At 43.5% G+C, this 135587-nt stretch overlaps 5 protein-coding genes across 11 annotated transcripts in view; 2 read left to right on the top strand and 3 right to left on the bottom strand.

Annotated features, from left to right (window-relative positions):
* Positions 1-2208, top strand: part of LTV1 (LTV1 ribosome biogenesis factor) — a 9720-nt gene extending 7512 nt beyond the window's left edge. The window contains exons 9-11 of the mRNA XM_074818885.1: positions 97-149; positions 905-1105; positions 1716-2208. Coding sequence (XP_074674986.1) covers positions 97-149; positions 905-1105; positions 1716-1829 — 368 coding nt within the window. The 3' untranslated portion in view covers positions 1830-2208. The remainder of the gene's footprint in view (positions 1-96; positions 150-904; positions 1106-1715) is intronic.
* A 105-nt stretch (positions 2209-2313) lies between these two features.
* On the top strand, positions 2314-11912 carry ZC2HC1B (zinc finger C2HC-type containing 1B). Its single transcript, XM_074820541.1, is given in 8 exon segments — positions 2314-3532; positions 4854-4918; positions 6912-7025; positions 7922-7997; positions 8000-8059; positions 10051-10237; positions 10757-11013; positions 11830-11912. Coding segments are annotated over 8 exon segments (879 nt in total). The 5' UTR covers positions 2314-3495.
* A 10299-nt stretch (positions 11913-22211) lies between these two features.
* On the bottom strand, positions 22212-71016 carry PLAGL1 (PLAG1 like zinc finger 1). 4 transcript variants are annotated; one of them, XM_074818880.1, is made up of 8 exons: positions 70897-71016; positions 50084-50126; positions 34907-35062; positions 33720-33832; positions 31299-31448; positions 27674-27793; positions 25618-26114; positions 22212-25249 (listed from the first exon to the last, which is right to left on the bottom strand). In XM_074818880.1, exons 2-8 carry the CDS (start codon positions 50100-50102, stop codon positions 23974-23976), a joined length of 2331 nt encoding a protein of 776 aa, XP_074674981.1. In that variant the 5' UTR covers positions 50103-50126; positions 70897-71016; the 3' UTR covers positions 22212-23973. The 4 variants fall into 4 exon arrangements, with proteins under 4 accessions (XP_074674981.1, XP_074674982.1, XP_074674985.1 ...); XM_074818881.1 differs by having other exon boundaries at positions 70856-70993; XM_074818884.1 differs by lacking the exons at positions 50084-50126; positions 70897-71016 and adding an exon at positions 38908-38922.
* A 6457-nt stretch (positions 71017-77473) lies between these two features.
* Positions 77474-90161, bottom strand: RSPH3 (radial spoke head 3). 2 transcript variants are annotated; one of them, XM_074820706.1, is made up of 9 exons: positions 90031-90161; positions 89657-89744; positions 88361-88502; positions 86930-87075; positions 86162-86365; positions 84960-85122; positions 83760-83846; positions 80589-80870; positions 77474-77783 (listed from the first exon to the last, which is right to left on the bottom strand). In XM_074820706.1, the coding sequence occupies exons 1-9, from the start codon at positions 90144-90146 to the stop codon at positions 77770-77772; spliced, it is 1242 nt and encodes a 413-aa protein (XP_074676807.1). In that variant the 5' UTR covers positions 90147-90161; the 3' UTR covers positions 77474-77769. The 2 variants fall into 2 exon arrangements, with proteins under 2 accessions (XP_074676807.1, XP_074676808.1); XM_074820707.1 differs by having other exon boundaries at positions 80601-80870.
* Positions 90162-101865: 11704 nt separating this feature from the next.
* Positions 101866-111034, bottom strand: TAGAP (T cell activation RhoGTPase activating protein). Of its 3 annotated transcripts, none has more exons than XM_074818877.1 (10): positions 110932-111034; positions 110411-110495; positions 110248-110301; positions 109572-109638; positions 107955-108127; positions 106426-106587; positions 105840-105949; positions 104933-105128; positions 104281-104398; positions 101866-104098 (listed from the first exon to the last, which is right to left on the bottom strand). In XM_074818877.1, the coding sequence occupies exons 2-10, from the start codon at positions 110435-110437 to the stop codon at positions 102921-102923; spliced, it is 2085 nt and encodes a 694-aa protein (XP_074674978.1). In that variant the 5' UTR covers positions 110438-110495; positions 110932-111034; the 3' UTR covers positions 101866-102920. The 3 variants fall into 3 exon arrangements, with proteins under 3 accessions (XP_074674978.1, XP_074674979.1, XP_074674980.1); XM_074818878.1 differs by having other exon boundaries at positions 107955-108124; XM_074818879.1 differs by lacking the exons at positions 101866-104098; positions 104281-104398 and having other exon boundaries at positions 104924-105128; positions 110932-111014.
* Positions 111035-135587: the final 24553 nt, after the last annotated feature.

Below are 135587 nucleotides of genomic sequence, written 5' to 3'. Positions count from 1 at the left end.
TTCAAAGGCTAAGTGGTAGTACAATTCATAATAAATTTACCTAATTTCTACTTGCAAGCCTTTCTTCACTACTTTTTTTTTTCCTTTGTGACCTAGGTACATATTCAAACTTATATAATCACCCAACGCTTATTAAGGAGCCATCAAAGGTAAAATCATTAAACTTATTCTGAGTAACACCCTGGCCTGGGAAAACTTGAGACAGAAGTGATTGTTTTCTCAGTGGATATCTGTTCGTAAAAGAAGGAGGGAGCAGAAGAGAGACTTGGGGGGGGAGGTGTTAGCCTCTGGTATTCTTCACTGAAGAAGGGTTTGGATATTTATTTTTTTTTTCCTATTAGAAGGAAAAATGAGTAAGTTCAAAATTTCTGTAATAGCTGGGCAGAAACTTAGAGAGCAAGGAATTTACTTTCTTTTTATCTGTGATCACCTTTGTGTAACCTGTTTCTCTCAACCACATATTAGGGTTTTTTTCTTGAAAATAGGCTTCTATTTCCCTTCTACAGTTTGAAACAATTTTTTCTAGTTTTTTGGCCTTTCAGATGTTCCCCATCATTAGACCACAGCTTGATGTTCCAGATTTTGAAAGGAAACCTTTTTCTTGAAAGCTTAGAAAGGAATATTAAGTGCCTACTTAAGTTCTTTTATTTAAATGTTACTGAAAAAAAAAGGGAGGCATTTTCTTCTTGTTCTGGGAGGCCAGATTCTGTTCACAGACGTGTTTGATTTCTTACTTTAGGATTAATGTGCATTTTTCTGAGGGGAAAAAAATACTATGAGGAAACTTACATGTTTATTACTGTTAAATCTGAATCTTATGTTTTTACATTGATAAGGCAGTGCAGTGTGCATTTCTTGGAGAGAAAGCTAGGGACCATTAATACATATGCGCTCTCTATTTTAGCCCAAACCAATAAAAATTTCCCAGAAGACTGGAATTCCTCTACATATTTTGCCTCAGAGAGCTCTTACTGCTAAGCAGATAGAACGCATGCAAATGATAAATGGCAGTGACCTGCCAAGAGCATCAACACAGCCCCGTTCCAAAGATGAGAGCAAAGAGGATCGCAAAGCTAGAAAACAGGCAATAAAAGAGGAGCGAAAGGTATGCCTTATTTAAAATAAAACCCTGAAAAAACTTGTAACATTATCTGAATTCTGTCTTGCAAACTTTTTTTAAAGCTGACTTGTTCTTGTGTCTGGAAATTAATGGGAAAAACTTGCTGGTCTAAAAAGACTAATTATTGCTTCTTAAAAAAAAAAATCTACTGGAAAGAAAATTAACATCATAATTTTGTCATCCTAATTTCTGATACAGAAATTTTGGGTCTCTTATTGTGGCCACCATTACATAGATAGCTTCAGAAGGAGCCCTCATTCCCTTATTATTTAGGGAAGCAAAGAAAACAGTTACGATGTTTCAGATCACCCAAAGTGAAAAGTCTCTGAAAGAAATGTGGAAAATCTAATTGGCCACAATGATATACTAGTTGTTTTAGTTAGGAACAGAAATTGTCAGCGTATTAGAAGATTCAGCTAATTAAAAATTATAATCTTGGTGGTACACATATTAATTTGACTACTAATACTTAGTGCCGTAAATAATACTGTTGTGCAGATTGCTGCTCTTTTCATGATCTAGAACTTTTAATTAGAATGGTTTCTTTTTGCATGTTATGCCTGTTTTGTAAATTTGTAATTATTCGTATGCACAGGAACGCAGAATGGAGAAGAAAGCCAACAAGCTAGTCTTTAAATTGGAGAAAACGAGACAAGAAAAAGAGTTGCTCAATCTGAAACAAAACGTTCAAGGACTGAAGCTGTCTTGATGAAACTGAGGAACTTACTGTGGAAACATCCTTACGTTTTCATTGAGAAGAGAACTGCCAATCATAGCTTTGACAGTGATGCTCAAAGAGGGTCATTCAGATATTACTGTAACAAGAACCAGTAACTTGTCATTCTTTCTGAAATGAAGTTATACATAAAACAATGTATTAGTGATGTCTATTCTGTCATGAGTGACATGGCAGCTGTTGCAAAGTTTCATTACATTAGAAATATATTAAAATTGTAAAAAAATATTTTTCTTACAAGCTATCACTGGACAAAGTTTTATATATATATTTGTGGAATGTATTCAGCAAATCAGAATCCTACAGATTTGATCCAGTTAGTCTCCTATTAAATTATTCAATTTACAAAGCAGTATATCCATTTATGTTTTCTCTGTCTTATACTGATGGTTAAATACATATTTTGATATTTTTGTAAGTCAAGGAGTTTTCACCCACTCCGTAGTTCATTTCTAGGTTGGTAATTTATTGTTTGGGTACTATTATGAAAGATGTAGAATAATCTTTTGTAAACAGGTGTCTGAAAAGCTGTTGTGTAGCTAGACATCGCTGTTACCTAACCTGAGTTTTACATTTTTTAGCAAATAGCATCTGTTGCAACAAGTGTTGTGGTTACAGTAGTCAGTGACCCTTACTGTTGCTGCTGAAATCAGCTTTGCTGAAAGTACTCAGCCTAAGTAGTATGGCAAACAAAACAGCAGATACTTAGAAAAATACTGTATGTTGCAGATAGCCATTGTCTTAATTTTCCAGAAATAACTGTTCTTTGGGTCTTGCATTCAGTTTGGTTTCACTGAAATAACAAACTTAAGACCTGCAGTTGTTGCAGAAACTTTCTGAAGATGAGCAGAGGGCCAGTATCTTTAGGCTTGGTGTGATCTTAAATGTCTCTACTGTGCCTGTGAATTACTCTGATTGTGACCAATCCGTACATGTGAAAGAAATTAATAGGATTTGTAGTCAATCCTTCTGAATCCTTCTGCATTCATAAGAAACCCTCGGCTTTTGGTCTTTAGGACTTACAGACTGACCACGCCTTTGGGTGTCAAGTTGACCTTTTTTCTGGTAAGGAACACAGTAACCAAGACATCAGTAGAGTGGCTTGACTACTACTAAATTCAAAGCGTCTTAAATATTCCATAAATAGTTTTGTGAATACTAGATGGAGACAAGCGAACAGAAGGACTGATGAGGCCTTTTAGTGTACAGAAACAATTCAAAGTACTGGTTTTTATTGGAAGAAGGCATAAAGTAACGTGGTTTTGGAGTAGGAAATGGGCATTTAAGTCTACAAGTCTCTTGATCACTGATCAGAAAACAGAAGTGTCGATACAGTATTCAGATCTGGATTAAGCCTTTGTTTTCTAAGATTGTTCAAGAGCCTATGTTAACCAAATCGGTAGAAATTGTCTAAGATTGGAACAAGTTTCAGGGTTTTCATTTAGCTGGTATCTGTACTAGTTTTCGTATGGTTCACAGGCTTAAGCAGGTTCTGCCTGTGTCATAATTGTCACTTATGTAATTGCTGATGCGTGGTAACTTGAATTGTGAGCTTTTGAGTAATGAAGGCTGACCCCCTAGTACTCATGACTCCTGACAACAAGGCAGAAGAGGAAATTTGAGAAACCATTCTATTGAGATGAGTCAGATACCAGGAAAGGAGTTAAATGGAACAAGTGAGTAACAGATGCTGTTCAGTGGTTTGGGCGGAATGTGATTTTGTCATTTACTGAAAAGGAAAATCTTTTACTAAAGACAATGCACATGTTCTTTACTAGTCCTTAACTCATCTGCTGTTGTACGTGTCTGAAGTAACTAATCTGTGGCAAATTGTCCTTTTTCCTGACTTCTCATTGCTGATTCTGTGATCTGTGCTTGTACCTTTTTTAATTCTTTTTAAAAAAAGAAAAAAGCTGTATCAGTCAAAACCTTGAGGGAATGAGAACAGAATAAAAGAGATGGGGGAGGCAAAGGAAGATGCTTGAAAGGAAGAGTATAGTCTGGACTAAGCACAGACACACAGAAGGATGTTGCTTGGGAGCAAAAGTGGAAAGACATTTCAACAGAGGCAATAGAATAAGAGTCAAAAAGGTTATGGAATTGCTTTGTTCCTCTACACTTGTAATTGATGAAACACTGTAGTAACCTTAACTCTGTGCCTTGGAGTATGATAAAATCTGAAGGAAGAGGTAAGGAACAAAAGCAGTTGCACATCTGCTCAGCAAGACTAAGGATTTCTTTTGTTTCAGCAAGAGCAGGTAAGGAACACTTAAACGAGAAGTCTTTCCTGCTAGGTTACAAGTCTCATGAAAAAGGCTCTTTGTTATTCAAGTTTTCCTAAAAGCTGGTTTTGTTTAATACAAGTAATGTCCCTGCTATGAAACGAGAATATGTGACAGCTATTCGAGACAGAAAGGCTATAAAAAAATTACTGATTTAAAAACAAATCCCCACAACTTTGACATCTACAAAGTAAGATTGTCTTAGAATGCTGTTTAGCACGTCATGGAAATGTTCTGTCATAAGAATGAAGATCATGTCACACTTAGGGTGACACCTGCTACTTTCTCGAGTAGCGATGGTTTACCCACTACTGGTCATCGCTAGCTCTTGATGACTTACAAACGAAGTGGAATAAATCTGGGTGCAGACTGTCTGCTCTTGCTTCCCAGCCCCCCTCTCTGAATTTAGGCCATGATGAACCTGAGTACTTCCATCATCTCCTTGCCCAACTGTGATGTCATTGTGAAAAGACATGCCTGAGCTGTCATGTGGAAAACATAAAGCTGTCCTTCATAGTAAAGAGAGCTTGTGCTTCACAGCAACAAGATAAATAAGGTAGTTCTGCCAGAGGGAGCCCTGGCACATGACTGTAGATGCCCCTTTCTGCCAATGTAATACTGTATCAGCAAGGGTTCAGTCCAAACACTGACTCTGCTGTAGTCAAACCATCCTGTACTGCATAACCAAGACTTGCATGGTTTGAATTTTACACAGCTGCCCGAAGTCAAGATATGGTTCCTTGTTCAATCTGTGGAAGACATTTTGCACAAGATGTTCTGGTAAAACAAAACTCTTCTTTTGTGTTTAAAAGACCAAATGATCTAATAACTGCTTTCATTAGTGAACTTGATTAGATAATTAATGAACATGCACAGAAATATTGTGACTTAGTGCAAGACTGCAGATTATCTTAATTTACCTGCTTGTCCAAAACCAGGTGTTTACCATATATTGCATTTAAAATAATGTATTTCCTCTTGGTGAGACATAAATTACTAACCTGAAGCTTCCTTTTGTGTTCCAGGTTTCTAGGCAGAATTTATTTCAGGCTTCCTGGGAAAAATAGACTAATAAACCATCTGATAAGTAGTCCGTTTGACAGCATAATGCGGGCACCAGGCTCTGTTCCAAAGCCTGCTGAAGTGAATGAAAAGATTCCCCTTTACTTCACTGATCCCTGGATTGCAAACTGAATGGGTGGCTGCACTGTTTGCCCTGGCACAACCCAACTACGGGGTGTTTCTGCAAGGGGGAGATCTGCACGCATCCCTTTCCTCCTCAGTTTGATTCTGTGGCTCTGTAGTAGATCAGATCAGCTCTGCAATAGAACTGAAAACTGATTTAGCAAGAAAAAAAATAGACAAGAAAAATACACTGTAAGATGGAGCTACTATGAGTGCTAAGATGAAGGTGGAACTACCCTGTGTTAGTAGTTCTGTGTCTGGTATCTCGGATCAGATGCATGAAGAATGTGATGGTTTAATCTAGCAAAATCATTTGAAAAGACAGCTATCTACGTTCTGAGGGAGGCAGAAGGTTTCTTGTCACTATGACTAGCATGAGATACAAGTCCTGTAATGCCTCTCTGTCCCAATGATGCAGAATTGGTATGCTCCTTGGTGAGCAAGACACAGGTATCTGTTGCGATCTTGGTCCAGCAGAGAAATCCTCCTCTCAAGTTTGCTGTCAAAAATGTCTAGAAACAGAAGGTAAGGACCTGAAGCACATAAGTAGAAATGTTCAAAGGGAGACAAGAATTTAGAAATGTGTGTTGTAGTAGAATGGGGTGCTTTTTGGCCCAGCTGAGCAGTAACCAAAATGCCTTGCTCAGGCAGCTGCTTAACTCCTATGGGAAGACAGTGGATGGCATAGAGAAATTAATGAGAAGATCAAGAAGAATAACTGAGAACTGGAAATGGGGAGTAAGCAAAGGAAGATAGGAATGGAGTGTTTCATTTACCAGCTGCAGATGGGCTCAAATAGGTGTGATCCACAGTTACAAGAGAGAGGACCTAGTTTGTTCCTCACTTTCATGGTGTTCCTCACAAAGGTGATTGACCATCCTGTTGCGGAAAGTTGAGGTTGATGCTAAAATCTGAGACACTTCTGAATGCTAAAACCTCCTTTGTTGTGAGGTGTGGCTCTTCAACAAATTTGGCACTGGATATCTACCTAAAATTTCCCTGTGCTGTCAGCTGCAGGTGTTATCCCTAGTTTTCCTTCTGAGGTGTCAGGTTATGTGTGCTGGTAAGCAGCTGTTCCCTTTCAGCCTGGGACTATTGCTGTTTCAGTGGTGTTGATGGGATGGACAGTGCTGCTGCTTGTCAGGGGAGCCCCTGGTCTGGAATACTTATCAACTCAAAGAACTAATAATGTAAATATCAGCCCGTTGAACAGGATCAGTCTGTTCTCCCTCTTAACCAAGGAAGAAAGAAAAACAAGTGAAGGGGGGAGTAGTCCAATGGGACTATTCCTGTTCACAGACTCAGTCTGTTCTTTTCTGCAAGTCATTATTTGCACTGGCCTCCAGCATATCCCTGAGCAGAACAAACTAGAAATGGTTTCTATTTCTTATTTGTGTTGAACTGCAGCTGTACTTGGACAGCATTTTTAAAGTTTTGTGGAACTCCTGCAGGAGTTAAATTGAACCTGAAATAAATACTGCTTTAGCTCCCTGCTTCTGGGAGTAGTAATTTTAAAGCCTGAGTAAGGAAGCATCACTAACAAAGCATGACTTCAACCCATAAACAACTCTTTGTCTTTGCATCCCAGCTGAGACATGATCCAATATGCAGAAAAGTCTTCAACAAGAAGTGCAAGTTCTCTTTGAAACAGAGACTGCAGGGAAGAGGAATCACCGCTGTGAAGAGGCAGCACCTGCAAAAGGTGTAGTTAAAATTGAAGCATGTGTGTTACCTCCATATGAAGTCTTTCATTCAGTAATGGTATTGCTTCCTCTGAGGACAAAGCCTGGATGTTGTGGATGAGTCTCACATATGTGTTTGACTCAGTGCCAAATTCTTTCCTCCCCCTCCCTGTGCTGCTAGTGTTTGAGAATATTTCTCCATTCAGAATCCAAACCAGTAGGTGCTGTGACTACTCTGGGCGCATAAGCATCTCTGCTCTTCTAGGAAGTGTTCATGTATGTATTTTAAAGACTACACAAGTCTCTGACAGTTTCCTCTTCAATTAAATCTGAAAGAGACTGTGATCCAAGGTGGTTGGTGCATGAATGCCCCAGGTTGAACCTAAGAGCTGTCAGTAGCTCCAAATCTTCCACAGATAAAGCTACAGAGATTCACTGCTATTGAACTCAAGGGTTTAAAAATGTATTTGAATTGAACTTATTTACAGGAGGGAAAGAGACTTAATCTCTTACTGGAACAAGTTTTTTTTCATGTGTTGCTGAAGAGGAGGGGAATACACATGGACATGAATGTATATAATTTTACCCAGAGATGCCAAATCACTGCTGATTTGGTATCCATGCAGACTGCCATTGTAAAATGTCCTTTAAAATCAGTTATGGAAGGAAACAGAAGTGCACAAAGGTTTAAAGCAAGAAGAAGAATCTGACAAGTGGAGGAGAATGGAAGGTGTTGGTCATAGTGTTTTTTCTATTTAGCAAAGGGCAAAATCATCTTTCCTATGCCTTTCAAAAAATCAAATTTCTCTTGTTTGTAATATTTTTCCTTTTTCTCAGAAAGGGAGAACTCTAAGATTTCCCCCTGTCCCCTGCAAGGGGGAAATATAGTTTTGGTCTTCCTTTATTTCCATTACAGAAACAGCCAGGGAAGAAATCTAACTGGAGCCAGCACCATGAGGATTTTATTAATACTATTCGATCAGCCAAGTAGGTCAAAAAGCTCTGAAGGAGGGCTGCCCTCTTCCACCTCCTCCCCCATCAAGCATCAATCCAGGTTTGTGGTCTACTTTATCTTACCAGTGTTCTTGTACTAATCTTTGGTAAAGCAATGACCTCTTATTATCCACAGCTGGACTTCAGTTTTGCACCCTCCAGCACAACACAACGTGAACATTAATTCCCTCCATACTCTCTAGTTTTAGCTGTATTTCTTCACTAAATTAAGTAGGAGTGCAATGCAGAGGTGGTGGGGAGGAAGAGAAGGCTAACTGTATCTTTTAAGTTTAAAGGCAGCAAGGTTGGGGTCTGATGTTAGACAATGCTTTGGAAGAAGAGTCAGGATGCTTGTGTTCTAGTGTAACAGAGGGTGAAATACATCCCCTCACCATTCAAAACAACTGTAGTGCACACAGACTTCCACACTCCCATGTGGTGGCTTTTCCGCTGTCCCCTTCCCCACCCAACTGCGCAGACAGGGAAGTCATTTAGAAAAAGACAGGTCTGGTTTACTACTAATACCAGGTGTGGCCTCTGCACAGAGCTTGCTGTGTTAGAAGTTACGGATCCAAAAAGATGCACATACAGCCAATATTTCTCACGATATGTGATTTATGAAATGTGGGAGCAATCTTGGAAAGGGTCTCAGTGGAGTCCCGCCTGCATTAGGAAGGCAGAGGGCGGGAGGGGGAAGTGGGGGACTCTCTGGGCTCACTTCCAGAGCAGGAATTAGTGACTGATAGCAGAACCAGCTGCCATGATTTCAGCCTTTCTCCTCTTCTAGATGACAGCAATGCAGCATAAGCAGCAGACCACATCTTCCTTCCTTGACTGAGGTGAAGCTCCTCTCTGCATTTCCACTGCTGAATTCTTTAATGACTCTGCTATTTCTTGTCTGACTCCACTGACTCTAGGAGCAGACCCTTCCCTTTCCTCCTCCCTCTTGGAGGAAACAGAGTTGTGCAACAGCAGAGGTAGTTGTGGAGAAAGGAATTAGAGAACTGCCTTTTAGGAAAGACAGATTGCTGAGAGTCCTAATCAGGATGTATATTCTATACTACAGGACTGGAGAGAAAGCACATGGATTGTGGGGAGGGGAGAGACATTCCTCCTCCAAATAGAGCCCAAAGCTCCCCGTTCTCCCCTGAAGTGCCAGGTCCCACTGCTAGCCCCACAAATCCAGGCATCTGCCCTGTCTCGTCCTCCGCTCCCCTGCATTCAGAACCATTTTGCCCACACTGCTGGTCTGGAACTGGGTTTTGGTGGCTGCTTGGGCCACCTTTTCTGGGCTGTTACTGAGAGAAATGATTTGTAAATATACTGTATCTGTAATATTAGGATAAGGACACTTGGGCTGCTTTTGTAAAAGGCACTGGGCAGGGAGGAAGGGTCTGAGGATGGCAAGGGCAGTGTGAGGGCTGAGCATGACTGCATTGACCACGAACACTGACCAGTCATTGAAACGAGTAGAACTGCACCAGTGGTAAATGTCGCTGAATAACTTTTAGCAGAAGCGGGATTGTAACTCCATCAAAAATGACTCCAGGAAGCACTGCTGTGTGGTCTTCACAATGCTTCTTCACACCCAGAAACCTGGCTCTTGGATGTGCCTCATCTGGCAGGGCACAGCTTCTTCAGCAGTGTTTTGCCAAATAGGGATCTTAATGACCAAAAGTATTCTTAGAATCATAGGTTTTGACTACTCTCGGAATTTTAAATAATGCTTTTTATGCAGATTTGTTGATTGTGAGGTTGGGGGTAGGAATAGGACAAAGATAATAAAATCTGCTTTTATTAATCCCCTGGATTTATTTCTGAAAGAAATTACTGTTGCTGGGTTAATAGTATTTTAGGATCCCAAATGCTTTTCCAGAGGAGGTTTTTGTAGTTCTCCTAAGTTTGTACTTTGGGAGCTGATGGGAACTCACCATGATCACCTGCTGATAGAGCCAGGTTTTGAACCATATCTTGAGTATTCCAGTAAAGCAGAGCAATTCTTCTCCTGTAGTGTATAAACTGTGACACAAGTTGTTCCTTTCTTATGGTCAGACTATGTTCAGTGTCCACACTGCTCACGAAGATTTAATGAGGCTGCAGCACAGAGGCACATGAAGTTTTGTGAAGAACAAGCTGCCTGCTGTGTCTTTGCTGTGAAGAGCACCAGACAGGCTTTGGTAAGTGCACGCAGTCACACTTATGTTGTCCTGGGGCCAGATTTGCCAAACTGTAGTTTATGGTGAGTAAAGAGCTATATTAATATAAAACTTAAGATTCTGAGGAAGTTGGTAAACTCTTAAGACAAGATACATGCTGAATATCAGCTAGGAGTTCCCCAGAACTGGAACCCTTTCTCTGATATAAAAAGTGACAGAATACGGTAGTACGAAAAAGTTGGACGACAATTTCTTCAGACTCTTCTGTGACTGGATTCCAGGGTAACAGCTGTAGGGAAGCAGAAACATGGCAGCTTTTGCAATACATAGAGAAAGCTCTTCCTGTTCATTAGGGGTCCCTGCTGCTGGCAGGTTTGCTGTTCCCTGCAAATGTATTGCTGATTTATTCCCTGGTCGCTAGACAAAAAGGCTAAGCTCCTTTGGGGAATCAGAAAAGTAGAGCTAATTGGCAGTGTCTTGAAGTGAGCTCCTATTTTATTATAGAAAAAAAAATTAAACAATTCCTTTAGGAGAGTGCTGGTTTTCTTTTTTTTTTTAAAGATATTTGAAAATCTTATTACTCTTATACTTGTTTTGGGCAGGAAGAATGACTTCCAAGTGGGAGGGGATGTACCTTTTTCCTGTTCCTTCCTAGCACTGCTTCAACAGCAATTTGGAGAGTTTTCACCAGCCTCTGTAAGCTCCCTGCTAGAATTGAGTGTGAATTGTGCATCTTCTTTTATTAGAGTAAGGAACAACACACACACACACACACACACCCCCCCAACCTTAAAAACTGCTGTGTTATCACTTCAGAAGAGAGTACAAGAAGGTGCCAACACAGATGAACCTAGGCCAGGTAAAGAGTTCATTTAGTCATATTTATATGTTTCATATAACAAACTCTGATGTATTTGAGGTGGGGGGTCAGCATTTTTAAAGCAGATCCTAGGCTTTGGAATCCAGTTTTTTAAAGTATTTTTTTTTTACAAGTCCAGGCCTTGAGATGAAATCCTAAACTCATTTCCATACAACACTTGTGAGAAATGAAAGGGTCAAAAATTTTCAAGTGGAAGTTGTTGATATTGAATGGCTTTCCAAGTCATTATCCTGATCTGTTGTGCCGAGTGTATACACAGACGTTTTCATATGGGTCCTCAGGAGGGATGACTTTTACCCTTTTCAGAGGTCCTCAAACAGAAGTATCTATACAGACCTAAAATATGGAGTCTGGGTGTGAGGTTCCTTTGGTCCCATAAAGGACTCCATTACCTTTAACCTTTGATTTTAAGATTTATTCTATCTTCTTTATCTTTTCTTAAGTCCATTTAGATGAAGAATCAAGCTTTGTACCTTGTTTGTTCCATATGACTTTCCCCTTGTTGATTCAGCCTTGAAATTAACACCACAACATCCCAAAAACAGTTCTCTCTAAGCAAGATGCCATATAATGTTTGCTAGTACCCATTGCTACCACTAATCGTGACCCATACTCAGTCTGTGTTTGGAAGATGTTTTATAAAGTTATTTTAATGGTTATTTGTAGTATAACCTGTGAATGATAATGCATACTGCTCTTTGTATCAATATCTTTGATACATTTCTGAGTTTTATGTTGAATTTATGTAGGTTATAATTTTTTATGGCCAATAATTTTTTAAATAACGATCTGCAGAGACCTCTCCAAGAACACTGCAGAAAACCAGAAAATCTTTGGGTGTGTCTACTGGAAAAAAATTTTTAGGAGAGTTTGGGTAAGAAATATTTTTTTGTTTCATCATTGTAACATAAAAGGACCTCATTTGCTTTTGTGTATATATGATATCCTGTTGCGGTGTTTGCAGTATGAACTTCTTTGTATTAATTGAAGCAATTGCACAGAAAACTTTTGCAGAGCTCCTCCTGTCCCTAGTATAGGCTGCTGAGAATATTCATTTTGGTGTTAAATGTTCTTTGGTTTGGAGCAGTTCCATCTCAAGTAGGCCGTGACTGTGTTCTGCCATGACCTGTGTTCTGATGTAACAAGCATCCTGAGAGGTTTTGCTGCTTGATAATGCAAACCTCTCTAGCAGGTCTTGTGCTCTCACAATGTGCTTCCATTGTCCATATGAGGAAGATGCCAGCATCCATTTCAATAATCACTATGTTGAGATGACAGTGTGGAGGTTCTTCCTTGTCCTCAATGTTTACTTTCCCAGACCATGATGTTTGGTGCTTCTGCTCTTCAGGCCATGCAGTCAGTGTTGCTCCCATCTCGGGCTATGCAGAGCCATGTCAGAGCAGCAAGGTGGCCTTCCAGCCCCTGCTTAAGGTGGTTGTGGTGCCGTTGTGCAAGGGGATGGCTCAGGTGATTGGCATCTTGCATCCCTGTGAGATGCACACGACTGCAAAATACGAGATCCTGGCAGGGAATGTGGCCGTGATGGATTCCCTGGAACTGGCAAGGTATTTTGAGCCTGGGAGATGAATTGTAAAAGTGCTTAGAGTGTGGGATGAACAGTAACGTGCACAAAAGTGTCTGTTGCAGAGACCCACACTCAAAGTCTTTGCAGGGTCCTTCTTATGTGGAGTTTTGCTGTCCTTGATTGCTGCTGGTCAGTGGCTAAGTAACTTCAGCTGTGGGGAAGACTGCAATGGGCATGGGAGTGTTCAGTCCACGGTGCCATCATCAACTCTACCTACCTCCTTGACTTTGCCAGCTACAGGAAAAACTGTTTGACAGTACCCAGTGGTCTCATCTGGTGTTCTCCACTCCCCGGATTACCTGTGACTATGTTAACAGTGTAGGAATTCTTATGGTTATCGTGCAGGGCCTTGCAGACCACCAACAGGTATTTATTGATACCATCACCATTCTCAAGGTTTAGCCTCTAAACTCTGAAACTTGGACCTTGACAGGCATGGGGAGGAGACACCTCTTTCCCCAGGGATGCTGGTGAGCCCAGGTATTGCCGAGGTTGTAGCTGCAGCCAGTTTACAGAGGCCTGGGACAGCCAGTGTCTCCAGCAGGTCCCCAGGGCAGACATCCACACTAGCGTCCGAAATACAGGGCAGCGTCCTGTATGTCCCTAGGAACTGTGGAAGCAACTGGCTGCCGTGAGCTTATAGGTGCTGGGCTGTTGGCAACTGCTGCTGCATGTTCTGTAAAACTTGAGCTTTGCCAGGTGCTTTACAGAGCGCTTTAGGCTAGTGAGAGATCAGTTTTAGTGCTACCCAACAGTGCTTTTTACCTGAGAAAGCAGACATGAGAAACTGTCTTTCAGTGGTGCAAATGAATGTTCTCAACCTTAATGTGCCTGGAAACGGTTTCCAGGATGAGCTACTCCATCACCTTCCCAGGGATGGAGGTTAAATCATCTTAGATAAAATGGGAGTAAAATACAGAAGCTTTTTCTATACAAACAAGTATATGGCTTGTCGCTGCTTTCAGACCACCAATGCGTAACAGAAGATAGAGTGGCTTGGTCGGTGTATCGGGTCTGGCTGAGCCAGAATTGGTTTTCCCCTGTAGCAGCCCTCATGGTGCTGTGTTTTATGCTGGGAGCTGGCAGGGTGTTGATAGCACACTGGTGTTGTGGCTACTGCTGAGTAGTGCTTACACAGCACCAAGGCTCTTTCTGACATTTCCCCCCCCACAGTGGGACGGGGTGGGCAAGATCTTGGGAGGGGACACAACCAGGACAGCTGACCCGAACTGACCAAAGGGATATTCCATACCATATGACGTCTGCTCAGTATAAAGCTGGGAGAAAGGAGGAAGGGGGTGGGGTCACCCTTGGTCCTCCGAGGCAACCGCTACGCATATCAGAGCCCTGCTTCCTGAGAAGGCCCGACATCGCCTGTTAATGGGAAGTAGAGAATAAATCTGTTTTCTTTTTTTTGCTTCCGCGCGCGGACCTTTGCTTCGCTTTGCTTATATTAAAACTGCTGTTGTTTTACCCACAAGGGTTGTTTTGTTTTCCTATCTTATTTTCTTTCCCTTCTTTGCCCTATTGAGAAAAAAAGGGGAAGGGGGGGGAAGTGATAGAGCGACTTGGTGGGTACCTGGCATTTAGCCAAGGTCAAACCACCACAGTCTATTTTGGCGCCCAACGTGGGGCGGGACAACGGCAGTTTTATATTAATTGTGCTATAGCTATAGCAGTTAGTAAGCGACAAGCTCTTGTGCTGGTCACGGGTTTGTTTATTGCTCTGCTTATCTTTATTTTGCTAAGCTCGGGAACATGCTGGAAGAAATTGGGAACATCATGAGTGGTTTTATTCTGCAAGCTCCTGAAGTACTTATTAATCCTTATGTTAGCTCTTTGATACTGTTCATTAATGCTATTCGCCTATTGTGGGCTGTGTGGAGCTCGTTAGGTTTTTGGTGTAAGAGAAAGCAAATTTTGGGTGAGAGAATACCAAAATGTGCCCTGAGGCGGCCTGTCCCTGGGTGGCAGGGGGAGTGGAAGGATTTGGGCAGATTCCTAGGACGGTTATCACCTCCTGTAGCCTGGGATCTTACCCCTGAACAGGCAAGCAACCCCGCAAAACTGACACAACACCTGATAGAAGGGTGCCTTGTCTATCCCGATGAAAATCAGCAACTCCTAGCGCTGTACTGGGGCCTGGCCTATGCTTATCGAGCTGCAGTTCAGTGCTCTCAAAGGACTGTGGTGGAAACGGGAACTCAAACAAAAACAATAACAGCAGAGATTGCCCCAGTAGTAAAAAAGAAACAGTGGACAAGGAGAACAACAGGTCCATACCCTCGATTAATAAGGGACGAAAAAGAGGAGGAAGAAGCGGGTCCTTCAGCAAAGGGGTCAGAAGAGGGAATAACAGAACTCAAACAGGAGGCAGAAACTACCCGGTCCCTGACATCATCAGAACTGCGAGATCTGCGGAAAGACTATAGCCGCCAGCCGGGTGAGCGGATTGCTACCTGGCTGCTTCGATGCTGGGATAATGGGGCTGATGCTCAGCAGCTGGAAGGTAAGGAAGCCCAACAGCTGGGTTCCCTTGCTAGAGATCGAGGAATTGAAAGGGGAATTGGAAAAGAAACAGGAATTTGCAGTCTGTGGAGACGGCTCCTTTCAAGTGTTAAAGCAAGATATCCTTTCAAGGAAGATCTTACGGACAACTCCCCAGGGAAGTGGGCTACTGCGGATGAAGGTGTCCAGTACCTGAGAGAACTAGCAGTGCTGGAAGTCATCTATAGTGATCCAGATAATGATGAAGCCCCTAAAAATCCAGAGGATGTCCTGTGCACACGGGCCATGTGGAGGAAGGTGATTAAAGGTGCACCATCCTCGTATTCTGCGGGCTTGGCTGCGATGTACTATCCAGAAATGGATATGGGAGAAGGACTAAGATGTACGCCAACTGTGGAGGCAGTCTCTTCCTGGCTTCAGAACTTTGAAGAGAGTCTTGGAACCTCCTCATCTCTACGGGCGAGTGCCTTAGATGTCAGGAGCACCCCAAGAAATCGGTCCTCTTCCACCCCAGTCAGAGGGAAAGGGAAACCTAGGCACATGACACGTGGCGAACTTTGGTTCTTCCTGCGTGACCAGGGGGAGGACATGAGGAAGTGGGATGGTCAACCCACCTTCAAATTGGAAGCTCGTGTACATGAATTGCGAGGAAAGACCCCTGCCAAGAAGACAACATCCAAGAAGGTTGTTAATGTAGCTGGCGTGAAACCGCAAGAAAGTAATCAGCGATCTCCCAGATACAGGAAGACTGAGATCACCTCCCTTGGCCCTGATGAAGGAGTTTCCGGCCTGGCACAGCAAGGGTCAGACAGTGAATACTCTGACCAAGAACAGGAATAGAGGGCCTCTGCCTCCAGCCAGGAGGAGGAAAGGGATGATCGGGTGTATTGGACAGTGTGGATTCGATGGCCTGGCACATCAAATCCACAGAAGTACCAGGCTTTAATCGATACCGGGGCACAGTGTACATTAATGCCATCAAGTTATAGAGGGGCAGAACCTATCTGGATCTCAGGAGTGACAGGCGGATGTCAAGAACTGTCAGTACTGGAGGCCGAGGTTAGCTTGACCGGGGATAAGTGGGAAAAACATCCCATTGTAACTGGCCCAGAAGCCCCTTGTATCTTGGGCATTGACTACCTCAAGAGGGGGTATTTCAAAGACCCAAAAGGATACCGATGGGCTTTTGGTGTGGCCAGTGTGAACACAGAGAAGGCCAAACAGTTGTCTAATCTGCCTGGCCTCTCAGGAGATCCTTTTGTTGTAGGACTGTTGCGAGTTAAAGAACAACAGGTGCCAATTGCCATGAGGACCGTGCACCGACGGCAGTATCGCACGAACCGAGACTCTCTGGCTCCCATCCAAGAACTGATCCGTCAACTGGAGACCCAAGGTGTCATCAGTAAGACACATTCGCCTTTTAATAGCCCAATATGGCCAGTGCGAAAGTCTGACGGAGGGTGGAGGTTGACAGTAGACTATCGTGGCCTGAACGAAGTGACGCCACCACTGAGTGCTGCTGTACCAGATATGTTAGAGCTCCAGTATGAACTAGAGTCAAAGGCAGCCAAGTGGTACGCCACAATCGACATCGCCAATGCATTCTTTTCAATTCCTTTGGCAGAAGAGTGCAGGCCACAGTTTGCTTTCACGTGGAGGGGTGTCCAATATACCTGGAATCGACTACCCCAGGGGTGGAAGCACAGCCCCACTATTTGTCATGGACTAATTCAAACTGCACTGGAAAAGGGTGATGCCCCTGAACATCTACAGTACATCGATGACATCATTGTGTGGGGCAACAAGGCAGAAGAAGTGTTCAAGAAAGGACAAAAAGTAATTGAGATTCTTCTGAGAGCTGGGTTTGCCATAAAGAAAAGCAAGGTCAAGGGACCAGCACAGGAGATTCAGTTCTTGGGAATAAAATGGCAAGATGGACGCCGCCATGTGCCTATGGAGGTTGTCAACAAGATAGCAGCTATGTCTCCACCGACCAACAAGAAGGAAACACAAGCTTTCTTAGGACTTGTGGGATTTTGGAGGATGCACATTCCAGGTTACAGTCAGCTGGTGAGCCCTCTCTATCAAGTAACCCGAAAGAAGAACAATTTTGAGTGGGGTCTTGAGCAACAACAAGCCTTTGAGCACATCAAACAGGAGATAGCTCGGGCGGTAGCTCTTGGGCCTGTTCGGACAGGACCAGATGTGCAAAATGTACTTTACACATCAACTGGGGAGCATGGCCTCACATGGAGCCTCTGGCAGAAGGTAGCAGGTGAAACTCGGGGTCGACCATTAGGATTTTGGAGCCGGGGATATCGAGGATCAGAAGCCCACTACACTCCAACTGAAAAGGAGATTCTGGCAGCATATGAGGGGATTCGAGCCGCTTCCGAAGTTGTTGGTACAGAAGCACAGCTCCTCTTGGCACTGCGATTGCCTGTACTACATTGGATGTTCAAAGGAAACATCCCTTCTACACACCATGCAACCAGTGCTACCTGGAGTAAATGGGTAGCGTTAATCACGCAACGAGCTCGACTGGGAAAACCCAACCGTCCAGGAATCCTGGAAGAGATCATGGACTGGCCAGAAGGTAGAGATTTTGGAGCACTGCCTGAGGAGGTGGCTCGTGCCCAAGAAGCACCACCATATAACGAATTACCAGAAGATGAAAGGCGGTACGCTCTGTTTACTGATGGATCCTGTCGTGTGGTAGGAAACCATCGAAAGTGGAAAGCTGCTGTGTGGAGCCCCACAAGACAAGTCGTTGAGGCCACTGAAGGAGAGGGCGAGTCAAGTCAGTTTGCAGAAGTAAAAGCGATCCAACTAGCCCTAAAGATTGCTGAACGAGAAAAGTGGCCAGTACTGTATCTCTACACTGACTCCTGGATGGTGGCTAATGCCCTGTGGGGGTGGCTACAGGAGTGGAAGAAGACCAATTGGCAGCGCAGAGGTAAACCCATCTGGGCTGCTGCACTGTGGCAGGACATCGCTGCCCGAGTGGAAAACGTGGCTCTAAAGGTACGTCATGTAGATGCCCACGTGCCCAAAAGCCGTGCCACCGAAGAACATCAAAACAATGAGCAAGTAGACAAGGCTGCTAAAATTGAAGTAGCTCAGCTGGACCTGGACTGGGAGCGCAAGGGTGAGCTATTTGTAGCTCGATGGGCCCATGAAACATCCGGGCATCTCGGGAGAGATGCAACGTACAGATGGGCTCGTGATCGAGGGGTGGACCTGACCATGGAGGCCATCTCACAGGTCACTCATGAATGCGAAACATGTGCTGCAATCAAGCGAGCCACACGAGTAAAGTCTCCCTGGAACAGAGGGCGATGGCTGAGTTTTCGATATGGTGAGGCCTGGCAAATTGACTATATTGGACCATTGCCACGAACACGCCAAGGCAAGCGCTACATACTCACTATGGTGGAAGCAACTACTGGTTGGCTTGAGACGTACCCTGTAAATCATGCCACTGCCCGAAATACCATCTTAGGTCTTGAAAGGCAAATTTTATGGCGACATGGTACTCCTGAAAGAATCGAATCAGACAATGGAACCCATTTTCGAAATAATCTCATAAACTCCTGGGCAAAGAAACATGGCATTGAGTGGGTGTATCACATCCCTTATTACCCACAAGCGTCTGGAAAGATTGAAAGATACAATGGACTGTTGAAGACTATGTTGAGAGCATTGGACAATGGGGGATGGAAACACTGGGATATAAATTTAGCAGAAGCCACTTGGCTAATTAATACCAGAGGATCTGTTAACCGTCCTGGTCCTGCCCAAACAAAACCCCTTCATACTGTGGGAGGAGATAAGGTCCCTGTAGTACACACAGGGAAATGGCTGGGGAAGGCAGTATGGATTGCTCCTCCCTTGGGAAAAGGCAAGCCCACTCGTGGGATTGTTTTTGCTCAGGGACCTGGATGTACTTGGTGGGTAATGCGGGAGAATGGGGCTACTCAGTGTGTGCCTCAAGGAGATTTAACCTTGGGGGGGAAATAATCTGTGAGCTGAGTTGTATGTTGCAGGAAGTGATGGAGGAAGTAGGAACGACGAAGAGTGAACCAGATACATGCGATGATGACCCAAACCTAGCCGGTGCTGGAGTCCAACAGTCAAACATACTGCTCCTGTCCTGAACATCCACCTTGACAGATGGCAGCCAAGTCACTGAACATCTAGAGGAGTGAAGAAAGCTTACGGAATGAATAAATGAGTGTTATGTGGGACATGGGCATGACATAAATGGTATGGAATAAGGATGTTTTAAGGTTTTCTTCTGATGCATTATGGAAGATCTTAAACAACACAATTTTCCAGCACCACTTCCACCTAGAGGGCTACAGCTACCACATTCAATAAAATAAGCAAACTGAAGTTCACTGTCCTTTTTTTCCCCCCCTAGGCTACAAAGCTTACTATGCTGTCCCTTTTAAAGTTGTGAGATTATTTGTATCAGTTGTCAAAATTTAATTAAATTGTTGCCTACAAGGGGATGGATATTACCAGTGGTTCATTCAATGTTTTTAACAAAAGATAGAAAGAGCCAGTACCATGTGGGTTTTTTGGTTTTTTGGGTTCTTTTTTCCCCCTAATGCTTTGCTTTGATGTACTGAACAAGACAAATGAACATTTTGGAATTTCAGGTATACATTTAATAGAATCTTCCAGTAAGCAATAAATGATAAATGATAGTGATCAGGAAGTGATAAATGGCCATGTATGCTGTGCATCAGCTTCAAAGCACATCAAGTCCAACTAACTAAAACCAAATATCATTCTTGCATTAAAAACTTCAATTGCTTTTAGAAATTGATTGATAAGACAGAAATGCTGTGGAGGCATAGACCTTTTTATTTTTTGGCCACCTGATCTATTACCAGCCTTAGATCACCTTGCATAAACTTTCAAAGCTGCAACATGTTGGGTTTTTTTAGTCCAACAATTTCCAATAAGGCTTTCAATTGAAATCCGTAAGGAATTTTCTTGCCTATTAAATGTTTATAAAGTAAATGAAGATGAAAAGTAGTTGGACACAGCAATAAGAAATACCAGACTTTACAGAGTTTAATTAAACTCTACTTAGGCTCTAGCTAATAGTGATTAAATACAGAAAGGATGACACTGAAGCAAGTGTCAGTCCTAGAGCTAGACTCTTAGAAACACTGGGCATGAAATGAGCCCAAATATATAAAAGCAGTGCTACTTAGCCTATTTTTCAATCCGGGAAGAAGAGGGGGAAAAAAACCCAATCCACATAGCAAACTATTCTGTGCAATGCTATCACAGTTGCTTTCTTCTACAACCAAATAAATAGTCAAAAGTTAGAGCAAGTTTTACTGTATTTGTTATCGTTCCCCTATTATTTTCTGTCTTTGTGTAGAAGTGTTTGATTTCACAGCTCACTTTCCAGTATTTTACAGAAAATATAATTATAGGGGCAGGAACGGTGTATTGAAGAACAGTAGCTAAAAATTCTGCTAGCAGGAAATTAATCAATCACTAGAGTACATGGAAATACAATCCTATTTCAGACTGGCTGTGGAAAACTCTTTGGAATTAACAGCAACTCATTGGTTAAGAAAATGGAGGCTCCCAACAGGAACAGTTGGTAAATAAAACTGAAAAAATTAACATGGTTTCTGATAGGGCATAGGAACTGAGCCCTAGAAATACTTGTGTTTACATAAAGGATGCAGGGTCTTTTGTTCTATGTAGTATAATTTTAGCTCCTTAACATTATTTCAGGAGGTTTACATGATTTTTTTTTTTTTTTTTATAAAAGGAGTACATTTTTTGTATGAGACCATGTTTACTAAGTTTTGCTGTTTTACAGTATCATTCGATTATAGTAATTCTGTTGTTTAGCTACCACATATTGCTCTGCTTCTACAGATTTTCAAGCGGAGTTCAGATAAAAAAGTGTTCTTATCTCTATTAGGATGTGAAGTAAAATAGCCTAAGATCTCCCACAGGGTCAGATCTTCTTGTTCTCTTAGCTGCTACGCCATGCCAGCTCTCTGCCCTTGCATTTGGAGGAGGAATGGGCTGTGCCAGAGAGGAGGGAGGACGGGCCACTGGTTGGGCTGCTGCCTTCTTCCACCATAACCCCGGTCTGCATGGGGCTGCCTGTCCCCACACAGGTGCTGTCGCAGCCCTGCATGAGCCAAAGGCAGTGCCACCAGACATGTCCTGCAGCTCTTGCTGCCTCATCAGCTGGCACTGCCTGAAGTCTCGCTGCAGCCCCATCCTCAGACACCACAGGTAAGCCCAGGGAGAGCTGGTGAGGACTTGGTGCTGTCTCCATACCTCTCCTTTAGCACTGCTTTACCTGTGACCTTACCCCCACCAAAAGCAAGCTATTGCTCTTTCAGCAATGCGACTCAGGCCCACACCAGACAGGCCTACTGAGCCCAAGGAATTTGGTTGCCCAGAAGCAGTGCGTTCTTGAGCTTCAGCTACTGATGGCCTCTCAAAAACACTCACAGGAGTCCCCCCCAACAAAAGCTATGAGGAAGTCCAGCCCTACTTTAAGTATTAGATGACTCCGGGGTATCTCCTGCATTGTGAGAATTTTAAAGCAAAACAATTTTTCTGCAAACATAACCTTTTGAAATAATTTGCCTTCCTTTCTGCTGGGACATCATCAGCTTCTACATTTATGATACCAAGAATCTGGAGAAATCTGAATGGACTGACGGGTTAAAGCTGCAGTATTGCACATTTAAGGTTTGCTTCTGTGTTTTACTTGTAGACACCATCATTGTGGGCTTTTTAAGCATTTTAGTATCAGAAGTGGTTATTTTCTTTTTACTTGAATGAGACTTAGTCTTTAACCCGTAGTTACATGTTGGAAGAGGCTGAGGTCAGGCAGCAGCACCTCTGTTGGCAGCTCAGAGCTCAGGCACCCTACTACAGTCGAGCAGCTGGAAGAACATGGGCACCAGTCTAGCTCAGTGTTTGTGTAACGTTTTCTTCTTAACGTCATGTTTTAATTCAAAGACAAGTATTTCAGTAATTTGTTACACCTCTTATAGAAGCACAAACCAAAATGACAAAAGATCTGTTAACAGTGCTACAAAACTTGTATTTTTTTTTTTTTTACAAGTACATAAACTTGGATGAAGCCAAGTGAATACAATTTGCATGAAGAAGAAAAACAATACAGTAAGTGAATATACACACACCTTTCCAAGTCCGGATGAAAATATGAGCCTAGCTGTAGAATGTGCTTATAACATTGTTTGCAACCTTTTCCCTATTCTGGAGCTTGTAGTTTAAATAACTGCTAACTGGGCATGATTCTGCAGCACCTGCTCTTCCTCCTGCTGCTGTCATTACAAGAATGATCTTAAATAATTTCCTTCTGGTTTGCCTTATGCCAAAAATTTTCATAACAAAAATACCCCTCAACAGTGCATCTGAAGAACATATTCTCACATGAACTGCAATAATACAAGCTTTCCTTAATCCAAGTACTGATAAACTTGTAAGAATATTCAGATCACTGTAGTTATACAATGTCAGCGTAGTTCATTAAAAGCATAACAGCAATTGTTTAGAAAATATTTTTTATTTGAAGCTGTCTGGAAATATTTCTGTGATTAATGGGCGAGAACACACTTGCTTCATGCTGTATTTGTAATGATCATTAGGTACTATTAACTCTCTTTGGATTTAATGGAAAAGTAGCTCTAGGGGTTTGACAATTTACTCATATTCAGCTCACAACCACAACCCTTCTATGCGTGGACCTGCCCCTGGCCCCACAGAGGTCCTGCTTGGTCGTGGGCTCCCCTGTGCCATGGTTGGCTTTCCATGAAGGAATCCCCATTTCAGATGGCTACAATTAATAATCATTTCCCAGATTAAATAAAGGCCATTTTTATCAACAAAAGATCAATAAAGGCCCCTTAGGTAGGAAGTATTATTTTTTCAATCAAGCCGTTGACCCAATGGGATAACATATGCTTACATTTAAGCAAATGCTTAAGTGCTTTACTAGAGACCAGTGCCTGATACTGTGCCAGATCCAGCTATAAGTGAAAATTAATGCTTTGCTCTAAACTTTGAGACAATTCACTTCCCATTCTAAGAACTACACGTGTACATCAGTTCTTACACAGTCACGCAGAAGTGGTAGTTATTTCCAGCCCTAGGAAAAACATGCAGGAGATGCATACATCGGAAGTGCGCTTCAGAAAACAAAATCTAGTTAAATGTAATCACAATAGTGATCGTCTTCATTTAAAAAAAAAGTGAAACAAGAAAGTAGGATTTATTCTTGGAATGATTCTGATTTAAATTAAAAATTCATAAAGTTCAGTAATTAAGTGCTTAACAGAAATCTATGTGATGTTGATAAATCATTTGCTACGTTTGCCATGTGTATAAATTTTCTGTGATTTATGGCTCATTAAAATTATTTTTCTGTGATTTCCCCCTTCTTCCCATTCACCCTAACCCTATTTCCCCTACTGCAGCAGCCATAGTTTTATTGTGTCTGTTACGATGCTTTGCTATCACTGAAGATATTTATTCAGTGGTTTGCATGAAAGGTAAGGAACAAAAATATAGAAGATGTTGAGGGAAATATGTTAGTTCTGCTACTGTCACATGTTAAAAAGCTAATAGTAGTATGAAAAATAGACCTTCTTGTTTATTAACATCATGAATTTAACTACCATGTTCATAACGTGCTTTGAAAACATTTTGGGGCAGTTTTTTTTTAAAACCCAAATCAAACCAAAACCACCCCATCCTAAGAGATCTAAGAAAGAAGCACAGTCTTAAAAAAAGAAGGAGAAAAACCCCAAACACGGTGAGAGTTATTTGAAGGCATGGTGAAAATGAGGCAATGTTACAGAGTTTGTAGTGGATGGAAAGGAGCGGGGAAGATGATGCAGCTGGTTTACAGCCATCCCACCAGTTGCTAGCTGAAGGCCTTGCTGTTGGCCGAGGCCATTCAGCCTGTGTGATGGTTCCTCTGGACCAAATGCCATTGTGATGTCCCCAGTAGTGTTCTGGTTGTCACCTGGTGGAAGCTGCCAGAAACTCATCACATGAGTGAGATCCATGAAAGGCAGGCTCGCAGTTTCAGCTGCTGCCTCTGTCTCCTTGTGCACCGGGTACTTGTTAGTATCCCCTACAGGCCCTGAGGAAGCCTCTTCGAGACTGATTTTATGGAGAGATTGAGGTTCTGGTAATGGCAGGTCCTCAAGAAGATGCACATTGTAACCTTTAACATCCACTTTTATTGGTAGATTCTTAAGGCATCCTGCTGCAAATGAGGTAGAACTAAGGTCATATTTATTAGGCTGATGAAGGTTCACGTTGGCAGGAATGGCTGTTGAGCATGGTGTGGGATGGACAGCTGGAAGGCTGTCTGTGCAGCCCATCCTTTGCAAATGAGGAGAAGGTTCAAGAGGAAGAGCAGTTTGTAAGCTTGGCTGGGAATGAAGATGTGAACGGTTGTATTCCTCTGATTCTGAACTATTCAAAATCCCATTCTGCCCAGAGACCCTTTCAGGAAAAGGGGACAGTATGCTGGCATCTTCCTTCACTCTCAATGGAAAAAGCTGGTCAAGGAGACCCACTGAGTCACCATTCTGCAACCTGCTCTTCAGCAGTTCTTGTGGATGAGTCTTCCTAGTATGGCGAGTCAAGTGGTCCTTCCGCCCAAACCTTTGGGCGCAAAACTGGCATAGAAAGTCTTTGCAGCCTGTGTGAACTACCATGTGGCGCCTCACATCTTTACGGGTATAGAAGTGACGCTCACAGTGGTCACACTTATGTTTCTTTTCCTTCGTATTGCCAGTTGGTTTCCCTGCATGGCTTTTGAGGTGTTCCAACAAAACTTCAGTACCACCAAACTCCTGGGCACATACCCTGCAGGTAAGGTCCCCGCTGGTGGCTGCATGAAGAGCCAAGTGTCTCTTATAGCCTAGCTTGGTGTTGTACTTCTTGCCACACTCTTCACATTTGAAGGCCATCTTGTTAGGGTCATGAGTCTGAAGGTGATTCTTTAGATGGTCTTTCCTGTGAAAGGTCTTTTCACAGTAGCCACACTGGTGAGATTTCTGTGGAGAATGGGTGGCTGAGTGCCTAAGACAAAAAGAAAAAAAAGTTATTGTGTTTACATTTACTCTAGTACATTTGCTTTTGCAGCTTCAAGACTTGGCACTCTTGAAGGAAGGCATTTTCACAAGTTGTCAGATTATTAGTAAAAGCCTGACTTTTTTTGTGGGGGGAAGTTGTTAATCATAAAGCATAGAGTAGGTTAAAACTGCTCAACATAATCTTTTTGAATAGCCACTGCAATTGAGGGAGACTAGTTTTCTCCAATTCTATCAAAACAGGAATAATAAAAAATGGAACTTGGGGATTAACTGTCACTAGGACATCCCATAAGAAAAAGATGTCCTTGTTTTTTCCACACACCCACCAGAAAAGAAGTGCCTTCAGAGCTGTACCTGAGCAGTTTATATTTGGAAATGAAGGCTTTTGCGCATCCGTGCTGTGAACACTTGTAGGGGCGCTCCCCTTTGTGCGCGTAAGTGTGGACTGTGAGCTTGTCAACGGAATCAAATATCTTCCCACAGAGTCGGCAAGGGTAACTGTCTGGCTGCTTCACTTCTCTTCCCTTCAACAGTGAAGACCGGCTGTTTCTCCATTTAGGTATAAACCTCACAAGAGGATCACACGTGCTTCCTGAGCTGGCACAGCTAAGCTTTGCAGCAGAGGAACAGGAAAGGGTCCCAAAGCACTGAGCAATGCTTTTGCCTAATGCTGCTCCTCTCAGTTTCCCTTTGAGTTTGCTTTTTGCTTTTACGGGTCCCAATTTATTTGGTGGTCTGAACCTGGTGGTAAGGACTCGGTCTTTATGGATACACTGGTGAGATTCCAGCAGAGCAAAAGTTGCAAAACTGCTTCTACAGCTGGAGCATATCCAAGGGTCTACAGGCTCTTTCTGCAATGAGAACAGAAACAGTTTTGTCTTATTAGCCATTCTAAGAAAAGGTTGTATTCTTCTCACTGACCCTACACCTTCTCTTGGTCTTTCCCAAGACCTGTTCTTGTCCTTGGCAATATTTACTTCAATGTACTACCACACAGCTGTTCAACTGGAAATGGATTCTCTTTAGGAGTCTATAATCTCGAAGAGAAAAAAAATAGTTGACCAAATACCCATTTCCATGTTTTTGTTTAGCATTTACTGTAACAGTCCTGAGTCCTTCACCTTTGTTTATCTGTGCTTACTGAATTTCAAAGTCTCTACATTTGTTCCTTTTATGGAATTACTCATAAAAGCAGTTGCAAATTGTACTTTATCCTTAGGCTGACATAATTTATCTGCTCTTGCAACCATACAAAAAAATGGGTGGGTTTCTGCACACAAATGTAGTCTAGCCATAGAAGATTTCCCTATGTTTTGGGCTGACTCAATGCCCTTTACCAGACAGCAATGGTCAATGCCTCCAGGAGAGACTTCCTCACTTAGCTTGGCATTTGGCATTAGACTTTCTTAAACTCAAAGAAACACCTTAGGTTGGAGGATCTCAAGCCTATCCTGACTTAGAGGCACTAAAGCATTTTCTTTTGGCAAGCAGTGCATTATTTGGAAGTATTATTTCTCTGGAAATAAGAGGTCTACTGCATTCAGTTGAATTCACTCTAAATACTGACATTCTAAAAATTCCAGTGAAAAACAATTACAAAAAAATCCCAGTAACTGATGAAATGTACTTCCAGTTAATACATGACCATGTACTTCCTTAGCTGTCTCTATATTTTACATAAGTAAACTGTCCATACTTTCCTTTGCTCTTGGGCTAGCTTGCTCTGGAGAGCATGGTGAGGCTATGTCCACTCTGTCTTTATTTACAGATGGAGCACTCCTCTCTCTTCATGTCTGATGCTGTGGCTCTCCCACACCTTCTTTCTGAAGGCCTCATACACAAAAGCAGCAATGGGGTTATTTCAGAGCACCTCTGAATTCCTGGTTCATTTGTATTTCCTGTTTAACATTTCCTTCTAGCTTAGGTATCAATCTTCACAGCCACATTTTCAACACTTAAACCTTTCCTCTCATTTTAAGGATTCCCACCATCATACAGAGGGGAAGGTATTGGGATTAGAAGAGAAGGGTTATTGCACAGGAAAGACTCAAATAATCAGTGCATCATCTGACCATCCAGTCAGAGCACAACAAAGGGGAATTGGTGAAAGAAGTCTAAGGCTGGACAGCTTGGTTATCTACAAATTAATGCCAATCTTAAGTCTTTGCAACACATCCCACTGGTGCCACTTACTCCTAGCTACATCTAATAGCACCACTGGATTACAAACACAGGAGAAAAGCAGCCTTTCTCTGAGTAGCTGTTTGTTAAAATTGCTCTTAGCTTTGCGTTAGCCAACTACTCTATGGTCTATCCCAGCATTACCAGAGTTACATAAATGGAGAAAGCAGGTAAATAAACTGTAATTCACTGTCTGGTGATGGCTTGAATGCAGATTAGAGGTACTTACTGCTACTGGGGGCAAAGGACAGACATCAGATTCTTCTTTAATGAAGACTGCAGAAGCTTCCATAAATTTGGCATAATCGGCAGCATACCATACTTTCAATTCTGTGTGGGGTTCAATTGGCTGTGAATGGAAGAAAACAGCACATCTTTAATTCTGGCAATTTTTCTATACCAAATAATACTGAAGATTGGAGGGGCAGAGGTGTGCAATTTAGTGTTCTTACTGAAGTTGCATTCTTTGAATCTGTTTAAATTACTGGTAACTTAGGTTCAAGATTCAAACACTTTCTGAGCATTACTATCCACTGGAGTTTGACACTTTCACAGTTTCTAAAAGCAGAAATGCATATGTAGAGAGATGGGGGGGGGGGGGGGGGGGGGGGCGGCAATAGCAGGAGGGGTGCCCTCAGCTTTCATGAGCTTTGCTCAGTGAGATGTATTTGTCTGTGATGTCCAGCCATACAGCAGTCTTTCCAAGCAATATCCCATGCCCATTTGTTGATGTCTCGAAGCCCACTGGACACAACACTTAACTATAGGGTACAGGCAAAGGAAAAACACATCGTGAATGCACAATGGCTTGGATGCCTCCTGGATAAGTCGCACTCACTGAGCACAGGTGCAGAGTTGAGCAATGTGTGTACCACAAGTCAAATCTGCGCGTTTTCATGCGCTGGCTTTAACGTGTTAGGCTCACTATGCATGTGCTTTATTATACCTCTGCCTTGCTTCCACTGAAGCCTTCCCACACAGGACTAAGGGAGCCCATAATCTGCAGTCTCCCACCCAGTCATGTCTGCCCAAATCTTTCCTTGGACTGGACTATGACCTCCTCAGACAAATACATTCAGTCAATAATGCAGCAAATAGAAAAAGAGAGGAGTGATTACACTCACTGGCTAAAGATCTATTAGTTATTCAAAATCAAAGGAGAAAACTAACTTTGGGGTCATGATTTATACGACTCCCTGGCCCCGTACACAATTTTCTTCATCTATAATAAAACCCAACATTGTTGCAACTGTACTTGTAGTTTTATTTTAACTAAGCTAAACTTGTGTCACTGAAAAGAACAAACTAGCCTGGAAGAAGAGCAGCTGAGTCTTATTCCACAAAATGTGACATCTTAAAATGCACTTATTTTATAACATTGGTGTTGGATAAGCATGGTATGTGAAAGACAGACTGTGAATGCTGACAGGTGACAGATAATTATGTGTATAATGTTGAAAATTGAACTTCTGAACTCTCAAGCACAAGCCTGCTTGCTAACTACAGCCAGTATGGGTTGGTTGTACGTTTTGGTAACGCCTGGCCTAAACTGAAATGGTATGTGCTGAATTCTCCACTAAATAAAGGACATGAGGCAGAACCACCAACTAGGAGGCCGATCATGCGTTGTGCTCCTGCATACAGTCTATTTAGGTGGAGAAAACCAAGCCTGGGGAAGCTCCACAGAGACAAATGCCTGGGGATGCCCCGGAACCTTGGCCAGTGACAGCCCAGACTGGTATCCACAAACAGCTGCACAGCACGATACTGTCATGACTTTCTGCCTGACATTCCTGGACCAGCGGCAATCTCTTCTGTGGGAAGCTGAGACCTAATCAGTGTGACTGCAGAGGGAGAGCAAGTGCATCAGTGTATGAAATAGTCAAGTAAGGCAAAAGCTCTGATCTCAGTAAAACTGAGACTAACCACCAGTATCCAAAGCCACTACAAATTGTCATTTACTCTGTTTCACCTGTGACAGTAAGAGAAAGTTATTGCAGCACCCACACAAAACTCTTCTGTGATCAGACAAACAGCAACCGTGGTTGATTTTTACTTCCTCACAATTCTATTTTTTTTTTAAAGCACTTATTTCTAGGGACTGCAGTTCTTAGGTCAGCAAGTCTGCTAATGGTGCTGTTAGTATGCCACTTACATGTATGCTTTTGTAGCTTCAATTTCATGTCACCAAGATCCCACCTCTCTGTAAAAACAGTGGGAAGAGGAGCCAATCCTTCTGCTCCTAACTTAGCAGACTTTATTCAAAATATCTTGAAAAAATGTCTTTATAACCAGCCCTAAGGCAGCCTCATCCTGTGACCAGCAGGGTGTGCCTAAGCGTAGCAAAAGGCTATCACTTCTGCTGACCAGGACAAAATCTGCAGGATGACACGGTACCACGAATGATACTGGAATTTAAGAGAAATAAAACCAAAACAACTCCCTATGATACACAGCACAGTAAAGGTTCCAAGACACATTCCTCATTGTAAGATACTCTTCATGTCAGTACATGGGATGCAACTCTCCATTGATGACAATGAGCAGAGTTCTGCTGAAGTCAGCAAAGAGCTGGTTCAGTAGTATTTAAATTATACTGGAAATTGTAAGTTACCAGTTCATAACTACAACTTCTCAGAAAAGCATTTGTTCATGCTTCCCAAATATAGTATTATTAATCCTATCAGTTCTACAAACAGAGTATGCACTGTCAAATCAAACTGAAATCTCAAATGGTATGGATTGCATCAGAAACTCAAACACAGCCTAAACAATGTCTCAAATTAGCATATGCTGTTTTACATTGATTTTCTTTTTTAAAAATAATTATTTTAATATTAATCCAAAAGCAATTATACTTCATACTATTATAAAATACTTTGAAAGTGTAAAATGTTATCACTGTTAACTTATTCTCACACCATCCTGTGTGGTAAATATTCTTCTCACTGTGCAGGTGGAGACACAAAACACTACTATCCCAAGAAATGTGTGCCAGTCTTGGAAATTAAACTGAAATGCTTGATTTTAATCCCACAGTAACTTCTTTTGACTAACATTCTTTCTTTTTATTACTTTTAATGTTGCTCACAATGATATACAAGCATTAATTTAACAACAAAAAAGGAAAACAATGGATGTTCAACATACAGACTTCAGTTTCCTAAGTGTACAAAACAGTAAGTTCTGATTAAAACAAACTTTGCCTGAGAAAGTGGCCAAAACATCAAAAAACAAGACTGTATGTTTTAGTATGATTTATAAATACAGAATACTTTGCTCTCTCTCCTCAGACCAAGATGCAATCCAGAGTCTCTAACATAAACTGATCATTTCATGACAACATTGCAGTATTGTAAGTTCTGCAGTTAAATCTTCAGATTTAATGAGCATGGAAAATAGTACATAAAGATTCTACATAGCACTCTGTTCTTGAGCACCTGGTAATGTACTCAGAATACAACATGTGTCCAAAAATGTAATAAAGGAAAGGAATGTGTTTGTTCTTTCCAGGATGAAGTACGGTTGAATGTAACAATCCTAGATAATCTCACCATGTACCTGTCTGGAACTAAAGACCTTTACAACATTCACGTTTAAACACCTCCATCATGAATGATACTTCTGTCTCCCCCTGCTCAGTTTCTTCACTACCCACAACAGCAAGTACACACCACCTTTTATGGGAAAACCCACTGCTTTATATGGATTAAGTGATATAAAAGGTGGTATGTAATAAAGACCCAGTTGGCAGAATATAATCAATCTTTCATCTGTAAAAGGGTTAGCTTTTCAGAACCTTTGCCTATAAATTTCCATTTGGATGATGAGTAAAGCAATGTGGGTTTAACTACCTTAACAGTTGTGAAGTAGACTTCTCCACAGTGCTGATAAGCCACAAGGGTCTGCTCTTCTTGGTTCCGGGCTAGCCGGACAAACATCATCCAGTTTCCACAGTCTTCATTGGGAGTGTCCAGAAAGTACTTCCCTCCATCTTTCAATACCTGAAACAAAGAGGGAGGACAGGAGAAAGAACATGATAAAACCAAGGCACATTAGTTTTCCTTAAGTTGGAATCATGGCTGTCAAGTTATTTACCCTGTCTTGGTGGTGGTATGTCCTTTGAAATAGTAGTTGTTTTGAAACAGATCACTCCTAAAGAATACCAAGTGCAAAAGAAAGTTAAGAACGAATCCGTGCAATGCACCCAGCTACTAAAATAACTGTAGGCCATTGTATGTATTTCCAGTTTATATTTCAACATTTTTATGTTATATAAAGATAATATAAGAACTAAGTGCAGGCAGGTAGAAAGATAAGCTTTATGCCTTAATGTACTTCCTGAGTACTTGATAATCTCAAACTTCAGTACTGTATTAACACTACATTTTGCATGGAACAATGGTGTAACTTGTGTAATAAGTCCAGAGAGGTAACAAACAATATAATGACATTTTAACAGTCTTCTCTTTTTCCCCTTAACAATGCAAAAGTAAATACAAATGAACAATTGTGCCAGAAAGATCTCTTTCTTTTTGCTTTACTTCATTCTTCCTAGATTCCCTTCCAAGAGAATGCTTCTACGAGGGAAACGCTCCTGACCTCATATGTGGTTGCTTTTCTGCAACCTAGTCTCAAACACGGACAGTTGAAGCTGCACAACAGGTATCAGCACAGCAGGTATCTGGTCTACTAACCACATAACTGAGCACTTCATTGAAAAGAAAAGCTGCATTTCCATTGCTTCTGGGAACTGTTTTTATCTAACTTTGTCATGTTTGTAATGAAAACACCTGCCTGTTGGACAAGTTTGGTCACATACTCAGAATGCTGCTAGAGAGAAGTCAAGGCAGCTACTGCTGTAATGTAGGAAACCTGGGACTCTAAGTCTCCTCTTCTGCAGAAACAGTCCATTCATCAGCCAGAGCTGTGTCTCACACTTTTAAGCAAACGGGTCTGACTGATAAGAGGACAGGGTGTGGTTTACAATGGCTTGGTGAAGAGGAAGGAACTGGGTGCTTAGCTCATCCGTGCTCACAAGCTTGTTAGAGAAGCATGTTTTCTGCCTCTGTAAGAACGAAAGTGTCTCATAAAAAGATGGAAGAAATTTAGTTACGGAGAAGAACAAATCTTCTCTGGTGTCAACATGCCATGAAAATCCTACAGAAGGACAGTGTTACTTTCCTGGCAGGCCATTCACATTACTTCCATGAGCAAATGAAGTTTACAGCAATTACTGAAGCTATTACTTCTGCTCTCAAACAAAATTACAGAAGTATCTGTACCTATGCCTTCCTCCACACCACACAGCATTTTCTAGTCCCAAGCTTTTGGAGAAAGCTCAAATGAAGACATAAAGCATGTCACAGGACAGCTGCTGCTTGTCCCTCTCTCCTGGGGGCTGAGTGGGCCTGATATGAGATGCAGGCTCTAGAAGAACTGTGACCTGTCGGGAAGTCCTGATGGATGCTGTGGCTTGACCACGGACTTACTGTATGACAGAGAGGTGTGCCTAGGCATGACCCCCTGCAGCACAATGCAAAGACCGGGGCGTAGAGGATTATGATAAACTATCACTCCCAAGGAATTCCCGTGGGAAAGGATGTGCATGTAGATATGTCTAAGCTAGGCTAGTCCTGAGAGGTCACTATTTGTGCTGGATAAAGTACAAACAATAGCGTCACGGTCCAGATGAGATGCTCAGTATCTGCACATGCAGCAAGGGATGGTACCAGCCCTAAGTAATAGTCTGACTAAATAAACTGAGTTAGTGCACTGTGTGTCAAAGTTTGTATATAATCACATCATTAAGACGTGTTTCCCCATCCCTGCGCTGCTCCTCCCTACTAAGAAGGTGCCTTAGCACACATTTCCACCACTACTGCTAACTTAGTGCACAAACTTAACCCTCTCGGTGGCATGGTGTTAAGCATAAATCCTTTTGTTTTATCTGGAAAGACAATACTACCCTTCAAGACTTTCAGTAGCTGTGCTCTATGAAAAGTTTATCAAGAGCTGTTTGACAAGTAAATCACCCCAGAAGTGGTAAAACTAGTAAGCAGGAAAGAAAACTTCTAGAAAACACAATATACAGGAACATTTTGGTACTTCAGGTTATGCTGTCTGTTGAATAATGTGATCTACATTCATACATACAAATCAGAAATACAATTAATTAACTAGATAAGACGGCAAACTAACTGGTTGAAATACATAAATACATGTGAACTGTTAAAGACACATATGCACTTCATAGTAAGTCACTGGATTTTTACCTGCAGGACTAGCCTGCTCTCATCATAGCGGGTCAGTTTTGTAGACAGTTGACCAACGTAAGGACCAAACTGTGTTCTCTTCTGTATTACCTTCTTTGCAAATACTCCAAGGACTGTGAATAAAAAAAGACCAGTCTAATATTAATACAGACATCACAAACTATTTCTTGTATATTTACAGTTATGAAACCGGAGAGAAACACAATAGTGCAGAACACATGAATTCTTCTTCTAGACCAATAACGTAGGTAAATAATTCTAATGGGAAGAATATAAAAAAGGATGCAAATATGTACACATATTTTTTTAAAAATGGGTATTACACTTAATTGAAAAGTGTCTAAAATCCGTGACAGTATATTAAACGGAGTATGCAACATAAATGTATTGATACTCTTCAATCTACAAGCTAATGTTATCATAGTGCTCTGCTTGTTGGAATAATTTAGAAGGTTGTTTTCTCCCAATATGAGTGGAGAGAATCTATAAAAACACAGCATTAGCCATTTTAATCATTCTAGTTATTCCCCTGCCTAATACCAATGGTGCCACACAACAGGCATCTTGTCATTCTCTTTCTGAAATGCAGTCTAGGCAGGACTAATTTTACACAGGTAGCTGTGGAAAATTTACACACTAAGGATGTTGTTCCCTTGTTCAAGTTTGGGCATTCAAATTGCCCTGCCCTCAAAAGGAAACAACAGTCTTTCTATAATATGAAGATGCTGCAAAAGGCAAATTAACCCCCTGTGTTCTTTGAGTTTGCTGAGGGTGGATGAGGGATGTTATTTACCATTTTGTTTCTGACCTCTTATTGAATACTCTTTCCTGTTTTGCACTCTTGGGGAAAAGAAAAAAAATATGTAATAGTGCATGGCTGTTACTATTAGATACAAATTCAACATTCATTAAACTTGTATTGACTGAACGGAGTTAACTGATTGCCCACAGCTAAATGTCACACCAGCTCTGGCTAACATCCTATCGTCAGTCTATGCACCAAAGTTACTAGAAATCAGTCATAAAAAACAGTAGCTGAATGTGAGCTTTAGCTGTGCTCAGCTGAAAATAGTCTTCAATCTGTTAATACCCAATGATTATGCCTTGAGTTATTCATGAAAACAAGCCAGTGTTAGTATTTTTGTCTCCACTTTCTCAAATGTCGGAAAAAGAGCTAAAATACTTACTCTGCTGGTTTCCAGCTCGCAGCTCCAACACTCGCAAAGTGAGGTAATGAGGTAGGGTGAGACGGGCTCGGCTAGGAATAACCCTATCTTTAGCCCTGATGAGTGGTCCGTGGAGTCTGCATTCTCCTATAAGGCTTTTACCGCAATCCTCACACCCTACAAATCCAGAAAAGGGAACCTGTTACTAAAAATGACATACTGCTCTCCAATTTAGTCTCTTCTAATTTTGTCACCTTGAGAACACATCTTGAATTACCAATGCTTTTCTTCAAACCACTGTTCTACATTAGGTAGCAAAAAGATTATCTGCAAGCCAAAACTGAACTAGGAAGGTTTCAAGTAACACCTCCAGTTTGTGCATTCTCTCCTGTGCGAAGTGGTGGGTCCTGACCTCCAAAGATTTATACACGTGTTCGTTTGCAAGTATCACGAACTCTGCCTTTGAAGACTAGGATGGCAGCAAAACTGGAGCTCACAGCATGGACACCTATAAATCAAGGTGCATACATTTATACAGAAATGAGAAGGGCAAAGTGCTAATAATAACCAAGGTAATTTGCAGAGATCCAAGGAGTTCAGGAAAGATCACTGTCACTTTGTGAGCCTGCACAGACCAATCTCAGTGGAAGACAAGACCCTTGGTGTACCATGAAAAATGGAGTACAATGGGTCTTACAGTCACAACTGAGTTGACAAGGGCAGCCTGCTCATAGACCGTGCTGCCTGTGGAAGTAAGCAAAAGGGGCACGCCGCATCTCCCAGTCTCTGTTTCACAATAATGACATCTGCAGGCTGAACACACAAACCATGCAGGGAAGTCATTAACAAGAAATACATGTATGCAAACTGACTTTCCCGCAGCACAGTGAGATATTTTTGGTTCAGTGTAGCTCAAACTTGTTGCCAGGGAAACTTATATGGAGCAGCGACACAACTGAGCAATGAGACTCTCCAGCAGAAGGTCATCCCGGCACTGGTGTCACACAGGGCGATGGGAAAAAGGGGACTTCTTGCACAAAACCTTTTTATAGACAGTAGAAAACAAACCAGTGAGCCAACTACGCTCTACAACTGAGTTAAAAGGAAAAGCTGATACTGGTCACCCATGACCACCTTGTTTTGTTTTACTTCTGAAAACTCTGCTGAGCAAGTCTATTCAGTAAGCGACAATAAGGAGCAGAGGAGGGGAGCCAGAACAGCCAAGAGAGTCCAAGGGAGCCACAGGACACTGTAGCAGAGACTGGGGCAGGAGAGGTCAGTCTTCACCACAGACCAGGGCTCATGGCCAAAGAGAGGTCAAGAGAAGCATAAGGGCTCAGGGGACACCCCCTGGAGAGACAACTAAGATGGTCTTTGAGAAAGGACAATAGCACCATAAATGTCATATTCAGGGTAGCTCAAAAAGGTTTCAGTTTGTAAACATAAGTAGTCACCTAACTAAATTATACGCCAGGAGTCTGGTCCCAAATCTCCCAAAATAAGCCGGAAGTGTTCCTCCTAAGTTCTTTGGGTTCTCCATCAACTCTAAAAGAAGAGGTACACTTGCGTGTTGGTCAGGATGCAGGCACTGCAGTAGTCTATATTTTTCACTAATCTGGGGACCATGTCATAGTTTTCTTTTGCCATGGCTCCCAGACTGCACACCTGCACTATGAATAGCTGAAACACATGATTTTTTTTGCTAGTGCTACAGATCAAGAACATGCCACTCTACAGCCACCACTTAAAATGCACAAAAAAAAATAAGAATACAGCTGCAAGGCAGATTTTTCTTGTTACACACTGTTTTATGTACCTGAAAGTCCTTTACAACTAGGCTTCAAGAAAAAAAATATTTTCTTGGTGATTTAACTTAACTGGCTTTTAAATAAATTCCCAACAATCTATGTCTTCTGAGGGCAACAAAATTATGAGGGTTTCCTGAGCTTACCTAGAATAATAGCGACTTTGTCTCAAGTCAAACAGCTCCTGCTTGGAGAGTCATTGTATGCAAACTGCTGAAAAAACATTACCAAAAGCAAAATGGAGACAAAGAACTGCTGTTAGAGAGAGGATGTATCTAATCATAAAGTACACGACCTTATCAATCCATGCCATGCCTCTGTGATTCATCACTGCCGAGGTCCTGAGCAAACCTTCCAGCTGCCCCAGGGCAGTGCCCACCATGGAGGCCCCAGGGTGGGCAGCTCACGGGAAGGCTGAAAAGGGAAAGCAGGGAAAAAGCATCTCCCCTTGAATCAGCCTCCAAATTCAACACTAGTGCACCATTAGCTAATTTCCCTTGCTCCTCCGGATCTAGGACATAAGGTCTGAAACAATTCATGTGGTGTGGGTGCTGGGGAGGCACTCCTTCAAAATCAGGGACCACTTTGCATCCGAACAGGTGCTGAGCATGCCACCGAGGCTAGGGGCCGCAGAGACAGCTCCCCAGGTGGCATGCCTAACTGGCGTGATGAAACCATCAGCTAGCATTGAATCAAATTAGTTGCAGAGCTGGAAGTGGTTTTTAAGCACCTTGCTAGTATGGCTTGGGATTCCGAACTGGCATTGCTGTGCGGCACCTTGAAATACCCACAGCTGCCCAAGGCTTGTTCGAGGATTTTTGATGTTTTATTACATGTGATATGAAGACAACTAGATGAATTAGTTATTTAACAGGCATCCTGGAATTACGTTCACTACACAGTGTTTTTGATCCCACACCAGCATGTTAGTACCCTGACTCTGAATTTATGCACAGTAAAAACTGCCAGGTGTACCAGAAGCACAGGATTGGACCACAATAAATATAGTAACTTTAGGGATTACCCTGGGCAACAGAGGTCTTTGTAATGTCTTCCCCCCAAACTAACAGTGCAAAACTGTCAAGTTCACATTCTTCATCAGAGATAACTACAGACCAAGTCACAATCCTTGGTATTTCCGTGCTAAATTACAGATGCCATTGGCAAACGAATGTATGCATTATCATCGCTGCAGCATGGCACTGGCTTGCAAAACTCACATAGATTTTATGCCCTTTTAACTTGGCTGCTTAAGTAAAATGTAATTTTTTCAACAACAGCCTCAGAACACACTCTAACCTGTTCTGAAATATGGAGCACCCAGCTATGGAAACAACACACACTTTGTCGTATTAGCGCTAGGAATAAAATACACTTGGTTAGAAACATCACTTTCTGTGAAGAAGGCTTTTTCTGCTTTCTGTTAGGCACTTCAGTACTTCACTTGATGCTTTTACAGTTTCCCTGCTCCCTTAAGTTGTGTTTACACAAAATTAATGGATTTGATGCAACTTTTACAGGAATACTTGATAATGTGCAAGCATGCAAGAAAAAAAAAAACTGCCTCAGTTCCTCTGCTTTGCTGTGATTTAGATGAGTAGGCAACAAAAAAGAAATAAACGAGATTCACAGGGGTTACAAGCTGTTAAAAACCAGGTAGTGTCATTTACTATATCTTTAGAGAAGCAGAGCTATATTGTTTTTGTTCTTTCTCTGTCTGCAATGATTCTGAAGAAGTTCCAAATAATGCCTTTTTTATCTATCTGTAGACAAAACTACACAAGCTAATAGATCTTGTAGCTGCTAAAATTTTTATTTTGCTGGACTCCACTGCAGCAGTGGGGAGGCACACGTACAGAAGAGTCCAGTATGGGTGCAGGTGCAGACTCCGACCAGGCTGCGGGTGTGCAGCCACCACCTTATCACAGGGATGAGGTGCTCCTGACTAGCGAACTGCCACTGGACGGGCTAAGAGCAGGGTACGTCTCCTGTACACCCCAGCCTGGTACCCCTGTGCCTGAATGCATCTGCTCCCGCTTCTGCCCAGCCGTTGGGAGGCACGGCCAGCAGCCATGGCTTCCCCCTGCCCTTTGGGTCACCGGAAGAATGACACCCACTGCCTACAAGATGCACTCCCACCACACGAGCTCACAGAGCTCACCACAACACTGGCAGCCATGTTCCTGGGGAGGAGAATGGGCTGTGAGTGTGGCTCACCTGTACCGTCCTCACCATGCTGGCACTTCCCCTCAGTCCAGGTCTAGGTCTAGGTGACAGCTCTCCTTCGGGCAGACTACAGCCTGGCAGCCTTGGTGGCCAGCTTGCCTCGTCCTCCAGACAGCTCTGGGGCTGGCCGCATTGCATGAGGACAAGCTCCCGCGGCCAGCAGCAGCCAAGCTGGCACGGTGGCTTGGGCAAGCTGGACTTGAGCACAGTTAACAAACTCAGGTTTCCAAAACAGCAGCAGCTTTGGAGCGCCGTGCCACCCCCACAGGCACAAGCCCGGCCTCGGGGAGAGCTCATTAGCGTGGGCAAGGAGCCACAGGCTGCAGTTACACAAAGTCCGGCTGCAGAGATAACAGGAGCTATACATAGCCATACTAGGAACTGCAATCACTGTCGTGATAGCTCAAACATACCACCAGCTCCTTAACCAATCAGCTGCAGAACACCACTTTTTAAAATCAGTTTGCTAAAAGCTAGATGCCTATCAGGCAGTCCTTCCTGCATTTTCTTCAACCTCTACTTTCAAGTGAGACTTTACAGTACCTGAATGCTTTGGTGGCCCACAAGATGCCTGCAGTATGATTCACGTGCCCTGTGAAGGTAGACGTAAATCATTGCTTTTAAAATGTCCGCTTCGAACAAGAAGCCCTGCGAGAAACGATCATCGGCTGAGCAGTGGTTGATATTTGCTGTGCTGTTTTGCAGCATTAGAATTAGCTCCTGTACGCAGAGGGAACAAAGATCAGTGTACACAGCAGTCCAAATCCTAGCCTAATTACAATCATAAGATTTGCATAGCAAAAACCAGTAATTTATCCCAGAGTAAAACTGTACTGCTCCATTAGCCTTGTTCAGCTTTCACGTAGAAGACGACTGCAAAAATACGTTGTGGACATTTCCTGTCTAAGATACACTACACGTACAGTATGCCAGTCTTGGTTCTTCTTACCCAAACGTACGTGAGCTTTTCCTGCCCTGTGGTTTGTTCTGCAATACTCCTTGCTGGAAAAGCTTGAAAACCTTGTTCTACAATATAATTTATTTGGCAAAAAATTCAAAGTTCTCTATTAGCAAACAGTTAATCCCAAGTTATTTTCCCATTATTGTGGGCCACTGTTACACATTTCCTCTGTAAAAACCATTTATGAAAGAAGCCTTGCATGTCCTGTTTGATGTGCAAAGTGCATTTACAAAGAAGCTGAAGCTCTTATTAGTAATTCATCCTATTTATATTATAGTAAAATAGAAGTTGTTATCATTACCAGAATTCAGAATAATTTTATTCAAATCCCATTAACTTCTGATATTTGTCCATGCTAAATTTCCTACTGACTAATCTTCACTTTTTAAATGTAATAACAGATGCCTAGTCCAACACAAAAATAGACGAACATTTCTTCAATGTCTCTTTTTCATGTTTCTTCTATCTCATACAACAAAACCATGCTCAGCTCTGCATGAAAAAAAAAAGAAAAAATAAATAAATTAAGAAACCACACTCCAGACTGACTTTGAAATCGTAATTGCTCAGCTGAGCAGACTGAAAACTTGCACTTTCATGCACCATGCAGCATATTATTTCAGAAGCAGGTATTGTGTTTTCCATAACTCCACACCCAAAATAACACACTCCCAAAAAAGAAGGGGGAAAAAAAAGATATTTACTCCTACGTGCTTGAGAGGGTAACTTTCAATAGATTTCAAGCAGTGAGTTCCCACATCTTTGACACATGGAGACCCTGAAGCCTCACAGTCTCTACCTGGTGGCACCAGCACAGACACTGTGGGACATGCTGCTGGGGCAACATTGGCTCCCTACCGAGATTTTGTGCTGCCGACTGCCATCCCCAGGCTTGCAGGTGAGTGGACCAGAGCCCCTGCGATGCTGCTGGAGGGGAAGGAGGAGTCCTGGTCCTGCACAGGGTGAGCAACACCCTGTGAGTAAATGCCTATCCCTCCTTTGGGGTCTCCTCTCCCCATGGAGGAGAACGGTAGGTGGTTTGCAAACATCCCATTAAACATATTCATAGGAACATGACCTCACTCTACTAAATTGTAAAACCTAAAAAATTACTTACTATATTTGGAGACAGAAACAGAGAAATAAAACAGCAAACATGCCTTACTGCCACCCCATACATTCAGTCAGATCGGTAGGTCAAGCTAATTCCCTAAAACTGGGGCACAGCACTGCGGGTGAGCCCAGCCCTTAGGCATCCTGACCCAGACCCTGATCTGCAGCGACACTTTCCCTCACCTTGCCTCCATCCTCCCTTTGTACCCAAGAGGTAGGAAGATTCAGAGGGAGCGTACATCCTTGGGTCTCCAGCAGTGGGAGATCACCCATCAAGGCACATGTTCTTCTGCCTCATAGCAGAACAATTCTGTCCAGCACAGCTGTTCTTACAGAAGGATGCCTCTAGAAGGGAGGCTCAGCACTTATCTGACTGTAAAGTAATCTTCTAACACAAAGCACACATGCATTTTCCTGGCAGACACAAGTTCCAGTATGTAAACTCTTCAGAACTCCAAAACTATTTGTTATACAAACATATAAAAGATAACAACAGCTATGATTCATTACTAGTTCCTAATAGGGAGTAATCATGATGACAGTCGAGCACATCTGGGAACAGTACATTTTTCGCCTGGTGACCATGCAGTACTACAACAGGCATAGCCAGAAGGAATTTAACCAGCTTCCCATAAAAAGTCATCCTCCCACCAATCCCAATGAGGCTTTCCACTGCGCTCCTTCCATCTGGCAAATCTTAGGCGCAAAACAGTTAGAGAAGCCTCAAGGAGCTCAGCCGGACTGTGAAATTCGGCTACGTGACTGCACAGTGCAGATTCAGCAGGTTCCGGCGAAGCCTGTGCAGCAAGATACCTGTGCTCTGCTGTATCTTACAAACTCCACAGCTGGGAGGGAAAAAAAAAGTTACCTTCACTGCTTGAACACCAGAAAGGGCAGTAACTTACAGGACCTTCCTGTAAACTTAAAGAAAAAAAAAACCCCAAACAACAAAGCAAACAGTAGGAAAAGTATGTAGGTGTGTTTATCAAGTTTAACTTCACTCTGCAGTCTAAGCAACTGGGTTATCAAAGTTCTTGGTAGCTTCATTCATCTAAAAATGACTAGAGATCAAAGCACTGATTGACTGAAAGCTAATTTAAAAAATAATCTTCTTTTGGTTATTCTTGGGATTGAAATTTACAGGTCACATTTCTGGTACACCACATGGAGTTTGGTTGCTATCAGAACCCATATACATAATGAGCACAGTTCAAGTGAAGTCACCTCCCATAGTTTACATTTAATAGCTTCTAATCAGCACAAACAGACTTCTCTCATTGCTGAAAGCTAAATACATTTCAAACAATCAAACTGAAAAATGCAGTTGGATTTTTCAGTTGGTTTTTTTTTCCTTCTCCCCCTCTCCCTCCACTGGCTTGGCATGAAGTCATATAAAATTATATCCAGAAACAGGGAAGGAAGTTAACAGCAAATTCACAGAAACAACTGCTATTTTTTATGTGAAACAGCCTCAGTCAGCATAGCCTGGTCCTACAAAATGCCCAGCAAAAGCTTCCTGAAAGCCAAGCCTTCCTGTTGCACTCGGCCCATCTGCCCCAGCAGCAGCTGGTCCTGGTACAAGGCTGTGGCTCCTTGGCTGCGGCACCTTCTTGCTTTACATCTTCACCAGTACTGTCCAAACTGCACAGCTTCCATACTGTGGACAGCAAAACTAAAATCGCCCTGTCCACAGAAATACAGACAGCCGTCAAGAGAGTCGTATTTAAACTGCTCATAAGCACCCTACAGCTCCTGGGCCACAGGTTGGACCCCCTAATCTACACCTCCCACAGCACAAGTAGCTTTAATTGGTCTCAAGCACTTTTCTTTTGGGGAGATTTTTGGCAGGCTGGCTGATTTATTTTAGTGTCAGACCTTTTAGTGGATAATGTTAATGCTACTGTTGCAGTTTAACACAGACACCAGAATCTTCTATCTTTGTTCTAGCAGGAAAAGAATCAAGCACGTATGTCTTCCTAAATGTATGTACGTATAAATACACATGCACACAGCCGCACACACACCGTATCAAGTGCATTAATATAGTCTAAAAATAGAATTTTATTCATGGCAGGTTAACACCACAGTGTCAATTTCGATAAACAAAGTGCAGCAATTCTAATTACTAATACTTAGTATTAATTAATTGAAATATTTCCAACCCTTGCAACATTCCCTTAAAAGGGAACCTTTGATTGGGTCTCCCTCTTCTTCACTGAACTTGGTTGTTACTGGCCACCAAGCCCAGATGTCATGTGGAGGAGGCTGGTGGAGGGCTTGGTGACAAAAGCCACCTCTCCTTAGGAACCAGCCTAAATCAATTCTCACTCTTCCACTTGTGACACAACTTTCAAGATGGACTTGTGGGAACTTTCCCAGCAAAGTGCTAGCAGCTGGGATACTTACAGCAGCTTACTGGTAGAAAGAACCAGGCAGACAGACATGCTTTGGAGAAGGAAATATGAGTTTACTGTAGGACGCAATGAGGAAGCCTGGCATGACAGAGCAAAAGAGATGCTGTACTCATCCTGTGGTTGGAGAACCTGAGGTCTTTAGAGGCAGTTACAACTAAATGAAGCAAGCTACGGCTACTGGGAATAAAAACAGTGTAAAAACCATGGGACCCACTTCTGCAGGTAGAAGTCCATACATTCAGCTCTACTGATGTGCAAGTAGCCACGTTACGAATGAAGGAAGCCCATGTAGGGAAGTGAATACATGGACACTCAGGACTGGTGGGGACTGAGACCTTGGAAGGCCAATCCTAAAAGAACACTCCAAGACGTATTACATTCAGTGGAAGCTAAGTCTGAATAAAACTGGAAAATCAGTTAACTTTCTCAGTGAACCATACAAATCTCCCACCGGTATTCCAATTCACACAAAAGAACAAAAATAGTTTTGGTGGGTTTTTTTTTTTACTAATGAAACCTAAAGCATACATTTAAAATACTGAAATGTAGGTTCTTTTAAAAGCACTGTTTTTTGTAAATGAAGGGTCATTAACAGTTTAGCAGAACAGCTTTAGTTCTTACTGTTCTTACAGCTTTAGTTCTTACCTTCCCAACAGAGGACGCAGCTAACAACTTCTGTTATCACTCACCTAATTTCCACTACAAAAAGGATGCCTGATTCCTAGCTTCTCTGGGAACAAAACAGGTAGGACACTTTCATTCTTAGCCTTTATGATCCTGTTAAATTATTCTCTTCTTTTAAGACATGAAGTGATTTCTTTAATAAAAAAAGCATAGACATTGGGAAGGTTTGCTGCTGAACAGACACGAAAATGTTTTTCTGTGAAAAAAAGACACATGCAAGTCTCTGAGTTTCCATTTATTTGTTCCTTAAGATATACTTCTTTTTCCTACTTTAAAGACTTTAAATAGGAACCATAAGATAATTATCTAACATCTTGACTGATACTGTATTAAAGAAATTATGTCCACCTGAGCTTTAACAGACCTATTAAGAAAGGATAATAAAATTGGCAGCAACAGATTAGGCAGCAGTATAGTACATTTCCCTTACAGTAACTATCCTCCTCAGGCATAAGGACAGCCTTGAGTCCAGTTCTCTGAAACAGAGAATTACAAAGTACATTATAGTGTATTTTGGAGAATTACATCTGAGAGCTGCAAAAATTTGCAGGTTTAGAAAAAATTGCGGATTTTTTCTGCAGATGAAGCACTCTAAACTCAGATTATATCTCCATAAAGCTGTATTTATTCTCCTGTTGACAGCCATTTCAGTTTGAGATAAAATACAAACACTTCTTCAATGTTCCTGATTAATTTGTAGTTTCTTTATTTCCAAAAGTCACAAAAATAAAAATAACAGTAACTATTACTAGAATCTAAGAAATAAGCTTGTAAAGCAAAATTGCAAAGAATTTGTTTCCATTTTCCTAGTTTCCTAGATCAAAGAACAAGATCAACAGATGGTAAAGGCATCACCCTGGGGGAAATGCACCATTCCTCAGATATGTATTTGTATAACCCTGGTCATTTAACACGCATATTTACTTAGAGCTGTGTATGATCACATATCCCACTTTGTATTTGGTATATCTCTACTGGTTGGAAATCAATTTTTTATACTCCTTCCACTTCAATATTGCCAATAGGCCACAACAATATTCATATTTTATAAAGAACCTTGATGTTAGAAGAGGCAAAGGGACAACTGTCTTGCCAAAACATCCCCATGTATTTCCCTAGGCACATCTGGCTAAGCACCTTCCAGTCGAGTACGTTAAACGTAACACACTCTGCCTTGCCTTATCGCCCAAGTAACAGAGAACAAATGCTACCTTCCGCGTCACACATGAATCATCTACTTTCTTCTCCATTATACTAACTAAAAAACCTCTGATCAACTGAGCTTTCCACGACGGTAACTCTTTTCTATTTACACTGTTGCAACTCCAGACACCCTCAGCAGTCAAGATTTTCATAGCACATCTAGATTACAGCATTAAAATGACCTACAAACGTATCTCCTTTCCAACTTAAATGTGAACTTTAAATTAGCTTTACCTTTAAATTTTAGCAGCTTCCAATGCTTATCATGTATAAATACACTTAAGTGAGGTCAAAAAAAGAGTCCTGACACATTTGCATAACGATACTAACAGAGTCCACAAACATCTCTATCAGCCTGCTTGAGCTCAGTGTTTCTACATCTTTGTCAAAATCATAAATGCATTTGCTTTTCCCTCTGAAAATCTTGAAACTTAAAGGCAGAAGCCACAAGCAAAAATGCTGACACTCTACAGTTAAGCAGTGTATTTTCATTTTTAGGATCACAAACTATATTCTAAAGAAAGCATGTTTTGCCTATGGGGCCCCAATGCTTCCAAGAAAAACAGGTAACCTATCTGCTGCAGAGAAGAGCAAAATGAGTCAAAACTACTAAGATTACTAGCTCAGTCACTCAAAGAAAATATTCCAGACTGAGGAACACAAACTACTCCGATAAAATATGAAACTTCCTAAGCACTTCCCCTGAAATTAGGGGACTACTCAAGAGTTTTCAAACAACTGCACACAAGCACAGTTACTTTTAATCAGGTTTGCAACACAAACCCATCAATTCCTACTGCCATGTAAGAACAAGGCAGCACAATGGCAATATTCTGTTTGAAGCTTGCCCTTACACTTAAACTGACAAAGGAAGAAATTACATTACTTAACTTTTTTCCTGCAGTCGTAAGTGGACCACACCTGAAACCTGTAGCTACGTGAGCTCAGAAATCTTTTTCTTCAGTCACCACAGAAACTAATACAGAAACTCTGGCGATTTGTTCTCCTGTTTTCAGTAGAAAATTTACATATGAATTACACACCAAATTCCTTTGGTCTGATAAACTGTTCTGGACTCGCATGAAGAAAATACTGCTTCTTCATTATCATCCTCCTCTTGCTATCCTTTGCTGTCTTTACAAAAACACTGTACATCAAAAACCAGCAAGCATAGTGGTGAAGTCGATCTCTTGCCTTGAGTCTATGCATAGAAACAGGTTTGGAAAAATATCCTTACATTTCCAGGGATGTTAGATTCCCAGATTTTCTGCCAGACAGGCCCACTTGTTAGTCACTGCCTTGTGCATAAATATTAATGCAGCAATTTGTACCAGTGAAGAAATCACCTGATGCAATTCGGCTGATTCTCAAAGACATAAAGAACTGTATATAACAGCCTACATAAATGACTCATGTTCAGGCCATGACTGCAAGACCCAAATACCAAATTATTTCCTACTACTTTTCATATTCATTAATCACCATTAGATACAGAACAAATCAACATACACAGAGGCTAGAAACAGCACAAGAGTCACCTAGGTGTTTCCCATGACGGAATACAATTCAAACATTGTTTTTGCACTCGAGAACACAAATGCAAACATTTCATAATCACACTACGTATGCGAAACCAAAACAATCCTTACCTTATTTAAAATGGCATTTTCAGTAAAAAGTCAGGCTATGCTAGTACGAGGTGGCAGGAACTGTGCCATCCTCCTTCGGCAGACTTTTCCAAATGCCCCTGTGTTCAACTAAGTCTAACTCTGCTCTGTTTTGTTTCCCCAGGAGGACCCATTCAGCACCATGTGCTCCTTTTCAGCTGTCAATAAACAGAAGCAGTGAATTCCCCCGTGCTTCACAAAGCTAGTTAGGCATAGCCATTCATTTCTTCAGGAAAACAGGGCATTGATTTCAGCAAATTCCCAGGGAGCAGCTACAACAAAGAGATCAAAGACCCACCTCCTTTCCTGTGCGGCTTTGGCCGGCCGGGCCGAGAGGAGCAGCGACGGGTTTCCTGAAGAGCGGGCTCAAGCCCCACCGACCACCGCGTGTTCCATTCACACCCATCGCCTTCCTACATTCCCGGGACAGCCCCTGGCGCTAACCGTGACAAACCCCTACATTCAGGCAGCATAATATACTGCACGCTAGTTCATCCGAGGATAAAAAGAAAAACAAGCTCCAAGGGAAGTCTGCTGCTTCCCCAACTGTCCGAGCCTCAGTAGCTGCCAGACATTTTAGAAACTTCTCCTTTTTTTCCTTAGCTTCTCCATCTAAAACAGAGAAACTACCTCAAATTCATCATGCCAAAACTTCACTGGGATGTTGGCTTTTTCGTTTTATTTCCACAGGCTTGAAGACTTTGTTGCTGGAGTTTGAGGTCTAGCTGCAGCAGCCCTTGTATTGTGCAGCCATGACATTTTCTTTGTGTAATTTGCCCCAGACTGCAGTGGTTTTTTTCCTAGGAATCTGAGGGGTTTTGTTCTGGTTTGGTTAGATTTTTTTCTGTTTAATTATACATCTAGTTTTCATTAATGTGACCTGGAACAAGATTTTTACTCCTAGAATTTGACCTTGCATTGAACCAAGCATTAGTGAAAGACTATGCTGTGGTCAGCCTTAGGGACCGGGTGGTTAGGCTACATGCCTACTACTGAACAGTAAGAGCCAGAGACTGTTCCCTGGTGCTGAGACCACCTGGCATCAGCTCCACCTGTCTAAACGCTCATCACCTCCTACCCTTTTCCCCCACAAACAGTTTGGTTACATCCAAATTCCTTACCTGGAACAGAGCCTGGTAGATGTTATACCCAAAACATGCCTTGGTGTTGCTTGTTAGCATAGGCCAGTACTAAGCTCATGGGCTGGCTCTGTACTATTTATTTATATAAAAGCAGACATAAAGACCTAGAGTCACTTCATATCTGTACAGATTTGCCAGGTTATTCTTTAGTGTTCTTCTCCTGTGCACCGACATTTTTCCAAAGCCCTACCTGGCTGCCACAAACCCCACATGCATGTGTACTCCCACCAGCTGGAACCTGGAAGGGCCCCTCAACACTGGTACTGTCTCGAGGCTATCCACACATCTCCGAGTGAGAAGACAAACTTCTATCCCTCTAGCATGACAGAGTATCACAGGACCTGCCACAGCACAAGCAGTACAATACTGAGAAGACCAGGGACAGAACTGCAGAATTGTCTGAGTTGCAAGTGACCCATGGAGATCAACTAGTCCAGCCTCTTGTTGAAAGCAGGCCCTTAGATCAGCATTACCCAGGGCCCTGTCCAGCCACATCTCGAGTATTTCCAGCACGGGAAATTCCACCACCTCCCTGGGCAGCCTGTTCCAATGTTTACTTGATCCCACAGTGAAAATGCCCCTTACATCCAGGAGCATCTCCCCTGAAGTAACTTGTGGCCACCGCCTCTTGTCCTGTCACGGTGCGTGCCTGGGGAAAGAGTGCTTCCATCTCCTTCTCCATAGCCACCATTTTTGTACTGGAAGACCATCACTAGACCCTCTTAAGCCTTCTCTTCTCCAGGCTGAACACACTCAACTCCTCCTACCTTTACTCAGGCAACAACTTCTCTAACCCACCGACCATCAGGAAAAGTGTGAGAAAGGTGCTGATGCTGAGCTGAAGAGAGAAAAATGGAACTCCCAGGTTATGAAATAGCTAGAACAGTCAAACCAGATCAAACATCAGAGTAGAGTTTAGGAGTCTTAATTGATTTTGACCAGGACCAGTGTGCAGTCACCCTGCCCTCTCTCCTTTCTTTAACATTTCACTCCTAACAGCAGCTTTGCTTGTACAGTCAGGCATAGTACATTCCTCATTTCAGAGTTCTCCCTGTATGTAAATGGCACTTAAGCATGCCCCAAAATTGCGTTAGCAGATAAAGCTCAAAAAATGCACTTTCACAAATAACTTGATCTTGAAGCACAGATACCACCTCCACAGATAGCTGCTATCTGCCAGTAAGCTGATGTATTTATTAACTGATTACAGTTAATGACCAAAAAAAATTTGTTTTCTTTGTTCCTCTGAGGAAGTATTGGAGACTGATAAAATGGGTTTCTGAAATTCCTCTCTCTTATACTGCACAGTGTGCAGCTGGGCAGCCCTTGGAGGCAATGATAAAAAATGGCAGCTGAGGCACTGGAGGGACTCCAAAAGCAAGCATGTAGATCAGATCAATAAGCATAGAAAAATGTGCTTAATGCTGCAGATAGCTTAGGCTGGAGTGAGAGAGTGCAAGTAGCAGGGAGACCTGAGCAGTAGTTTTTTTGTGGTAGTTACGATAGCAAAGTATAAGGATATGCCACTTGTATATTCTTTGCTGTTGAAAAAGAAGGATGGATAAGTGATGGGGCATGACATTTGGATGTGACTTGGATAACGATGCCTTGGAAGGAGTTAAATTCACATAGTGATTAAAAAATCCCAAGCACATCACTCAGTAGTAATCTGGGATGGTATTTGTGCCAAAGATAGATAAAACGTTTTAGATAGAACTGTAATTTTAAGTCTCAATGAACCAGTCTGTTCTTATACATGGGCCAGATTTTTACAATTTTACTCATATTAAGTCATGCTTTACTCCAAGAATAATCCCGTTGATTATAATGGCAATATTGTTCCACAGATGTCTCAGAAGAAACGCAAATGTAAAAGCAGACTTTATACTTAAGATAAAAGACATAAATCATGAGCACATCTGGGAATCTGATAAAAACATATGGTACAAAAAAATCACTGTGGGATGACGGAAATGTACTTACATAGCAGGTCTGTGGACATGTTTACAGATCAGGCAAAGGAAACCTACATAAAATAAATGAAAAAAGAATGATCAATTTTCTGAACTAGCACTATTCATGCTAGTTATATGTATAGTTTTTTAGTTCTTTAGGAAATGAGGAGAACATATCAAGGAAAATCTAACAAAGAAGAATTTTGATTTGTAGAGGAAAAGAGTAAATCCATCCATATTTTACTCCTTAATAAATGATTCCAATTCATTTCACAAACAACATGAACTGACAATATTGATGTAATGCATTTTAATTAAGAGCAGTTCACTGTATTCTACATCTTCATTAACATTTAATATTAAACCAGAATTTTCAGACGACATGTATTTTACCCCATGCCATTCTGTATTTAAGCCTGCTATTTCTGGTATTCATCTTAAGGGTCCTCACCCTTGCAAAGTCAAAGGGATTATTAACTATAGGACAAGACATTTTATCTGCTCTCTTGAAAGAATTCTGGAGACTTCCAGCTTTCTGCTGAACTCTGTTCATCTTGTTCCCTTCCCATTCATCTGCTGGTTTTTGACTGAAATTTTACTATAAGCACAGAGGGGCAGAGTCTGAGTTTTCTGTAGCTGTCTGAGCAGTCTCCAACACAGTGGGATCCCAGTGTGTGGATAAGGCTACTTGGAGCAACAGAAATAACAAGGCACATCATAATAAGGGGGCATGCAAATAACAGTACGAATCACATCAGCTTATGCAATTTTGTTGTGTCCTGTACAAAACTTGAAAATTTCAGGCAGTGTTTGAAGGTGCATGTATGTGATTTAGGGTGAAAACTTGACTCTGATGATGACAACGGTATTTTGCTGCAGACTAAAATGGGCCAAAGAAAACATCTTCATTTTTAAAAATACAGTGATCGTTAGTAAGATACTTCCAAATTAACTGGAGCTGGTTGGGAGAACTGAAGGAAGAGGGCAATATGGAAGAGGCCAATAAAGATGACAGGAAAAATGGCAAAGAATAATGAGAACCGAGGAGAAAACAGACTCAAGCAGAGTAAAGGAGTGGTTAAGATAAGGTGAATGCAGAGCACGATGAGGCAGGGAGGAGTCAGTGACCTGATAACGAGAATTTGCTGAGGAAGAAGCTGTGCCTCTGCCAGGTTGTCCATAAGCAGGATGAGGAAGCTGAGATCCATCTATCTGGTGAAATCTATAAGCACACTGTAGTGCCATTTTCAAGTTTGAGAAGACTAAGGTAACATTTCTAATGATCCACTGTAAGCACTTAAGTTGCCATCTTAGCTTGAGTATGTGCCGTTTGTCCCTGCATACAAAAGCAGCCATGCTGAGCATCCCCCCTAGCATTTACTCAACAATTATGTACATACAGATCATCATTACTGGGCAACATAACAAATATGCTGATTACATTAGCAAGTTAACAATTGGTAAACTTACATATGCTTATTTAAGTGCTCACATACTCATGCCCAAGACCAAGACTCACAAAGTTAGTAAATCAGACTTGCTGTCTTACCATGTGTCTCATCACAACATAATCAAACCCCCAAGGACTTAAACTGTCCATCCTAGCATAAAAGACAGTATGTAAAGAAAATATATTTTACAGGTGCCCTGCGATCTGGAAGAGTTCTGATGTTGAAATATAAAGAGCTGCCCGGTCTTTCCTTCCCACACGCTTAAACATGTCTTTCAAGTCTATGCTGCCTTCACCAGAGGACAAGTACAAGCTTTGCATTTCAAAGAGTGATTTGCAGTGGTGGGTGGTGAGGGGTACTTCACAGGTATGCTGTAGACTTTATTTCAGAAAATTCATATTGAATTTTCAATTTCAAATTGAAAAGACTCCTCCCACCTTTGGGCTGCACACATTCCCTGACATCAGTGGGATAAAACTGACAGGAAGCAGCTCATCAGAGACCTTCAGCAGGGAAGTCACTACAAGGAAAGATGCTTCAATTGCCCATGCACAAGCATCCTGTCTTCTGAGGTGCCCTAAGACATATGAAGCACCCACATGAGGCCGATAGCTATAATATTGGCTATACAGGAAAAAGAGTCCAACCTGCACCAGGAGCTAGAAGCCAGGCAGGGCTACCCAGGGCATCTCAGACAGCACTAGACACTTAAGTTTCAGCAAATTAATCAAGTTCTACACTATTGCAGTTTGTCTGTTTTTACAAGAAGACAGGCAGAGAACAGGCAGGTTGCTGGTACATCACTTCTGAGATCAAGGGGACTGCAGATGAGGCATGAAACACATGATGTGCCAGCACATCAACTTCTGTTCTGTAACCTCTGTCCTCTGCCAAAACAGGGGCCTCCAGCAAACTTACAGCTTATAAACTGGCTTTTGTCTCTGTCTGGGACTGTGGGTAGATGTGAGAGAGAAGCAGTAAAGGGGCCTGCATGCTAAAAGGGCATCAGTGAGTCCTCTTTCCAGGTGAAACAGCCATGCTGAGAGCAGGCTTTCTAAGCAGCATGTGTCCTAGCCTGTCCATTCACCAGAAAACACTTACTTTCTGTACAAATACTACTCTGCAGTTTGACTCCATTCTGGCTGAGAGGCACTTGTCTGTGGTGTTAATTTCTAAGAATTTAGGCCTTGCAGAGGAAAGTGGACTTTAATGGCATCCATATGTGACTGTACACATGCCAACCCTTGTCATCCCCAGACACAGCAGGCTACATGTTGTCAGTGTCAAAGCAGTGCCATCAACTATAAAGATTTCATCCCCCCACTGAATTACTAGGCAAAATGATATAATTGTGCTGGCATTCAATCTGCAGGGCAATTGCCTGGTAAACCACCACAATACAACCAACTCTCCCCTTCCACATGGTTTGAGTCAGTAGTATACCTTCATCCTCCCACATCTGGTCTGCAGCATCTCCTGTCATGAGAAAGTCCAGCCTCAGCCCATTGTCGGTCCATCCCCCACATGTCTGCCATCCAGCCATGTTCCAGTGACACTGTGGTCCAACGCTTGGTTGAATTGTTCAGTGGTGTCACTTTGGTGGTAGAGGAGGGGGCATGGAGAAGAAGGAGCACATACATTAGGTGGGACAGAAGACCATATCTCTTGATACAGAGACTGTGACGGAATGACAGGTCAGAATGACATCAGAGGGACTCTGATGAAGAGCAGCACAGTCCAGAGCAACACAAACACCTATGAGACAGCTCAGCTGCAACCAAAAGGCTAATCTGCTGCTGGGGTGGAGGCAGCTATCAGAAACATGAGGAGGTTCTCCATTCACTTACTACTCAGAAGCAGCTACAAAAACGACAGCAGGAAAGTGCTATTGCACAGGTTGGCTCATCCCTCCCATCCCTTTTACCCATGCTGATAGGGATGCCTTCTCCTGTGGTCTGGAGCCAGGAAGGAATCGGTCCATGACACTGGCATCTGCTTGCTGCTCCTCACGAGGTTAAAGGCGCTTACCAGTACAGGCAGGTCACCTTGTACAGACCTCTACTCCTAAAGTCCTCCCAGGATGTAGTCAAAGGTACAAGACTGCTGCAGAAGATTTGCCCCAGAAAATGAGAGCACTATGAAGAGGATAACCATAAATCACCAAAGTGTTTTTCTCCACAGGCCATCAAAGCCTGAGAAACTTTCACTTTTTTTCCCCTGTATGAAGCAGCATTAGCCCCAGTAACCCCATAGTGCCCACGTCCAACCCTTGGAGAGGGCAGAGAGACCACAGACCATCAGGGAACACCTCTGTGAAGGCATCCTAGTCACTGCAACACAAGCCACTTGCAGAACAACAGAGCAGCAGGTGCACCAACCCAAGGAACTGCTCCTCTTCTAGCAGCCAGTCAGGACGTTATCTCTGACAGACTGAGGATAAGCATGGCAAGGTGCATTTGCAGAGGCAAGGGAGTGTAAGCAGAACTACAAGTTCCTTCATAAGCTATGCCCGCTCTTCCCTGCAGTTACCCTCAACATGGACCCAGAACTGCCTGTCCTAGCTGCAGAAAACCACCACCATAAATCCCTCTCCTGCTTCAAGGTCAGCTCTCTGGTACATGACGGCACCTCTTGCGCAGTGTACTGCCCCTCGACCAAGGGGACTCCAACACATGCAGAGTCACAGCAGCCACTTAGGCTGTGCCAACCAGGAACACTGCCTGGTGGTTTCTGGCCACATCAGTCACTTGTCAATCTAAACTTAGGTGGTTGGCCAGTGGCCACGCTGGCCTCAGTAACAGTCCCATTGGCCAATCTTCTGGTTTTTTACTCCTTGTAAACCACACTGACATACCACATTGACCTTTATATGAACTGCTGCAGGTATATTGGCCAAATTTGCTGTGCTGCCCACACAGCCAAAAGAAGTTGTTCACGGCTGCTCTTACATACTATCCTTTCTCATCAATGAATGGGCAGAAGAGGAGGAGGAGCAGAGTGGGGGATGTTTCCCATACATGAAAATGGCAGCCCTGAAAATTTGAGGCACAGCCTTATGAGGTTCTTACAAGCTTTTAGGTCTCAGGAAATTAGCTTATGCATTTAGGTTTAACAGGACTTGATGGGTTAAGTATAATAGATGGTTATCAGTCTACAGATAGCAGAATGGTAATTACAGGCACACTGGATGATGAGAAGTTCAATGCTTTGTGGTGGTGAAAAGTGGTTATGCACTGGTTAGAGGAAGTGAGGATGGGTTCTGCATTGCCTATCGAGAAGGACATGTTGCAGAGCACATTTGTGTAGGAGCCAGGATTTTAGATTTTGTTTTCCTTAGTTGTTCCACCATGGCCACAAATTTACAGACTATGCATTTTATGTTTTAGAAGTGACTGTAGTGGGCACACTCTGGGCATGTATGACTTGGGATGGGTACACACGATTGTGGTGGGGTTTCCCTGGGACATCCAGGGTCCACAGCTGGAAAGGCAATGCCTGTTACCCCTTCTGTTCTGATGCAAGGGACGTGGGAGTAATGAAATCAGACAGCCAGTTTCCAGGTGTGGTCCATGAGGAGGAACCTACATGAGGATCAGGGTCACTGCTGCACCAGAGGAAAGGTGTCTCCCACAAGGAAAACCAGCAAGGGAAACCAGCCTGCACAGAACCTCTGGGGCTGTTCATGATGCACATCCACAAAGGCTGCCAACAATGGCTTTGGTAACTACCTTGCTTACCAGTGCTTCACATTGAGAGGTGGCGAGAGGGGCGGCAAAGGCTCCAATTTCCACTCCTGCTATGCCTGGAAAAATACTATGATGACACCTGGCTAAAGTTTCTGAACGCACTTCTCACCCAAAAATCCTGTACCCACTGCAGGTCACTGACGACTTCGAGGTGGATGACACAGTTTTACCAACCAGCACTTGCTTCACTGGCCCTGAAGCTCATCTTCACCAGTGAGGACAAACTCCATGGCAAAGGAGGTCAGGAAACTGCTCTGTGAGGGACCTTTCCAACGCCTGCAACATAAGACTACAACTAGCTGTTCAAGACAGCTGTCCTGCACATAACACCACAGCATTCTCACATGGGCTCATGTGACAGAGCTCTTCCGCTGACCTCTCTTCCAGAATAGGAACATCCACCTTCCCTGGCATCATGCCCCAGAAAGCCAGAGGACAAGCAGGCACTGATGTGGAAAAAGACTTAAGTGGCAGCAACAGGAAAAGCTTTTGTACTGCCACACTGACAATGTGGGTGATACTATTATGCTTGTCTCATGATGCCACCTGTAGATGACAGGAGAACATGCTGTCTGCAAAAGAGATCTCTGCCATGCAGGGACAAAGACCTGGATCACAGCTTTTGAATTATGAATCCACTGTGAGCAGAAACACGGCTGTTCTGAACCAGTCAGCATCTGCCCTCGCCAAGCCCTCAGAACTTATTGCAGAATTTCTTACATTGCTTTCTGCACAAAAACAATGTCAAAACCCAATGACAACTGTCAGCACAGGCATGCTCTTTCTAATGATCTGACATTATATGGCTCAAAAATGCACCTCAGTTTCATGCTGCATGCCGAAGAGAACATTAGTTAACCAGTCACCAGAAGACTCTTCTGATGCTGTGAAGTCATCTGTCCACCCTACTTTTTCAGCTGAAAAGGGGCCACTGCTATACTTCAGATACTCGGAAGAATGTCCAGGACAACTCGCTTATACATTCACAACAGCCCCATGTCAATGACATTGTTATCTAAGTACCTTTTATCACATTTTAACTGAGTAAAGGTAAAACGCAAGTAAAAGCATTTTTTTAAGACACCTATGTTATGTGGTTGCAGACGTCTTTAAAAATACACAGGGGAAGATGTGACAGGAAAACCACACTTAACCTACTTAACACTAAGATTAAATCAGGAAAGATTCTCTTCCCCTATTACAGAAATCAGTTGCTGGGGTTTCACTTTCACCATACCTTATGGCTCAGGTTGCATCCATCAGAAGAAAACATACCTTCAGGAGACAAAGCATCTATCACACAGCATTAGCATTCCACTAGTGTCCCTACTTGTTCTCTTTTGGCTACTGCTAGTGCTCATGCTGGGCTAACTATTTCTGCTGACATAGTTTCTCTTCTCCTGAATTCATGAACAGGAAGGAAAATCATAATGATTTAGAAATGATTTAAGTATAACAGAGTACTATCAGGGAAAAATTAATATGGAGAGCCAAAATCCCCAGAGAAACCTATGTAGATTTTTCTGAAGTTTGTGTTAGTCCCACACGTGCATCAACAATCAGGATTTGTTACATGTTAAGTACACCTCATCAAACACGTCAACTGAAAGTGAAATTCTGTGCATTTTGTATCTACCACACGTAGAGTCCCTCACTGCAGAAAACATGAAATTATAAATCACTTTATAATTTATCACATAAAATATCACACACTTGTACTTTTACAAAATTACATATTTCTTTCAAATAATTGAACTGTTTAATAATTATAAACCAGAACAACTCATTTGCCGTTATAATGTGGTTTTTTATGTACAGGATTCCACATCTTTCCCTTGATTAAGCAAAGAACTTGAGCAGTACAACACAAACACTTGTGTCCCAAATTCAGAAATCTGGCTCACTGACATTGCAGAAATTCTTCAAATGTCTTACTTGTGAACGCAAAAAATAATGAAAACCCAAAGTTATACATGCAACATCTCTTTCACAAAGGACTATGCAGATGTAAAAGAACGGTGCACAAAATCATAAGGCAGACTGTGGGTAGATAAGTCATGCACTCAAGGATATGTTTTCTCTAATATGTTTACTAAGAATATTTTGTGCACCTTCATGATATTGTTTTAAGGTGTGTATAAACACACACAAATACTATACAAATATATACACTAGTCATGCTGCTGAAGGAAACTTTATAACTATACACACATCTGTACAGATTAAATGCCTTAGCATGCAAGCAACCAAGAGCACTGTCAGTTTCCAGTGACTTCAAGAGGTCAGGCAATAAGACATCCTACTGACTTTGATAATTTTTGAATCAGTTGGCTATTATTTTGCCAAAGCTATATTGAGTGTTAAATCTGGATACATAAAAAAGTCGTGCCTTGCCATTTCCTGCACCAACTGATCAATATTCTAACCTGGTTATGATCACCTCAAGATGTAGCCTCATCAAATACGGCCCATATATGCACCTCATCTATCCAAGTCCATTTTCAGTTTAAAGCGAAAAAACAATTTTCATTAAAAGTAAATCCATTTTATATCCTGTGTCCTGATACCAGAAACACAAAGACCAACAAATCTCACTCCTTCTTTCTAAGGAATTTTTCCTGAAATACGTTCTGAAACACGGCACTGTCTCTTATCATAATTTTCCTACCTTTGTATCACTTGATGTTGGTCTGTTTTGGTCAGCAAAAGACCTATGGCAGACAAGGCATCAAGTACAAGCCTTTTTCCATCACCAGGGCCCTGACAACAGAAGAAACGCTATTAAATAGTATTTTTTAAAAGTGGTAGTAACAAAAGGGAGACAAATCCCTAGGGAATGATACCAAATGGCATCATATGCCAGCCTGCCTTACTGAGGGCTGCTCTTGTTGCTCTTGTTGTTTGGCTTTGCAAAGCACTCAGCATCTTGATTGCAATCCAGCAAAGCATTTCTATATTTCCCATGTCTTTTCACCACCAAACTATTTGTACATGTAAAGACAAACCTACACTTCATATTTTGCTGGGTCAGGATCAAGGCACCAATCATCTTTCTGCATCCTTTTTTGTTATGAGAATTGGTTAAAATAAGCTAGAAAAAATATCTTAGAAGTGTGAGTTTTAAAAAGCCTAAAGACCCAGGAACATTCCTAAAATAATTTGCATTCCACAGCAGCAGGCAAAACCATTTCCATTTCAATGAGCCTGTGGAGAGGACCCTGGTCTGCTCCCTGAAACTCTCAACTGAACCCCGGCACAAAACAAACACCGAACCCGCTTGTATGAGGTCACGTGAAAAAGCACTTTTTCCTGTTCTCCCTCAATACCTTGGCTAAACACTTTTCATTGCTTCAGGCCCACATCCCAACACTCGCTTCTGGAAGGGCACTGCTGCTACTCTCCACTGGACAGACTGGTGGCAGGCAGATTTCCTCTCCCTCCCCTGCATCCTCCTTGGACAGCCTTCCCCGAAGAGTCAACAAGCCTCCTACAGCTTCAAAAAAAAGGTTTTACGGATACCTCGGCTCTAACACTCTCTCCTTTCATAAGTGTGCTACAAATAAAACCCATTAGCAGCCACCAGCATTCCAAATGCGGTGAGCGAAACTCAGAGTGGAGACAGACAGACTGACAAGTTCCCTCATGGTGCAACAGCCACTCCTGTGACCAGAGAGGGGGATACACATCAGGAAATCATAAAAACAGATTTGTCACCTGGAAGACAACACCTTACCTCACACATCTTGCTCAGATTATGACAATCTAAAACCTCCCAGCTTCAGATGCTCACAAACTTTGCACATACCTACAACATCATCCAGATGCGTCCTACCGCACTATTGCAATCACGTAATGCAGTGTGTAACGTTGCTGCTATACTACATAACTATTAACATTTGAATTATTTGGTCAAATTTCACCTTCCAAATCTTGCTCTCACTCTTTGGCAGCTTTAAATTTCAACACTGTGAAATGATCACTTCATTCAGAAACTTGTAAAACTGAGGAAGTTTTACCTGAAAAAGGATTTCAGGTCGTGAATACTGGTATTTTTACAGGTGTTTTAGATGCAACATATAAACTTAATGGAATTTCAACAGGTTTAGCAGCTTTGTCTCTTTAGTTGCTTCATAAAAGCTGAATGTCTCTCTATATAAATTATGTATCAAAGCGTAATTAATGCTCTTCCATAATATGCCCCACTATTTGTTAACATCATCTTGGCTAGTACAAATGTTTTCTTTCCTCTGTCCAATCCTAAAGGCCTCAGACTTAGAGAACTGCCTGAGCCATGTGAAGGAAGCAATGATAACACTAATACATCCTCAAAACTCAAACTGGAGCATAAGCAAAGAGTTTTCACTAAGAGACAACAGTAGCTGATTTAATTGAACACCGCAAGCCTTGTGCTGGATAACAGCTGCCTGTCACATCCCTCAATTTGTCTGCCGCAACCTGCACACTCAGATTTTCTGCCAACACCAACTGGGTTTGCCAATGGCAAACTCGGCAGCAAAACCACCCACGTCTTTCCACTCCCATTCACACATGTGGACTGGCTGGAGTGAGATACTGCATCAAAAATGCAATCCACCTCTTCATATGGTACAGATGCAAGGGGGACTTATTAAAACTAATTTACTGGAATGGAGCCATTATATTAAATCATCAGGGACTAATTCTGTTGAAATTAAACTGTAACTTGAGGAGTGATTTCTTACTGCCTTTTATTAAAGAGTACGTTAGTTTTAGGGGTTGCATTTTCACAGTAGTGCTTAGAATACCTATGGTACATAACTCTAAAAATATCCAAATCCTCCAAATACTGCATATATGCTTGATTAATGAAAGCTACACATGTTCCCAAGTATTACTTAGCTGCTGCCTCAATTTTTCCTTTGATTATGAAGCCACATGATGATTCCAGAAATCCACAAATTTTGGCTCACAGGTTATTGTCAAATAAATGTAGGTATTGATGCAGATTCAACACAGTGAATCACCATTCATATTCAGCAGAGTAACCTGTTTCTCACATAAAGGAGAGAGAAAAAGTTGCTCCCCACTGTCAACTAAAGATCAGTTCTTCCATACTGACAGCTTGTAACCCAGAGTTATAATTGGCCTCCTGCCTTTCCGAGGTCTGGACTGGAAGCCTTCTTGGTAATTGTATGGTATACACACCTTCTTGGGATCCTATGCCACTTCTTTCACATTATTCAAACAAGAAGCAAAAAAATGTGGCATTACACACACAGTGTTAGTGCTTGTTTAAAATTTTAGCCCACACAGTAATGTAATTCTACCCTTTTCTCCAGCAAAACCGAAACTTGAATAAATTAAAGGAGACTAGCTCTTGTCTACACAAGAGCTTCCTTTTTACTGTAGGAGAATGTGAAAGAAATTATGAAACCAGAATAACAAGGCCAATGCTGAAGAACCCTGCAGAGACCAGTAGCGTTCAGCCACTACTCCACATAATGAAAAAACCAACTTAAAAATAAGTGACCATTAATTCCCATATCAGTACTAAATTAGGAACTTGAAATTTGACACACCATGGATTAATGAATGCAAAGTTCATGCAGACATAAAATATACCTCGTATTTCAGCAGTTCAGCATTTTTATTACAGTCACTTGTCTGTATGCCATTTATTCAGAGACAGTATTGGAATCTGTTTAACTTCTCCAAGGGCTCTAGCAACAGAGGCAAAGAACACCATTTCTTCCTTTAAAAGTTATCCTGATATAGAAAAGCTTGTTACAATAATGTAGAAAAAATCCTGTGATCTCTAACCTTTCATTAAAAGTTCGCCAAGAGGTCATTTGTCCTTATTTCTTCATCCACTTGCATGACCTCTTCAACCCCAACTTTGACATTTGAAACATCCATTCAGTATGGTTCAGTGAGTTAATGAAAAATAACCCCAAACAACTCGGATGTTTGACATTTGCACCCCAAGTTACCAGAAGGTCATTTTAGTAATTTATAAAACCTACATGAACATATTCTGTCAGATGTTTGTATGGGATGTGAGATCTGCAAGTGGAAGAACTTAGGGTTATCCAAGTGTCCACTATCCAATACTTAGATGGTTTCAGTCAACAAACTACTGAAGTGTATTTTACTTGTTGCACCATGACATTCTAGTCTCCAACATCTACTACAATGTTAATAAAAACCCAACAGATTTCTAATAAATGGTGACTGATGACTTGCTAACCAGATTCACATCAGTATGATTCAAGAGCCAGTGCTCTGCTGGGACAAACTGAAGGCACAGGTCACACTTTCCACAGAGATGTTTTAAGTTGTCCTGTAAACTCTATAGATTCAACTTTTGAAGAACATCCTTGTCAAAATAAATGAAATTAAAATTACAATTTAATGCAATTTAAGATTCTGGGACCCAAATATATTATTAGAAGTATGATAGCAACCTTAGCACCTAAGCAGATGTGGGACAATTTTTGCTATCAGGTTGGAACTTAATTTTTAAAATTATAACCTGCCTATGGGTTTTTCTAAATTAGATGATTAATAATCGGTGCAAATCACTGACCATAAATACAATTCAGAGACTTATATAGTCTAAAAAATGAGTGAATTTGACAATAAAAAAGTTTTAAAGTCATATATCCTGCTAATATTTTTACAGATCAAAAAAGACACTCATTCTACATTGACTTCAACTATTTCGTGAACTGTTTTACTGATTTGTGTACAGAATATTTAAAGTAACCTTATTTTTATATTCTGTTTTCTGTTAGTTTAAGAAGTCTATACTCATTTTTGTAATGTCCCATTTTAAAATTATTTTTAAATGTTGACATTTTTAATGCTGATAAAAGTGGTATGAAAAACTTGGCAGAAATCTGTCAATTTTTTTTTTTCATCAAAAGGATTGAGACCCACAACCCCTTCCTTCTCGAACCGAGTCACTTTGATGACTTCTAACATTCTCTTACACACTCTGTAACTCAGTATTTCATTTTTGCTAGGGGTCCAGAGATTTGTAAATATTTGTCTGTATGGGTCCTGAGGCCTGCAAAGACTGAAGTGTTCTGAGATTCAGGCTTCAATGTTGACAAATCACTGAAACTGTAAGAACAACTTACAGAAAAAAATCACTTACAGTCTTTTCTTTTAGAATAAGATAAAGAGGGAAAACCAATTTACTCTCCCATTTATCCTTGTTTTCTTTTCTTCCTTGTCAATCTCTCTGTTTTGGTCAGGGCAGCCTCTCTTCACTTCATTCAACAAATGCTTGAGAACTAGGATACATTTTTATTAACCAAAAACCTCCACGTACCTTAGCAGACTCAGTGAAAAATCTGTATAGCAAATTCATGCATTAAAAAGGCAGATGATTCCATCTATCACTCACACTAAGAATTTTTGAGAGAGAACAGCAGCATGTAAATGTGTACAGGTCAAGTAAAGATGATTTCCAAGCGTGAAAATTATTCTTGTCACTGGCAGCTGTTATGCGAGAAGTAATAAGGTCCAGAAGCCTCACTGGGCATGACCAGTGATAGGAATATCATTACGACCCATCTGCAACCTTCAAGAGACCCAAAATGCTTCTGCAATCTTTTGTTCAAAGCAAAAGTAAAAATCCAAAGCAACAGGTTTCCAAACCAGGACATTCTGATTGTCACCACAGCAGTAAGAAACTTTTCACAAACAGCCCCCCGCAGTGGGTTCATGAAAGGGGAAGCAGAGCATATTTTCAGAACTACAGAATTTCAAAATCACAGACTTTATAGTAAACGCATGCTTGTTTTGCCTACTTATTTACTTGTTTTGTGGGGAAAGGAATTTTAGGTTTGTAAAAACAAATGAGTCATGAACAAGTCAAACTATTTCCAGTCAAACTTATTTTTGTCTGAACACACTGAGTTAACTGAAACCAAAACATTTTGCAGAAATGTATGGGTTTCACTGGCTTTGCCATGAATCAGTGTCACAGGCTGTGTTGTATTTCACTGAAATTATTAATTTCATCCTCCTTCATTTGGGATATAACAGCCTCCCACCCCCCAGCTGTGGAAATCCTCACCTGACACAATTTTTCTTACTTTCATTGGCACCTACCACCGAGGACCAACCACTGAGCAATCTCTTTCCAGTGCTTGGCACCATCGGAATGAGGAAGGGCTACTTGGCTGTCAGGTTTACAAGAATCAAAGGATGCATCCACTTGGGAGACCTCACGTGCCAGTTTTCAAATTTCTCTTCCACCGAAAGAGGGAGGAGTGGTTTTATTGTAATGCATTTGGATTCATTCTGGCCAGCAGCCCCGGTCTTTTCTTGGGTGAGCCCTGAGAATACAAAAAGGTAGTGTTTCAACGGGTAAATCACCTGATTTCAGCAGGCAAATCACCTGCTGCTATTTCACTGTGAGAGGTATTAAGTCACTTGTTTAATTAATATGGGTGATTGCTGAGATATCTCAGTGCAATTGAAGCAGAAAAGAGTTATGTTACTTCTTCTTAGCTTGTCTTAATCGCTTAAAAAGGATTTAATGCTTTTTACTTACTCAGTGATGCAGGTGACTCATGACTCCGACTAAGATACAAGAAAAAATCAGAAGCCAGAAAGCATCCTGGACCATGTATGTAGAGTCTTTTTGCTTTCTAGAACATTACAAAGGTTGCCTCTCTGCACAGAAAGTTGAGCTGGTTGCTAAGACTAAATGAAAACTGAATTAAAATAGAGCTTCTTATGTTGACAAAACAAATCTCTGGGTTTTTTGCACTGTTCTTCCATCTAAGAGTTTCTCTTTTGTTTCTTCAATCCAACTTCAGTTATGCTTTCAGTAACTTCTTTCCTTTAGCTAATACTTTCCGGTATTTCATTATCTTTCCTTTGCCTTTCCCTTACCATCTCTTTCCAGATCTTTGTTCAGCATTGCTGCTTTCCTTCCTTTCATACTCCCTTTGGTCCTCTGCATGCCTCATCTGTGGCAATGACTCTGGAGATAGTTCCACCTGACAAAGAAGGAACATTCACCTCTCTGGGGACAAAATAAACTTTGAACTGGCTTAGCTATGTCTTTAACACGTGCTTCACTAGTCCTTCCACTGTTTATTATTGCAGGACAGTGTAACAATTAGATATTTGGTGTCTTCTTTGGGCATCAATCTGTCAAGGCACTGGCAAAACAGAATTTTAATGCTTTATAAATCACTTGTTTATTGCTCAGCCTTGCAGTACTTTTAATCGTGATCTCTAAAAAAGCTGTATTGATTTTAATGTTTCTTATTTCTGTAGGACAGGATAAACCAATGCTGTTGATCACATTATACAGCTGTGGTGATTGAAATAACAGTCTAGCTGAAGTAAACCAAGATTGCAGTGACAGTTTATGGCCAAAAAAGCACGTGGGACTTGTGCTGATGCAGTTCTCTCTGAAAGATATACATCTCTGAAAGACACTCTTGCAGAAGACACCCTTGCTTATCCCTCAAGAGTCCCTCAACACCATTCATAGCAACAGGAACCTGGAAACAAGAGACAGAGTGGAGGAGCAAAATACAATACTGCTCACTGCACTACATTTGCTTGCTATTGTATATGCTAGCGTAAGTTAGATACTGCTATTCTAGTACTTTCCTAAGTGCAATTCTGTTACGTGCCCTGAAGAAAAGCAAAGCACATCTACACCGACTTCATTACCTGTGCCATGCTACAAGACTTGGAGCAAATGCTGTGCCATGTCTTTGCTCTAGGTATCAGATGGACTGCACGGGAGCACAGTGGCTATCTCTGCACTCTCTGCGTGTCTACACTACAGGACTCTTTAGCCTACCTGCACCATACTTGTGACTGGTATGCCCAATGCACACAGTTGACCACATTGGTGCTATTCGGCATTTGCTGCCAATGCACTTCTTGCTACAGTTCTTCAGAAGACCGTTTGAGAGGCAATGGCATCAGAAGGCTGACAGGGAACAGTGCCTCCCAACAGGATGGGGTTCATCAACTTATTGATCTACGGATGAATCTTGCCATTCTGGAGTGACTAGTACTCCCGAACTGACAGCACACAACTTTCCCCAGCATGGTCAGTGTCACTGTGAAGACAAAGCATGGCACCATCTGCACACTGAACATAATGAGCCATTCCACGTAGCATGTCTGGGTTGTGCAGGTCATCTGCAACACCCCTGAGCACACAGAGTTGATGTTTAGCACTGAAACAGCTCTGTGTGCAACACGCAGGTCTGGGCAGCCACCAGCTGAACCACCTTAACCATGAGCACAAGTTTCCCTGTCAGGAGCTCCACTGCCCCACGTAAGGCAAAAAGAATACTAGCACTCTAGACACCCAAGAGATGACTGCTTTCCTATTGTATATCAACACACACACGAGACGACTTCCCTGCTCCTCCTCACAGAAAACAGGCAGTGAATAAGCATCCTCCTAGGACAGATCCATTTCCACCTCCCTCAGAGCAGGAGAGGAGATGGAGGAGACAACAACTGGGACAGGGAATCCATCCACGTTATACAGAGGACTGTCTCCCAGCAGCTGGGCTGGGATGAACGTTGGCACTTATTCTCTGACCCCTGCGGATCAGACAGAGCTGGGAGGTCTTCTCTGTTACTTAATTGTTGGAGAGTCAGGACTAGGTGCCACTCACAGCAGACCATGGTGACATTCCTGAGATACTCCCTACATCTCCTTTTATACTCCAATAACAGCACCTAAGTTAAGAAAACCAAGATGAAATACACACAATTCTGCACAGCTACTTTTTCAGGCTCTTCACTGATACTGACAGGAACTAGAGTTTCTATTTATATTTGTCTAGTATCTTTTATTAGCAACTCAAAGAGCCAAATCTTTCTATACTTGAAACTTGAGGCTCTCCTGAGGAAAAAATGACAACAAACAAGGATGTTGAGTTACCAACCCAGAATGATTTAGCTTACTTGAAACCCTTTTATGCCCCACCACAAGGACTAGAAATGCACGCCTTTCTGCATTTTATTCCCACTGCAGTTTTTCAGGGGTTTAAGCAAGGGAATATACAGTGTGTGTTCAGGGATGTCCTTTGAAAAATCATGGAAGCTGAATGGGAGAAAACACTGGGAGGTAATCAGTGTGAAGTTATCTCTCTAACTCATTAGAACTATAATCAATGCCTTATGACACAGTCTTTATTGTATCACCATTCCAGCTTGGAATTATGAGTAGTTAATGCTATTTGGAAAGCTTAAATTTTGCTCTCTCAAGTTGTTTGTGAAAGAGCTTCTACTAAAATAATGCTCCAGATGCAGGGAGGAGTAAGATAATAGCAGAATTAGTTTACAAAGGCACCCTTGATCCTGATTTAGCACTGGAACTCACACTATTTTACAGAAGATCAATCAGTACGGGCAGAAAAAGCAAGAAAAAAGAGGAAATATGAGAAGCATGAGACAAAGATCACTAGAAACAAGTCGCTTCTAGATCGTCATGTCAGAGTCATCTACAACATTAAACTTTTTTCACAGCAAATTCCAAATAGCCCATATTCAGAAAAATGCATGGAAGAAAGAGATATGTCAGCAAAAAAGCAAAGGCAGAAACAAAATATTTATTTATCCTTGGGATATGTGTGTAATTAAATTTTATGATCAACTTTCAAGATTTTCCCATACAGAATTCAAGTAGACTGACCCTTCTGTCCTAACTCTTGTTATTTCCTGCTAGTTATCATAAAATAGCAGTATCCTTGGCATCATTTAACGAGATTTCCTACTTCTTTCCCCACATGCAAGAAAAGAACAAACAGTTTCTTCTCGGTTTAGTGACAATTAAATGATGCGGCCAGTTGTACAGTGGCACGTGCTTAAGTAAAAGTGTGTGATTGCTGTTCCCTTGGCGTTTGGAGCAGTCTCATTTGTTTCATGCTTATCTTTGAAAGCAGGAACATCTTAAAATAAAAACACAGCAGAGCCAGTAGGGAACTAGTTGGCAATGCGTACTTTAAATATGCTCTGGTTCTGCAAACATTTCGTGAGGCAGATTGCTCTGACTGAAGAGGACTATTTAGGTTCGTAAAGTTAGGTGTAATGTTAAGTGCTCAAACACATAAAAACTTACATCAAACACATGAAACTTGTATCAACCATCAGCACAGATTGTCTTAAGTACAGTGTGTGTATTCACTTATGGGCAGGGTGGGAGGGTCGATGATTTTGGTTTTTAATCATCAGCGAAGAAGTTAGGAGTTTGAGGGAAAGGGACAGGGGCTCAGACCCCACCCCCTGCAACACACTGTAGAATAAATGTGTCTCAACAGTTACGAGGGGGAATTATCTTACACTGTTTCCTTTCCACCGAGTACTGGCAGAAGGAAAGGCAGTGAGAGAAGAAATGCGTGTGCTCACAGTGCTTCACAACAAGGAGATTCTCACTGCAGAGCAGATTACAGAATTGAGAGGAAGCAGAAGTTACTGTCTTTAGTTAGAGAGCATGAACCGGTGACCCGCTGGCCTACTTGTCTGTAAAATGAATGCAAAACGAGCGTCCATGTTAAAAGAAAGTCTACCTATAAACAAAGCACTCAAAATGGTTTAACTCTTAATTTTTATCTTAAAAACTGAGCCATTTTAAATATACTTGAAGATGCCAATCTAAGGCTTCAACCTGGTTAAACCTGGAGAACTGACTACATAATTTAACGACCCCTTCTGCCTTTAGGAAATAATTATTTTGTTATGTTTATGTGCCTTCTTGTATCGAATTCTCCAAACCTCCCACTACTGTTCTCACTCTGATGAGCAGGTCCAGAGAAACCTGCTCATCCCATCTTCTACTTCTTACACAAATAATCCTATTATCAATTTGCAGCATCTGCAGGATTGGAACGATCAGGTCCTGTTTAAATGTCAGACCTTGAGAGCACTCAATTCACAACGCAGTGGCCATCAGCATATTACAGTTATACTATTCCAGGATCTATACCAGCTCCCATTAGGTTTGCAAATGAGATTCTGACTGCTTTGATTTACAACACAGGGCAAGTAAGTGCACACTAATGGTGGAAAATATACTGCACATACAGTGGCACCACAGCAGCAAACACACACAATATCAAATAATAACCACACAATTTGTCACTGATCCTGTCACTGTATCTGTACTTCTGTTTGGCAGAACTACACGTGTTCCACCCAGAGCCACCTGCCCCACACAACCCCATTTTGTGTTGTACAGTATGAGCACTTCCCACACACAGAGGCAGAGCAGTGCTCCATGCACTGCTTCTCCAAACCAACAACAGGGACAGGAAGGACCAGTGAAGGGAAATTCCCAGTGAGCATCTTTATTTCTCCCCAGTGAAGGGTCGGAGCACAACAGAAGTGCTGCACGTGCAGGGTCAGTGGACTACTGCGGACCTCACAAGAGAAAGAGACACTCTTGTCTTGCAGGAGAAGTTGCCAAGTCAGCACAGGACTGCTTGACACTTTGTGCTGCTGCACATGATTAGATATCTCAGAATTAAACAGCCAAATTTTCTTCTAAACATTGGAACAACCAAGAATCAGGTCACACGTGTTGATGTTGATTTTACAACTGCAATACCAAGAAATCCAAGTGCCTGGATTGGGAACCTCTTCCTTCCTTGTTCTGTCAGAGATGGATTTGCTAATCTCCTGGTAATAATGTCAAGCACATCCTCTCCTACCACTTCTTGGAAAGAGAATGTATATATCATTTGTATTTATTTATGAAGATCCTCATCATCAAGGTGATATGAATAATCCTATATGTTGGACTGATGCCTGCCAGCTGATGCCTGCAAGCAGTTGATGCCAATTGTTGTAAGGGGCCTCAGACAAGAATGCACCCAAGAACATAATTTTTGCAATTGTGATGAATACATCCAGGGGAGGGCAGATAAACCAGCAGACACCTGTGGAAATCAAGATAAGGAACCTAATAAACTTTACAGACAGAGCAATGAGCCAAGCCAAGACCTTGTATGAAAGAAAAGACTGAGTTAATGGAAAGGACACTAAGAGACACCTCTTCAACAACCACTAGGGACCACCACAGACCACCGAAGACCCCCATGGAAGCCCCTCAGAGACCTTTCCCCAAATTTTAGGATGCTTGCACAATGTATTAACAGATGCATTAGATTCCCTGGAAATAGGTGGGTACTTCTTGGAAATTATACGAATAATTATTTCTTTTACTGTATATGATGAGTGTCCTTTGTCTTTCAGCCTGCATGTTAGGTGGAGCGATGCATCCAGCGCTGCAATAAAGAGAATGCCTGCTTCTTAATGCTACATCGGTGTAAAAAGGTTTATTCCCGATTTTGGTGACAGGACGATGTGGCCACAAACAAATATGTATGTAGGTACATCACGTACCCAAAAACATAGCTTGGATTCTGTCCTATACAGTCCTTCATAAATTAAAAATATCAGCTGAGGTGGGAAGATTACATTTAAACTGACATTTTAAAGACAGCTACTACTTTGTGCTCTTCATCAACTACTTTAAGTAGCTTTTACAAAAGCAGTTAGTCTTATTGGCCCTCCTTTGTAAGGAGACACATACTTGTTATGCTCAAGTCATACAGGGAAAGCAACAGCCCTCGGAGAAAAGTGTGGCCGTCCCAAATTCACCTTTCTAGAAAAATGAACTGTCACTGGGCTACGGGATACGGGCTTTCAATGGGGAGACTAAAAAAACCTGAAAGTTAAATTTTTAATAAAGTTATGTACTTTAAGAAGAAATCAATCATATAACGTGGTAAATCCATCTTCCCCACAGGCAAAAAAAGGCACGTCTCCCCTAGGAGTCAATGACAGCTCAAGACTTAACTGCAGCAAGCTGTCACCCTGCTGAAGAGTGACGAAAAACTGATGTAAACCATTCCGCGGCCACCTGTGTCAGCCAGGACTCTGAGGCAGGGCGTCAAGACCCGTTTGGGAGCGGCGGGCACGCATTTGGGCCCACACATGTTTTCTCACGTGGGAACAAACCTCCCGGACCATGACCCGAGTTTCCCGCCAAATGCAGCCAAAGCGATGTCTGCTGCTCCGCGCTCTGCCATGAGAGCCCCGTGAGTGCCGTGGGGCTGAAGAGGGGCACGAAGGACAGATGAGGAGATGTTTGCGTGTGTGTGTGTCCCCTCAATCCCCGGCCCGGAGGCTTTTCTGTTGCCGGCGGCAAGAGGGGCTGCAGCGGGCCGAGGGCGTTAGCTCGCCCTGGGGCTTTGGTGCGAGGCTCTGCGGCCGGACAAGCGGGAGAGCCTGCGCAGCGGCTGGGGCTTGGGGAAAGTTGAGGGCGAAAAGTGATAAATAAATAAACACAAAAGCCTCCTCCTGAAGGCGGACACATGTGGCGCAACTCGCTTTCCTGCGGCGGCGGCGGCGGGCGGCCCGCCCGGCCCGCCAGCCCCGGTGCTCGACGCTGTCGCCCGCCGCGGTGCTCGGCCCCCGCCCCTCAGCGCCCCGCCGCCCGCCGCCCCCGCCGGCCCGCGCCCCCCGCTCCGCCGAGCGGCCCGGCCCCGCTGCGGGGCGGCGGAGCTCCCCCGGCCCGGCCCGGCCCGGCCCGGCCCGGCCCCGCACGCCGCCCCCGCTCACCTGCCGCCCCCGGCGCGGCGCCCGGCCCCCGGCCCCCTCACCTCATGGCCCAGCTCCGCGGGCGCCGCCCGCTCCCCCAGCGCCGGGCCGGGGAGCGCAGCGGCGGCGGCAGCTCCGGCTCCTCCCGTCCCCGCGGCGGTGCCCGGCCCCGGGGAGACGCCTGGCGGCGGGCGGGCCGGAGGAGGGCCGGGCCGAGGGGCGGGCGGGCGGCCGGGCCGCGTCCCCTCCCCGCCACTCCGGAGCGGCGGGGCAGCGGCCGCCCGGCGAACAGCCGGTGCTCGGGGGCCGCCGCCGGGAAGGGGAGGGGAGGGGAGCGCGGAGGGGAGCCGGGCCGGTGCCCGAGGGCTCCCTCTGCAACGGTACTGCCGGGGCGCTTGTTAAAAACGAAGTGCGAGCGTCCCGGCCCGCGGCTTTCCGACCGCCGACCCTGCCGCGGCTGTGGCCGCACATTGTCCGTGCTTGTAAGGGCCCACACAAACCCCCTGACCTGCGCTGGTGGTAGTTCATTACTTCCAAGGAAGGCACCTCGCGGCATTAAGAACTTCCTGCCCATGTACCGATTTTGCCTCGTTATCTTGCGGTTTGGTTGCAGACTTGCATCCCGGCAGGCTGAGGGGCGCAGGAATGGAGCATGTGTGCACCTGTGGCTGGCGTTTCCCCTTGAACCCACTTGTGGCTGTTTCTTCCTGTCCTGGCATGGGTCATCCGTGTGGAGATGCTTCCACCTTCTCCATAACCACCATTTCAGGGCTGGAAAACCACCATCAGATCCAGCTGAGCCATCTCTCAGATGCTGTGAGGCTATGCAGGGCAGAAATCAGGAGATCTAAAGCCCAGCTGGAAATTAATCTGGCTTCAGCAATCAAGGACAACAAGAAATGTTTCTATAAGTACGTCAACAGCAAAAGAAAGACCAGGGAGAGCCTCCATCCCCTGATAGACGCAGGAGGAAACATGGTAACAAGTGATGAGAAGGCTGAGGTGCTTAACGCCTTCTTTGCCTCAGTCTTTAATAACAAGACTAGTTGTATTGAGGGAATCCAGCCTCCTCAGCCAGAAGACAGAGACTGGGAGAACGACCCCCCTGCATTCCAGGAGGAGATAGTCAGTGACCTACTGCATCACATAGACATACACAAGTCTATGGGACTGGATGGGATACACCCGAGGGTGCTGAAGGAGCTGGCTGGGGTGCTCGCCAAGCCGCTTTCCATCATTTACCAGCAGTCCTGGCTGACCGGGGAGGTCCCAACAGATTGGACATTGGCCAATGTGACGCCCATCTATAAGAAGGGTCGGAAGGATGATCCAGGAAATTACAGGCCTGTCAGCTTGACTTCGGTGCCCGGGAAGCTGATGGAGCAGCTCATCCTGAGTACCATCATACAGCACATGCAGGACAATCAGATGATCAGGCCCAGTCAGCATGAGTTTATGAAAGGCAGGTCCTGTTTGACAAACCTGATCTCCTTCTACGACAGGGCGACCCGCTTATTGGATGAGGGAAAGGCTGTGGATGTTGTCTACCTTGACTTCAGTAAGGCCTTTGACACCGTTTCCCACAGCATTCTCATGGCGAAACTGGCCACTTGCGGCTTGGACGGGCACACACTTTGCTGGGTAAAAAACTGGCTGGATGGCCGGGCCCAAGGAGTTGTGGTGAACGGAGTTAAATCCAGTTGGCGGCCGGTCATGAGTGGTGTCCCCCAGCGCTCAGTTTCGGGGCCACTCCTGTTTAACATCTTTATTGATGATCTAGACGAGGGGATCGAGTGCACCCTCAGTAAGTTTACAGATGACACCAAGTTGGGAGGGACTGTTGATCAGCTCGAGGGTAGGGAGGCTCTGCAGAGAGATCTGGACAGGCTGGAGCGATGGGCTAAGGCCAACTGTAGGAGTTTCAATAAGGCCAAATGCCAGGTGCTGCAGTTGGGCCACAGCAACCCCCAGCAGCGCTACAGGCTTGGGGAGCAGTGGCTGGAGAGCTGCCAGTCAGAGAGGGACCTGGGGGTGCTGATTGACAGCCGGCTGAACATGAGCCAGCAGTGTGCCCAGGTGGCCAAGAAGGCCAATGGCATCCTGGCTTGTATCAGAAATAGCGTGGCCAGCAGGGACAGGGAAGTGATCTTACCCCTGTACTGGGCACTGGTGAGGCCGCACCTCGATTACTGTGTTCAGTTTTGGGTCCCTCACTACAAAAAGGACATTGAATCACTTGAGCGTGTCCAAAGAAGGGCAACAAAGCTGGTGAAGGGTCTGGAGCACATGTCGTACGAGGAGCGGCTGAGGGAACTGGGGTTGTTTAGTCTGGAGAAGAGGAGGCTGAGGGGAGACCTCATCGCCCTCTACAGCTACCTGAAAGAGGGTTGCAGAGAGCTGGGGATGTGTCTCTTTAACCAAGTAACAAGTGATAGGACAAGAAGTAATGGCCTCCAGTTGCGCTAGGGAAGGTTTAGACTAGATATTAGGAAGTATTTCTTTACAGAACGGGTTGTTAGGCATTGGAATGGGCTGCCCAGGGCGGTGGTGGAGTCCCCATCCCTGGAGGTGTTTAAGAGTAGGGTCGACTTAGCGCTGAGGGATATGGTGTAGTTGGGAACTGTTAATGTTGGGTTGATGGTTGGAATCGATGATCTTCAAGGTCTTTTCCGACCTAGACGATTCTGTGATTCTCCAGGCTGAAACACACCCAGTTCCTTCAGACTTGCTTCCCATGTCAAGTTCTCCACATTTAACCATCTCCGTGGCCCTCCATGGGATCCTCTCCAGTTTTTCAGCACCTCTTTTGAACTGGGGAAGACCACAGCTGGGCTCAGTCCTCCAGGTGTGGACCAACAAGTACCAAATAGGGTGGAATAATGGCACCCCTTGATCCGTTGGTTATGCTCTTGCTGATGTAACCTGGGGCACAGTTTGCCTTCATGGCTGCAAAGGGCATTGCTGCCCAACTGCTCAGCTTGCAGAGGCCACCAGTTCCCCCCAACTGTTTCAGCAGCACTACACCCCAGCCAGGCAAAGTCCAGCCTAATCTAGGACCCTGCTTTTAGAGAAGGTTGGGCCAGCTGACCAAGGATCCAGAGATCCCTTCCGACCTAGCTTGACCTTTCAGTGATCCTGTGATTCAGTGTGTTGTGGTTTTGGGAACTGTAGATAACGCGTTATGTCAACTCTGAAACAAATGTATTTGATTGATTAATTACCATGAAAATGGTAACGGTTGGCCTGCTGGTATTTGCCCATTAAATAATCTTTTAGATGTTCTCTCTAACCCATAATACACGAGCACTTTCCAACATGATTATCTTAACAAAAAGCTATGTTTAAAGTAGATACAAGTTCAATTGCCAAAGCATGATTGAATCATGATTCCTATTAAGTCGAATTCCACTGTTAGGTCATTTTTAACAGCATATGTTGTCTCAGCAGTGGCTGCAAGATCCAGCCAGGACCCTGACAGATAAAACTAATCTTTCTGGGGCAGTTTCAAGCATTATTACATCAGCCTCTCAGCCAGACTTTTTGCCAGAAATCATGAACCCCATGGCAGTCAGCAGCATGGCATATGCCACTACCATGGCTGCTACACTTCACTGTCAAATTTATTAACTTAAACTGCCAGTAACAATATATGTATGCTAATATTATCATATGTTAATAACCACAGCCTGGGCAACTTGAGCACCAAATGTTTGTGGTGGGACTGAGGAGGAGGAGTGAGGTGACATAAGGCAGTTTATAACTACAGTAATATTGCAATAAAGCAGCACCATTGCTGGACCACTGAAATGTACTCTAGGCCAGTGGTTCTCAACCTGTGATCTGTGGACCCCTGGGGGGGCCGCAATGTCATCACAGAAGGTCCACGAAGGCTTAAAGCAGGGGTGGGGAGCATCCAGCCCAGAAACATTTGGTGTGGCCCCCGGCAAGCACTGCACCTCCTTTTCCCACAGCCCCCTCCCCTCAATGCTCCTCTCATAATCAAGCCCCGCGCCCCCACCTGCCCTGACACACTAGTATACTCGGTGCTAGTATGGTTGGGGGCACCCACTTTAACTAGGCAGTTTTTCTCTTAAAGACATTTTCTTAACACAACGGCCCTCTTTAGGGCCACAACGGGGCTGAAGTCTCTTCCTCCAAGTGGTGGCCCTGGACCTGTAAACAAAAATATATGGTGCCTGAACACAGACAAACAAGGGAGGAGGTGAGAAGAATTGTAAAAACTTATCACCAAATTTTAATGTAAAAATTGGCATCAAATTAGCACATTAAAAAACCATAAAATGGGCCATTTGAGCAAAAAGAGTTTTGATGCTATTATTTTAAATTCATGTGGAATCATTGCAGTAAAGATATTATAATAGGAGCGTGTGCATTAACAGATCATTTCCCCTTCTCTCCAAATTTGAAGACCCTTCATGAGAAAATTTAAATAAATATTTGATGCAGTCTAGTGCTTTAAGTCTTGAATTAAGTCTCGGTGGTCCACAGCCACAAAAGGTATTTAAAGGGGGTCCACAGTGAAGGAAAGGTTGAGAACCCCTGCTCTAGGCCATGCCTAGCTTCTGGATTGTACCAGTAAAGAAACCCTGGCAGTGAGAAACCATACTGAAAAAGGTTCACTATTTCATTATGATAGATACTGTCATACTGGTGTCTCCTGCAGGGGGGCCAGACACAAATCTTCACGGCTTTGTGAACACCACAGGGCCATTGCTGATATTGCTGTATACTGCTGCTGTTAAAGCAATAGAGCTTCTGCACGGTCCCAAGGCTGTAGCCATTAAAGATGGATAACATGAGGTTCATGTTTAACACATGCATATAAGCAAGCAAGCAAACACTTTTGTAGGTGTATTTTTTATTTGTTCTCTCTCTAGCTCTGTGAAACCCATGATTTCTGCCAGCAGCAAACCAGCCATGAATTTTACTCTCACCAAAATGCTTCCAGTCTGTCAGTGTGCAATGGAGAAACGTGGAGAGTCCAGTTTGGTCCACCATACCAAGAGGATTCCCAAACTGAATCAGGGCTGTAAGGCCCAGGCAGTAAGTCTCAATGTCTTTTCTACTTCTCAAGCAGGTGTTGAAGTAAACATGGAGCTAAACTGCTGAGCTGTTTGTTGGAGTAATGCTTTGGCGCTTTGCAGAGAAATCAATAGATGGAAACCACATGGATACAGTCATATTGTAACCAGCCGCTTTTGATAAAACACACAAAGATAGGAAGCCTCACTGTGCACACATGCTACTGCATTAAGCTTTTACTGACAGGTACCAGCCTGGGCATGACTAGAAGAGGTATCAGCTCAACTCCTCTGTGCTACAAGTGGTCCTTTGGACACAGTTTAATGCCAAAATGAACTTTGTGTCTGGTCTGCAATGGTTCCGATGGAGAAAGCACCCAGAAGCCTGTGTTGTGGGTCCAACACACAGATGTGTTACAAGTTGCTTATCATCTGAAAAGATGGTTGAATATAGGCAGGGAAATGTATTTTTCCTCCAATCTCATTCAAAGGACAGGCTGAAACAGCTCTGCTGGACTTTTTGAAAGGGTTCAGCCCAGGGCTGAGACATGGCATAGAAAACACAGCAGCTGCAGTTAGAAAGCCCTGAAACCCACAACGCTCAGAGAAGTTGTGGGTGCCCCATCATTGAAGTGTTCAAAGCCAGGCTGGATGGGGCTTTGAGCAACCTTATCTGATGAAAGATGTCTCTGCCCATGGCAGGGGCGTTTGACTAGATGAACTTTAAAGGTCCCTTTCAGCCCAAACCATTCTGTGGTTCTGTAATCTTAATGTGGACTGTGTTGGCTGACCCTAAGTGTTGTCTCCTCATGTTGTCTCCTCCTCTCCTCTTCACAATATGAGTAGATTTTGCAAAAGGTCTACACCTTTGGGGTTTAGCAGAGGAGGGAAGTCCAGTCGGGCATCACTAGCGCAGGGTGTGCAATAGGTGACATCAGTGTCTTTCTACATGTCTCTGTGGGGGGGATCGCTGTGGGCTGTCTGTCCTGCCCTCTAGAGCCTGCAGCACCATCCCCCTCTGTCCCTTCTCCGCTCCCCCTTGCGCCCACAGGCACACCCAGGAGCTGCAGAGCCCTGAGCTTCCCCCGGCCACCGTGGGTGCAGAGCTGGCCACACTGCGGCCTTACCTGCCTGCCAGGGACAACTGCTGCTGGGGACACTGACCAGAGAAAGGGGACTTGGAGGGGAAGGGCAGCAGGATGGGTCCCTGTGGGGAGGTGGTGTGAGGGGTGTGGTGCTCGCACCCGGGCTTGGCTGGGGTGGCAACCCCAGCCACCTGCATGCCAGCCCCTGAGCCACCCTGCCAGCGGCAAGGCCTGTGCCACACATCCTGCATGTCTGCCGGCATCACCCCAAACAGGTGACAGCTACGCTATTACCCCAAATCCCCCTTCCCCTCCTTATAATTGCTCATGGTTTTCTGCTTCTCCAGTGACCGACAGGATGCAAGGGGTCCCCTCCCCTGCCAACCTGCCCATGTCTGGGGCTCAAATTCAAGTACGGGGCTATTAATGGAAAACTGCCAGTGCAGTATAAAGTGCTGTGGCTGTGTGCCCCCATAAAAACATAACCTATTACAGCAAACTTTACCACAACACACAATGCTGGAGTTGTATATTCTAATGAAGTAAAAATGCAGGGTATGAAGTAAATGAAGTAAAAATACAGTTAATTCTATTTTGTAATAATTTAAGAATACATAATAATGCCACAACCTATTTAAATAAAATAATTCAACACTTCAAGTAAATTTTCTAGCAATCAAACACAAAATAGGAGTGACAAAAATCAAAATATTCCAGTGATCACCTTCCTCTTGTAACGTTCCAAAACCAATGCTCAAGTCAGCATTTCTTTGAATCTTTTCAGGAATGATCACAGCAGTCCTCTAGGTTATGCTAAGTCTCCTGTAAATACATGATAGAACAATCATTCAGTAATGGGAATCCTTAAAACTCACATACAGTGTTCCAAAAGTGAGCTGAAACATTTACAATTCTCACGAATCATGTTAAAAAGTCTTTTTATTTCTCTAGATAAAATTAGCCTGAGGTCAGTTACCTGATTTATCTGAAGTCGTGACAGGTCTCCATCATCATGGGAAAAAAATAATGCAAAATTTGGTCCCACTGAAATTGAGGTAAACCTGCCACTGACTTTGATCCTTAAACTGGAGTTTCATTTCAAGCCTTCAATTTCAGTCATGTGCATAAAAATAAATTATTCTTAGAAACTTATAGACAGATGTAGTGACACTGACTACCTTAATTTCATACGCATAACACATTTTGCTGGATACTTTGAGGAATCAATCATAAATGAAAAAACAAGTACACTTTGTTGAAATAGTCAACTTAGCAAACAGAGGAGGAGGTTACAGGAGAATATTCCAGCTTTGAAAATGAAAAGCATCCTTGGGTATGTCTGTCTACAGTCTGTACTATGTGACTCCAGACACTCAGTTTTAACACATTCATAATACATCAAATCACTGAGTGGATTTGTTGGTGGTTACATTTAATTACTGCTGATTTTCAACTACCTACATAGAGAGGTAAAGACCTGACACCTTCCAAGGGAGCTTTTCCATGTAAGCAATAGCTGCCCTGATTATCACTGGGTGTCCTAGCCCAGAACGGAGGGAAGGCAGGGTCTGCCTTTGAAGCCACACATACAAGTGGTCCAGTGAAAAGTCTGGACGTCCCTTTTGAGGGTATGAGATGTGGAGCAGGTCCTTGTCCCTTCAGGTGTCATTCCTGACATCCCACTCTCAGACTGGGATCTGACCTGCTGGGTTAGCATGGATCTCCTCTGACCTGCAGAGAAGAGGTAGCACAAAGCAGCCTGGACAAGGCAGGACTTTTTCCACAGGTGCAGCTAGCAAGGAAACAGTGTTGCTGCAACGGAGCCCAGATGTACTTTTATGAGGGGGAATGACCCATGTGAAGAGCTGGCCTGTACGGGAACAGACAGAAACACATGGCAGCACAGGTGCATTTTGTCAGTCATGTCTGGTACCCTTTCCAGTGAACCAGCAAGAAAAGATGATTACAAAGAAAACTGAGGCTGGACTTAACGCATGGCTCCAGCCCCTCACCAGTGCTCCAGGAGTCAGGAAGCTGAGGAGGATTTTGCACTGGCAGAAATTCCCAGTGGCAGGTAACTCTTTGAACCTGAAGAGAACCTTCAAGAACAACAGCCTTCGCTCTGTTACCTGCTGAGATGCCCATCTAAGTTTCTCAGGAGAGACTAAAATGAGTGAAAAGAAATTTATCCAAGTGCTGTAGTAGCTATGTTTCAAAATAGGGAAAACAAGGAAATTCTATTCTGAGAATATTACCAAAGCACTTGCAAAGGTTATTAGGATGCTCTCATTGTCCTTCTCATGACCTTCTAGCAGAGGGGTATGGAACAGCATTAATTTTCAACTGTAAACATCCCAGGTTTTTGATGGATTGGACTGTGTAGAAGGGGATAGAATTTCACTGCCACTCACTGCACTAGTGTGTTGGGTTTGTGTGTGTGTGGTGGGGGGTTCTGGTAGCAGGGAAGGGGGCTACAGCGGTGGTCCCCTGTGAGAAGCTTCTCAAAGCTCCCCTGGCTCCAAGTCAGACCTGTCTCTGGCCAAGGCTAAGACAATTAGTGACGGTGGCTGCGCCTCTGTGATAATTTAAGAAGGAGAACCTGAGAGGAGGAGTGGAAGTGGTGAGGAGCAGTTGTGAGGGAAACGCCTCTGCAAACACCAAGGTCAGTGGAAGAAAGGAGGAAGAGGGGGAGGTGTGCCAGAGCACTGACTCCCCCACAGGCCGTGGTGGGAGGGCAAGCTGTGTCCCTGCAGCCATGGAGGTTAGTGGTGGAGCAGATGCTGACCTGCAGCCCATGGAGGACCCCATGCCAGAGCAGGTGGCTGCACCCAAAGAAGGCCACGACTCTGAAGGAAGCCCACACTGGAGCAGGTTGTTGCTGGGAGGACTGCAACATGCAGGAGGGACCCACGCTGGAACAGGTTGTGAAGAGCTGCAGCCTGTGGGAAGGACTCACTCTGGAAAAAGTTTGTGGAGGACTGTCTCCCATGAGAGGGACCCCATGCTGGAGCAGGGGAAGAGTGTGAGGAGTCCTTTGCCCCCCAGGAGGAAGGAGCAGCAGAGACAACGTGTGACAAACTGACAGCAACCCCCATCCCCCTCTCGCCCATGCCGCTGGGGTGGAGGAGGTAGAGAAATCAGGAGTAAAGCTGAGCCCGGGAAGAAGGGAAGGGTGGGGGAAGGGTGTTTTTAAGATGTGGTTGTATTTCTCACTGTCCTACTCTGTTTGACTGGTAAATTAAGTGGTGGTGGTGTTCAAATTAAATTTATGTTCTTTTTCTTCCCCTAACAAGTCTGTCTTTTGCCCGTGACTGTAATGGGTGAGTTATCCCTCTCTGTCCTTATCTCGATTCCCGAGCCTTTTGCTCTACTTTCTCCTTCCCAGTCATGAGGGGAAGGAGTGAGCAAGTGGCTGCATGGTGCTCAGTTGCCCTCTGGCCTCAAACCAGGACAGCTAGTAACCTCTCTCTTGATTCTTACAGCCTGAAATCAGCAATGTCAGCATATGGAAAACACGCTTTAATGTTCTACTGTTGCTTAGGTTCATCCTTCAGCATGGCTAGAGCACAATACTTGTAAATAGATAGTAATTAATTTCTTCTTTCTAAGCCATTCATCTCCATCTACTTGATGACTTGCCTGCTTGTTTCTCAATTTCCAAATCCTCTGTTCCTGCTTGATCTGATTCTTCTAACTGGAAAGAGATGCGACGTGAAGGCTGTTCCTCAGCAACAGGTTGCTCAGTCTCTTCTTTCTCTGCAACCGGTTGGTCAGCAGCGTCGGTCTCACCGGCCACCTGGGGTGCTGCATTTGTTGGCCTGGGCTCTTCAGCAGGTGCCTCTGTCTGATCAGACAGAGGTTTATGGCTAAATGCATCTAAGCGCTTTTCAACCACTGTACAAATCAAGGCTGAAACAGAGAAAGCCACCATTAACAAACATGGAGGAAAAAAGATATATTTTGAGATTATTTTATATATTACTGACCTATAACTTCTTAAACAGGGAAAAAAACCTGAAGTAACACTAGAAATGAAAGAATACTTGAATGAGAAAAAACTTCCCTGATGCTGTAGCCCAGTTCCAGTCAAAGGAGGCATTTACACTGAAAGCAGTGATTTGAAAGGGTTCACCTGGATTGTTTTGTTCTTTTCCTCACAGTTGTTTCTCACTTCTGGAGCAGGTCACCCCACCAGGAACAAGGACTAGCCAGGTTGCACACAGCGTGATGTTTTTTGGCAGTGGGAAATACTGGAACTATGGGAGTCACCAAAAGATTTTCTCTTTCTGAAAAGCAGCTGTAAAGCACCTATCCTTTATTATTTTTGCTGCTTAGCCTTTGTAAATTTTCTAAATGTTATACCCCTTCCAACGGGCATAGCAAAAAAAAATAATCAACAGTCACTTTGATATACATCATTTAAATACGAAAAATAGAAGCCAACAGTGAAAGAAGAGAGGTTTAACACAGAAAACAGGACAATGTACAGGTGCTAAAAAGAGCTTCATTGTTAATTCGTGGATTGACTTTAGCAAGTAAAAGAAGGAATGGTCATTTCTGAGAGGGCAAACATAACTGCCTTAAACTGAGAGTGCTTCCTTTTTGTTCACAGCTCCTTTATTGGACAGTGCAAAATAAATCCTTTAAGCAGCATCTTGATTCAAATAGGTTAAAAATGGATTCTTAAAGACTTTTCCTATGCTTCTGCATAAGAGGGGAAAGAAGCCAGGAACTAATCTCAGCTGAAGCTGTGTCTGCCACTAGGAAACCTGGAGAATGCAATTTGCAGATCCTTTTGCAGAGATGATGTTGACTCAACAGTGGGTGGTTGAAAAGCCAGGAAATACAGAGGGTAAATAGCAAAACGGACAGCTGGTATTGCTTATTGGCCTGCTCCAGGTGCTCTGTGTATCTTAGAACTGGTGCAAGACCATGGTATCTGGTTAAAAAATTAAACAGAAAGATTTAATGGGAATATGACAGATGTTCTCATCAACAGTGTATCCTGCAGCAACATTCTCCTTGGGATGTTTATTCAGTAGTCACATACAATACTTCTTTCTTAAAAGAAAATTCCCTCCCTCCTGAAGAGGTACATGAAAAAGCAATCCTTGAGTGTACATACCAGCATATATATCATAGGATAAAATAACAGACCGGCTGTAATTATCCAAATTATACCTTAACAAATAAAATTCAGGGTCCTCGTTAAACTGAAAATAAACCCAAAGGAAACAGACACAATTGCAATTCAAATCCAAAATCACAGCAGGAGGAAAATCATAGGAATGGAAGATGTAACACAACTGTAAAAAGTGGTTTGATCTACGAGCGCCATGGTGGACACACATTCATCATCATTTTGTGTTTCTACAGAAGACAGAGTTTAGATTGTTCAGGTGTTTCAACTACAGCCTCTGAAGACTGACTAATAAAAGAACCTGAATGCTTAGCTTGAATTAGCCCCAAAGACGGATGATATTTTAATCTATTTCAAAAGCGAGGACATGATTATTGGCTGCTGAGGAGGTAAGCCCTTGTTTTGATGAAAAGTGTCAGTCACCTGACTTCTCAGTCAACCATGGCCTATGATTATCCTTCTCTTCTCCTTTCCTGTAGGATGAACATATTACCCATAGCTCACTTTGCTTACACAAACAAGTTAAGGGACTTCCATGGTATACATGTGGCTGTAGACAGGATGGGCTTTTCTGTTCCCACTGGCACAATCAGACACATTACAGAGAACAGCACAGCAACAATGGCTGTGTAACTCATGAGAAATAAAAACGTTATAGCAGAGAAAAGAATTGGTGTTCTTCAACCATTCTGCTCCTGCCAAATGTATTGCATCTTCCAGCATCAATACACCTCAAACAGTATAAAGCCAGTAGAGAGACAGTAGTGCAGAATGACTGACACTTTGTCCTGGTTTTGGGTGGGATAGAGCTAATTTTTTTTTTCCTTCTTAGTAGCTAGAATAGTGCTGTGTTTTGGATTCAGTAGGGAATTTGATATGAGAAGAATATTGATAACGTACTGATGTTTTTGTTAAGTTGTTGCTAAGAAATCAAGGACTTTTCAACTTCCCATGTCCTGCTAGCATGCAGGTACACAAGCAGCTGGGAGGGAGCATAGACAGAGCAACAGATCCAAATTGGCCAGTGGAATATTCCATATCATATAATGTCATGCTCAGTGTATAGATAAGGATTGATTGGGAAGCTCACTCTCACTTCCAGGATTGGGGTTTCAGGATTCTCTCTTCTCTGGGATCGCTAGCCAGGAACAAGCTGGGCACCGGTCAGCAGGTGGTGAGCAAACACATCGTACATTACTTGTTTGTGTTTCCTATTATTTCTATTATTATTATTACCCTTATTTTTATTTTATTTTATTTCAATTATTAAATTGTTTTTATCTCAACCTACAAGTTTCCTTACCCTCACCCCTCTAATTCTCTCCCCCACTCCCCGGGGTGGGGGAGGGTGAGCGAGCGGCTGCATGGTGTTTGGCTGCCGGCCGGGTTTAAACCACGACATGCTTCTATGATTTCAGCTGAAAATCAATTACCTAGATGTATGTAGTAGTAGTTTTCCAACATTAAAAATGTTTTTATATAGTAAAAAAACCCCAAGAAAACAACACAAAAAGCCATGGGTACTTGGAGTTCTTGCTAAAACGACACCTCCTACCAACCCACAGTGACCCTTTAAATGTGATACTTGTTCTGACTGGGGAAAAAACAATCAAAAACATCAAGTAGCCCAGATTACATTCCAGGATTTAGTAACTTACAGTCAAGCATTGTCCTCCCCAGAACCTTCCTCTCTAGTGTTTCTTCCACTTCTGTCATCAGCCATGGAAGGAATTCTGTCTCAATATCTGTAAGAATTTAGCAGGAAGAAAGAAAAAATGTCTTTTTATTGAGGATGAGCGACAGGGTCTTGAGGCTGTTTTTCATTTGCTACGACCATTAAGGGATGAACATCCTTGCCAAAAGACATTTGCTTTCTGAGAGCCAGATGAAATCTCTCAGGTGTTGTTGGGTTTCTTATCTCCTGCCTCTCTTACTGCAGTTCCTCATCTTTATGGACTCAGACCAGAATCGTTTCAACTGCAGTGTTTTTCAAAAGGGTCTGGCACCCTTGAAGAGCTAGCAGAGATGAGATACACAGTAAAGTTCTAGTGAGATGAAAATAATTATCCTGAACAAGTCAGGAGAATAACATTTCCTGCCTTGCTTTCCAAAATTGTCTGGCTTCTGGTGTGCTGAAAGCATTTGTTCCCTCTGACTAAAGAGCTCTTGCTTACCCATGTATTTCTCAAATCATGCTCTTTCTAAGCCATGGTCCCAAAGCCTGCCCTGTCTGCGAAATACGCTCAGTTTCTGCACTTGCCCCATGACTCATTCTGAAGAGAGTGTAACCATGGCCAAGCTGTGGTCTGTGTGCCTCTGCGGGGCCCGGGGAAGTGGGGTGCAGCAAGGTAGCCCATAAGAAATGCTGCTGATTCTAAAAGCTTGGAGTTACCGATATACAACTCCAAAATTATTTTCAGGGCCTAGTTCTAATTGACAGATTTCTCCTTTTCTCTGATAAACATTAAAAAGGTTCAGGATGACATACAGATTTCTTTGCCTCTCCTATCAAAATACATTTACTTCAGTTTGGATGTCTCTCTCTCTGCTCTGCCAAACCTAACCACTCATTTATCTCTCTCCAATTCAAAAGCAGCTCTTCTCATTGTCACACTGTCAGCTCTTGCTCATTCTTGACTACTTGTATAGATGACCAATAATGTTTGTTTGTGTTAAAAATATGAGTTTGGAAACTATCTGTTCACAGATATTAACACAATTTGTACACATTTACACAAATGTAAATGAATAAAGTCTTATGACATTATTCTAAATAATATGACAATAAGCTATGTTTTACGGTTGTTTTGACCTTTCTATTACTCAGTTCACATATTAAAAAAATAATAAATACAAACCTCTTTCTATAGGGTCATAAAAAAATCCACCCTCACGAAGATTATTGAAGACAGAGGGAATGAGATCAGCCAAGTAACGCTGAGCGAATGCCCGAGCTGCAATTTTCTCTGTGGTCTCCTTCTGTTTCTGCAGCATTTGCATGTGCTGGAGTTTGCGACGTTCCTGTCAAGGCAATATTGCATGTAAAACTTTCAGGCCTTTAGCTGTTACTCCTTTGATCTAGACTTTGAAGACTGATCACAGTGTGAGAGTCATACATAGTAAAGATAAGCAAAAGTACAGACACTTACTGTCTCTACCTGGTATTTGCAGCCTCTAATTTTCACAAAAACTCCTCATATGAAAAAGTGCTTGAAAGCAAGCTCGTACTCAATCTCTGGAGTACTAAAATCCACAAGGACTAAAGGGAAACATGCTCCTTTGGTATATCTTTTCTGATTTTGCCAAGTCTGTAAAACAAGGGCTTCAAAACTGGCCAAATGAAACCCTTCTCTGATACCTTAGTATGCATTGATTTCATGACTCTCTATTATTGCAGATCAAGCTGGTCATTGGCCTTGGAATGAGATGAAGTTGGGTCAGAATTTCCTGCATGTTTCATCTTTCTAATATTATATCCTATTTGATGTAAGAAAAGATTAAAACTCAAATTGGTCCAGGAAAACACTAAAAAACCCAGTTATATGAGGCTGATGAATAGCAAGTAATTAAGACTTGCCTTTTCTGTTTATTCCTATTTACTAGATAGTACTAATACAGCTTAATACTTGGAGATCTTAAGAGGTATGTGTGCACACACAGTAGTGCATGTGCTGGGAGTGAAAGACTAGGAGGTGTCTCTTACTTTCAAGAACTGTGACTACTCATTTAGCAGTTATTATAATGAAAAGGCTTGAACAACAGCTGCACCAGATACAGAAGAAAACACTGTTAGGTTTGGTCTCTTGATCAGGTGTCTGAGTGCACCAGGTCACTGGAGCACAACTGCTCCAGATAAACACAACAGCATGGTGGTGGTGCACGAGAGCAAATGGCAGAGTGCAGCTGTATGGCACCAAAATGTTTTGAGGAATATTGAACTTGACAGTACCCTTTTGGGCACATCCAGCTTATTTCACAGCTTGTCTTTCAGTACTGGAAATGGTTTTCTCTCTTCTGATGAGCATTCAGACAGGCCTGTTCTGCTCCTAGGAAGTCCTACCTTCTCCTCTCTGTATCGCCTGTCCTGCTCTTCCAGGCGCTGTACTTCAGCAAGCTCTGCATTACGCAGCTCTGCGTAGGCACGCTGATGTGCCCACAGCTGGGCCAGCTCTTCTTCCTCCATGACTTCCAGCAAAGCTTGTTCAACTGTTTTCCCAACCAACACTTCCAGGATCGGCTTGACTTCAATGTCAAAGTCAAACAGCTGAGGATGGGAGTCAGGGAAAGAGAGATGAAAGACCCTTGATCACAATCACTGTTAACACCTTGGCAAGGAGAACAGGAGGATGAACAAAGCCCTTGTGCTGAGGGCAGGGCTGAGAAGTGCAGGTGGGAGGCCAGTGTCAGCTAAGGCAGAAACATGAATGCAGCTGGGGGCTAAGTGAGGAGTGGGCTGGAGTGAGACACCCCACACCCTACCACAGCCACTGTGGGGGCTGCCAGGGAGAAGCAGAGCACTCACCTGGACCCTATTTCTGCTCACCTCCGTGTTCCCAACCCCTTCTCAGCTGGACATTATTTCTACAGGGGAGGGCATTTCTCAACACTGTAGTTCTCAGCTGAAAGCAGCAGAACCAGTGCACATGAAGAAGCACCTTCCTTAATTTTGCACTTAACCTCAGAGTGCAGATATTGGAGACTCTTTTTATTTTGGCATGTTCTATGAGGATAAGTTCCTTTCTGTTTCTGCCTCAATTTTGCATCAGAAATGTGTTTTGTATGGGAGACATGTTTTGACAGCACTTGTGGACCTGACTTCACTTCATACCTCTCCTTGTTCTATTTGTGTGGCCACATCTTTTCCTGTTTTGGCTGGTATGAAGAATGGAGTGGGTGGTCTGTCCAAAAATGCATCTGTTTGACACTCTGTATCAACCTCTATTATCCGATCACTAATCTCTTCCAAATACAGTTCTAGAAACAGAAGTACAATGAATGCTGAAAGTTGGATTCTTGTTATTTTCTCTCAACTATTTTTGATAAAGCTACAGTGTGAATTATATCCAAAGAGTGCAATAAAATGTCTTCTATAAGGTTTAAAAAAAAAAAAAAAGACACCTCAACTTAAAACATAGATCAGTCTGCTGCATAGGCCATCTGATGCCACGTTCTCTGTAATGTCAGCTGCACTTCTTGGAAGTAATTCCTAAAAGGGCATTTCACTTAGTAGGTTTCAAAAGTCAGTGCCTAGACCATTTCAGCCCACCTTGCAGAATAAACAATTCTTTGTAGAACAATTTCAAAAAGGGATAATGACTGCCTACCTACTAACAAGTAATATTGAAAACACATTTTTCTTCACTGTATGCACCAAAACAGAACACTGAATATGTTAAAGAATTATACTCTACTTCTGGCCCCACCAGAAGCAGCCTTCAGGTAACCACACATCCATAACAGCATGGGCTTGAATTGAATTATAACTGCCTCCTACTGCAGAGATAAATAGCCTGGCTCAGAAAATAATGTCTGTAGAGTACTTAAAATTATCTGCAGTAGACAGTGGGAAGGATATGAGACCAAGACTTCCACACTAGAAAGCCTCCTTCTGTGTCCAACAGTATTTGAATGATGAAAAGCCACATTGGAGGTGGTGTAGGAGGTTCAGCTGGGCTGGGGCAGAGGGAACGTTCAGAAACCACAGGCCATGTCTGATTAGCACGTAAGACAGCTGTTTTCCCAGTTTGTAAGTCAGTCCAATCTGAAATGATTTTCAGAGGGCACAGCAATACATTGCACTCTCATCATGATTAATCCACTGACAAATTTTGGTTTTCCTACAAATAAGATTGTTTTCCCACAAATAGGGCTGTTTCCTATTCTAAATTAGGACATGTCCCCCAATTTTTAATAGTAGCCTTATTCTTACATGTGACTGCACTCCTAAGCAAAATTTTAAAATCCCTCAATTTTAAGCATATACCAGACTTCTCTGATGATACTGGAAAAGGAAAGAATAATGAGTAAGTCTTCACTAGTGTTCATGAATGTACACTGAAAACTGAAAAACAGAGCCTCTGGGAAAATGTCACTAATTAGCCAAGTTTATTAACATATTTAGAGAACCTCTGATTCTAGAATTCTATGATTCTAATCTTAACTCTATGTGATTCTACCAACTGCGTCATCAATTCAGTAAGTGAATATAGATCAGCAAGTTTTTGTTTTCAGATGAATTTTCAAAAATTCAGCCTTTTACCTGTCTGCACATGAATGTGCTCTCTGCCTTCCACAGGCTCAGGTGTTCTTGGTTGTATTTGCTCTTTTGCGTGCTTTCTAGCCAGTGCTCTTTTCCGTGCTTCCCTCTGCCTTTGAATTTCAAAGGGATTGGGTTGGGTACTCTGTGCAGGGGTGAAGAAGAAAAAAAAAAAAAAAACACAAAACAGAATACACTCTGTACTTGAAAACAATACTAATTTCTCTCTACAGGAAAATGGAGGTTGTTGGTTGATTTTAATGCGACAAATCTAGCATTTCAGATTTACTTTTCTGGGTTCTGACCCTAAATTTTCAGTTACCTTAAAGACTGTAGGGCATGAAACTAATAAGGTATCCTAGCTGCCTACAGGCACATACTAATGGCATCTCACACTAAGAGCGATTGTTATTTGGAAGTGGATATTGTATACAGAACTTTGCTTTCGGAGATAAAGGATATTAAAATGGCATGTTCTTGCTGACAAGTGAGAATTTCTAGGTAAAGCTTTAAGAAGGTCAAATGGATTTAAGCCCATTTATATTATCAACAGAAGTGTTTGCTAGGTAAAAGTCATAGGTTCTTTATTGCTGATGAAGCAAAAGAAACCCATCCTAACTTTTAAATTCATTACTGTTTATGGATTGAAATGAGCACCAGTTTCAAACTTCTTAAAGAGAACATATGTGAAATTCACTCTAAGAAACAGCTACTGAACAACACAAAGTTATTTCCACAGAGTCACATTTAAAAATACAGACTGCTTTAAATTTTTATATGATCAAGTTATCTATGTAGAAATATTCTCTGAAAATAAAGTATCACTAAAACATTTACTCCTGTATTGAGATGAATAAAATACTTTTGTGTCTACACAAGCAGCTTTTACATACAGCTGGACCATTTAGCTCTGCTTCTTATAGTAGGATAAGCCAAAGTCTACCACAAGACTTAATTTCCCAAGAGCTGCTGTTCTCACTGATGACACCTTGCATATGATAACAGATTACGCAGTGATGACTTGTGCTTAGGATCATTACGCTAAAGAAATGTCAGGAAAAATATAATCCAGTACTGAATGGGGAAGAAAACCCAGAACTACACAAGTTCATGTGAAACTAAGTGCTTTAAAGAAAAGCTGAAGTCACGTGCTAATTTAACTGGAGGACCTGTGACTGTGTGACATATTTGAAATAAAATTACAGCTTCAGCAGTTACAAGTATTAATGAGGAACAGCTTTCCCACCCCACCTATAACTTTTCCACGATGCTAGAGCACGATCCACATAAAAAACATACCACAGGTGTGACTTGAAGGGCGTAAGTGTTGCCGCGCACCACTCTCCTGTCATACATGAGGTTGGCGTAACGAACAGGTTCCTTTTCTCTGCAACATCAAGCACAGGTAGCTGTGGTTACAGAGCCGCAACCAGGAGGCTCACACCTCCAACAAGCCCGAAGGCCTCTGGAAGGCCAGGGCGTGCAAGTCCCCCCCAAGTTCGGGAAGAAGGACCTGGCGGCGGAGCGGCGGGGTCTCCCCCCTCCCCCGGGGAGGGCGGCGAGGTTGCTGGGGTGAGGGGAAGGCGCGAAGGGCAGGAGCGGGCAGCGGTGCTCGCTCAGGGCGCGCAGGCCGCGGGGCTGGATGGCGCGGCCCGCCGGACACCGGCACTCACAGCTCGGCGGCGGCTGGCAGCGCTCGGTACTTCGGGCGGGCGGGCAGGGCGCGGGGCCGGCTGCAGTAGCTGTAGGGGACGGCGGGGGCCGCCGGCGGCTCCCGGGCGGGCAGCATGGCGGGGCCCGGCCGCGGCGGTGGAACGGCCGCCGCGCGCCGCAACCGTCTCCAGGGCAACGCGCTAGCGGGGCGGGGGAGAGCGCCGCGCATGCGCGGGGCGTTGTGGGACGACCCGCGCTGCAGCTACCGCAGGTTTTCCTGCCGGCGGAGAGCTAGGGCTTGAGGGAAGTCTAATGAGGCCGTGCCTGCTCTCCGGGCACGGGGGTGCTTAGCGGAAAACAGTCACTTTAACTACTGACGGGTTCGCGCTTGGTGGTGCTGCGGGGCCTCTCCGGGGCCGAGTAATGAGGGAGTTTAACCACGAGGTGTCACCGTCCTTCTTCCGCCTCTGTACAGGCTGCTCAGGGACTGGAAGGTTTCCAGTTAAACTGGCGGTGTCTTAACCCGGTCTGCAGGGCCACTGGAGATGCAAAAATTGGCTGGGGGATCGCGAAAACCCCGTTGCACTCCTAATAGTGTTTTTTCCACACGAGTAGGGGATTTGGGTACCGTAAAGGTGCCCTCTGATGGGAGATAGGAGAGGGGAGTGGGCCCTCAGTATGCCATCCCATCTGTAGTGAGCTGCACTCCCTGACAAATCATGCGGATGTGTTTTCAGATTCTGTGAGAAATTTCCCTTAAGAGAAACATAAAAGCAATTAAGGGTTACCGATAAAGTGACAGCTCACTCTTTAACCTATGTGAGTAGTGATATGCCTTGATTACTTTGGGAAGATCAAATACATAAAATAATTCATACTCTTTGTTTCTGAAATCTTTGGTTCAAATGTAACTCATGGGTGAAATGTTATTTATTTCAGCTCAATTATGTTACTACAGCAGATGTCTATACTCTATGACAGCCTTGTGTAGACAGTCACAGACAAGAGAACTGCAAGTAGCAGAGAGCAATTCAGGGGAGGCCTGCGAGGCACAGGGGAAGCTGTCTGGCAAGATAAACTTTTAGAAAATGAAGTAAAAAAACCCCGCCCCAAACCAAAAAAAGTCTTACCAAAAAGCAAGAACAAGTGTGGGAGGAAAGGGAAAAGAGGAAGGAATGGTTTTGTAATTAATTAACAAGCAGCTTGCAGAGTCAATACAGGAATGGGAGTTGTGTTGACTACACGGTTACCAGCTGGGTGGTGGGACAAGAGGACATGGGGCTGCAGGGGCACAGTGCAGGTGTTGCTGGGGTGGGAGGGGAGAGCAGGCCTTCAATATTTCCTTGTGTCTGGGCAAGCAAAGTTAATGAATGAGCAGCTCCGTCCAGCCAAGCCAGAGCACTATGGCCCTTAAATTTGACCAGAACCAATACAACCCTTTGATTTTGGGAACTTGACTCGTATTTTCTGAAAAATTGGCTTTGGCTATACAGCTATTTCTGCTTTTGGAGTGGGAACTTGAAGTCTGGGTAGACATTTCCAGGCTGTTAGGGACACGGTGTTTTCTGTTTGCATGAAAAACAGCCATAGCATAGCCTTCAAACGCATCATTCTATACATGCCTGGGAAGGAATTGAGTGTGTTTGCTGAACAACCCTAGAAATCTGTCTAGAACAGACTGGGTAGGGAAACAACGAGAAGAGGGCCTGTAACAACAGGAGCAAGGATCCAGCATGAAGCTATGGATTCCTGAGGAGCTGCCTGTTACACACCATTGCCCACAAATCTTCTGAAGATGAAGGTGCTGCATGACAGGTTGCTTCTGTTAAGCTGGCCCCAGTCTCACCTGTTGGGCAATTTTCTCATTCACCAAACGTGCGCTACTTACATCTGTGAAACACTGCGAACTCCTAAGTTACCAGTTTAGTGGAAAAGTGTTGCAAGTACTGTGTGGGAGAGGCAAAGGTCTCTGTGGGTTAGCAGAGCTTTGTAAGTGACAAAGCCATGCCCAGGAAAAAGCTCAACTCTTCTTCCTTGCCCCTTTTTATGTTGTTTTTTTGCTAAATATAGCCCCTGAGTTCTGGAACATTTCATGTCATCACAAGACTGACTGCAGCAGGAGCCAAAAACATATTGATTGTAATCAGATGGCTAAACTGCCGCTCGTACCCGTAGCTGCACTCCAGATCTTACAGTCACAGTGGCTGTTTCATGTATTCCTTGGAGGGTTGTCTGGGACCTGCACAGCTCTCAGCGCTGGAGGTACTGCCTGGGAAGTGGGCCTGCCCAGCAAGGAATGAATCAGCCTGTTTCCCATATGGCAGCTAAGAAGGGTCTTTTGAGGTGCCTTCAGCTGACTTGAAAGCTTCAGAGCAAAGGCTTTGTCTCCTTCTAGGCTTGCTATGAGTCTGTTAAAATGCCTTGGAGCCACAAACAGACTATTCCTTTTTTGGTTTTGTAAGAATTTCCTGACATTGTAGCATGCGTTACGGCGTGCCCCTTGGCTTTCTGAAAGTGAAATGAGTTTATTCACAGCAAAGCAAATGTGAAGGTGTCAGCATCTAATAACAAAAAGTGTGCATCCACTATTTCCTCCAACACCTGGGATGCATTCTGTAACTACTGAATGACATCTTGAAATACAATATAATATAAGGGGTCTGCAGTGCTGAGACTGGGTCTTCCTGGGGCCCTAGTTTGGGAGACTTTGTGCCACAGTGCATTGCATAATATGATGCTGAGCAGACTAGCCGTGTCCAGTTTGCACTATCTTAACTTTCTGCAGCATTGCATAATTAAGAAAGGAAAGAAGTTTATGGAGCCACTTTGGATTTAGACAATGCTTAATTCTGAAGGAGGGACATGGAGAGGCATGTTGCCTTCCCAAAGCATTGCCTTCTGTCTGGAGAGGACCATGGCTGCTTTTAAAATTACAGGAGTGCTTCACTGATGTAGTACTGTGTAACTACCTGAAATTTGGGTTAGATCTGGTTCTCCATGGTCCTAAGATAGAATTTTAAGTGGCAATTCTTACCCCTCTGGGCCTGCAGATAAAGAGATAGAGCTCCCAGTCTTGGGAGTAACTTTACATGAGGCCAAAATGCCATTGGCTTCAAGCAGACATCACAGAATCATGGAGCAATCTAGGTTGAAAGGGACTGTGGAGGTCTGTAATGTAACTCCCTTGCCGAAGCAGGGACAAATTCAGAAATAGATTGGTTTGGTCAAGGACTTCTCCTGCCAGGTTTTGAAAATCTCCAGGAATGGAGATGCTTGGGGTGGCCTTCAGAATCCCAGAAAGTATCATGCTGCTGTTAATCAATGCCCTGGGATGTCTGACAGAAATATGAAAGACACAGTACAAACATGGAGAGCCATCAGTGTGACTGCAAAGATGAAAGAGTCGCAGAACCCAGATGAGGTGCATATGTACTCTTTGCCCCAGTGCTGTTGGAGAACAGTTAATGGAAGTGCACTGAAACCTGCTCTTAACTCACTGCAGTGACGTTATCAAAGAGAATCAGCAATACTGCACCAGTATTATGTCACTGCTGCCTGACAGCCTGCAGATGGGGTCTTTGCTGCTGGTCGTAGGCACTAGGTTCAATGCATCCATGATATATGGACATTGCCTACATGTAGGCCTGGTCCTTATAGTGAGATACTTTAGCTTTAAAAAATATGTGCCAGCCTGAGAGTTTTCACAGATGAGAGACATTAAAAGGAAAAAAAAAAAATACCTGAGCTAAACTTGAGTCCTTATGGTGACATCAGTATTATTTTAAGTAGGTTTGTTAATCTTGACATGTAATTGGGAATAGAAAAAAATGCAGATCCTATCACTCATATCTTCAAACCAAAGTTATTAAACTTTTCTCTGTAGCAGCACACCTTCCTCTTGACCCCTGTCCTGAGCTTGTGGGGCTGGGCAGGACTGGGAAATTCCAGTTCTGAAGACCCTCATTTTTCCATCACTAGTCAAAAACCAGATTTTATTATTCATGATTTCCAACCAAAATTAACAATCTTGCTTCCCCCTACCACTTCACATCTGACTCTCAGCACCATTTTCCCTAGGTTCCCTTCCCTCCACGTCCCCCACAAGCTTTGTTTTTCAGTGTGACAAGCCTGCTCTCAGGGCTTGCATTCTTGCCCTACACCACTGTGGGAGCCAGTGACTGGAAAGAATTATTGAGGGGTGAGAAAGCACCTTAGAGGGTGGAGCAGTGCACACTTAATTTTAAACTGTCATTCATGAAACTGTTAACTGGAAAATCAATTGTTGATGACCTTCCTATTTAAGCTCAAACAGACTGTGTGCTGCTAATCACCCTCCAGCCCCTTCTTACCTCTCCCTTCCTTGAACAGGGCTCTCCCAGTGTCTTCCTTTTGCCCCAGGAAGCTCTGCCTTGTTTTCCATCTCTCTGCATTGAGGGCAGTTGTTCAACTGCACTAAACTTGCAGAGCAAGAAACAAGACTGATCTGCTTCTGTTGTCACTTCACTGTAGCCTCCATGTTTGTCCATCTTGAAATTTCCCTTTATCACATCTCTGGGAGGCAGAGAAGTATCATCTGTGCTTTATTGGAGTTAAACTGCAGAGTCCAAAAACTGCAGTGGGCAGGAGGCATGTGGAAAAAGCAGACCCTGATGTTGAATAACCTAACTACAAGTCTCCAGTCATTATTTCAAGACCATACTCCCTGATCACCTATGGAAAACTAGTGACTGCTCTGCTCTTTCACACACCCAAAGACTTCTCAAATGCCGTGTCTTCTGGTGTCTGTCACTCATAAGATGGGTGTGCATCTGTATATCATATCATGTAACGTGTACTCCTTGGAGTACAGCGCCCTGTGAAATTCTTGAATGATACTGTGGTTACTTTCTCACCAGTTGTGATGAAGAAAACTGCTTGGTGAATCACAGGCAAAGCTGTGCAGCTGCACGTGCTGTGTGAAGTCACAGCTTTATGATGGAGAGACAGAATTCACACCTGGAGGAGTGAGGGGGGAGGTGAGTGCAAAAACCTTTTCCTCAGTGCATGGAGGAAGTAGACAGGGCTATATGCCCTATATATGATGAGGTTGAATTGCACTGCAGGCATGTGGAAAAGCAGGCAAATCTCTAACCATTATCATAAGAACATCTTCTCTGATCATGTCTTTGAATCTGCTTGGGTTTGGCCTTAAAATTTTTTTAAAATACAGTTTTGTAATTTTCAGCTTGGCCTGTGTGATACTGAAGGTGCAGATCTTAATTTGGACTGTAGCATCTGTCAAGGAAGTTGGTGGGAGGTTTGCGGGTTGTAAGAAGGAAGAGTTTCAAGCAGCCAATGGATCAGTTCTGTAAATAGCTGATTGGCTAAAGAGTATGTTTTGTTTAGAAAGTCTGAAACCCTTCATAGAAACCTTTTCATATTATTACCCAGCAGAGGAAGCAGAGCTCAACAGAGTCAACCCTGTTTGGGATTTGTGAACCATGTATTCAGACTTACGTGCTGGCACCTCAGGTTAGAAACAAAAAATTATCTGTGGTTTCCTCTCCCTCTGTAGAAGAATGTGAAGAATTTGGAATGGGCTTCACTCAGAAGTGAGATTTAAATTGGTGTATTTATCACAGCTAATTGAAAAGACTGATTTAAAATAATAAAAGTGATGCATTCTATAGAAAAAAAAAAGTATAAGATAATTAGCACTTCTGAGTAACAGACAGAAAAAACAATTGTTCACTCAATGTACACGGAGACCTGCAGTTGGCTATATATATGAGAGCTAGCTGTCCATATGAGGATTATATCACTTCTCCAACAGTGGCTGCCCTTTTCCTATGGATTTTCCTCTCTGTTATTGTCAGACTTTTTATTTAAAACATTATTTCCTCTTCTGAATTTTTAGCCTTCAAAAGTTCCTCTGAAGTTTTCACTGTTCTGATGACACATGTGATAAGGACTGATTGCTAACAAAATTCAGAGAAAAAGGTAACCAGAGTGCCTAACCAAGGTGGGTTTCCTTTTCCTGTAGTCAGAAATTGTCCTCGTGGAGACACACGATAGCCACAGTAACTGCTATCTGGCTAATGCTAGCAGAGTAGCAGCACGTTTTAATCACCTGCATTTTGCAGCTGCCTGTGATCTGTTATGGATGTGAAATGCTTGCTGGGTTGGACAGCCAACCAAGCCAACTTTAAAGGGAACTAGTTAACTTCATGGCTAAGTTTCCAAGTTAACTTGGTGAATGAGTTTCTATGCTGCTTTCCAGCTGAGACAGGCCTATTTGCCATGCAGAGGGAATGTGTACCAAGAAAGCAGCGTTTCATGCCTGCTGCACACAGCTCTCAGTGCCCCTGAGTCTGCAGAGCAGTGGAGAAGGCCTGCTGTCCTGAACATGTCTTAATAGGCAGGTGAAATGGCTCATGCACCTTTTATCACAGGCATGATTTACATTCAACAGAAGTGTAGGATTGCATGAGTGACGCTTGAAAACATCCTCTTTTCCCGAGACTGGGAATGCATGAATGACTTTAAGAAAAGAAAGATAATGTTATTGTCACGGAGTTTTTGACAGTGAGCCACTGCGGATTTTTCTCAGCCTTTTTTATGAAGGGGTCCCCTTTGTTGAAATCCTGTGGGAAGAAGTGGCTCTGGACACAATCAGGTGGTAGAAGGATAAAATACCTGACAACCATAATCCCATCTTCCTCTAGGGAACCCTTGAATTTGGAGGTCCTGGAAATGAGGCACTAGAAATCAGTGGCTCCTTGAGAACTCTCTTTTATCTACTGTAGGCTATCCTTCAGAATCCTGGGCTGCCTACCTATATTTGTTCAGAGCTGACCCCTGTGATAGCCAAGTGCTGTAATCTCTTGGCCTCACTATGGCAAAAATTTTGTTCTCTGGGTCAAGAGACCTGTCTGTGTGCAATGGAAAGCTAAAATTGTCACTTGCAGTGTGTGGGTGAGGAATGAGTCAGCCTGGAAATAAGCAGTGCTGGTGTGGTGCTGCAGCAAACCACCCGGTGTCCTGTGATGGATCAGCACGAAAACCAGAACAGGCAGTAGAGAAATAAGAACTCCCATTCCCAGATTAAAAATAGCACAGATGGGATTTTTGTCTGCTGTGATACTTCTTCCTGTTGTAGTTGGAGGCATTTGATAGCAGTTTTACTAGAGGGAACATTATGGTAAAAATGGTCTGTGTGGAACTCCCAACAGTATGTAACTGAGTTATGAGGCAGTAATTTTATCATTACCTTTTAACATTAGTATTAACTTTTTAACATTAAAGTATACATAGTCCAAGCAGAATCCCAAAGCCATCTATTTTGGCTTTAGTGCTACAGGAAAATATAGAGATCTATTTCTAAGCAAAAGGCTGAAGAGATACAATCCCATCACAAAAAATTTCCCAAGTTCTTGGCTTTATTTTGTGTGTCAGAATTGTGGAGCACAGTCACATCCTACAGAGTGGTTCAGTCCCAACAGAAACAGAGTTCTGGGTGACAAACAGGATGCCCTATCTTTCCTAATACTAGCTGTTGAACTCCAAGTGATGTTTGTCAATGTAGGGCATGCAGTCTTGTCCTCCATTTCCATAGAAGAAGATTGCAAATCGTGTTTCATCAAACTAGATACAGTGTAAGAAACTCTGAAGAGTCAGGTGCACCTGAAAAAAGAAAGCCAAGTGTCTGTGTTGTAAAGATTTAAATGCCAAACACAAAGTGTGGACAGTAACACTACAAGCTACTAGTTAGTATAAAGTTGGTGGAATTCCTTCCATTAATATTTTTGCCATGGGTTTGTACCGGCAATGTCAGTGTTGCATCCTGTGCCTGGGGTATACAGTTAGCAAGCATGGAAGGAAAATACAGAAGAAAGATCTTATGTAGAGAAACGGTTCTGTTCTTTGACTATGTCCAGTGAAGAGCTTTCTTGGGCTATGTTGCAGCAGATATTATAGAAAGGGACCATGGTAGTAACCATTCTCTTGTGCATCGTTGTTAAGTGTCCAGCAATTGTTCTGAGGTGTGAAGGATTCATGATCTCTTCAGTTTTCACAGTTCCTAGAAAGAGATGCCCTTCAGATAACAGCTTTGAGAGGAGGTCAGACAGGTGAGAAAGCTTCTTCCTCAAGACCTTGCTTGTGGAGGCAGAAAAAAAATCAATGTACTGACAATGCCTTTTCTCAGAGAATGTGAGCAAAATACCAAAAATATCCCTAACATCATAGCTCGTGAATGCTTTGATGAGGCATGGGGAAAAATGGCTTATTTTGACTTGTTATTTTACCTTAACTTAGCTCCAGATTTCCTTCCAAAGTAGCTGACAGCCCATACTTCCCCACAACGAGAGATGTGCAGACCCTTTGCTGAAATCCCGTACAGTCAAGGACCTCCGTCCATGCAAGTTTCATCCTAGAGGCTTTCCATAGTTACAACTATGAATTGAGGTCATCACTCTTGTATATTTCTTGTATATTTCTCTTGTAGCTTACAAAGTTGTTTTCTTATTCTGATTCTCTGCATATGCAGAGACTAAAACAAGGGGGGCGTGTGTGTGGGACTGAGACTAGATGAGTGTTGGTGGGGCTTATTGTATTAACAACCAGTGCAGATATGAGGGAAAAATGTGGAAGAATTGGAAGAGGAAAACTGAAACAGTCTGACTCAGAGAAGTGGGTCTAGGGATGGAGAGGACAGAAATGAAATTGGGACTTTGACAGCAAGTCCACGGGCATAGACTGGGTTTTGTTCAGTTAAAAGATAAATAGCAGGATAAGGTGAGGAATGCAGGCTGGGAATGAGGAGGCAATGAATATGAGGCAGAGATGAGGAGTCAGGAGTAGAGAAGAGGAAGGTCTGAGTCAGGGTTGTCTGCGGTGGGATGGAGCCGAAGGTCCCAGGCTCTGCAGAGGGGCAAGCAGGATGGCCTATACCTGCTTGAGAATGCTTCCTTTGAAGGCTTAGATGGAGCCTAAAATCCCAAGTTCTACTGTTTCTCTACTGTCAGTAAAAGTATCAGCTCTAGATTATAGAGACCTACATTCAAGGTACCTAAATGTAGCATCTACGTGTGAGGTGAGAGTCTAAGCTCCCATCACAATCACAGAAGATTTTAGGGGAGGATTCAGCTGCCTAAATATCTGGACCTGCATCCACTTTTGATGCCTTAGAAAATTCCTCAAGGTGATCTAAGATACCCAAATCAGGGAACAGGCAACTGTGTTCCACCTGCACTCAACTCAGTCCCAGGAGTCCAGAGAGATACTCAAATGCAGACTGTGCAGAAGTTGAGACACAGGCTCACATAAATGCTTGCATACAGATAACTAAATCTAAGCGTCCATGTCAGCAGTCTGCACCTGAATGCCAGTGTGAATGTTTGTGAAACCTGCAGGCGTGGTGTTTCTCTCAGCCTTCACTAAGGTTTGGCCATAGAGTTGATGACAGTGTGCTTTTGCTGTAAGGTGCTGTCCTAATTCAAGTGGCAGAGAACAAGAGTTTGCAACTCCCTGGTGCACAACATGGGGAAGGAAGGAGAGGAGCTTGTTGCTCTATGAGGAGCTCCTGTGTTACTCTGTTGGCTCTTTCAAATCCTAGAAAATCAGCCATAGACATATGTCCAAAGCCCAGGTGCCCTGCTAGGCCAGCCGTGCTGGGGAATGCCAGAATTAAAATTTTCTCCTTTGCTGCACAGCCTTGGTTCCTCCCCAGAACAGGTGCATCCTGTGGGGAAGAACAGGGTGCATCATGTGATTGAAAACAACAGCAGAATGCAAACACAAGGAACTGAATTCAGGCTGCGCCAACAGCCTTAATTCCAGCATTATCTTACAAGGCAATGGCTTGGATTTTCTGCTTTAGTATTGCTTTTTTCCCCTCTTCCAGTCCTATACTCTTTGTATGTTTAGAGTGTCTTCGTGAAATTTAATTAGAAAATTGGATGTGTGAAGCAAGTGATGCAATACTGATGATGGAGTAACCTGTGGAGAATGGGAGGTTTACTGTCATCATTCAATTCTTGTGTCAAAATCCATCTCCAGCTGACCCAGCTGTAAATGGGTATTTGCTCTTTCTGGCTAAGGAGTCAAAGGCAGCTTTGACAAAGGCCCTCAGGTAATTTGCCTGTTGGATATAGCAGTTACAGGGCCTTACTCTTGGAGGCCACAGGATAATTGAGCTGGATTTTTGACTGCAGTAAGATGGGCTGGCAGTATGATAAAACTGTTTTCTGAGCTGAAGGCAGACGAGTGAGTGCTAAAGCAAAGCTCTCTGCTTTCTGTGTCATTCTAGTCTTTTTAGGTTTCCTAAGTGCTTATATAGAAGAGAAATCGCTTCTGTGGAGTAATGTGACATGAAAGTAATGCTGACTAAACAGGCAGGTCTTAAGAGATGGAGGAAGACAAAAGTTATCTGTCAGTGAGGGAGTAAATCTTGGGGTACATCTACATTCAGATTTTGTTTAATCATGGTGTTTCCTGGACTTGAAGGAATGCAAGAGCAAGATGAGGGAGACTGGGCTACTCTTCTATACAACTCCTTCACTTTACCCCTTGTTCATTAACTATGTCTAGAGCTCTTCTCTCTTCCTTTCTCTCTGTCTATTGAAATGCCTTACAAGAGTTCCAAATGGGCTTTCTTACCTAGGAGCTGGAAGATTTAGGCTCATCTATATCGAATATTTAGAGCCTAGGTAAGTTTAATGAGTGTGATTGTTGCCTGCCTTAGGACATCTTGGGCCCAAAGAGAGACTCTCTTCATCTCTGGTGAAGCCACCATTCTTATTCTCCCTGTGTTTTCTGCTGTGGTTACAGGACAGGAAATGAGCAGTTCCTCTTCTTGGGATCCTTAGTCTTGTCACAGTCAAAAAGAATGAGTCACTGACAAAAGAAGTAGCTGTGTTGTTGTTTGAGTACATTTTGAAGTTCATGTTTTCTGTTCTGTGGCTTCTGAGCCTTTCCGCTGCACGTGGATTATCTCTTCATGCTCGTTCTGCCATGAGGGCAAGATGCTTGTGTTTCTTACAAAAGCAAGCTGTCATTCTCACTCAACACAGGACAAGAGGCAATGGGCACAAATTAAAACAGAAGGAATTCCATCTGAACACCAGGAGACACATTTTCACTGTGAGGGTGGTCAAACAAGTGGGGAACAGATTGCCTAGAGATGTTGCAGAATCTTCATCTGTAGAAATATTCTAAAGCTGTCTGGACATGGTCCTGGGCAACCTGCTGTAGCTGACCCTGCTTGAGCAGGTGGGTTAGACAGGAGGATCTCAAGCCTCACCTGTTCTGTGATTCCGTCCGTGACTCAGGAGTTGCAAATGCAGAAAATGGCAAATGCTTTTGCAGCTTGCAGCAGAGCCCTCTCATTCAGCTTGCTTGGAAGTAGAGTGCCACTGCTTAGGGGGCTGGGTGAGGTGGCATTTTCTCTGGTTGCAGCCTACCAGTATGATCCTTCTCCCATCATTTCTCCTGTCAGGCCAGGTACTCTCCTTCCTCTTTCTCTGTGTCCTGTGAACATCTACACCTGGAAAACTTCATACCTGAGATGCTGGTATGCTACTGAATCTGCTCCGCTTTTGGAGCAGTGTCACCTCTTTGCAGTTCCCTCTCCACCTCACTGATAACTGCTGTTACGTGGCAGTGTAACTTGTTTTCCTGACAGAGAGGGATTTGTTCTCAAAATCTAGCCTGCAGCCTCTTACAGCAATAGTAGTGATACAGCTGGTCAGTTACTTTCCTTCCTGCTGCTTAGATATGCCATCTCATTCAAGCAGACCAGCAGTACCTGTAGAATGGTATAAAAGTAGGTACAGTACATGTAGGGCCTGGATGTTTTAAAGACAGACAACGGACAGTTTAACATTCATGCAGAAAAATGTTTTATTGTAGTGAAGTTACACATGAGAAAAACAAAAGTCTCCCTACTCCTGGTTCAAGGCTATGCTGAGCCATAAAAGGGGAGGTAAGTGCTAACCAAAACAAGTTCCTACATGTAAAACACATTGCACTTCCAGTCATTTTTACAAGGTTATAAGGACACCACCTGATACTTTCTTTTTTGTCTTTTTTCCTTTCCTTTTTTAAAATGAGCTGCACCTTTAACAATTATTTAAATTGGAATCCAGAATGTTTCCTTACAGAAGTTTTTGTTGTTTGGGTTTTTTTCCCCTCATAAAAGCAAACCTGAAGATTTTCTTTCTGCTTAGCCTGTCCAGTTTATTTAGATGAAAAGCACCTCAGGCCCCATGAGGTTTATTTGATACATTCCTATAATGACCTTGTAGGGCTTCGGTGGCTCTAAACCCAGGCTCGGTATACAACACTAGTGCTGGTTAGTGGTCAGATCATTCTCATCACCAGCAAGCAGGAAGAGGGAATGGCAGCAGGTGCAGGGCGTTTATGGAAGAGTGCTCAAGTGGCCTCAATGACAGAACAGCTCTTCCCAGTTAGGGCAACTGCCAGCCCACTTCTTAATGCAGAAAAGCAGCAAAGCGTTGCACCAGCCTGGTGCACACACACGTAACAGATGGCATGAAGTCTGTGACCATGCAGAAAAGGAAAGGAAGGTGGGACAGGTTTTGGACCTGTCAACCTTTTAATTGTCCTTTCGGGGATACAAATACAACACTGTTTATCAATTACTAACTAGTTTTCCCACAACAGGTTATGTACAGCATATTCACTTACATTTTTTACATAATACACAGGTCTTCCCCACCACCACCTCTTGTGGCGAAAGAATGTGACATGTCAAGCTGACAGACACTTCAGGAGAGCCTCAAGGAAAAAAAAGTTCATGCAGAACTAGCTTATTCTTGGTCTCTTGAAAGTAAAATCTTACAAAGGACAAGCAAGATGTCTATTTTTACAATATTTACTTTGTACAGTGCAAAGAGGAGGGATAGGCTTTTTAAACATAGGATTCCTTAGCATACTGGATCTGGTCTACCTCAAAAACTGGCTGGCTACACCTTCGAGTCACATACTCAAGTTTCTTCTTTTGACAGGATTCAGACATGGCTCTCAACCGGTAAACTCCTGGAGTCACAGGTAAACTCACACGGGAGTTTATTCCCACAGTGACACTGAGGGTTTCAGTTTTCACATCAGAATCCTTTGCTGCACAAACTCTGCCACTGGGTAGATCCATTAGAGCTGTATAGGCTGCGTCCTGTGCACAGCTGCTGCATGGATGAGGCAGCAAAGCATCCTGGTTTGACATCTTTAATCTCATAGCTTGAACTGTGAGATTGTGGGAGTGAACTTCAGTGGCCAGGCAGTTTTTAGTAGCCTCTTCGTAAGAGGGTGGTCTTCCAGGATTCTTCTGGTCTACCTCTCTGAACACTTCATCAGCTGACCTGAGACGGGGCCTTTGCCGATATGCCACAGGCAATGGTTTGTCATCATCAGGGCTGTTCTCCTGGACAACTCTGCAGGAGAACTGATCTTCCTTCTTTGTGAAACTGTCTCTCTGAAAACCCATGTTTTTTCCAGGCCCCCAACTCTGGGTTTTTATTAGTGTCTTCCTGCGGTTTGCAAAAGAGAATGACAAGGAATGCTTTTTGATCTCTCTGCTCGGCGTACTGCAGTCTTCAGTGGCCTTGGTGGAAAAGGACTGGGGCCTATTTAAAAAGGTTTTTTTGGGACTAGAGGGTGAAACTACTGGGGAGCTGGTGAAGACTGAGCCATCAGAGCTCTCCAGGGAGCAGCTGGAGGATGTTTTAGGTAGAGAGTCTGTTGATAACTGTGAAGGTAAGATTGCAAGCCGTTTCTCCAGTGCCTCCAACCCTAGCTGTTTCTGCTGAATTGGAAAATTGTCTTCGCTTTTGTTTAGCTTCTGTTTCCTTATCCTGCCTTCAAGGTGGTTCTGGAAGGACAGGTCTGGCTCTGAGTACCTCCTGTCCATCGTGCTGATGTCATTTCTGATATTAGTCAGTGAAGGGGCAGAGATGCATGTTGGATATCTCCTGCTCACACTAGTGCTCCTCCCTTTGGGCTGCTCCACCTGAGAGGTATGGGGGCTTCCTTCAGCTTCAGGATCTGCGCTGTCATAGGCAGAATCAGTCTGATGAGCAGCACATAGGTGTTCTGTGGGGAGAAAATGCCTGTTAGTTTTCACTGATCATCTGAGGATGAAAGGGAAGAGAGCACTGCAACAGTGTCTTGAGCCCTTTACAACTCTCTGTGTTTCCACAGATGTATTGCCATATCAGATTAAAGCACTTAGCCCAGCAGCCCCAGTCTGTGACATCCCCAGTCCGTTCTCATACCTGTGGAGCCGTCTGTGTGCTCCAGTGACTCCTCAGCCAAGGCACAGACAGGCAAGGCAATGTCCTCCCCAAATATTTCTGAACAGTTGTTTATGAGGAACTCAACCAACGCTGTCACCTGCACACAGAACACAGAAAACAGTTTATTTCAGTCAAAAGGGCTGAAAACATATCAAACAGTCTTTCCTGCCCCTGCCTGCTGTCTTTGTATGAAGGGTAGCACAGAGCAGGGTGGCTTCTGCCAACATCCTAGCTTAAAGTCAGAGGGTGAGTCCACTCTGGAGGATGAGGCCTGATGCTGCAGACAAATTCATCTGCCCTCATATGGAAAAAACGCCGTCAGCCACAGCTTTGTCCTCGCTGTCCAGAGGGCCCGTGGGTGGTAATGCCCAGGAGGTGCCCCTTGCCCTCCGCGTGCAAAGTATTCAGGGGCTGCGCTACGACGTAAGGGGCTGCAGGGCAACTGCTACTTTTGCTCAGAGGAGGCGAGACGAGGGGCAGCCTTGCCCATCACACTGCCGGCACCTGAGCTGCAGGGCACCCCCAAAATGGAGGGGTGCTGTTTTGTTCAGCTTTTGCAATGGCAGTGGGATCCCTATGGATGGCTCTGAGCTGCCCCGAAGCGGGTGGCTGCTTGGTGAGTTCAACACACCTTGTCATTCATCTCCTTCTGCACTTGCAGTGGGAGCGTGCTGTCCGTCTGTGGGCTCAGCATATTTGGGCCCACGCAGATGGCCAGGTTGCTGGAGTCCATCCTGTTGGTCTCTGCATTTTGGCTGATGTGGTGGAGCAGAGACAGCAAGTGCTTGAGCAAGACGAGGTTCGGTCTAGGCAGTTTGTCAGCCACCCTGAATGAACACAAACAAAATGTGACGTTAACTCGTGGAGCATCGGCCCCTACTTCTTTATTTGAGCAAGTCTTAATTACACTCAGACAGATGACCCTTCCTCCAGAAAGAAGCATGCGTGTGCTTTTATCACTGCTTAGCAGAAGTATCATTCAGAAATCCCCAGCGGCAGCTGAGCGTGTGGTTAATTATAAGATGATAAATAATGAGGTCTTGACTGAAAGGCAAGCATTAAAGCAGTCGATGTCCTTGAGTAGATGGAATGACATCAGGAGATGTCACTGGAGGCTTCCCAAAGGCACGTGAAAGCCTGTGGTTGTGCTGCAGAGGTTTCAAAGAACTCCCAGTCAGCATCCGCATCTGCTCTTTCTAAAGAGCAAAACATGGCAGTGGTCTTCACGTGCCCGACTTCACTGCCAGAGGATGTGAAGGTTCCCTGTCAGTGCCTGTCCCACAGCACCATGACTATGTTAGCTGAGACACTGCAGCCTCTCTCCTCTTCATACGCTAGCCATTTTGTAGCTCAATCTCAAATAACTTCAGGAAGTGCTGCTGCTAGAGCCCTCTAAACCAAGCCCCATGAAGCAATAGCAAGCTGATATAAATGACAGGCTTCTAAATGAGACTCAATTTTGAGAGACATCGTTGGCCTCTACCAGCCACTCCATCACATTGGGACTGGTTGCAAAACTTCCTTGTTGCAACACTTACTCTTTCAATTCTTCAATTTTTTCCTGCTTGCTTGGCTTCTCCACAGCTTGCATCCACTTCTCATAGAGGTCGGCCGACAGGAGTTTGGAGGGAATATTTCGTAGGAAGTCCTGCAAGGCCAAGAGATTTAGATGAGGCTTTGGACACTACTCCCGAACACAGAGGGAACACCACTGTGACATGGGCTTACTAGGAGGCAGGTTGGCTTGAGCTACCTGACCATCAGCACTGGCAAAGCAGTGCAATGCACAAGTACATGCCAATTACGCTTGCACTGGGGTGACAACAAGACCCAGCTCTTAGCTGCTTTTCATTCACCCATAAATCTCAGTATTCCTCACTGGGAGGAAGCTGAGGAGAAGGATGAAGTGAGTTTCCTGTGGGCATGCAGGAAATCAGCAGCACAACAAGTAGGACTGAAAATCAGGTGGAAAAGGAAAATGCCAAACTTTCCTAAGCCTGAAACATTTAGTCTGGCTTTGCTCTGGCTTTAGCTTGGAGTCTCACCTAGGTCAGCTCTGGGCACTGAAGTGGGCCTGTGCAGATTAGCAATGTCCTCCCACCACTGCAGGTCAGAGGAGCTCACCTTCAAGACCACTGCCAGCAGGTGCACAGATTTACTTTTCAAATCAACATTCCCGCCTTTGTTTAGGTCCTCCTTCAACTCCTTTCGTGCTTTCTCATTAGCAGCTTTTCTGAATATCCCTTCAGTAGAAGGTCCTTTTATATACAATATAGCTAGGACATCCTGTAGGAAAAAAAAAAAAAAAACAGACAGGAATGGGAGAACAGTTACTTGGCTGAAGGAAGGTCCTTTAGCAAATTAACATTTCTTTAGAAACAGAAGAAAAATTTTCTGGAGGTACACCATGCTCTAATTAGATGAGTATCTAGTTAATGCTCCAAGTAGATTACATGGGCAATAACCTGATTTTCCCCCAACCCACCCTCTTTTTGGGTTGCTGAATTCCACTAACTTCAGTGGAGTCATCTCTGCTTCCTTCCAGATGGAAACAAGGAATGGCTTAAGTCTTAGTTCAGATCCCTTGCCTCCCAAGCCAGGCAAATATTGCTTAGAAGATACAAAAGCCTGTCTATTGGAAAAGCCAGCTCAGTGGGAGAACTGTCACAAGACCATTTTTATCCAGAAGACAGCATTTAGGTATTTGTCAGTGGCAGTCCATAGCTGAACACTTTTTTCAGGGAAATACAGAAATGCTTGGAAGTTTATGCTGCTGAAAGATTAATTTAAATGACTTCCGTAGAATCACAGATGTTTATACTAAGGAGCAGATCTTCTCCTCCTATTCCTGGTTCTGGTTTGTCTCCACTCAAGGTAACTTCCAGTGAACATTGGGTGCACTGGACAAGATCTGCAGACCTGACCCTTTCCACATCTGGGATGGGCCCTGAGCTTATCAGAAGTATGTGTGGAGGGAAAATCATAGAATCATAGAATCATTCAGGTTGGAAAAGACCCTTGGGATCATCATGTCCAACCATCAGCCCTACTCTACAAAGTTCTTCCCTACACCATATCCTCCAGCATCTCATCTAAAGGATCCTTAAACACATCCAGGGATGGTGACTCCACCACCTCCCTGGGCAGCCTATTCCACTGTCTGACCACTCTCTCTGTGAAAAACTTTTTCCTAATGTCCAGTCTGAACCTCCCCTGTTGGAGTTTAATGCCGTTCCCCCTTGTTCTGTCACTAATCACTTGTGAGAAGAGACCAGCACCAACCTCTCTACAATGTCCTTTCAGGTAGCTGTAGAGAGTGATGAGGTCTCCCCTCAGCCTTCTGTTCCTCAAACTGAACAGTCCCAGCTCCCTCAATCTCTCCTCATAGGATTTGTTCTCCAGGCCCTTCACCAGCTTCGTTGCCCTCCTCTGCACTCGCTCCAGCACCTCGATATTTCTCTCATATTGAGGTGCCCCAAACTGGACACAATACTCAAGGTGTGGCCTCGCCAGTGCAGAGTACAGGGGGACTATCACCTCCCTACTTCTGCTGCTCACACTAAAATCATCTCCTGGTTACTGCAGCACAAGTACGGAGGGTCTTGCCTCACACTGGAAGCCAGAGGTATAACTGTATTGCCAGGCTTGCTTACCTGGACTGGCTGGGGCAGTGTGTCATCTTCCCCACAGATAATTGCCAGAGGCTGGCCAAACAGAGCAATTTTGGCACCGGAGTCTAGCTGCCCTGGGGAATTCCCATTGGTAGAGCTTCGTCTCAGAGTAAATGACTGCGATATCACCTTCTTTCTTTTCTTTGTTCCATCTGCTGCAAGCAAAAGGAAAACAAAAAATCAGTTTTTTAAATAAACAGTGCTATGCAGCATTTCATCTGTGTGCAGGGCAGGGATGTATGTTGAAACAACTCTAACTGAAGAAACTGAAAAACAACTAAGTGGTTACTAAGGAAACAACTGACTAAACTGTAAAACTCTGACCATCCCTCTAAGGACGCCACCTTTCCTGTTTTGGGTTTGGTTTTTTTTACATTCTAGTCACTGTTTCTTCTTAGAGAGTGGGAACATACAGGGCACAGAAATACCAGCATTTATAGAGATTTTTGATATTGCAGCGGTTTCTGTGATAACTATCTAAAGCAGATATGTCACTTGGGCAGCTGGCAATGACAACAGTTTTCATTACACAGTCTGACTGTGCCCCAGCCTTAGGGCAAGAGTGGAACTAGGGGCTAGGGGCTCCTGCTTTTCAGCCTCTTTTACAGGCTGAAATGAAGACACACTGCTCCAGCTCTGCCAGCTTTGGAGTCCTGCTAGAACTAGTGCTTGCCCCTGCCGGCCAGCCAGTGGAAGGTGATACTTGCTCCAGAGGATGGGAGCATCACAGTAGGGCCTCACTGGCTTCAGGGTCAGAAGTATCTTAGCATGGGTTTTTCATCTGCATCTTAAAGAGGAGGGCGTGTTAGAAATTTGGAGATGATGATTGTATTGGTATGAAGTGTGGCTTTTTTCCCATTCAGAAACACTGAGAGAAGGATCCTTTTGCTAGAAGGCTTTCTAAAGGAGTTGCTTTCTGCAAATTTCCTATAAAGGACTTGCCTTCTACTCCAAAATGAAGTTGTCTTACACAGATGAAAAGTTCTCAGGATCTGTATTTGTGGCTTAGTACAAGTCCTTGGTAGGGAGGGATGAAAAGCTATGAGAAAGTCACCTAACATTATAGTGTCATATAAAATGTTTGCTTCTGTTACTCCTGAAAAATGGTCTGATATGATGGTCTGCTCCAAATCTGACCCTGACCTGCTAATGGTCTCCTCTGGGTTGTTTACAGGTGCTGAGGTTTTGCACAGCGAGTGAAAACAAGTGCTGTTGCTGCTGCCAAGAGGGTTTATTTGCTCTGGTGTGAAACCACTGGTAGCGGTACTTGGTACTCGCTTGCGGTGCCACACCTCAGTGGTGATGCTCAAGTGAGAAAGAAGCACATTTACTTCCCATTGCTGCCAGGGAACACAATGAAACGTGGCTCTGAGGACAAGGAAACAGGGATACAAGACCTCTGGCACTCAGCACTGTCACCTCTGCTGCTGACCATAAGAGAAAGAAGTCATTAGGAAGTGTGTGGTCTCCTGGGTGGGGCTGAGGGCTGTGGATTGCTCGCAGGGAGGTGAAGCGGGCAGTTTCGGGTGATTTTGCAGAAGCGCCAACTTGCAAGCGTTATATAAGAAGTCAGTTTCACAGTTTGCTTTTAAAACTCACCAGTTGAGTGGCAAAGTCCATCTTCAGTATCTGCTGGGACCAGCGGGGAGCATTTCTTGGCATCAGCCTGCAAGAAGCATTACAAAGAAGAAGCGTTACAGAGCTGCCACCAGCAGCGAGGGCCATCAGCAGCAAGGGTCACCAGCGAGTTGCTGCAGCTCCTCAGAAATCTGTGGGAGGCTCTGAGGAATAACCAGAACAAGCCCAACACCTGCTGAAGAGGTGCCTTGGCCCAGGAGTGACACTGCCTCACTGCCCAATAGAGGGGTTTGTGGTAAAGCCTGCAGCCAGCACCCCAAACCTGCCTAGCAGGTCACAACCCCTTTCAGGCTGCTCTTTTGACCCAGAGAAGCCACAGCTGGACACAGCCTGCTCTTCTGTGTCCTCGCCCAGCACTGGAGATTTCCTCCCAAACTCCTCCGGGGAAGCCTTGACAGCTTCAGAGCCCACCAGATTCTTGAGCAAAACTGACCAGGAGCTTGGGAAATGTGCTGGCTGCTCACAGCAATGCCCAGCTCCTTCTGCATGGTGCTGCACAGAGTTGCCTTTGAAGGGCTCTGCCCATTCGTGGGTAATGGTAGGCAGCCGACAGCTCCTACAGGGGCCACCCCCACTTTGCTAAGATATCTCACATCAGTACCCAAGAAGGATCGGGGGAAATGTAGCGGCTGCTTACCTCCGACTGGCGCTCAATCAGACTCTCCATGTTCCCAGCATTTAGTGTCTTTGACTAGACAAGAAAACAAAGACACTATGTAAGTAATTGAATGCCATGGTTTAGAAACCAGAGCTTTTCAAAATCACTCTGTTCACAGAGATGAAACAATAAAGACACTCACGGTATTACAGCTGCTTAACACTTTCATTAGGAGTTTGATCGGGAGAGCTCTGGACACTCTGGTTTCCTTCGGTCCTTTTGTTTGCCTGTTTATTGAACGGGGAACGGACAAAGAAATAGCTTTGTAAAACTGCACCCTTCTTGCCTTTCTCCCCTGCAAGCCAGTCTGACATTTAAATATGATTCTGAAAGAGCAAGATATCCCACACAAGTCAATCATAAAGCCCTTCTCTGGAAGGCACTCAGTCCTGCTGCCCTATCTACCTCTTGATTAAAACAGAAAAAAAGCAGCTTTCTATTTTTAATCCATGCGAAAAATGAGCAAGTGGTGACAGCGACGTATGGTTGTTAATCTGCAAACACAAGACTAAGCAAGTCAGTCAGCTCTGCCCACGAGCTACACTTAGCAGTGGGCGCACCTCTCCCCCATCTGTATTTTTGTGCATCTCTGTACAGCTGCTTCTGGAGCACTCCACCGACTTCAACCACAACGCCATAGATTTTATCCCGGGCAGTACTTACCCAATGAGTGAGTCCAGCCAGAGGTCCTTCACCTCCCGCGAACTGCAGAGGAAAGGAGAAACAGCATCACTGCCCACTGCTACTAATCCTTTGGACGGAGGCAGGCGACTAAACAGTTCTACCCCACGTGTGCTGCCTTATATATGCAGAAGGGGCAGGTGGAAATTCACAGACAGGAAGAAGCATCATGGGGCAGGACTGAGATGCTATGAAATTTCTGGCTTCCTCTTTCCTTTTAGAGGAGCTACTTTTTTTTCCCTTAAAGAAAAAAAAAAAAAAAAAAGCCCTTGTAGCTGTTATGGATGGAAAAGATGAGACACTTGCCAGGTAAAGGTTCCATCTAGCATCACCAGCGTGAGGTGGGATGTGCAGAGGGGACTGCAGTGTGGGCAGCTTCTCCTTACCATTAAAGGGCAGTGGGTACAGTCTGTCCTTTGACTGCTTGGAGACCTTAGATTTTGCAGTTTAAAGACATACCACCAGATCAAGTTACACTAAGAATAGTTAAAAAGATGGGGAGTGGAATAGCCAAGATTCAGAAAAATGTTTTTGTATGTTTTTTTAAAAACTAATGGCAACAGATTACTCTCTGCAAGCAGATGTAGACACACACTTTACCGGTGCCAACTAGTTTTGAGAATATAAGCACCGGATTCCTATAGAAGAAGTGGGGTTATGTAATAATTTAATAATGTATGACTATGTAATAAAATGTCTTGCTTAAAATATGTCTCAGTAAGAATTGTTTGTCCAAGTAATAAAGTTTAATTCAACTGAGGAGATCAAAAAATCCTGGAAAAATCTACCTCTGCTCTCCCTTCAGGGTCTGTTGCTGACTCCCCCACAACCTGGGCACATCAGAAGCAGAAGGACAACGGTACTCACTCTACCAGGCCATTATGAAAATTCATCAATGTTTGATGTTAAATGCATGATATTAGTTCAACTGATTCAGTGACAGAGGCAAATTACAACCCAGTATTCTGGCTATCAGTCTTTTGATCTAGTGAAAACGAGGAGCAAAGGCTGAGAGTCAAATGGTTAGGAATATTTCAGCAGTGGATTTAGGTGGAAAGCATACTTGTGAAACTGTGGTCTCTCTGATGCCTCCCCCAAAGGATGATTGTTTCACATGTGCAGGGGACGGGGCTGTGTCATAGCACAGCTCTTTGCAGATACATGTTATGGCTACATCCGCTGCTGAATTCACCCTGAAAGCCATTCTTTGCTTAACCACATCAGATCTGGCCCATGTAGTATTGACCCTGTGTTGTCGTGTGAAACAGACAGGTGGTCTCATCTTGACTGGCAGGAATCCAAGGTGCAAAATTCACTTTTGGTTAGACAGAGATGTGAACAGAAGGGCAAAAGGAGAACTGCCCTGCTTTTGTGGAGGGCAATGCTGTAGATAACCATTCAAATCCTCCTGAGGCCCATCATTTCCATGCTTCTGTAGAGACACCAATCTGTAGACTTGTTTAGGGTTGAAACTTACAGGAATCTCAATCAATTACCCTGCAGCCTTGTGTACTTACCACTGATCTTTTACTCATTAATGTAAATGATTTTTTGTTAATTAGCAGTCCCATGACATCTGTCATTTCCCTACTAAATGCCATGGGATGATGTACGTTCTTGCAGAGATACTGTCATCCTGCATCACGTTCTCTTGAGAATTCCTTCTGAGGCTCCCTGGCAGCTGCAGCACCCCTGCTGATAGTCCCAGCTGGATTCCTGGGAACAAGGGGCATCTGTTTTTCAGCACATCTGCTAAATGTGTATCTAAACATATCTGTCTGTTAAGTATCTCAGAGGCTTAGGGGACCTATGCAGTTCAGTTCTGCCTGGCTCTCACTTCCAGCACTGTACACAGATGTATTTCTGAGCTCAGTCTGTTGTATGATTAAGACATGGGGTTTGATCTGGAAAATGCGCAACTCGTGAAGAAAATGGGAGTTTAATGGGTGGTGATTAGTCAGGCCAGAAGCTTAGATTACAAATAGGGCACAGCTGTACACATGGCATAATGCTTTGAATTTCCCAGGAGAAAAAGATACAGTAATGGGTGGTATATTGATAGCACATCACCAGACTGTCCATTGGCACACACTGCTGTATCTCTGTCTAATTAGTTCCCACCTATTAACAGTTGTGGGGATATAATGGCCATTGTACATGGTAGGTATGTGTATAGGCCTGCCTGCCCATATGGAAAACAATTTGATTTTTTTTTATCCTCCTGATATAGTTCTTTTTTTTATAGCTCTTTTACAGTGTGTATCACAAACACTTAATTTGTATCAAAATTACTTTAAAGCAGCTTATTTCATTACAAACAAACATGCCCCATCTGAATAGCAGGCGTCCTAAAAAGCTATGGCTTGACGGAGTAATTATATGGCCACACAGAATGAAGCTTGACTGTATTTGTGAAAAGCAGTAAATGAGCATGTGCTGGCTCATGTCGAGCACCGCAGAGCTGCGGGCAGGGTCCCAAGGTCAGAAGAGCTGCTGTGCCAGGTGGGTGAAGACAGGAGGACCAGCACAGCATGAGCTGCCCTCACACCTACCAGCCAGAGCAGCTTCACAGCTTCCTCCACCAGTGTGTTAAGGGTAACACAGATGTAGCCCCCAAAGCTGATCTCCACACTGAATATTAACAGAAAGGGCCTGTCATATGGGACGTTTACAAATGAAGTCCCTTACGTGAACAGCTTCTTCTTTCCCCAAAGCAATCGATTTCCTCTGCACCACCCAGCTCTGCTTTGCGGACTCAGAGCCTTTGCTATGGTCTGCCCCTCAGTTTCATACAGATCTTATACCACGACACATTAGAGCAATGTGTTTGTTGTACCACAGTGGTTGCCCTAGGGTGAGCAGAATAGATGGCAGATGGCTTGGGCAGTGGAGCTGTTTGCAGGTGATGTGTTTCTCCCAGGTCATCCCTGACTAAGTGAATACATTCTCCTTCAAAGACATAGGGACATTTACAAAGATCAGGGTGTGGGGAGATGGGGTGGGATTTACAAGGGTTTTGTAGGACTAGCCTGTTATGAGCTCTTCCCCTCCTGTATCAGGTTGCTCCCCTCAGTTCTGTTGAAGTGCTTTACAATCACTGGAGGGAAAGCAGGACCAGGAGGGTCGCATAGAGCAGCTGACCCTGGGAAGAGCCAGAACTCTCAGGACTGGGTTTGCTCCTCGAGATGTGAAGAATTTTCCTTATAGAAGCCAGAACATCAGATTGATGCCTCTGCTTCCCCCTGGGCCTAGGCAGCCCTTTTCCCTTCCCAGGCCATGACTGCTTTTGTGGTCCACTCCCAAGCACTTTGCCCAGCCAGTTTTTGGAGAGAAGGCTTATATAGCCCTTGCTGCCAACACAGACCAAATGGTGATTTTCCCCTTTCTGTGAGCTACAGTCAAGCTAGGTGATTTCTCCTATTTTCTCCTCTCTCCTCTTACACTGTGGCTCAGTGAAGGACTTCAGACCATAGCAAGGAAGGGGCAGCATCAGTTGTGAAAAGAAAGGAATTGGGAGCCGATAGTAAACAAAAGAACAAATCTGTTGTGGCTGGAAAGCGTTTCTTTTCTTCTCTCCATATCAAACCACAAATGGGAAAATCCCAGCCACAGCTCACTTTTGTTTATTTCTACTACTTTCACAACTGTTTGACATGATGGCTCTTAGAAATGAGGGAGTATGTGAATGAATCCTGAAACCCGCCTTCACCCTGTTGTCGTACCAGCAAGGACGCGGCAGGAACGTAGCTGTGAGAAGGGTACAGCAGGACGTGCCTGGAGCAGTGACTCTTTCAAGCCCATATAGAGCAGAAAGAGTCTTCATGAGTGCCTCTGTGTTCAGGAGGGGTTGTATTCCAGCTTTGTCTTTACTGGCACAACTGCAGTCTCCCTGGGGGACAAAAGGAATGTTTACCAAAATAAGGAAAGCAGTTCTGCCAAAGTCAGAGAGTTGTTATATTGTGGGGGGGTTTTTTGGAAAGGAAAGCTCTGTGCAATTTGTTCATGGACTCAAAGAACAGGGTGGCATGTGTGTTGCTGGGAACAACAGGTCACATTTCTACACATCCTTCAGAAAGGCAGCTATAATTTCCTACCACTCTCCAGAGTGTGTTGTGGGTTGCATAGGTACAGTTCAGGGTTTCATTGCAGAAAAGAGGGCAGCCTGAGCTTTGATCAGACCAGTCCCTACCTCCTACCTGTAACAGTTCAGAAGGAGATCCATCAACCCAGCTGGTGCTGAACTCCTGCAGTTTTAGTCAGGTGAGACCTGCTAACCCTGCCTTTGAAAAGTGTCAGTTTTTCCCAGCTCTGTTCAGCTGATTGCAATGTGGGTTAAATTGCACCACCTTTCTACACACTGGGCTACTATTGCATAGCAAAAAGTTGCAAATCAAAATTAATACCATAAATACAGCCCAAGGAGTATTCTGTGCCCTTCCCATGACACCCTTTTAGTTGCATTTGCTTTGCAGGATGGTTTGTTTCTTTTTTCATGGATGGTCCCTCCAAGACTAAGTTGGCAACTCTAAAGTTTTTTACTTGTCATCAAGTGACTGGTTCCAATGGGCGGTTTTTTAGCTGTGGAGGGTGGGCACATATAGGCCATTTTTCCAAAGTGTCTGTGCTGGTGTTCATCTGTGTCTGAATTTAGCTTGCTGTTGTATCTCAGCAGCACTTGGACATCGCTCATTCCTTGGGCTCCAAGGTGGCCAGCAAAAAGGCATTGGGGAATTGAAATTGCCCATCATTTCTGACTGAGTGGATGGAACATCTAAATCTTTGCTTGCTTACAATAAAAACCAAGATAATAGATAATGCAGGTAATTGAGTCTGAATTCTATTCTTTTCAAGATTTCTGGGTGAAGGTACTCAAGAAGTATTGAAAAGTGAGATGCTACTCACTTTTTTTGTTACTCCAGCAGGTTTCTCACTTATTTTGCTTCTTTATGTTGTCCATTTGCAAATCAGAAACTGAAATGGTGCTTTTCTGTCAAATTCATTTGCTCTCAGGGACAGATTATATTTCGTACGGAATCCAGAGAGGTGTGAATCTTGATTTTGCTTTTCAGGATTAATACAAATGTTTTAGATTTTGGTTGAGGTAGGCTTGTATTTCTGCTTCTTCTGGAGCTTGTGTTTTGCTTTGAATTTCAGCATCAAAATGATCTCAGATCTCAAAATGAGTTATCAGTGGAAACCAGAGATAACCTGGATTTCACATTGAATTCTAACTTGCATGTGATTTTCAGGCATAAGTCATCTCACTTTCATACAAAACTTGATCTGCAAACTACCAATGACCTAGGAACCAATCTGGAATAAAACCAAGAAAGCTTGGCCTGAGTGTTGTTTTGGGTTTCATTGTGTGTGTGTCCCATTGATACAAAAACTAGAAAAGAAAGCCAGGCTCAGGAGTAGTAAGACCTTACAACTCCCCTGGTAGAGCAGGAGCTGCTCCAGGCATAGCAAGCACCCATGGCTGTGAACATGGCTGTCCCTGCAAACACCCAGGAGGAATAACCAGAAGTAGTTGAAATTTCCCCATTGTTCACCTCCAGTTGACCTCCTCCAAGCCCCAGTGATATGATGGAAATATCCCCAAACTCTTTATCATAGTGATGCCCGTGTGAATTTGTCATTCCTGTGTTGTAGCGGCTTCCTAATAAGGACAACTGCCAGTAACCAGATCCTCATCACCACTAAGTTAACCATGAATAGGAACATTTATGACCACACACCTGGGCTTCATCCTCCAGGCAAAGCAAATCTTTCCAAGTGCAACTGCTGGCTACAGTTAAACTCCCCTGAGTACATTTGACCCTGTACTTTGGGAGAATTATTTGCTGTCATGCCCTGTCCTTAGGCATGCACATCCACACACAGCAAAATAAAATGTTCTTCTGTGAAGTTTTGGCCACCCATCAAAATCAAGATGATAAGTTCGAAACAAACATCTCCATATTAGCTGGTGATTGCCATATTGTTGCTACTAGCAACAGCTGCCGTGTTAGTGTTTTATATAAACACTCTGGTTTTGTATTGCTATCTCATTTTAAAGCGCCACTACCTTATGAGGATTTCAGAAAGCAAATGCTTCTTATGGCAGGGGCTCTGCCTCCTGCCGCAGGGCACCATGAGGTTTCTGGGCAAACGGGACTGTTGCTTCTGCTGCGGGGGACACACACGGAGAGTGGAGGTGCACTACCCTGCAGCTGCTGTGGAGCAGGGCAAGCTGACCTGGAGCACTGGCACCGACTGACCGGCACAACTGGGGGGCACCAAGGGCTGCCCCGCCTGGAACCAGGGCAGCCAGGTCCTCACCTCCACATTTGCAAAAGCATGGTGACTCTTCCAGGCTGGGAATAAGAGAGGAATTGCCACCCTCCAGAGCAAGCAGGACCTGGGATTGCCTGCTAGTGAGAGTGGGGTGAGGGGAAGAAAAAATGCTTTTGAGATTGGATTCGTATCAGCTCACTGCTGAAGAGGGCTCAGCTTGAAGGCCAGGCTGTTCTGTTCAGGCCTGTGTTCCTGCAAAGCTGGCCATGAATTATGACTGCTGCCATGCAAACCAGGTGCTGTTATGGCTGCAGTTGCTTATTCCACTCATGTGTGCCTGCTCTGAACCCTGCCTTTGCTTTCAGGTCTGTAGTCATTGCACAGAGATGACAGTAAGGAGCATGTAGAGAAGGTACCTGTGTGTCACCATGTCCATTTCCCTGTTCAGTGGTGGCTGAGGCTCGAACAGAAGATTTTGTTCTCCCTTTCCACTTCCTTTTAAAGGTTTGTTTGTGCTTTGTTTGAGCTTTACCTTTTCTCCCATTTATTAGATGAGTATGTTTCTTTTGGATTTTTCTCTCTGAAAACAGTCACTGTGTGTGGTCTTACAGTCATAAACTGCCTTATTTAGTATTAGCAAGAAAGTTTGCAAGGGGAGGGTATATCTTTAACCAGGCCAACTGATGTAGGTGCAAAACCCTTCCTTGGGTCTGAAAAGAAATGCCTGTCTTCAATCTAAGGACAAGTTGAGAAGAAATTCTCTAAATTTTACTAGATACATTAATCAATTACATGGTTACTTATTGAGATAAGTACCCCAGAAGTACCCCAAGAAGGGTCTTTTCAAAGAGAGATTGAATCCTCTTGCCTTTAGGCACTATGAGATATAAAAATGCTAGGCCAAAAGATGCACAGTCCAGCAACGGCTATAACATTTGTGTAAACCAAAGACCATATTGCTACAGAGAGTCTTAGTATTGCTTGTGTAACACTGTGAACCAATCCTGTCCTTGGGTAACTTAATTGAACTTAGTATTCAGAGAATAAATTGAACAGTCATTATCCTTTAAGTTATGCCAAACCTAAGATGTTGGTACATTTGCAAAGGGGTCTTACTTCCATTTAGTAGGTAACAAGGCAAAGTGCCAATTCTTACTGTTATACACAAATCCCCAGAATGTATCTTTCAAACATAACCCCTATAGTTCTAAGTTAGTTACTTCCAATGCTATACTCAGTGAAAACGCTTGCTAACCTCAAGCACTGAAATACAACATATCACTGCAATTGAGTCCTGTCTGCTATTTTAGGAGAGCCAGATGTGCTAGAAGAGGCATTTGAGAGGTCTGTGTTATGTCCCATTGGTTGTCCCTCCTCCCTGCAACATTTCTCTTTGCTTCCAGAACTAAGCATTCCTGCAGTTTCCTTTGGACAAGAGCATGCTGCAACGTAAACCTGTCATAACTGTGAGACTGACATGAATGAATAAACAATGCAGATTATACTTCTGCTCTGACCTTAAAGGAAAAATCCTAATGAACGTCACAAGCATGGAAAAAGCTGTTACTTTAACAATTGAACAGGCTTACTCATCAAACCTACAGCACTCATCCCCCTATTAGGGAATTTTTCAGACTAACCAAAAACTGTGGTTGCATCTTTGTATCAGGGTTTTGTGGGTGAACTCCAGGAGGTGCTTTGTTTTGCCCTTTGATTTTCCATGTAATATCTGAAAGGTAGCTTGCCTTCTTTCTGCCTCAGTTTCTCATTAATAACGTGCCGAAAATAAAAGGTCACTGCACTGCATAAGGTGCTTTGATATTTTTTAGTGAAAAGAGGTACATACAGGAGAACCCTGTAAAGAGTTTGGCAGCTGTTGCCTCCTCTGTCTCCTGTGTTCCACGTAGCAAAGAGAAGACCTTAATTTTAGCCTTAGTGGACTATCTTTGGCAAGTGGAGGCATTTTAAATGCATCATCTGTGAGGACAATATGTTGTTTTCTGCGCATTACTTGTGTCCCTTGAGGTATTTGCAGTTCTGCTTACCACATTGAAATGTGACAGTCACCTTCTGGCCAGATCAAATACTTGTTTTAAGCATGTAGCTTATTGTCAGGAGGAAATATGACAATGTCACAATGAAATAACCATTCAATATGGTAACTGAACTAACAATTTTATCTAGATTCTGTAATAAAAATGTTCCTGAGCATGAACTCCCCTCCTTTGCCTGATCTCTGGGAAGGGATCTCATATGGGGACTCCAGCATGGTCACAACAGAGGCTATGTTTTAAACATCAGGCAGATGATAGTAGGATATGGTGTCACACAATGTCTACATGCTCTCTGAGGAGCTATTTCCTTCAAAGTAAGCTTGGGAGGGGCTCATTGCAACTGCTGTCTACCTTCAAGCTCCTAAAAAAGCTCTTAGCATCCTTAGAAATGAAGTTTGCAAGACCCCTTAGCAAAAAGGGTCTAATTCTTCATGAGGTTCAGGGGCCTCAGTGGCAGTTCCTCATAAACCCCCAGCCCACAGCTAAGACATTTGTGTCTAACTTCTCACACACAATATTCTTTGTCCTCTAATTTTTACTTTCCTATGTCAAATTCTTTATCTTTAGCCGTGCAGAACTTTTACCAGATTTAACTGGATTTAGTCCTTTCTACACTTTTAATCTTGGGCTCCTGGTCTCGCAGGCAATGCTTATGTTATTGCACTTTTTTTCCCAGGTGTCTTTTACTCCTCTATCACCCCCAGTAACTTTTAGTCTCTACATTAATTCCAGTCACAACAGGCAAGTGAGTAAATTTTCCCCAAGCCAGTGAACTTCCTACAAGCATTTTGGAAAATAGTGGCTGGTAGATATTTTTGCTTGAGAAAAAGTCATTAAAGAGTCTTGGGTGGCTAACCAGCATGTACATCATGGCCACCCAGTCACTGTGCCTGTAGCTCTGGGCTACCTGTGGTGTGCCTGTTGGAAATGGCATATAATCATGGTGGAGATCAAGGTCTTTGCAGAGAGGTTTATCAGGGCACAAAGGTCACAAGCCTGTAGGAAATGTCACACGGTTGGTTCCACTGTTCTCAGAACAGCATATTCAGATTTTCAGATAAAGCTTCGGTGACTGCATTCAGGTTTTGAGCTACAAAGATGAGGAAACGGATGGTGGAAGGTGGTTAGATGGACAGCCCATTCTACCTATCAACAAGGCCTATGCCAAGGTATGCCTCTGTCATCAAATACATGTCTGGAGGGCTGTCAAAATATACAAAACTTCTTGTATATTCAACATACAAGAAGTGCTGAAGGTAAGAGGTAGCTGCCAGTTTTCATAAACATCATGTTTATCTTCTAAAAAAACACTGGGATGGTGACTGGAGGGATGTGTGTATGAAGGTAGACTTCTTGCTCTATATCCTAACAACAAGCCAGAGAACATCCCTTTCCACCAGTGTGACAACATCTGTGTGAACACTGAGATTTTCAGTGTATCAAAGCACCTGATTCAGTTCATCACTTTTCAGCATATAGCATAGACAAGTGCTTAGCTGAACATGCTGAGCTGGAGTGTGAACTGAATACCTTTGATACCAAGGCAGAAATCACTGCTTTATCCTTGTAATTAATAGGTCTGTCCCTTTTCTCTACTCTCATCATAAGCAAATGAAAATCAATGGTATTTGAACTTATGTATCACTTCAGAGCCTGAAATTCCCCTCTTCCACTTTCAGTACACTGGGGTACCTGGTCAAGAGACAAAGGCCCATTTTATACCCCAGAGATTACTTATTTTGAAAAATGGGGGAAGATTCCAGTAGCAAATAGGAACAATATCCTCTTTGGTCAACCAGTGATTTTTGCTTAGCTTATCTTAGAAAATTTTGGCTGGGGTTTGGCCAGTAGTCTATGTAGATAAAGTGATTTTAATGAAACTAAGGAAAAAAGATGCCTGTATTTTCCAGTTTAGTTTCTAAATGCTGAATTAAGTTGTATTGATTGAAAAAAAATCCAAACTTTCATCAACTTGAAAGTAGTTGCTTGATTTCTTACACAGAGGTAATCTTCTAAAAGGAAATTATGGTCAGACACCATGGCTGTTTTTTTCTCTTCCTTCTCTTTTTTTCCTTCTTTATTATCGCTTAGCAGATCCTAGTTTTAGTTCCTCAAAACACAGTTTTTGTTGGTTCTCTTTTTTTCAATGTGTAAGATGCCACTAGTTTTGCAGAATGAATTTTCCGGCCAAAAATGCCTTCCCTCACAGTGGTTTGTGCAGCTGTTTCTCTATCCGTGTAGGTGTAACTGAAAAGGGCCCAATTCCTGCAGCCTGGTTCTCTGTGCATCCCACGTATAAAAATGTCACCACTCTGATTTAAGTGGCATTCAAAATTAAACAGGGATAAGTGGCAACAACAATGGGGAAAATCCCATGGTTTTGGTGTGCCTTGGATTGTGCCTTTATGAAAGAACACCTATAAAAGCCTGCTGTCATGAAATATTCTATCACTTTTACTAAAAATTTCTGTCCTCAAAATGGGGAATTTCTATTAGAAACCACAAACTCTTTCACAATGATACAGATGTATGAAGGCTCCGCTTTCCATGGTGAAGGTACCACCCTAATCTCTGTTCCTTAGAAGAGAAGAGGGGATGGAAACAGGATTTGCCCACTTGTGGGATTTTATCTCCTTTGCCGTGACTTCTGTGCCGTCTCAGTGGGAAGAGGCTGGAGCTGGCCTTGGCGGCTGTGGGCAATGTTGTGCTGGGGAGTTACCACTGTGGGCTCTGGTGAGGAAGTGGAGTCAAGGACCAGATCCTCAAAGATAATTAGGGACCTGTTGCCTTTTTAATCGCCTACCCACCCTGATTTTAAGTAGGAGTTGGGAACACAACTGCCTTGGCAAATTTTGGATGAGCTTAGTGTCAGGCAGAGGGCAGATAGGCTCTGGCAGTTTGAAGTGTAACTCCTTTCAGTTTTCTCTTCTTCATGACCCCTGTGCACTGAGCATGGATGAGATAAAACTGACCTGCACTTGGGCAGTGCTTTTCATTGTGATCCCTTTTATTTTCAGTACTGGTGAAAGGAGGTACAGAGTCTACATGACGCATTCCCCAAATAATTTCTACAGAAAACAGATGATAAAAGCATGACCTAGGCTGCATCTGATAATTACAGAGGATGGATTTAATATCAGGGTGCTTGCCTGGAATGCCAGGTCTGGGGACTCAGAGAGAAAAGGGATGGACATCAGCATCTAGGTTTTGATTTGCGTTGTCACAGAAATATTGCACAGGAATGCTGCAAGGCTGGGATTCAGAGATGAGTTGCTCCAAATGGTGCTTGAATCAAGTTTTAGTCAATGACTAATCTCTAAAAAATTAGTATGATTCAAAGGTCTACTACCAGCCAAAATTTTATGAATGAAGAGATTTCATTGTGTTCCTAGTGGAACTTTGTTCTGAATGAATTCTGCCTTGCACCAGACTTATGGGGCCACAGGAAGATGTTTCCTTTAGTGTAATTTCCTTTACTGTAAGTGAGCACTGGTTCACTGAGATCCTTTGGCACATCTCCACCATGGTGCCATGCTGTATAAACCATTAACAGGACTTTGACATGCTAATAATCTTGTGCACAGGCAGAAGCCATTCCTTCTCCACAAACCTGATGCATTAAAAGGGATATTCATGACCACAGGAAAATGAGGAAGGTACCATTTTCTTTAATAAGTAGTGTTATAAGGCAAAGCATAAAATACGAATCCTACTAAGGTCTTGTGGGAATTCAGGAGGTGTTTGGATCGGCCCATAAAATATGCAACAGTAACAAAAGTGTAGAGAAAACCAAGAAACCATCCTATTGTATTGGCTGATTATAAATAACAGCATTTGCACATGTCATAGCTGATTTGTACTACAGATCCCCCAGTCATCACTGGGTCTCACCCCATTAACGCTGGCTAACCTGATTCCTACTAACCAGCTGTCCCACGGGAGAGTGCATGTATGCTCACACTTCTCTCAACACCTCCAGGAATGGTTACACTTCAACTTAAGAGCAGCTAGTAACAAATTTTCAATGTACCAGCTGACAGTAGTGCTCTGTAGAAGAGGGCTAAAGATGTCTTAAGGGGGAATTGATTATGATCCCTGGTTTTGCTACATATGAATCTTAAAATCTTTCATCTGAGGGACCCACAAACCTTCTCAGTGTCTTTGCTGTTCAGCATATGGAAAGCTACGGTGATACAAATACCTTTGCATTATTTTCTTAAAGTCCACTTGGCTTTTGGGGAGGTAGAATGTACCATTGTCAAAGACCTTCCCAAGCTTGGGTTGCCTTGGGACCACTTTGTTGGCCTGTCCAAATAACAACTAAATGCAGGAACACTTAACGCAATGTTCCCATCAGTACCAATCCAGGAACAACAGCAGCCACCATACTGAGAACATCTGACAGCTGCACAGAGCAGGGAGGAGGGAGAAGGTTTAGTCAGCTGAACAGTTTCCACCTGTACTGTGGCACATACGGCTCCTGGGCCCATGAGATGGGGAGGCAGCAGTTGACAGAGATGCTGAGTTAGGAGCTGGCTGACTCCTCTGATGCAAATATGCATCTTATCTTTGAGATAGCAGCCCTCACTTGATGCAAGCCACTGTGACTTGTTTTTTGACTCAATGTTAACTAACCTTACAATGACAAAAGGTTAAAGTCCCTCAGCTGGTTCATAGTGGCAGAGCTTGTGGTAAGGACATTCGGCTGACATCTTCAAGGAGACAAACATACCAAGTAATTATTAACAGAGAGAATTAATTCTTTAATACCTATGCAGATACGGTATTCTTCTCGTTTTCTCGCTCATTTTCTCTTTTCAGACCATGATCTGATGGTGGGGTGGAGTAAGAAATGCAGATACTAGTGAAAGTTACATATCATGATATGCAGAAGTTGGGCAGATGAAAGAGAGTGCTCAGTGAGGAGCAAGTAGCTCTGATCACCCCCATGTTACCCAACTAGTGCAGTGCCCATAGTTGAGGACAGTGGTAACGTGGAGGTCAGAGACCCCTGTGAAAGGCAGACAGGAAAAGTGACAAGCTGCTTAGCTGTTTACATCTGTTCTTCTGTTTGCTCTTCCTTTGGGAGACAGCTCCAAAACCACAGTAGACACTGTCAAGAGAGAAGACAGGCTGGAAGGGGTCTTCACGGTTTCTGTAGAGACACCTGAAGTTAGTGAGAAAAAGCTATGCATCATCATCATGCTTGCTCTGAATGAGGACAGGGAGCAAAAGGGTCTCCTGAACCGTATCTGTAGGCTGTCTTTATTAAGTCTCACTGTTCCTTTTTTTTCTCCTGTTTATGAACACTTTTATCCCAAACAGAAGAGGAATGAGAATCCATGACCTTGGTGGGAATGCTGCCCAGTTACAGCCATCTCCCTGGTCTTGGCTTAAGCTGGGTTGTCACTTTTCTTCCATTCAGATTTAGAAACATACTTAATTCTTGCCAGGGGCTTGGGAGCCCCAGCTTTCAAACTCGGGCTTACAAACAACAAAATCTGAAGTGAAAGGATGCATATGCCTGCACAACAAAGCAATGAAGATGTGTCTGTTTTCTCTCTATTAAAGATCTGGGAAATTACGCTGAAGAAAGTAAGTGATCTTGATTGATTAATCCAACTGGGAATTGACTGGGAAGTGTCCACTTTATGGCTGCATGGGCAAACCACAGCTGCCTTGACTCTGTGTGCTCTCATAATGTCTCTGGTCATATGACTACATAGATTTTTTTTTCATATGATCCCTGTCTCATTCTGGATTTGAAATGAATGCATAAGGAGTGAGCTTAAGATAAATGTAAATTATATTCTTCGCTTTCTTATTTCAAAATTTTTGAATACACCTCATCGCAACCCATGTGATATTGTCTAGCACATTTTTATTTCTGCATTGATATATGCAGCTACCACAGGTTTCTGTGATTATGTTTCCCTCCACACTGTTCAGTTTCTCTTGTCTTTGGCCCATCCAGCCTGAGGGTTTTTTCCTGGAAATGGATTCCTCACTAGACATATTATTTCCCTCATGATTTCCTGGAATATATTTTGCGAGAGGGGCAGAAGAGCAGTTACTTCTGCTGTTTATGGAGATGTTTTTCTTAGAGGCTCAACATGTCCATAAACTGACATCACAGAGAATGATGTTGCAATTAAAATTCACCCACTGAATTTAACTTTTGTTTTACTAGTTTGCAACAAAAGACAGGAAAGTGGCCCAATTATGGTAGGTCTGTCTAGCCTGATTTTCCCGCTGCTGTTTATTTCAGTGCAGCTCTTTAATCTTCCCTTCCAGTTTTTTGGGAAATACCTTGGGAAACTGAAGTTTTGTGTGATCTGAACAGAATTTTCTTCTGAAAATTTGTAAGACTCAGAAACTTTTCATGGGATGGGTAAAGTGTTTCTCACCCAGCTCATCATCCCATATCTGAAAAGATCAGGAATTCCTCATGGAAGACGGGCTGAGGAGGCCAAGGGCATTTGGATTTGGAAGTCAGTCACCAAGGGCTACCAAGCCTAAATCCCACCTCCCCTTCAGCTCTGAGCACAGACTGTAGGTTTCTCCTGGAGCACCGTTGGCGCTGCATGTGCCTGCACCAGCCCAGTCCCATCCCAGGATGAATGAGCTCTGCTCCTACATGGGATATCCACATGACCAGCCTTTCCCCTTCTGTCTTCCCATTCTTACTTCTACTGAATGTAAGGCTGCTCTTCATCTGGAGTCTCTTCATACCGATATGATGCCTGCTGGGGCTGCAGTGTCAGAATTGTCCCTCAGAGTGGTCATGGTAATGTCCAAGGGAGGTCACAAGGGCTTTTCCAAATCAGCACGCTCCTCTCTTAGCTCTGGCAGAGACTGTGCAAGGTTGGTAACAGGATCTGACATGTTAGCACCTGGCCCTCTCCTCTACTGTGGGGACTTTCTGTCAGTGAAAATAGTTTTGCCATCAAGCCACAGCTAATTTGTCATCTGGGCCCTGCTCTGACAGCCACACACCATTTCAGAGAGTCTCCTCAGCTTGCTGCTGGCTAAAGGGTAGGTGAAAGCCTGAGGTGCCTCTTACCCCTGATCTCATGGTGTTTTAGAGGAGCAAGATGCCTCATCTCCTTTGCTTATTCTGAAGCAAATGTGGAGCAGAGACAGTGGGGGGTCATCTCCCTGACCATACAGGAAGGGAGGTTGGAGGCCAGGGACAGGGCCATATCCCAGTGGTACCAAAAAGACCTGCCAAAAAAAGGAGCTCTCCATTGCTTTTGGGTATTTCTAACAAGAGTCTGCCATTGCCCCCAGAAACACACAGGTTGCAGTGGACAAAGGAGATGAGGTGGAAGAAAGGCAGTGTTCCCGTCCTCCTTTGGCAGATTAAGAGCAGAGAAACATAAAATGACTAAAGGCTTGTCTGACACAGAGGTGCATGAAGTGAGAAGACATCTTTACAGCAGTCGTTTTCAATCCTAGATCTTTACATCTTGTATAGCTGCCGCTTACTGGTGAGCCCTGTCATGAAATAAAGAGAACTCAGTGGTTCTCTAGATTTTATACAGGCTATCCATATCTTCCAGAGCTGTCACAGCCTACAATTCAGGATTGCTAAGAATCATAGAATCATAGAATCATCTAGGTTGGAAAAGACCTTGAAGATAATCTAGTCCAACCTTTAACCTAGCATTGGCAGTTTCCAACTATACCATATACCTCAGTGCTATGTCGACCCTACTCTTAAACACCTCCAGGGATGGGGACTCCACCACTGCCCTGGGCAGCCCATTCCAACACCTAACAACCCGTTCTGTAAAGAAATACTTCCTAATATCCAGTCTAAACCTTCCCTGGCACAACTTGAAGCCATTCCCTCTTGTCTTATCACTCATTACTTGGTTAAAGAGACTCATCCCCAGCTCTCTGTAACCTCCTTTCAGGGAGTTGTAGAGGGCGATGAGGTCTCCCCTCAGCCTCCTCTTCTCCAGACTAAACAACCCCAGTTCCCTCAGCCGCTCCTCATACAACATGTGCTCCAGACCCTTCACCAGCTTCGTTGCCCTTCTCTGGACACGCTCGAGTAATTCAATGTCGTTTTTGTAGTGAGGGGCCCAAAACTGAACACAGTAATCAAGGTGCGGCCTCACCAGTGCCGAGTACAGGGGTAAGATCACTTCCCTGTCCCTGCTGCCCACACTATTTCTGATACAGGCCAGGATGCCATTGGCCTTCTTGGCCACCTGGGCACACTGCTGGCTCATGTTCAGCCGGCTGTCGCTTGCTGGTGTTTAACTTGTTTTAGACAACTTTTAGGTGAAAGTAAATCTGTGGTCTCCTGTTACCAAGAGTGACCACTTTCCTCTTGATAGGAGTCCACAAAAGATGCACCCGTGCACATCTGTCCTTCTTGTTCCAGCTGGCTACATATGCACACCTCTCAGCACACTCCCTCCTGCAAACCTGGCCTTCGCTGTTGTGGTCCTGCATGCTTACTGCATGGCCAGTTTACAAAGTGGGGGAAGATCAATTCAAAATAATGAGGTCACAGTCTAAATACAAAGTGGTGCCTCTACTTTCACTTCCCACATTCTGACACAAGCCTGAGACAGCCCAGATAGCATGGCAGATGAATGCTATGCCATACAATTCAGCACAGCTGTGTGAAATGTCACCAAAATTCATCAGAAAGTGGCAACATGGAAGCTGGTGGACCAGACAAGAATAAGAGAACTACTGCATCTGAGGATTAATACCTCCTGCTCTTCTTCACACCCAAATGCTGCCTTCTTTCTGCATGCAACCCACAGCTCACTGAGACCCAGCCTGTGCTTCAGGCAGAAGGTTGTGCCACAGCTGCAGAAGGGAGTAGCAGGGTCTCACTTTTAGGTTGCCTTCTTAGGGTACCCATGGGATCCATCTCTGGTAGAGTCATTTCACCAAGGCAGAGCCTTGGGAATGGAGACCCAGAGTCTTGGATGGCAGAAATCATCAAGTCACTGCTGTGAAGACATGCTGACTGGCACTGCCATAGTTTCTGACCTGTGACATGTGTCTCTATTTTTTCCCTCCATCCTGCTGGTTACACTAGCTTTGGTATCCCAACACTGAAATCACAGAAGCATGAGACAAACATACTTTCATTTTTTTGGGATGATGGTTATAGTCAGTTTTGTGTGTGGCAACACTAAGGGTTCATTGAAAGAGCACAGACTGAACCCTTATTGCTCAAGGTGTTGTTCAAACACAGCACAAAATAACAGCTTTCACCCAAAAAGGATGCAGTCAAAAGCTGAGACTGTGAGTCAACACAGCCAGTCCAAGGGGGCATCATGAGGAACTGGTGAGACATCCCTGTTGTTGCAAAAGGTAGTGGGCATAACACCCACTGGCTATTTTCTCTGTCTAAACTGACACATCTACATCCAAGTTAGTCATCTAGACTCTCCCTATAGTCCAGAGAGAGAGCAAGACATGTCTACCTGGGGAGGAATCCTGTCCTACAGTAGGAACCTAAGACAGATCAGAGGGTTTCTGCAGCTGGAGCTGCCTTTTTCTCCCCATTGACTATAAAGGGGCTTAAACCACTGGTTCAGATGTTCAGTATTTCCCACAACACCATACACATGTGGTAAACACATAGTATGTACAGAGTAGCACACATGAATGGTAGCACATTTCCTTCAGTCTAAGAGGAAAACTGGAGGGAGCCTGTTTTCCAGATGAAGAAATGAACTGAGACGGAATAAAAACTTCTTGCTCTTCTTTATAGAAAAGTGCTTCTTTCAGTTCCTGATAAAGAAAGACATTCTCCTTGTGCAGCTCTTAGGAAATAACATCACCATTTTTCTTCCACCTATACTGCTCACATAACAACAGTGGCATGTTGCTCTTAAACTGTTCTTCCCAGCAGTAGCTCTCTGCTCTTTTATGCCCTGAGGCGCATCTCATTTACTCATGTAGGTTCCCTTCAGCAGCACGGGCCTGTACCACTCTCACACCTCCCTTATGACAAAAGAAGTCTGGGATTGTCTGATGTTTCCTGACAGTTTTGTAATAGCTGCTTTAGGTTCCTGTCATGCCACTGGGGATGCTCTAAGCTGGGGTCACCCCTGCTTTGCCCAGGGCACGGTGAGTGCAAAATGCTCCCAGGCCCAGACAGCAGTTGGGTTTATGCCTCCCGTTTGACCAAGCAGAAGGCAGAAAGGCAAAAAAGGAATGAGAGCAGAGGCAGATCTGAGCAGAGGCAAGGGGCTCCTGCAAAGGCTGCATAATAGTGATGCCAGTGAGAGGACATTCCAGCCCACTGTGCATTCAGAAAGCAACTGCTGGTGACATTTCTTCACACCCTCCTTCTCTGAGAGAAACTGGCAGGTTCTGAGGTGTTACACTTTTTGTTTGCATGTGGGATGCTGATAAACTAGAAGTGGAGTTTCCTCTCTTGTGTTGAACTAAGCAAGTAAGCAGGGAAAAGCCAGTCCCTTTAATCTGACCAGGTATAATCATTTTTAGACTTGCAAAAATCTATGCTGGAGTATGGAAAAGTAAAAGTCTTCCCACTCTCACCTCACAGAGATTGAGGTCCTCTGCCCATCTCTCTCTTTGACCCTGCTAAAGACTCTTGAAAACAAGGGTTTAAGAGTACATAATGCTACAAAATGGGGAAGATAGATAACCTTCCGCAAGGGCCATGGCAGCTAATCTGCTGAGTAACTGTCTAAAAGGCACATCAGAGAGATTTTCTCTGCAAAGCTGGTTCATGTGACCGACAGCATCATATGATCTGTGGCAACTGGCTGGTGTCTTTCCTCAGTGCCTAGTGGCTTGTTGTGCAAGCATGAAAGTTTTCTACAACTCACATATGCTCGGTTTCTTTTAAATGAGCTCTTTATTTTGTTGCCAGTCAAGTGACTTAGCTTGGCTTGTCTTATTCTTTGAAAGCAACTACGTGCCTTTTGCTGTTTGAGAAATTTGCTGAATTGCTCATTCCCATGACCAGAATTCACCATTTGCTGGGACGTGTTGGTCATCATTGGCCCCAGTGGGGTCTTCCCCCAGTGCTGAGATGACCATCGCTTGTGTCGTCCTCACAGCAGCTGACTTAGTGGTTACAAACCACAGTATATTTGAAAAAGCCAGACATGGGGTTTCAGATTATCTGGTAACACAGAGAAAAGCCTACAGTTGTCACATTCATGCTTCATCAGCTAGCATTCAGCCAGCCCAAACTGAGGCAGAATCTCTTCTCTTGGATCCCTGAGAAACTGCTATTTGTCAACACCACCTTTGGGTGACTTCAAGCTATTTTTTTACATTTTTCACTTGAGGGTTTTAACCTGTCACAGACAACTTCCAAGCCTTTTCAGACCTTCAGAAACCATAACACACTCGATAAAACCTGGCTCCATCAGCCCAAATACAAATAATTCTTCTTTCCTGTGACATACCACTGACACTCATGCAGGTTGCATTTTAAATATGCTGAACACCATTTGTGTTTATCTGTCTGAACCACTGGAGCACTTTCTCTGTCTTGCCATGTTCCTGAGGTATGCCAGTGTCCCCTCGGATGAGAACCTCAGTTGGTTGCAAGGTTAGCACAGCAGCATCCTCTGCACCTTCAGGACAAAAGAGAGATGGAGAAGACGTGTTTTTGCAAGGTGATAAAAAGACGTGCCTGAGGTGGCCTCATTCTTCAGGTTTCCTCAAATCCTGAATGGTCCCTGGGACCACTGCCAGCCAGCTCACAGACCTCTACATGCTTCTTGTCTCTGCCATATGAGGCATCTTAGCATGGGGTCTCATGAGAGAGACACCCTTGGAGGCAGAGTGAAGGACGTCAGCCAAACAAATCTTCTCACCAGAGTATGAAACTTAACAGGACTAAGTGTCTTTTGCAAGTATTTTCTAACCTGGAAGCTGTTGGAGCCAGACCCCAAACCCCAGGGCCAGGAGGAAGGTCAGGGAGCTCTAACTGGTTCTCCAGACACCACCTGCCCTCAGCCTGTGCACTCTGTGCTGGGATGGAGCTGAAGAAAGTGCAGACAGTGCTCCCAGCCTTAGGAAGGTCTTCCAGGGCTATCAGGTGACAGTGGATACACAGCCACTGTAACAGAAAACCTCCTGGCCACTGCTCTTTGCTGATGGTGATAAAGCAGGGTTCTGCTTTTGGAGTGGGTGGCCATATTTCACTAAAGAAGCTATTTTTATTTCATCTAGTTATTCCAAGTTGAACAAGAAAATGAGAATTTTGGGGAGGGTGGCCATAGACTCAGAGCTATCTGAGCATTATTATCTTTGCCTTCTTATAAAAATGCATTGTGTAAAGAAAAGACAACAGGATCCAACCCACTAAGTGCATAGTTACATATACAGACATCCATTTATGCAGATAGGCAGCATTTGTGTGCCTACACGATTCTGTCATTTTTATTTGGAAAAAAACCCCAAAAAACAGACATCCAGGGCAGATTTGCAGACTGCATTTACAATTCATGTCCATAACAGTTCTGAGCCATATATAGTGCCCATTTAAGGGAACTACCCTGCCCTTTCTCCATACTGATTGTGTTGAGGTGTCTACAGACCAAATCTCCAAGCAACATGTTTGAATAGCCTAAAAGCTTCTGTGGTGTGGGCTGAGGGTTTGTGGTTCTCTGAACAGCCAAGCATTGTGCCCTTACATTATATTTAAAATATACTCAAGGATGGGGAAGCCCAAAAATCTGGGTGGCAGAAGCACTCAACAAGAATGGCATACCTTGTGAATGAGGCTAGCATTTGTATTAGTCTGGAGCTCTTACCAGCTTTCTTCTACTTCCCGATTTTAGAAACAATTTGGGGAACAACCTTTCTTGTGCTATTCTGGAACTTCTGCTTGTAGTTGCAATTGAAACCAAGATCTGTGAAGACATGTGGTGGTGGGAAGCCCCTACAGGTGACCACAGCTAACCTCTGTATCCAAATACTCAGCAGCTCATGGAAGTCTTGAACACAGCTGAATTTTCAGCTTGAACCATCTCATTGGGGAAAATCAGTGTACATAAAACATAGTTATGTAGGTATTAGCAGGTCAGATCAGGCTCATGAGCCACCTAATCCAGGTTTCTATCTCTAATGGCAAATGATGTTACTTGCTTCAGAAATAGTTGCAATTCTCATGCCTTTATAAGACGCTTTTTCTTCCAAGCCCTTAGTTTATTAATCTTATTTATTCTTAACAAAAGAGTATAGGAGAAGGCTGATTTATGTTCTTATTTCATTAGAAACTGTTTGCCTAAAAAAAAGCGGGAATGATAATACACTGGTAACCATTTCAGTTTTACCAGTGCATCAGCTTCTGTCCCCATGGGCAGAAGAGCACAGTGTTCAAAGGAAAGATTGCTGGTAAGGACCTGGAGTGTTCTTCTGGGGCATCTTCTACCCTCCCAAATAGAATCAGTTAACAAATGTTTGTCTAATCCATGCAAGCTGTGACACATATGCTGCCCTTTTGCATTAAGTCTTGCCAGCAGGACTCTGAGCTTGCTGTCCTTAAAGGGAGAAGAGCCTTCCTCTCTGCCAGAGCCTGTGCTTTTCGCATCGTTCAGTTCTCTCACTCATATCTAGAGAGACCCTTATCTTCGTTGTTCTCTGTAAAGCAGCATACAGTCATGTTAAATAATGACTAACAAAGTGAATTAATGCATTGTGCTATTGTTTTAGTCCTTTCATGCAACATAAGCAAGACAAAAAATGCTTGAATGGGCTTATACTCAAAATTCTGGGTTTAATTACTCTTTTTTTTCCTTGAAGGCTCCTTAAAATTATATTTTTTTAATGCTGTCTGCTAAAGAAAGTAGATGAAAACGTTTTCGTTAAAGGTGTAGCCTTTCTTCTCCTTTAAGTGTCAGCTGAGTTCCCATTCACCTCCCTCTGTCACCCAAGAAAAGGCCAAGAAAAACAAAGACAAGATTTACAATTGCCAGTAGCTCTACCAGAAAAAAAAAAAAGAAAACAAACAAACAAACAAACAAAACAACCAAAGCAATAAAACACCCCGAAGAACCAGGAAAGACAGTCGCTTTTCCTTGTGCTTCTCAGCAGAAAAAAAAAAAAAGCCCAAACCCGTATCATAAAAGTGACATTGCAGATTGATTTTAAGAATTCTGCCTATAGGTATCATCTAGGGGAATTTCTGATGGGAAGTGTATGTAATACAACGACTAAAACTTTTTAAATTACCCCAAACAATGGAAATGAAAAACATCTGAACTGACTGTGAGAAGAAATTAGATAGGAATACATTTAGATCTCTCTATTCTTTTTCAGTCAGCTCTCTCTGATAAGTCACTTCTCAGCAGAAATGAATAGCATTGATGGGAAACACAAGATGCACTTTGTCCATTAGCAAGGCAAATATTGCGATTGAGGCAGAATCAGAAGGCGTAGTGTCTGTTATTTCCCAGACCTTCAGACCGATAAATTAAGTTCCCCCTGAGTGATTTAAGAAGTATGGGCTTTGTGAAGAAGCACCAACTTGTTTGAATGTAGGAGGAAAACGAAACATCAGCAAAGTGCAGTGGGCTGGATGACCTGTGCACGGGCTGGATGTTTTGCCTGTGTGAAGAGAAAGGCTGTCCAGTGATGTTTGTGGTTTAATTCTATGGCAGAGACTCTTTCAGAAAAGCTGGTATTTTTTCTTCCCCCAAGGATTTAGAGCTTAGGCTGATAATTTTACCTGAGGAGAGGGTCTTTCTAAGAACAAAAGCAAATCCTTCGGGCCCTGGAGCACAATCAGAGTCCCTTCCTTTAGTGCTGCCAGGAAAAGGAAAGTTAGTCTGATCTGTGGTGCATTTCCTAATATGCGGCACAATTATGTGGATGGGATGCAGGAGGAGGATGCGATCCTTTTTACTACATGTATGAGCCATATAAAGTTTAGATGCATGTATGCAGAACAGTTGCAGGAAAAAAACCCCAAACAACCGCAAAACCCAACCAGAAAACAAACACCAGATAGCAGGGAGCATCATACTTCATAATCCATTCTCTGCCTGCTAGGGTTCAGAAAACCTTTCCTTCTATTGCCACAGAAGAGCTGAAGCTGAAAGCTGAAGCTGAAGTGAAAGCCTGCGCCTTTCATAAATAAATCAGGAAACATCAGATAGCTGATTTGAAAACCAGTAATGAATGCTTAAATGCTAGATAAACAGTCAGTCGACTGTTTTGATAAGGAAAGGTTACTGTGTCAGTATGTTATATATAGAGAGGCTGGGTTTGGGGTCTGAGGGTGGGCATGCTTGATTGACTCTGATATTGTTGATCTAGCCTTTAGCATGATTATTATTAACCTTGCTTATTATAGCGCAGTGCCTGGGGCACAACCAAATCAGGGCACCACGGGTGAAACAGGGACCAGGTTTCTGCCTAAGCAGGTTATAGCCTGGACAGGTACCTGAGACAGCAGGTACCCGAGGGCCATGCAAGGAGAAGGTTACCAGTTTGAAGGGATCTGGTAATCCTTTTCAAATGAAGAACCTGCTCCTGTTTTCCTGGAATTTTCCTGGCAAATATTTTTATAACCTAAGCATGGAGAAGTCTGCCGTGAGTAGGCTCTCTGAGGTTAGGATGAGGGTGGATTTCCCTGGGCTGAGGATGAGGCCACTGACGTGCCTGTTTGCAGGGTCCAGGTTAGCTAGTAGGGTGCTTATAGGGCAGCTGCGACTGCTTGACCATGCTGCTCCCCCCAGCCATCTCCATGGTGAGACCCCATCAGGGTCAAAGTAGTAAATTTGCTGAGGAAAAATAGGTTAGATTTGTCTCTTTGCAAAAATGAAGGGAAGACTGAAACTGTTTTGGAAATGACTTCTGCATCATGAAAAGTTTAACTGAATATAAAATGCTTTCACTGAAAAAGGTAAGGTTTCCTCAGCTGAAAACCAACTATTTGAAATGTGAGTCAACTTCTTGCATTTCTTCCACTTTCAGCAAGCCTGCCAAAAATAAGATTTTGAGCAGCTGTTCTTAAGAAATTGAGCTCTTTTCAAATTTCTTCTTCAAGCCAGCACCAGAAAGACCTGTTTGTTTTGTTTGGTGTAGATCTGTAAAAGCTGAGTCGCAGATTTACTAGGCTCATCTGTGGTTGGCTCAGCAGGGCTCCAAGCTGAGCCCAATTTTCACTTTCGGTTTGGCTCTTAGCTCACTCATGCAGAAGTTAAACTTTGAGAAATCCCCAGAGATGAAGCCTAGTTGCAGTACTACAATTAGTCAAGTGCAGGATTTTCCCGTCGCCTGTTTATAACTGACTGGAGAGTTTCTTGGGTTTTTTAGTTATTTTTCAAAAAACACTTA

This window comes from Strix aluco, chromosome 3 (genome assembly GCF_031877795.1).
Source record: "Strix aluco isolate bStrAlu1 chromosome 3, bStrAlu1.hap1, whole genome shotgun sequence".
NCBI classification, from domain to species: domain Eukaryota; kingdom Metazoa; phylum Chordata; class Aves; order Strigiformes; family Strigidae; genus Strix; species Strix aluco.
Note: the sequence above shows the minus strand (reverse complement) of the source record. Positions and strands in the feature narration are given on the sequence as shown.

Excerpts from the sequence above, each read along its gene's own strand:
- PLAGL1 (XM_074818880.1), bottom strand. Across the intron at positions 31,449-33,719 it reads AGAGCAGGCTAGTCCTGCAG|GTATTGAAAGATGGAGGGAA; the intron begins GTAAAAATCCAG and ends TCTTTGTTTCAG. Across the intron at positions 25,250-25,617 it reads TCCAAATATAAACTGCTCAG|GCACTCAGCCACCCATTCTC; the intron begins GTACAGCTCTGA and ends TTTTTGTCTTAG.
- RSPH3 (XM_074820706.1), bottom strand. The coding sequence starts at position 90,146 with ATGCTGCCCGCCCGGGAGCCGCCGGCGGCCCCCGCCGTCCCCTACAGC. Across the intron at positions 89,745-90,030 it reads CTGCCAGCCGCCGCCGAGCT|AGAAAAGGAACCTGTTCGTT; the intron begins GTGAGTGCCGGT and ends TTGATGTTGCAG. Across the intron at positions 88,503-89,656 it reads CCCTTCAAGTCACACCTGTG|AGTACCCAACCCAATCCCTT; the intron begins GTATGTTTTTTA and ends ACCCCTGCACAG.
- TAGAP (XM_074818877.1), bottom strand. The coding sequence starts at position 110,437 with ATGAAAGTGTTAAGCAGCTGTAATACC. Across the intron at positions 109,639-110,247 it reads TGATTGAGCGCCAGTCGGAG|GCTGATGCCAAGAAATGCTC; the intron begins GTAAGCAGCCGC and ends TGCTTCTTGCAG. Across the intron at positions 108,128-109,571 it reads TGGACTTTGCCACTCAACTG|CAGATGGAACAAAGAAAAGA; the intron begins GTGAGTTTTAAA and ends TTTTGCTTGCAG.